The sequence below is a fragment of the Chlorocebus sabaeus genome, chromosome 2 (assembly GCF_047675955.1).
Source record: "Chlorocebus sabaeus isolate Y175 chromosome 2, mChlSab1.0.hap1, whole genome shotgun sequence".
NCBI classification, from domain to species: Eukaryota; Metazoa; Chordata; class Mammalia; order Primates; family Cercopithecidae; genus Chlorocebus; species Chlorocebus sabaeus.
Window position 1 is genome coordinate 67,164,014 of NC_132905.1, and position 135,608 is coordinate 67,299,621.

The window sequence follows — 135,608 nt, forward strand, 5'->3', positions numbered from 1 at the left end:
AGAAGTTCAAGACCAGCCTGGACAACATGGTGAAACCCCATCTCTACTAAATATACAAAAATTAGCTGGGTGTGGTGGTGCGTGTGTGTAATCCCATGTACTCAGGAGGCTGAGGCAGGAGAATCACTTAAAGCCAGGAGGCAGATGTTGGAGTGAGCCGAGATGGCACTGCTGCACTCCAGCCTGGGCAACAGAGGGAGACTCCTCTCAAACAAAACAAAAATTAGTCAGATGTGGTGGTGCACACCTGTAGTCCCAGCTGTTTGGAAGGCTAAGATGGAAGAATTGATTAAGCTCAGGAGGTTGAGGGTCCAGTGAGCCATAAGTGTGCCATGGCACCTACTGCCTGGATTTATTTATTTATTTAGTTAGTTATTTAGTTAGTTAGTTAGTTAGCTTTTGAGCCAGGGTCTTGCTGTTGTCCAGGCTGGAGTGCAGTGGCACAATCATAGCTCGCTGCAGCTTTGAACTCCTGAGCTCAAGGGATCTTCCTGCCCCAGCCTCCTGAGTAGTTGGGACTACAGGTATGAGGACTATAGGCACGCACCATCAAGCCTGGCTAATTTTTAAAATTTTTGAAGGGATGGGGGTCTCACCATCTTGCCTAGGCTGATCTTGAACTTCTAGTTTCAAGTGATCTCTACTTCAGCTTCTCAAAATGCTGGATTACAGGCGTGAGCCACCATGCCTGGCCAGAATAAGAAACACAAGTAATAAATTAGATGGTGGGTTTTTGTGTGTGTGGCTTTTTAATTTAATTTAATTTATTTAATTAATTTATTGTTTTGAGATGGAGTCTCACTCTGTTGCCCAGGCTGGAGTGCTGTGGCGTGATCTTGGCTCACTGCAAGCTCCGCCTCCTGAGTTGACACCGTTCTCCTGCCTTAGCCTCCCAAGTAGCTGGGACTACAGGCACCCGCCACCACGCCTGGATAATTTTTTGTGTTTTTAGTAGAGATGGGGTTTCACCATGTTAGCCAGGATGGTCTCGATCTCCTGACTTCATGATCCACCTGCCTCGGCCTCCCAAAGTGCTGGGATTACAGGTGTGGGCCACCGCGCCCACCCTTTTATTATTTTTATTTTTATTTATTTTTAATTTTTTAAATTTTGAGATAGGGTCTCACTTTGTTGCCCAGGCTGGAATGCAGTACTACGATCATGTCTTGCTGCAGCCTTGGCCTTCCAGGCTCAATTGATCCTCTCACTTCAGCCTCCCAAGTAGCTGGAAATACAGGTATGCACCACCACTCTCAGCCAATTTTTGTATTTTTTGTAGACTGGGTTTCGGCATGCTGCCCATGGCTGGCCTCAAACTCCTGGGCTCAAGCGACCACTCACCTCAGCCTCCCAAAGTGCCTGGCCTAGTTGGTGTTCTACTGGTAATTAATGCAGAGGTATAGCTCAACACTACTGTTCACTTCAGCATCTTGGCAAAGAATCCTATTTTCTGTTAAACCCTCCTACTCTTTTTTTTGTTTTGTTTTGTTTTTTGAGACAGAGTCTTGCCTTTTCGCTCAGGATAAAGCACTGCCCATGAGTGCAGTGGCACAAGCTCTGCCTCCTGGGTTCAAGTGATTCTCCTGCCTCAGCCTCCCAAGTAGTTGGGATTACAGGTGTGTGCCACCATATCTGGCTATTTTTTTTGTATTTTTTGTAGATATGGGAATTCACCATGTTGGCCAGGGTGGTCTCGGACTCCTGACCTCAAGTGATCCACCTGCCTCGGCCTCCCAAAGTGCTGGGATTACAGGTGTGAGCCACCATGCCCAGCCCTCCCTTTTTTTTTGAGATAGAGTCTCACTTTGTCGCCCAGGCTGGAGTGTAATGGCACGATCTCAGCTCACTGCAACCTCCACCTCCCAAGTTCAAGCAATTCTTCCGCCTCAGCCTCCCGAGTAGCTGGGATTACAGGTGTGCACCAACACAGATGGCTAATTTTTTTTTTTTTTTTTAAGACAGAGTCTTGCTCTGTCGCCCAGGCTGGAGTGCAATGGCACAATCTCGGCTCACTGCAAGCTCCGCCCCCCAGGTTCATGCCATTCTCTTGCCTCAGCCTCCGGAGTAGCTGGGACTATAGGTGCCTGCCACCACGCCCGGCTAATTTTTTTTTTTTGTATTTTTAGTAGAGACGGGGTTTCACCGTGTTAGCCAGGATGATCTCAATCTCCTGACCTCATGATCTGCCCATCTCGGCCTCCCAAAGTAATTCTTGTATTTTTAATAGAGACGGTGTTTCACTATGTTGGGCAGGCTGGTCTTGAACTCCTGACCTCGTGATCTGCCCACCTTGGCCTCTCAAAGTGCTGGGGTCACAGGTGTGAGCCACTGGGCCCTGCCCTCCCTTTTGAGATGGAGTCTTGCTCTTTTGCCCAGGCTGGAGCGCAGTGGTGTGATCTTGGCTCACTGCAACCTCCGCCTCCCGGGTTCAATCAATTCTCCTGCCTCAGCCCCCTGAGTAGCTGGAACTACTTACTGGTGCATGCCACCATGCCCAGCTAATTTTTTTTTTTTTTTTTTTTTAGTAGAGACAGGGTTTCACTATGTTGCCCAGGCTGGTTGTGAACTCCTGAGCTCAGGCAATCTGCCCGCCTAGGCCTCCCAAAGTGCTGGGATTATAGGCGTGAGCCACCGTGCCCAGTACTCCCTTTTTGTTTATACACTCAAAACACAGACAAAGACAAGGGAAAGCTTTTAATTATGTGCAAGTTTACAATACAATTATAAACAAATAGAACAATGAATAGTAGTACTTAGTCTTTCTTGTCATGAATCGAGGATTTAGGAGGTCAACTCAATATTAAAAACGGAAGCACACTACAGACAACAGGATATAGAGAATGAGTGGTATTTCCTTCAAATTGAACATCTTGTGAAGTGACATATGTATCCCAATGATGCAAACAATGCTCAAAACTTTTCCATTTTTTTTAACAATTTTAAATTTATTTTTAAGACACTGTCTCACTCTGTTGCTCAGGTTGGAGTGCACTGGCGCAATTAGAGCTCACTGCAGCCTCAACCTCCTGGGCTCAAGCAATCCTCCCACCTCAGCTTTCTGAGTAGCTGGCACTACAGGCACATGCCACCACACCCAGCTAACCTCTTGTATTTTCTGTAGACAAGGTTTCACCTTATTTCTCAGGCTAGTCTTGAACCTCTGGGCTCAAGCAATCCACCCGCCTCAGTCTCCCAAAGTGCTAGGATTACAGGCGTGAGCCACTATGCCCAGCCTCAAAACTCTTCTACCTAAAATCACCTTCAGAGCCATGCTAGAAAATTAGTATCATTCCTTTACAACCAGAATCCAAGATGGCCACTAAAATGTTTCCTTAGACTTGCTCCTAAATGATTTTTGGATTGTTTCAAAACCTGAAAAACACCTTCATAGGATAAAGATAAAAGAATGGGCCACTGGATCTGAAGAGCATTTCAAAAAAGAAGTTTGAACTTTCAAGAATTTTGTACATTCCTGGGAAAAACGTCTATACAATATTCATTTGACGTACAAATTCCATCACTTTTTGAAAAAAGTCAAAGTGCTCTATAGTCAGTCCAGCCAGTTATCTTCAAAGGCAACAGAGCAGAAATCACGCAGTCTCCACGTGCTGGGGCACTCTTCCCATTCTTCTCCTCTTGGGCAACTTGTGGCAGGAAAGCTCATAAGGTCACTGACAAGATCCAGATCCACATGTGGCAGGTGGGTTCTGCAGCTGAAGCTTCAACAGTTTTCGAGCTGGTGAGGGATCTAATTGTTGCAAGCTTCTCTTCCCTGCAGAGAAAAGAGGCCAAAAAAATAAATTTCAATTGAAATAACATAACATTTATTGAAAACTTAATGTATGGACATTGTGCCAGACAGGGAAGGGCATTACAAAGACAAATAAGAGAGTCTCTGGCCTCAAGGAGATGACAATTTGGTAAGAATTGTCATCTTACCACAGCTGGACAAGGTGGCTCACGCCTGTAATCCCAGCACTTTGGGAAACCAAGGCGGGAGGACTGTTTGAAGTTTGAGACTAGCCTGGGCAACACAGTAAGACCTTGTCTCTACAAAAAAAAAAAAAAAAAAAAAAAATTAGCCTAGCATGGTCCTAGCATGATCCTCCAGCTACATGGGAGGCAAGAGGATCAGCTGGGAGCCCAGAAAGTTGAGGCTGCAATGAGTCATGACTGCACCTCTGTATTCCAGCCTGGGCGACAGAGCAAGACCCTATCTTAAAAAAAAAAAAAAAAAGGGTGGTTCATGTCTGTAATCCCAACACTTTGGAAAGCCAAAGTAGGTGGATCACTTGCGGTCAGAAGTTCAAGATCAGCCTGACCAACGTGGTGAAAACCTATCTCTACTAAAAATACAAAAGTTAGCCAGGCATGGTGGCACATGCCTGTAATCCCAGCTACTCAGGAGAATGAGGTGGGAGAATATCTTAAACTCAGGAGGCGGAGGTTGCAGGGAGCCAAGATCGTGGCACTGCACTCTAGCCTGGGCAACAGAGCGAGACTCTGTCTCAAAAAAAAAAGCCAGCTACCACTACAATCACAATACAACATGATCAGTAAGAAGATGGAGGCCGGGCGCAATGGCTCAAGCCTGTAATCCCAGCACTTTGGGAGGCCGAGGCAGGTGGATCACCTGAAGTCAGGAGTTCGAGACCAGCCTGACCAACATGGAGAAACCCCGTCTCGCGGATCACGAGGTCAGGAGATCGAGACCATCCTGGCTAACACGGTGAAACCCCGTCTCTACTAAAAAATACAAAAAAATAGCCGGGCGAAGTGGCGGGCGCCTGTAGTCCCAGCTACACGGGAGGCTGAGGCAGGAGAATGGCGTGAACCCGGGAGGCAGAGCGAGACTCCATCTCAAAAAAAAAAAAAAAAAAAAAAAAAAAAAAAAAAAAAGAAACCCCGTCTCTACTAAAAATACAAAATTAGCCGGGCGTGGTGGAGCATGCCTATAATCCCAGCTACTCGGAAGGCTGAAGCAGGAGAATCACTTGAACCCAGGAAGCAGAGGTTGCAGTGAGCCGAGGTCTGGCCATTGCACTCTACCCTGGGCAACAAGAGTGAAACTCCTTCTCAAAACAAACAAACAAACAAACAAACAAAATGATGGTCAGGCGCAGTGGCTCACACTTGTAATCCCAGCACTCTGGGGGGCCAAGGCAGGAGGATCACTTGAGCCCAGGAGTTGAAGACCATCCTGGACAACACAGCCTGGACCATCTCTACAAAAAAATTAAAAATTTAGCTGGGTGTGGTGGTGCATGCTTTTAGTCCCAGCTACTCTGGGAGCCTGAGGTGAAAGGACTGCTTGAGCCTATCAGGTTTAGGCTGCAGTGGGCTGTGCAGTCATTGCACCACTGCACTCCAACCTGGATGAGAGCAAGAGTGAGACTTTGCCTCAAAAAAAGAAGAAAAAAAAAAAAAAAAAAAAGAAAGAAAATGAAGGTACATATAGCAAATAATTAAGGGCTGAGAGGAAGTCAGGAAAAGCTAGGGAGGAGTAATGTCAGTGTCACTTAGTGAATTCTTGAGAAATGAGGAGGGAAAAAGCAATGGGTGGGTATTTCTTAAGTCTTGGATTTACCAGAACATATTTCATGGGGATTTAATTTTCAGTCTACTGTGCTTCTGTAGAATTTACATCTAGAAATTTCCTATCAAATAGTATGTATCGATAACATACTATTTATTGTGGGGAGAAAAACAAATCACCTCATATAGGTCTTACCCTCTTGGACCATAGGCTTTGAAGGGCAGTTTGTATCCCAAAAGCTATCAGATGGAAAACAGCCCAAACGCTGGTCCCCTCAAGAGACAAGCTTACCAAGCTGTACTGACACCTTCTGGAAGCACTGGGTACTTTCCTCCATAAAGGCCTGCAGCTGTTTCACTGACCCTTGCAGCTCATCCATCTGCAGAAAAAAGACAGCCGTGAGCTGTAAAGGTCCATGGCTTCTTGGATGTTCCTCAAACCCGACAAGCAAGCTCTTGCTCAGGAGCTTTGGGTTTGCTGTTCTTTCAGCCTGGAATGCTTATGCCAGATACTCTGTTTGTTCCTCCAAAGTCACACCACATTCTTCTCCAGGTTGCTCTATGCTCCAGGAGGCTGACCCGTGTAACCTCTACCAACAGGATGCCTAAGTGGGAAGGAGCTGAACGAGTCATCTTGAGTTGGCTCTCTCAAATCAGCTAACTATGTGACATTCTCCCATTAGGTGCCACAGTAACTGCTACTCCCTCCTCCCTTTCAGGCCTAAGGGGAGTAAGAGCTCTGCTGCGTATAAGCCCCAGGTTACTCTACTAACCCTTGTGGTTCTCCAATACCCATATCTATTTAGCTTTTTTGAAAATAAACTCTCATTGAATTGTCCTTTCAAATACCATCTGCTTGCTGTTAATACCTGGATTGACACAATACTATTCCCTCAAATGTCCTCATGGTTCATTTCCTTCAAGTCTGTTAAAATGGCACCTCAAAGGGGCCTTCAATAACCTTGCTATATAAAATAGCAACCCATCAACCTCCCTATACTGTCCTTCCCTCTTACCTGCTTCATCAGCATTTACCACTATATATTCATTTTTTAATTTTTTTATTTTTTATTTTTTTTGAGACGGAGTCTTGCTCTCACCCAGGCTGGAGTGCAGTGGCGCAATCTCGGCTCACTGCAACCTCCGCCACCTGGGTTCACGCCATTCTCCTGCCTCAGCCTCCTGAGTAGCTGGGACCACAGGCGCCCGCCACCACGCCCGGCTAATATTTTGTATTTTTAGTAGAGATGGGGTTTCACCATGTTAGCCAGGATGGTCTCGATCTCCTGACCTCGTGATCCGCCCACCTCGGCCTCCCAAAGTGCTGGGATTACAGGTGTGAGCCACCACGCCCGGCCTGTTTATTATTTTTTAATTGTCTCTCCATGTTTTCCCAAGGTAGAGCTGAATATACTTATTCAACTTACACTTATACATATTCTCCAGGTCTTTTAATTTCCAAGGATTACAAGGTGGCAAGCTGGATAACTCAACCAAATAAACATGAGTCCACTTACCACCAACTCCATACAATCAAAGACTTTGCTCTGGTTCTGTAATATTTTCTGGTAGTCAGGCTTTGTATTAAGAACTTCATTCTGAGAAGACCCACGATATGTCATAGGTTCCACTTTGACCTCAGTAATTTTGGCCTCAGCTGATCCTCTAAAAACAAAACAAAAGTGCTTTCGAGGAATTTTGTAATTATTTTCTGGAAGAGATACCAAAGATTATCCTATAAAGCTGAATCAGTATTCCTCAACTCTACACTAGGTACAGGCTCTCTTAACAGGAAGTTTTTTTTTTTTTTTTTGAGACTGAGTCTCACTCTGTTACCTAGGCTGGAATGAAGTGGCGTGGTCTCGGCTCACTGAAACCTCTGCCTCCCGGGTTCAAGCGATTTTCCTGTCTCAGCCTCCCGAGTAGCTGGGATTTCAGGCGCCTGCCACCATGCCCAGCTAATTTTTTGTATTTTTAGTAGAGATGGGGTTTCACCATGTTGGCCAGGCTGGTCTCGAACTCCCAAACTTGTGATCCACCTGCCTCGGCCTCCCAAAGTGCTAGAATTACAGGCACAAGCCACTGCTTCTGGCCTTAACAAGAAGTTCCGAAACAACCGTCTAATATTCATGTCTTTATACCTCTGGACTCCAGGAAATGCTAGAAGCTTCCAGTCAGTTGAATCCACTTAATAGTAAGGTCCATATACCAGAAAGACTATACTTGGGAGAGAATGAAGCCAAAGCTTGCTATCCTAAAGTCAGGGCCTATGATTGTTTACCAAAACACGCTGGCCTACCTCAATTATCTAAAATAACTGAACAGGACTGAGAGTTCATGAAAACTGATGAACAACAACTTTAATAACAACAACTACTACAATTTACTGAGTGCTAAGTAGGTGCTAGACACTACTGGGTACTTTACATTTAACCTAATTTGACACTTACAATAACCCCATGGGGAAGGTACTAATATCATCCCCATTTTTAAATGAGGAACCTCAGGCTCATTCAAGACTAAGTGATTTGCCCAAGGTCACAAAACTAAGGAACAGTTAGAGTCTGAACAGACAGTCTGCTTCTAGAACCATTCCTTTTAACCTATAAGCTTTGCCACAAAAGTTTTTATATGAAACTGGCATCTTCACATTATCTTTCTTCATAAACAGAGTATGTAAGGGGTGAAAAGTAACTGATAACCATCATTACCTGGACTGGGGAAGTTTTTCAAACCATGGTCCTCAGAGACCCTCTCTACTGAGAGGTCACTTCTGCAATTAGGGTTTTGACTAACATTTTGTTGTTGGGATTCTAGCTGAGATTTTATTTTGAAAAAAAAAAAAAAAAAAAAAAGCTTAAAACCATGGCTTAAATGTTCATCTAAGTCAAAATCTAGCATTTTCTGGCCAGGTGCCGTGGCTTACACCTGTAATCTCAACACTTTGGGAGGCCAAGATAGGCAGATCACTTGAGGCCAGGAGTTCATGACCAGCCTGGCCAACATGGCAAAACCATGGTGTGGTGGAACATGCCTGCAATCCCAGCTACTCAGGAGGCTGAGGCAGGAGAATTGCTTGAACCCGGGAAGTGGAGGCTGCAGCGAGCTGAGATCGTGCCACTGCACTCCAGCCTGGGCAACAGAGCAAAAAAACAAACAAAAAAACAACAAAAAACACCCAGCCCAGCCTGGCCAACATGGTGAAATCCTGTCTCTACTAAAAATACAAAAATTAGCCAGGCATCATGGCACACACCTGTAGTCCCAGCTACTCAGGAGGCTGAGGCAGGAGAATTGCTTGAACACGGGAGGTGGAGTGAGTTGAGATAGCACCATGCACCCCAGCCTGGGCAACAGAGCAAGAGTCTGTCTCCAAAACAAAACAAACAAACAAACACCTAGCACTTTCCTACTTTTCCTCTACCTTCAAGACCCAAAGATCCTCTCTTTCCTCATATCCTCCTCATCACCCACTTTCATGTCCTTCTGTTTCCAAGAAGGCCCTGGCCAAGGGCATCCCCCAAACATGCAGCTCATAGGCCATGTGCTCACTGAAGCCCCTTGATTACTGTTCTTGGCCCAGCCCCAGGCTGCCAGGTACAATGTAGAGATGTGCCTGTCTCCCCCAGGATATGAAATGGTAGCCAAGGACACAGAACAGAAGCAATTGTGTTTTGGACCGAAAATAGTGACACCAACTCTTCCTTCCTCTCACTCACTTCCCGTTTATGGTCAGAGAGTGCTAATACACACTACAGAATTTGATTAGCTTACTGGCCTGTGAGAAAGGATTCATCTTTCGATTTGTACTAACAGAACTGAAATAAACCCCAATCAAACTCCATAAGGTTTTTAAAGACAGTTTTTACAGTTCATAGATCTAACCTGGACAATATCTCTTCAGCCTCCTGCTGGTAGTGCACCAAGAGCTGATCCCAAATTTGACGTTCTAAAGAAAACCTATAAGAATGAGGAAAAAAAATTCAGTTAATTTTTATAATCTTATTCTGACTCACTCACAGTAACAATAAGTATGTTAGGTGTACAATCTAGATGTAAAATGTGAGTTGAGGTCATTACAGGATTAGAAAGCCTGACCAATTCAGAGGATATTTAATCATACCAAACCTCAGTTCTTCAAGTCAAATTAATATTTGTGTTCTCTAGATTCCATTCTGTGAAACTGATCATTAGTAGAGTCCATAAAAATCTCAATACGAGCCTTCTAACTTCTAGTATTGGTGCACTAATGCTGACTCTCCAAATACAATGCTTACTATTCATTTTTTCCAAGTTAGTTAATTTCCCCAGATAGGAGAATGAATTTAGATTTTCTAACAAAGGTTAACTTACTTTGTTATGTATTCCTTCATCTCAGCCACAGATGCTTCCAGAGAAAAATCTGATGCTTTTCTGGAAAACAGATAGGATTACGACATAAATCTTTCAAGAAATATTTGCTTTAATATAATCGCTTATAAATTATTTATTTGATACAGAGTTTCGCTCTTGTTGCCCAGGCTGGAGTGCAATGGCACAATCTCGGCTCACTGAAACTTCTGCCTCCCTGGTTCAACAGATTCTCCTACCTCAGCCTCCAGAGTAGCTGGGATCACAGGCATGCACCACCACACCCGGCTACTTTTGTATTTTTAGTAGAGATGGGGTTTCTCCATGTTGGTCAGGTTGGTCTCAAACTCCCGACCTCAGGTGATCCGCCTGCCTCAGCCTCCCAAAGTGCTGGGATTATAGGCGTGAGAAACAGCGCCCGGCTATTTATTTATTTTTGAGACGGAGTTGGCTCTGTCACCCAGGCGGGAGTACAGTGGCTCAATCTCAGCTTGCTGCAACCTCCGCCTCCCGGGTTCAAGTGATTTTCCTGCCTCAGCCTCCAGAGTAGCTGGGATGACAGGCGCCCACCATCACCCCCAGCTAATTTTTGTATTTTTGGTAGAGATGGGGTTTCACTATGTTGGCCAGGCTGGTCTCGAACTCCTGACCTCATGATCCACCCACCTCAGCCTCCCAAAGTGCTGGGATTACAGGTGTGAGCCACTGCACCCAGTCTTCTATTTATTTTTAGTAGAGATGCAGTCTCTCCATGTTGCCCAGGTCTCAAACTCCTGGGCTCAAGTGATCCTCCCACCTCAGTTACAGGTGGGAGCCACCATGCCCAGACTCCCTTACATAATTTTTGTCTTTCAAAAAATACTTAATGTTGGACTCTATTTCACTTTTCCACTAGGTAATAGCTTTCTTTTTTCTTTTTTTTCCTGAGATGAAGTCTCGCTCTGTCACCCAGGCTGGAGTGCAGTGACGCTGTCTTGGCTCATTGCAAGCTTCGCCTCTCAGGTTCACGTCATTCTCCTGCCTCAGCCTCAGGCGCCCACCAACATGTCCAGCTAATTTTTTGTATTTTTAGTAGAGACAGGGTTTCACCGTGTTAGCCAGGATGGTCTCGATCTCCTGACCTTGTGATCCGCCTGCCTCGGCCTCCCAAACAGATGGGATTACAGGTGTGAGCAACCGTGCCCAGCTTGCACTAGGTAATAGCTTTCTAAGCTATAGGTAATAGCTAGGTAATAGCTTTCTAAGTGGTCTCTTTATATTCTGTTTCACTTATCAATTCCAATTCACATCATGGCCAGATTAACCTTTCTTAAAATATTTCTCTAATTTTTTTTCCTTGCTTAAAAACTCCGTGTCTCGGCCGGGCGCGGTGGCTCAAGCCTGTAATCCTAGCACTTTGGGAGGCCGAGACGGGCGGATCACGAGGTCAGGAGATCGAGACCATCCTGGCTAACACGGTGAAACCCCGTCTCTACTAAAAAATACAAAAAACTAGCCGGGCGCGGTGGCGGGCGCCTGTAGTCCCAGCTACTCGGGAGGCTGAGGCAGGAGAATGGCGTAAACCCGGGAGGCGGAGCTTGCAGTGAGCTGAGATCGGCCACTGCACTCCAGCCTGGGCGACAGAGCGAGACTCCGTCTCAAAAAAAAAAAAAAAAAAAAAAACTCCGTGTCTCTTGGCCGGGCGTGGTGGCTCACGCCTGTAATCCCAGCACTTTGGGAGGCTCAAACAGGTAGATCACCTGGGGTCAGGAGTTCAAGATCAGCCTGGCTAACATGGTGAAACCTCGTTTCTATAAAAATACAAAAAATAAGTTGAGCATGGTGGGGCACACCTGTAATCCCAGCAACTCGGGAGGCTGAGGCAGGAGAATTGCTTGAGCCGGGGAGGCGGAGGTTACAGTGAGCCACGATCACGCCATTGCACTCCAGCCTGGGCAACAGAGCAAGACTCTGTCTCAAAAAACAAAAATTTAAAAAAATAAATAAGCCGGGTGCGGTGGCTCACGTCTGTAATCCCAGCACTTTGGGAGGCTGAGGTGGGTGGATTACTTGAGGTCAGGAGCTTGAGACCAGCCTGGTCAGCATGGTGAAACTCCATCTCTACTAAAAATACAAAAAAATTAGCCAGGCATGGTGGCGCATGCCTGTAGTCCCAGCTACCTGAGAGGCTGAGGCAGAAGAATGGTTTGAACCCAGGAGATGGAGGTTACAGTGGGCCAAGATAACAGCATTGCACTCCAGCCTGGGGGACAGAGCAAGGTTCCGAACCAAAAAAAATAAATAAATAAATAAAAAGAGAAGATGCTGAATAAATGTTTGTTGGTAAATGAACAACTATCTAATTATAACAAAAGTCCTAATTCTTTTTTTTTTTTTTTTTTTTGAGACGGAGTCTCTCTGTCTCCCAGGCTGGAGTGCAGCAGCCCAATCTCGGCTCACTGCAAGCTCCGCCTCCTGGGTTCATGCCATACTCCTGCCTCAGCCTCCCGAGTAGCTCGGACTACAGGTGCCTGCCACCACGCCTGGCTAATTTTTTTTTTTTTTTGTATTTTTAGTAGAGACGGGGTTTCACCATGTTAGCCAAGATGGTCTTGATCTTCTGACCTTGTGATCTGCCCACCTCGGCTTCCCAAAGTGTTGGGATTACAGGCGTTAGCCACAGCGCCCGGCCAAAAGTCTTAATTCAATCATAATTTAGGACAGAAGGGGAACTGCTCTTACCCATTTGAATGTTCGAAACATTTTTGTAGAGTTCCATCAGTTTCTAGTCCGTCTGCAAAATGTTTCAATTCTTCAGAAAGAGAAGATGCTAGACAGAACAAATTTATGTGTCATAAAATAAAGAAAATATACATTTTCACAGTGAGATGCTGACAAAGGTATATTAAGGTAGTCTCAGCTCTAGGGTCTGCTGTTACATGTTGGTCCTCAAGCCCACCCAAAAGTGTGGAGTTAAGTATGTAGAAAGACTGTATCTTTTTTTTTCTGGTAGGTATAGATAAAATGAGACAACTCCACTAAAAATACAAAAATTAGCTGGGTGTGGTGGTGCACGCCTGTAATCCCAGCTACTCGGGAGGCTGAGGCAGGGGAATCGCTTGAACCTGGGAGGCAGAGGTTGCAGTGAGCTGAGATGGTGCCACTGCACACCAACCTGGGCTAGAATGAGACTCTGTCTCAAAAAAAAAAAAAAACAAAAAAAAAAACTCAGGCAATAGGCAAGAGAGTAATAAGAAACAAAGAGGCAAATAAAAAATTACGGGCATAGCCAGGCATAGTGCTTGTAGTCCCAGCTACTTAGGAGGCTAAGGCAGGAGGATTGCTTGAGCCCAGCACAGCCTGAGCAACATAGTGAACCCCCATCTCTTTATTAGAAAAAGAAAACCAGGCTGGGCGCTGTAGCTCACGCTTATTATCCCAGCACTTTGGGAGGCCAAGGCGGGCAGATGACGAAGTCAAGAGATCAAGACCATCCTGGCCAACATGGTGAAACCCAGTCTCTACTAAAAACGTAAAACTTAGCTGAGAATGGTGGCGCGTGCCTGTAGTCCCAGCTACTTGGGAGACTGAGGCAGGAGAATCGCTTGAACCTGGGAGGTAAAGGTTACAGTGAGCCGAGATTGCACCACTGCACTCCAGTTTGGCAACAGAGCAAGACTCTGCCTAAAAAAAAAAAAAAAAAAAAGGAAAGGAAGGGAAAGGGAGGGGAGGGGAGGGAAACCAAAACAGTGCCTCAGTGCTATAATCCCAGAACTTTGGGATGCTGAGGTGGGTGAATTGCCTGAGGTCAGGAGTTCGAGACCAGCCTGGCCAACATGGCAAAACCCTGTCTCTACTAGAAATACTGGGTGACAGAGTGCAACTCCATCTCAAAAAAAAGAAAAAGAAAGCAATAAATATTTCTGCAAGGATACACAAGAAACTGGTGACCATAGTTACATTTGGGGAGAGGAACTGAGACTGGGGGTCAGAGTGGAAGGGAAGATTATTTTCCACTTTCATACCACCTGAGCTTCATAAGCATATATTCTTGCAAGTTAAAAAAAGTGGGGGGCTGGACACAGTGGCTCATGCCTGTAATCCCAGCACGTTGGGAGGCCAAGGTGGGCAGATCACTTGAGGTAAGGAGTTCAAGACCAGCCTGGCCAACATGGTGAAACCTCTTCTCTACTAAAAATACAAAAATTAGCCAGGCATGGTGGCTTCCAGCTACTCGGGAGGCTCAGGCAGGAGAACTGCTTGAACCCAGGAGGCAGAGGCTGCAGTAAGCCAAGATCACCCCACTGCACTCCAGTCTGGGCAACAGAATGAGACTCTGTCCTTAAAAAAAAAAAGGGGGGCCAGGCGTGGTGGCTCAAGCCTGTAATCCCAGCACTTTGGGAGGCCGAGGCGGGTGGATCACGAGGTCAGGAGATCAAGACCATCCTGGCTAACACACTGAAACCCCGTCTCTACCGAAAATACAAAAAATTAGCTGGCAGTGATGGTGGGCGCCTGTAGTCCCAGCTACTTGGGAGGCTGAGGCAGGAGAATGGCGTGAATCTGGGAGGTGGAGCTTCCAGTAAGCTGAGATCGCGCCACTGTACTCCAGCCTGGGCAACAGAGCGAGACTCCATCTCAAAAAAAAAAAAAAAAAAAAAACACGGTGGGGGAGCTACTTTTATAAGGCAACAGCTTCTGTAAATGGGGATGCTGTGAGCAAAGCTTTGACTGCCCAGGGTCAAAGCTCACTTATCTGTTAGCAACTTACCTTTGGCTCTAAAACTTTCAAGACTGAAGCCCTTAGTGTCCCTTAGGAAAGGTTCAAGTTTCTGAATAGAGAACTAAATAAAGAAAAGCATTTTTAGTACAACCACCAAAAATTTCCAGGCCAGTCCTCAATTTATGTCACTTTATGATGTTTAATAAATATGAAACTAAATACTAAATATGATTTAATTTTTACACATAAAACTTTTCACAGAAACAAATAAACAGATAAGAAAAAAAAAAAACAAAAAAAAACCTCTTTGTTGACCAGGCACAGTGGCTCATGCCTGTAACCCCAGCACTTTGGGAGGCCGAGGCAGGCGGATCATAAGGTCAGGAGATGGAGACCATCCTGGCCAACATGGTGAAACCCCGTCTCTACTAAAAATACAAAAAAAATTAGCTGGGCATGGTGGCGCATGCCTGTAGTCCCAGCTACTCGGGAGGGTGAGGCGGGAGAACTTCTTGAACCTGGGAGGCGGAGGTTGCAGTGAGCCAAGATTGTGCCACTGCACTCCAGGCTGGTGATAGAGCGAGACTCCATCTCAAAAAAACAAAATACAAACAAAAAAATCCTTTGTTGCTTGGACTATAGATTTTGACTTTCCGTTAGGAAAAAAAAAAAGGTTATTTAATTCATACAAATTACCTGCTTATCTAAACTGATGTAAGTACCTGGTAGCCACATAATACACAATACAACTTAAAAAAAGTCTGGGCGCGGTGGCCCACACCTGTAATCCTAGCACTTTGGGAGGCCGAGGTAGGTGGACTGCCTGAGCTCAGGTGTTCAAGACCAGCCTGGGCAACACGGTGAAACCTCGTCTTTACTAAAATACAAAAAATTAAGGGCTGGATACGGTGGCTCATGCCTGAAATCCCAGCACTTTAGGAGGCCGAGGTGGGCGGATCAGGAGGTCAGGAGATCGAGACCATTCTGGCCAACACAGTGAAATCCCATCTCTACTAAAAGTACAAAAATTAGCTGGGCGTGGTGGCACGTGCCTGTAGTCCCAGCTACTCGGGAGGCTGAGGCAGGAGAATCACTTGAACCTGGGAGGTGGAGGTTGCAGTGAGTCAAGATCATACCACTGCACTCCAGCCTGGGCGACAGAATCAGAATCCATCTTAAAAAAAAAAGATTGTCACAATAGCAGTTAACAAACACAAAAACATTTCCCAGCTACAAGAACCTCACCTGGAAACTGGAAAGCAGGAGACAGCCAAGCCGTTTGCTTTCTGCTAAATCGACACTGATAGACCGGCTGAGCTCTAACATAAAACATAGCCACATTTAAGGAGTTGGATAGTTACATAGTTAGCAACTAACAAAACTAAAAAGTGTCCTCCCTCTTGATAAATCCAACTTAAGGCAAGAATAGCCTTCTTTAGTTAAAGACAGAATTCTAATTTTTGCAGGATCACTGAGGAATGAAGTTTACCCATTTGTGCACCCAAACTTAAAAAAAAAAGTTATAGGAATCTTTGTATTGGCTGGGTACAGTGGCTCACGCCTATAGTCCCAACACTCTGGGGCCAAGGCATGGGATCACTTGAGACCACGAGCTGGAGACCAGCCTGGACAACATGGTGAAATCCTGTCTCTACTAACAACAGAAAAATCAGCCAGGAGTGGTGGCATGCACCTGTAATCCTAGCTACTTCAGAGGCTGAGGCACGAGAATCAAAAGGGCCCAGGAGGCAGAGGCTGCAGTGAGCCGAGAGGTTGCAGTAGCTGGGACTACAAGCATGCGCCACCAAACCCAGGCAATTTTTTATATTTTTAGTAGAGACAGGGCTTCCCCATGTTGGCCAGGCTGGTCTTGAACTCCTGGCCTCAGGTGATCTGCCCGCCTTGGCCTTCCAAAGTGCTGGGATTACAGGTGTGAGCCACCATGCCTGGCCATATTTGAGCATTTTTATAAGACAGGCATTGCAATGTGCTTTAAACACTTTGTACTGTAAGAGTACTATTATAAAGTTCCATTTTACAAATGGGAAAACTGCAGCTCTGAGGGGAAATGACTTGTTTGAGGCCAGAAACTGGAAATTGGTGGAGCCAGAATTCAAACCCAAGTCTGTCACTAATATCTGTGTTTTTCCCACTATTACCACACTGCCTCTCTATAATGACCTAATAATAGCATTAATAGCTAACATTTTTTGAACACTTGCTATATAAAAAGCATTTTATGAAATGCTATATACGTATTTCATTAAACCTTGAGGCAAGTATCCTATGAATTCCATTCAGATGACAGATAATGACACAGGCACAAAGTAAAAGGTAACTTGCCCAAGGTCATACAGTGAGTTATCAGACTGAATTGGGTGAGCATTTTACATAATTATGCAACTGAATCCCTAACCAATCGCAAGATGTAGATACCGTTTTTTAAAATTATGTCCATTTGAAAACAATTATTACATAGCAAAGGAATTTTGCCTTGTGAATTATGAGAGCTACATGTCTTTTTGCCCTCTAGGTTCAGCTGGTTGTGTTTTTACAGTTCTTGTCTCTTAATTGTCACTGCTGTTAGTCAAGAAAAACAGGATACTTTCTGCCTATAACCAAGGAAACCTGGCAAGTTGCCAGAAATAACCAGGCAATAATCAGTCTTACTACATTGGTGTTTTTCTGTTTAAGTCTAAATGCTCTGGCATAGAGCTAAAGGTAGGGCTAATCTTGGGATGCACTGATGTTTTCTCAGCACATCTAAGGACTAAAGTACATGGGCCTTGTGGCAGCAATTTTCTGATGTGCTAAGTGGCTATCTTTACCCAGATTTCCTTCTGTGCATCAGACCACTTGGAAATGGGATGGAACCTTAAAATTAATCACAATAGCTTAACATTTCAGGGCTTACTATCTGCCAAGTACTGTGTTATATAAGATAGGTACTATTTCACCTCTAAGCTGCTGATGAGGACCTCAAGGCAAAGAAGGTTAAGTAATTTACTCAACACCACAGAGCTAGTATAGTCTTCCTGAAATATGCAAGCCTTTCCACGTTATATTCTGTACTTTGATGCTAAGATATAGTTACTATTGTAAATTCACACAAAATGACACAAATCACATTCTGTATAGCATCCCTAAAAACTAAGTTTTTCACTCTAGATACACACACACACACACACACACATAGAGAGAGAGAGAAAGTGAGGCGGGGTGGGGGGTGCAGCAAGGGAAGAGGGAAGAGAGAGGGGGTAGGGAAAAAGAGACAAAGTTTTTGAGAGACAGGGGTCTTACTTTGTCACCCAGCATAGATTGAGTGACACAATCATAGCTCACTGCTGCCTTGAATTCCTGGGCCTAAGTGATCCTCTTGCCTCAGCCTCTCTCCAGTAGCTGGGACTACAGGTACGTGCCACCATGCCCTGCTATTTTTTTAAAAACTTTTTGTAGAGATGGGGTCTTGCCATTTTGCCTAGGTTGTCCTCAGACTCCTGGACTCAAGCAATCCTCCTGCCTCCCAAAGTGCTAGGATTACAGGCATGGCCCACTCTAGATATTTGTATGTGCATCTTCCCTGAGATATTTTCAGTTATAAAGGCTAAAATCAGGTATCAACCCAACTATCTTCCGCTCCACTTTAGGGTATGAGATAGAAAACCACAGAAAGAAATCTTTAATGCCTCTCATCCTAGCAGGTGAATATTGAATAATTAGAAATTTATTTGTGGCAGCTAATAACATAAGTAGTAAACCAGGTGCAGTGGCTCACACCTGCAGTCCCAGCTACTTGGGAGGCGGAACTGGGATGACTGCTTGAGCCCAGAAGTTCAAGTCCAGCCTAGACAGCACAGCAACATCCTGTCTCTTAAAAAGAAATAGCAGTAATACTGAACATTTACTAGGTGTTCGACATCAGTACTTACAAAGTAGCAAGTCATGTCTATTCTCCTACACTTTCTGCCATACCTCACTGCCTCTTATGTGAGCTGGAACCTGTCTCTTATCTGAGCTGGAACCTCACTGCCTTGTGTACACAGCACCCCACCTGTGATGCCCTGGTGAATGGGATGCAGCGACTTCCGCCGGTTCGTTTCTTTCATACTTGATCGCCGCCAGGATTGCCTCCTGTCTTGATAACTGGCAGACTGTTCTTGAGGGGACAAATGAAGGGACTTCGACTGAAGTCTTTCCTGGTGGCTGAGATCACAATTTTCCCCTTTTTTAGGGCTAGAGCCAAGGTGAATTCTTTCCTCTGAAACGCCTTGATGCATCTCCAGGGAGGCAGATGTTTTAGTAAACACTTCCACAGGACTGAGACTTGATTCCAATTGATGATCATGAGTCTTAGACATCACTGGTCCTTTTTCTAGCATTTGTTACAAAAAAGTCAAAATACAAAATCAAACCCGCCACAACTATTTGTGCAAAAAAGTGGAAAAAGTCAATGTATGCCCCTAGATCGTGGAAACATAAATAAAGCATCTCTGTAAATGAGTATGTGATTCCAAATCCACCAGGAGCCAGGAAAGATTTGGGTATAGCTCAGAAGCCTGAATCCAAGGTAAGAGGTACTGAATTTCAGTATAGTACTTACCATCTATGATCTCTGATCTAGTCACTGAAGTCATCCTAGGTGGGAAACTGAAAATAGGAAAATGAAGTGATCTGTTCTTCACATTTCAGCTGCAGTCTTAGGCCATGTGCTTTCCAGCCTCTCCGAGCTACCCTTGTCCACCTTCCTGACAGAGAATATCAGCAGGCGCCATCACCTCCTCTTCTGAATTTCTATACACTTTATTGCTAGAAATATTCAAATCTCCCTGAACACACACACTACCTTACTTTCCAGTTACTTTGTGTTTATAGTCCCTAATTCCATTGATGACATTATGGTCTACCTGGTCTTCCAAACTAGAAAAACCACATCATCCATTACTTCTCATTCTTAGTTCTCCAGATCCAAAGTCCTAACTGTTCTATAAACAGTCTCTAAATCTTTTCTCCATTCTCACTGTTACTGGTTTACTTATTATTTTGAGACACAGTCTTGCTCTGTTGCCCAGGCTGGAGTGCAGTGGCGCAATCTTGGCTCACTGAAACCTCCTCCTCCCCAGTTCAGGTGATTCTCATGCCTCAGTCTCCTGAGTAGCTGGGATTACAGGCGTGCACCACCATGCCTGGCTAATCTGTGCATTTTTAGTAGAGACAGGGTTTCCCCATGTTGGCCAGTCCGGTCTCAAAGTCCTGGCCTCAAGTGACCAACCAGCCTAGGCCTCCCAAAGTCCTGGGATTACAGGCGTGAGCCACCACCCCAGCCTCCCTGTTACTAGTTTAGTTCAGGTCTCATAATTTCTGGTCCCTCCCACTATCTAACAGTCTCTCCAATAGTTTGTCTACCTCCAGCTGCCCCTCTCCAGTCTATTCTTTGTTTTTGGTTTTTTTTGAGGTGGAGTCTCACTCTGTCGCTGAGGCTGGAGTGCAGTGGCGCAGTCTCGGCTCACTGCAACTTCCACCTCCCAAGTTCAAGCAATTATCCTGCCTCAGTTTCCTGAGTAGCTGGGATTACAGGTGCCCGCCACCACACTCAGCTAATTTTTGTATTTTTAGTAGAGATGGGGTTTCCCCATATTGGCCAGGCTGGTCTCGAACACTTGACCTCAGGTGATCCGCCCGACTCGGCCTCCCGAAGTGCTGGGATTACAGGCCTGAGCCACCATGCCCGGCCCAGTCTATTCCTTAGACAGCTGCCGGGACTTTTCCAAAGTGTACTCAACACCTTAGGTAAACTAGCCCCAATTTACCCATTCCTGCTCTCTCTTCCCACTCTTATTCCCTGTATTACTTCTGAATCTTTGCACATATCTGTCCTTCTACCTGTTAAACTTATTCATCCTTCCCAACCTAGCTCAAATATGAAGCTTTCACATCACTTCTCTTTGGCAGAGTTGGTGGCTACGCCCCTTGGCCTTCGTAGCATTGGCTATAAAATTTGTTTACATATCTGTCTCCCCAGCTAGACTGTATTTGTATTCCTAGTGCCTGTCATGAACAACTGACTGGAAAAATGCAGGGATGTGACCTAGGCATCTCTTCATCGTCCCCTCCTCCCAGCAGAAATCCGTCTGTGGGTGACGCTAAGTAAAAAGATATGAATATATGCAGAGGGACAAAAAGGAAAAGATAACAAAGAGGGGTCGGTCAAGGATCTGAATCCTCCACAGTCCTTATGATCGTATCACACAGATCCAGACTTGGATAATAACGACTGTATCACACAGATCCAAGCTTAGAAAAACAACAACTGTCAACTGTTAAATGCTTATTCTGTGCTAGAATCTGTGCTACGTAAGCGCTTTACCTGCGTCATTATTCCACTTAATCCTTTCCACAACTCCGTAAGCACCATTAACTCCACTTTGCAGACAGGGGAACTGAGGTTCAGAGGGGCAAAAAGCCTGGCCCAAGCTTGTGACACAGCCAGCCTGGGGGCAGAAGGGAAATTCGAACCCAGGCCTGTCACCCCAGGCCTCTGCCTAGTCCTCACCCCTGTTTCTGGAGCCTAGACCCCTGGCTCGGCAGATAAGTCTCTAATGGGGTTGGTAAGGGGGACTGCCCTCGGGTTTCACTTCACCTGGGAGGAGGTCGCAGCGCCCCCGGGGCCTCCCAGTGTCCACGGTCGGGGCCGGGGGTGCGGCGGGTCGAGCTGGGTCGAGGAGTACGACGCCAAAGAGATTAGTGCGGCGGCGGGCGGGGCCCCATCAGAGAACAAGCCTGTGACTTCCTGACCTCAGGGCGACGCCCGTCAAGTCCGGAGCCTCCGTACCTGAAACACAAGGCCAAGGGTCCCTCTCCACAGCCCTAGGTCACTCCTGGACGGCTTGCGCCCCTGCAGCAGACCCTCCCTGGTCGGGGTCAAGCGGTCTCCGCCTTCTACGTCACTGTCACCGCCTCCGAAACTCCCGCCAACCAAGGGCGCATGCGCGACCGTCAGCTTCTCGGGCACGCGCGCGCAGAACGCCTGCGTCTGAGGATGCGCATGCGTACACCGCCGTCCAACGCTTCTGCCACCTCCGCTCCTCTTGTCCAACTCCTTTAGATCCTGTCCGGCTACGTCACCACCTCCCTCCAACACCCCGCCCGGGGAGTCCCTTTCCGGGACCCGCCACACTATCGTGTCCTTTTGCGCCCGACGGCCCCAGAGCCCATCTAAGATGGGGGAAACAGAGGCCCGGAGAGATTCTTGCCGGAGGAATGCAGCGCCTCAAAAGGCATCTGATGGGCTGTCCCCGTTGCTAGGCTCTGGTTCCCACTCCCTTTATCTTCTTAACTCCCAAAATGTGGACCGTGACTCTCCCCAGGGGGGACTGGAGCTCTGAGCTCAGTTTGCCTCAGTCTATCCCACTGCTGCTCTAGGACTTTTTCTCTCTCATTTCCAGGCCACCCCTTCAAACGGCTTGCTTTACTTGCTTGGTGGAGGTGGGGGCCTGCCCTCGGGTTTCATTTCACCCGGGAGGAGGTCGCAGCGCCCCCTCGTGGTTGCAGTGTCCACGGTCGGGGCCCGTGGGTGTGGCGGGTCGAGCTGGGCCTACGGGCACGACGGGGACAGGGCATCAGGTGCCTTTTGAGGCGCTGTATTCCCAGGCGCTCTTCCCTCTGCCTGGGAAGGCTTTCCCTGCTTTTCGTGGCGACATCCTCCAATTTTTTTTGTATTTTGAGACGGAGTCCCGCTCTGTCGCCCAGGCTGGAGTGCAGTGGCGCGATCTTGGCTCCCTGCAACCTCCACCTCCCGGGTTCGGGTTCAAGCGATTCTCCCGCCTCAGCCTCCCGAGTAGCTGGGATTACAGGCGCCCACCACCATGCCTGGCTAATTTTTGTATTTTTAGTAGAAACGGGGTTTTGCCATGTTGGCCAGGCTGGTCGCAAACTCCTGACCTCACGTGATCCACCCACCTCGGCCTCCCAAAGTGCTGGGATTACAGGCATGAGCCACCGCGCCCGGCCACATCCTCCAATTTTAAGCCTCAGCTAAGGAATGATTGATTTCTCTCCAAGCCTTCTTTCTGGCCTTAGGCTGAAAACCAACTGTCCTTTCTGTGCTCCCAGGAGCCCAATCTGTGCCTGCTCCACTATCCCATGCTGGCCTAGGAGGCACCAGAGAGCGGGCTGCTTCCTCAGCACTCAGCATGATGCAACCAAAATGTCCCCTTGGATGTGCACAGTCCTTTCTTTCACAAGGAAACTTCCAAATATTGAATTGTAAGCAGCCCACGAAGTCCAAAAGAGGGGTTGGAGAGAGGCAGCTGGAGCTGACTGTGGTCATCCTTCCATAGCAGTTGTGGTCCTTGGAAAAGTTTTCTGGTGGGAGACAAAAATCTGCCTGCCTGAAATTTCCACCCTGTGGTTCCGGCCTGCTGGCTGCAGCAGCCATTCTGAAAGCAGAGATTTGCCCTTGGCTCCCTGAATATCACTTTCTGGGGTTGAGAGGTACCCAGTTCCTTTTATGTTTGCCTGCCTCTTAAACTCCTCTCTGTCAATGTCCCAGGAAGAGAACTCAGTGTTCCTTCCCAGCTAGGGCTGGCCATCCTGGGGCACAGTGAGAAAATGATTTCATGGAATCCAGACCCAATACATCTTCTACATCATTTCCCTGCTTTGAGTTGTTGCATGGCTCCCTCCTGTCCACAGCAGGCACACTTTTTTTTTTTTTTTCCTCCTATAAGGCACTGTGTCATTAGGCTGGGTGTGGTGGCTCACGCCTCTAATCCCAGCAGTTTGGGAGGCCAAGGCCTGCAGATCACTTGAGATCAGGAGTTAGAGAGCAGCCTGGCCAACATAGCAAAAACCCATCTACTAAAAACACAAAAATTAGCTGGGCGTGGTGGTATGCACCGTAATCCCCATTACTTGAGAGGCCGAAGCAGGGGAATCACTTGAACCTGGGAGGCCGGGGTTGCAGTGAGCTGAGATCATGCCACTATACTCCAGTCTGGGCAACAGAGCAAGACTCCAGCTCAAAAAAAATAAGGAAAAAGAAAAAAGGCACTGTGTGATCTGACCCAGCCTCTTCTTTCAGTTCCCCAGTTCTGCTCTGCTCTCTTTCTACGAGGCTTTCACACATGCTATTCCCTCTCCCTGGAACCACTTCCCCTCAGTCTCCTGCCTACAACACCCCACCATGGCCTTCATCTGGTCAACATCTCAATTTTAGGTGTCATTCAGATGTCCTTTCCTCTGTGAAGCCTTTCTTGTTTCCTCTGGGCTGGCTGAGCACCCTGGGCTCCCCCTGCCATTGACATTTGATTTCATATCTTCCAGGCCCATCCATTGTATCCTCAATACCCAGCACATGCCTGGCTGTTATTAGCCCCTCATAAAAGAGATACATGAAAGTATCATGTAGCCAGCTTCTAAGATGGCCCCCAATGATCCCTGCTTCCTGGTGTTCATGCCATTGTGTAGTCCCTCCCATGCTGAAGAATGCTGGTCCATATAACCAATTAGATACTGCAGACATTATAGTCTGTGACTTTCTTTTTTTTTTTTGAGACGGAGTTTTGCTCTTGTTGCCCAGGCTAGAGTACAATGGTGCAATCTTGGTTCATAGCAACCTCTGCCTCCCGGGTTCAAGAGATTATCCTGCCTCAGCCTCCCAAGTAGCTGGGATTATAGGCATGCACCACCACAGCCAGCTAATTTTGTATTTTTAGTAGAGACGGGGTTTCTCCATGTCAGTCAGGCTGGTCTCGAACTCCCGACCTCAGGTGATCCGCCCGCCTCGGCCTCCTAAAGTGCTGGGATTACAGGCGTGAGCCACTGCGCCCGGCCTAGTCTGTGACTTTCAAGGGTTAGCTATAAAAGACATCATGACTTCCTCCCTGCTCTCTCACAGATGACATGCTGTGGGGGAAGCTAGCCGCCATGTTGTGAAGGCACGCAAGCAGTCCTACAGAGGTCCACATGGTGAGGAACTGAGGCCTCCGCAAACAGCCAGCACTGTCTTGCCAGCCATGAGAAGTAGCTACTTTGCAAATGGATCTTCCAGTCCATCAGTCCATCAGGCATTCAAATGACTGTAGCCTGACTGACAACTGACTGCAACCTCCTGAGACCTTGAATCAGAACTACCCAGCTCCCAAATTCCTGACCCATAGCATCTGTGGGGTATAAGAAATGTTTCGGAATAATTAATTACATTTCAATAGACAATTGACACACATCTAAAAGTATCTTTTTTTTGCATAAAATTGTTAAAGTCCTTTGTGGTTCAATTCTATTTTTCTTCTTTTTGAAGACTGCATTTGTTTCTCAGTGTTCACATCACACTGTGTGGGAAACGCTGAAGTATCAGCAGGCAGCAGCCGGAACACCTGGCGGCCCCTCCCAAGTGACTTCAAACCAGCCAGCTGGCTGTGGCACTCCCTGGGCTCCCCACTTCCCAGGCAGCTGGGAGTGGGGAAAAGTTAGGTTTCAAATCTGCTGGGGCCCCCACCCACCTCATTAGAAAAATCAGAGAGGAGGCCAAGTCCACGGCAACTGTTCATATGACATACTTTATTTCCAATCTACAACCATTAAAAATGCTTTATAAGTTTACACTGTACAGTTATTCTCATGTCTGAAATAAGACACAGGGGCAGGGAGAGCTGGTGGATTGGACTGCAGTTGTCCTAGCACCCGATCCATCCTGGGAAGGAGCCTTTTGAAGACAGAAATGGAAAGGAGAGAACAGTGAACAAGAGAGGTGGACAGTTGGCCCAAGGATGCCCTTGGTCCCTTCCCTCCCATGGGCCTTGCCCTGGGGGTCCCCCAGGGCCTACAACTGCAGGACCCTCACCAGGAAACCAGGCTGAGTGGGAAGGGGGTTCACAGTATTGGCGGGGGCTGGGGAGGGGCCAGGATGAGGAGGAAGGGCAGCTTCTGGCTCTCTTCCCAGCTGCTGGGGGTTGGAGCTGTTTTTTGGCACTGTCTACAAGGTATCCCTGGGGTTGGGAGGAGGAACTGGGGATTTCGGATTCTTTCCTTGTGGAGTTAAGATTTCTTTCCATTTGAAGAGGGGCTATCTGGCTTATGGTGAGGTTCCCAAGGGATAAACAGTCAGGGTCTTCTGCCTCCTGCCTCCCCAGGACTCCCACACCCTCCCTGGCTGGCACCATCCACACAGCCTTTTGTAAAACCAAGACAAGTGCAGGAGCAGGGAAAGAAACGATGTATGCTTTCTCCAGGCCCTCCAACTTCTCTTCCTCTTCCGAGAGGAGCGACTATAGGGTTGGTTTTTGTTGGTGGTGATTCCCAATCTCAGGAGTCCAGATGAGGCTGGTGTTTTCCACCTGTTCTTGGCCTAGCCAGTCCCAGTCCCTCCTCAGGCTATACTAATGGCTAGCCCAGATCAGCAGTTGGCATATTCTTATGCATGTCAGAATCATCTGGAGGGCTCCTTAAAACCCCAGCTTGTAAGGCCCCACTCCATAAGCTCTAATTCAGTGAGTCTTGGGTGGGGCCAATAATTTGCACTTCTATCAAGTTCCCAGGTGATATCCCTGCTGCTGGAATGCAATACAAGAACCACTGGCTGAGAATAGTGCCCGCAGTCACCCCATTCTCAGCAACCTGGTGCCTCCTGGGCAGCATTAAGGAGCTGGGTCACAGCTGGCAAAGCCCAGCCTTGGGGCATGACATCACCTGGGAAGCTGCTGGAAATGGTCTTGGGGTTAGTCCCCCGTGCAGAGAAGTAAACTAAGGCACAGAGATCAGCGGCAGAGCTGAGAGGAGCCAGGATACCAGGGCCCAGTAGAGAAAGGATGGGCTGCAGAACCCTACAGCAGGAGGGGTGCTCTAGGGCCCACAGGACCATCCTGGTGCTCATCACAGGATCACAAGACTGGGAGGGTAGGAGAAGTGAAGACACCTGCCCAGACCTGGGCCAGGTTTCCAGATTGCCAGCTGAGGCCCCTCTCCTTGGGAATGGTTTGAGTAGCTTCCAAATAAAGAGTGACAAGGCAGCCGGCCCTGACTGCTTCAGCCCTTCAAAGATGTTTAGAGAAAACTAAAGGTCCCTTCCTCAGGGCATGGTGTCCAGAAAGCTGGTGAAGGGCAAGAAGGGAGGGGAGCAGGGCCATTGGGATAGACAAGCAGCAGAGGAGGCTCCAAGGAGGGTGAGGAAGGAGCGGCAGGGCTGGCGGTGGAGAGAAGCCCTGAGCAGGAGACATGGGCCCAGCATCATGTCCTCACTCCCCTTAGGACCCTGGGTCTGTGGATTTTGCAAACTGCAAATACTGTTGGGTTGGGAGGGGTAAGGGGTAGAGTCGGGGTGAACTGTAGATTCTGCCAAGACAAGCAGCTCTGAGAGTGGTGAGGTCCAGAGGAGGATGGAGAGGATGGTTGGATACTGAATGGACAAAGAGATGGATCGATGACCAGAGACAGGGAGAGAAGAACCTGTCAGGCAGCACCTGCTTTACAACCAAGGCCATCTGGGACTGGGCAGGAGAAGGAAAAAGGAGGGATCCAAGCCCCCCACCCACCACCACACACACACCCAGTCCAAAGTGCTGGGGCTGCTGCTGGCAGGCTGCTTACAGAGAAGACAGCGTGGCTCAAGGGTGGGCCTCAGGGGTTGCTGGGGAGTGGTGAGCCCAATGAGAAGGCCTGGCAGGGCTGGTGCCTCCTGATGCATTGGAGGAAGAGGCCTTTTTTTTTTTTTTGGGTGTGAGAAAACACAAAATAAATAAACACAGAACCAGGACACCACCACATTTGAGAGCAAATATCAGAGCTGGGAAACCACAGACGCAACAGGAAGGCTTCCCTGGTAGGAAGCAGGGGGACGGGAAGCGAGTTACTGAGGTTACAGGAAAATCCGCAGGAGGGAGCAGTGCTGGGAGGAACATCCTGGGAGGACTGAGGGCTGAATACTACAGTGAGCCCCGGACCCCTAAGAGGAAAATCTGGCATGGGCCAGGGCCACTCCATCTGCTGGTAGGAACCAGCCAAGGAGAAGAGGAGGCAGGAGGACAAGAGACTTTGGAGGGAGATGATAAAGAAAGAATGGGTGAGTGGTAGGAAATAGACTGAGCCCAGAGAGAGGAAAGGGCTAAACCAAGATTACAGAAAGTCAAAGCAGTGTCTCATTCACTACTGGGGATGCAAGACCTGTTGGGAGTCAGGAAACCTGGGTTCTGGTCTTGGCTCTGCCTGTGGTTTGCTGTGTGACCTTGGGTGAGCCACTGCCTTCTCTGGACCTGATTCCTTATCTCAAAAAATGAGGGCACTGGACACAAAAGGACAAATACTGTATGATTCTACTTAAAAGAGATACCTAGAATAGGCTAATCCACAGAGGGGGAAAAAAAAAAAAAGTAGAATAGAGGTTACCAGGGGCTGGAGACAGGGGGAATGGGGAGTTATTGTTTAGTGGGTACAGAGTTTCAGTTTGGGGTGATGAAAAAGTTCTGGAGGTGGCGGTTACACGTTGTGAATGTACTTCAAGCCACTTAGAAATCTTTAAAATGGAAAATTTAACGTTATGCATATTTTGCCATAATTTTTTTAAAAAGGAAGGGGTTTAGACCAAATTATGTTATGGCCTCCTTGCTATTCATGAAGACTAGTGAATGGGGTAAGGAGGGTATTGTCCCCCACCCCAGGGCCAGGGCACTGAAAGGCTGGGCTGGGGACACTGAGTGTGGTCAGACCACTCTCCATTTGTGTAGAACCTTACACTTTTCCAAGGGGACTCGCAGGCACAGTGTTGCAGTTGGTCCTCACCACAGTTACATGGGGTGGGACGTTATCCTCACTTTATAGACGGGGAAACTGAGGTATAGACTAGCCACATGATCTTGCCAACGTCATTCACGTTGGTGGACTTTTTATTTTTTTAAATAGTCACCTGGAAAACATCCTTGCATCTTAGGTTCACCCGTTGACTCACCAACTGGCTCAGTGGCCCCAGATGAAAGGATACATGCTATAAATTAGTAGAAGAGTTCATCTCCTGGGGCAAACATGCTTGCTTCCCATAATTGGATGATGAAAATTATAAATCCTGATGTGTTTCTCTTTTTACCATGGCTGCCAGGAAACTGAAGAGTAAAATTTAATTGCATGATTATGGGAATTACACCAGTTAGATTTAGATAAAAATGTCTTTTTTTTTACTTCCTATTTTTATTTTATTGAACCCTCTGACTAATATTGTAAATAGCCTCTGATTCTTTTTGAAAATCCTTTTTGAGTAATAAAATCAGTTTGGTTGGGGACTCGATCCCTTAAGTCCCTGCTCAGGGCTTAGTGCTCTTTTTAAGATACGGCATCATGTTTCTCGGTTAAAAGAAAGATAAGGCTGGATGTGGTGGCTCATGCCTATAATCCCAGTACTTTGGGAGGCCAAGGTGGGTGGATCACCTGAGGTCAGGAGTTCAAGACCAGCCTGGCCAACATGGTGAAACCCTGTCTCTACTAAAAGTACAAAAATTAGTCAGGCATGGTGGCACGCACCTGTAATACCAGTTACTTGGGAGGCTGAGGCAGAAGAATTGCTTGAACCAGGGAGGTGGAGGCTGCAGTGAGCCGAGATGGCGCCACTGTACTCCAGCCTGAGCGACAGAGCAAGACTGTCTCAAAAAAAAAAAGAAAAAGGAAGATGACCTGGCACGGTGGCTGATGCCTGGAACCCCAGCACTTTGGGAGGCTAAGAAGGGCAGATCACTTGAGCCCAGGAGTTTGAAACCAGCCTGGGCAACATAGGGAGACCCCCTGTCTCTAAAATAATAGTAATAATAATAATGATAAATAAATAAATAAATAAATAAATAAAATAAAAACTAAATTTAAAAAAACTTAAAAAAGAAAGATAGCCTAATAATCAGGGCCAAGAACACCAATGGTGTGGCCAATAGTGCCTAGGATCCCCCTGGGAGGGCGGTTTTTGTTTTGTTTTGTTTTGTTTTGAGACAAGACTCGTTCTGTTGCCCAGGCTAGAATGCACTGGCACAATCTCGGCTCACTGCAACCTCTGCTCCCCCCGGGGTTCAGGTGATTCTCCTGCCTCAGTCTCCTGAATAGCTGGGATTACAGGCATGTGCTACCACACTTGGCTAATTTTTGTATTTTTAGTAGAGATGGGGTTTCACCAGGTTGGCCAGGCTGGTCTCGAACTCCTAAGCTCAAGTGATCATCCGCCTCGGCCTCCGAAAGTGCTGGGATTACAGGTGTGACCGCTGCGCCCACCCCCCAACCCCAGGAGAGTTTAAGCATGCAGATTCAAGGTGGGGCCCAGGAATCTGCATTCTGAACATGCCCTCAGAGAATTCTGCTGAATGGGGACCTCAGATCACCCTCTGGCATACACAGGCTCAGTGATCTGGAATGGACTTGTTTTATGCCTGGGTTGGCCAGCAGCATATTCTGGGTATTCTGGACCCACAAAAAGCCCCCAGTAGGGCAGTGGATTTGCACAGCAAACAGGACAGAGTTGGACTCAAGTTCTCATCTAAACTCAGTGTGACTTCTTGTGCTCTGGGATGAGAACTGTGCCTCAGTTTCCTCATCTGCAAAATGGGTGCACTAATCCATGTCCTGCCAAGGCTGCCTCCACGAGATGTCCCTGAGAGGTCTGAAGGAGATGTGGGGTGGGAAACGATTTCTTTTTTGAGACAGGGTCTCACTCTGTCGTCCAGGCTGGAGTGTAGTGGCGCGATCTCTGCTCCCACAACCTCTGTCTCCTGAACTCAAGCGATTCTCCCACCTCAGCCTCCCGAGTAACTGGGATTACAGGTGTGCACCACCACACTCAGCTCATTTTTTGTATTTTTAGTAGAGACAGGGTTTCAACACGTTGGCCAGGCTGGCCTTGAACTCCTGACCTCAAGTGATCCGCCTACCTCAGTCTCCCAAAGAGCTGGGATTACAGGAGTGAGCCACCGTGCCCAGCCAGGGGACACGTTTTCTAAATAGTAAAGTGCTTTAGGTGGGATGTGTAGGGGATGATGATGACAATTATTATTACTATGATTAAGGAAGAAGTAGTGGGAGCTTGGGGGGTCTGGGGAGGCTAGAAGCAGGGGACATTCTAGATAGGAGGGGAGAGGGAGAAAGAGCCTGGATGCTGGGTGGGCCAGAGGAGAAGAGGCTGGGTGATGAAACCATAAAAGTGCATGTGGGTGGACGTGATGGAACCATGTCAGCACAGGGTGTAAGAGGGTCAGGTCTTTGAGCCCTTGGCCTTGTCACATCGGAAGTCAACTTGTAGAACAGTGCCCCTGGGGATGCCTACAGGTGGGCTCCATCTTGAGTTCATAGAAAGCAAGACCTCTTAAGGTCAGCCTTTGGTGGGAAATAAACTGGGGGAAAGGGCTGGCACAGGGTCAGGGAACTGGATTCTGATGTCTCGTGCATGCAGGTCTAAGAGCCACTGATGCACCGAAATGACTTGATTTGCATTCCAATGAAGTCATCATTCCGAAAGGGGCTGATTTGGCTCTGGAAAGAGGTCAGACATATGAAACATGAGGTTTCCCAGTTTAGCGCCAATCATGCCAACTGGTCCCCCATTTCCCCCAACCAACTGGTGCCAACCCCATGGACCCAAGTCAAGTGGTCTATGGGGGATTGGGACCCGAGGGTTCCTTGGGACTTTGGTTGAAGAGAGAGTGGAGATGGGGAAAGGAGAAAGAAGGATAAAGGAGGAGAAGGAAGGGGCTAGCAGTAAAAGGCAGAGAGGCAGGAGGAAGGGGGAGAAAGGGTTCGAGAAGGGCAGCATTCCTTCTTGGGACCCCGATTCTCCAGGGAATCCCCACTGTGGGTCAGGCAGTTTTCTGCTTTGGGAATGTTACCAAGACTTAAAAGGCATTTGAAGAAACAAACAAACTTAGAAATTACATTCCAAAAGAGTAGAGAGTTTTTACAAACCAATCCCCCCATCCCAAAAAAGAAAACACAACCAGTTACCAAGTAAAATGCTAAAAACCGAACCAAACCAATATTTACATGTAACGTTTTCAACCCCATCCAGCCCCACGTCCGGAGGCTTCTGCAGGAACAGTGATGAGTGGCCTTGCACAGTGGCATGCAGGAAGTAGAAACTGGGGCTTTACGGAAAACCAAGGTCTGGCTGAGACAACGAAGATGGCAAGGACAATCTTGGATAGTATGATGGTAAGGCTGAGTGGTCCGTAGGTCTTGGGGCTCATGTCCCACGGGGATTTCTCCCCGAGGCTGGGTACGCAGCCTCCCTGGCTCTCTGTCACTCTGGGAGGTGGCAGAAGGCCTCTGGTGACATGTGGCTTGATGTGAATCCCCTCACCTGGAGATAACCTTGGCGGGCCCCCCTGACCTCATGGGTGAGAGCAGCAGCATCCCAGAGTGGAACTGGCCCACAGCTCCACTGGCTGCCTGCTCTGCCCACACAAGTCACTGGGGCATGGAGGAAGTGGCTGGCGGGACTGGCATGACCCTGGTGTTCAGCCTGCAGGGAAGGGAGATGCAGGACTTGGGGTAACTGGTCCAGGTGATCCCGAATGGATGGGTCTGGGAACTGGCAGGTGGAGGTGGGAGTGCATGGGCGCCTCCAGAGTCCTGGGGGCAAATCAGCAAAGCTACTGGCTTTTGGTCTTCCTGATGATGGGCAATTCTGCAGACAAGCCGATCCATCCTGGTGTTTTCACTCTGGGTCCCCAGTCAGTTACAGGAAGGCTGCATGTCTATGGGTGTCGGGGGAGCATGTGTGCAACCAAAAGGGGTTCACCGGCACCAAGGGGAGGCCATGGGAGGCACTCCCCCACATGCTGCAATGAGCCACGTTGAAATCCAACCAATAGCTCAGGCAGCTCACGGAGGACGTGAGAAAGGGCAGGCAGCAGAGCTGGGGCAGGGAGAAGAGCCGTGAAAGGCCATAAGGCTAAGGAGAAAGGCTGGTGAAAAGGCTGGCAGGCTGGTGAGAACCGAGGCAGGCTGGGAGACACTCAGGTTTATGTGCAAAGCTGCGATAAACAACATTATCAAAGTTCAGTCCCGTTTTCCTGCGAGTTCTCATTTGGGAAACTTGGAAGGATCTCCACGCTCTTGATAGAGCCTTAGTAATCCACATTCGACTTATGAAGAAAGGTGTCAGAGGGAGGGAGGGAAATGAGACAGACAAGGAGAATGTCTGGGGAGTGGTGATGGCCGTTCAACCCTCCACCTTGTCAGTGAGATTTACAGACTGACAGCTGGGGTTGGCCAAGTACCAGGCATTGAGTAATAAGTAGTGTTCTGAGGCCACATGGCCAGCAGTGTTGGGGTACAGGGCTCCAGCTCTATTGAGGGGCCCTCCAAAACTGACCAGGAGACCAGGTCTCCAAACCTGGCTGCCAAGCTGCCTTGTCCACCCGGGGGACCCCGGGGCTGTCCATGCCATTAGAAGCCCCATGTTGTCCCAGTGGCAAGAATGCATGTTTCAACCTCCAATAAATTACCTTAAGGACTTTGGGGTAAATTAAATTATTAAAATAAAGTAAATCACCTTAAATATTTATAGTATGAAAAATTCAAATAAACAATCTAGGCAAGATATGTGTTTCCAGGCCCCAGTCTATTGTTGTGTCCTGGGCTCTGGCCTCTCGGTGTTCTCCTGGGCCTGAACTGGCCAACCAAGAGTCTCTTACTGGGAATATCTTTGCCCCCCTACCAGCTGCAGGATGTAAACACAGTGGACATGTAGTGCCTCCCCCCTCTTAGGGTGCCAGGGAGAGGCCTCTGAGATCGAGATCAAGGCAGTGTATTCAGGCATTTATCTATGCACCAGGTCTTGAGACTGACTCTACCTATTTCTATCCTCAAAGGGTCTGCTGGGAACATTGGGGTCCCAAGTCACTTTGGCAAGGAAGGCAATTGCAATCACTCCCCAACCCTGAGCCCTGCAGATTTCCACTTTGCCTCCCAGCTCTTGCTGCATCCAGGCTATGGGCAGGGAGATCCAGGGCTCCAGGACTCCAAGCAGATACTTGGCCCTGGCTACTGCCCTATCATGCCCCCTAGTGTGCCAGCAATCTAGAGCAGTGGGCCTAGGAGGAGGAGGTGATGGAGAGAAGGAGGTGATGGTGATGATGCCCAGCAGTGCTCCACCAGGAACCCAACATTGAGCCCTAGAGCAAAGCCTGTTCTTCTCCGCAGTGTCTCCTCCTGAATGAAGGGGTGGATGGTCAGCAGGAAACATCTCTCTGATTCCTTTTCCCCAAAGGCATGGCCAGACATGTATCCTTCTTGGGCTCTTCCAAGAGGGTGGCATGGGCAGAACCAGGCAAGGCTCTCTCTTAGAACCCAGGGATCGGCTCTTGACGGATCTCTCAGTGGATGCTTGGGAAGCCCAGTTTTGGTCTCTCTCCCACTCACTGCCTTCCCCTGGGAAGTCGGAGCTAACCACCCAGGGGCCAGCAGGAGACCCGGCTTTACCTTGACGTGAAAGCTGCATTCTGGCAGTGGCATCGCTGCTATCACTCCAGGGCCAGGCAATGCTGAGGACACAGCCCCTCGCCTCACCTCATCTCGTCTCCGCTGGTTCCCTTCTGCTATCAAGGGGCTTGGCTGGTTGAGGCGGGGAATTTGGCTGCTCAGTCACTCGCTGGGGGGGAGTGCCCTCTCCTCCCCACCCCAGCTGGACTCTGAAGGGTGCAGCCTGCACTTGGAAGGAGAGTGGCGGATGGCAGAGCGGGACGAACGGGCGAAGCAGGAGGTGAGAGACTGGGTGCTACAGTCACAAACAGCATCCTAGGAAGAGGGAGGCAGAAAGTCAAGAGGAGCCAGGAGATATGGGCCACCGTGTGCTGGGTGGTGAGCCAGGCAAGGAACTGAGACTCAGCCATAAACCAGTTCCCAAGGGCTGAAGCTCCTCCCTGGACCAATTTTTTCTTTTTACTGTTCTTCTCCCATTAGAGCAGTAATGGATATTCATTGTAATATATTCTAGGCTATACAGAAAGGACAGTGGACACTGTCCATGGTCCTGTACACCAAAGAGATTCTCAACATACATTTACCAAAATGACAACTTATTTTGCAACTGTAAAACATGAACACTTTTCTGTCACTAGGTATGTCTAGATTTCCTTCCTTTTTATCACTTTTTTTTCATTTGAGACAGGGTCTCACTATGTTGCTCAGGCTGGTCTTGAACTCCTGGGCTCAAACGATCCTCCTGCCTCAGCCTCCCAAACTGCTGGAATTAGCATCTTTGGGTGCTCATGCCTCCCAAAGGCATGAGCCACCATGCCTGGCCGATCTCCTTCTTTTTTAGTGTCTCTATACCATTTCACCAGATAGAAATAACTGATTTATGTACCCAATTCACTTTTTAAATTTTTTTACTTTTTGGACAGAATCTTGCTCTGTTGCCCAGGCTGGAATGCAGTGGCACAATCTTGACTCACTACAACCTCCACTTCCCAGGTTCAAGTGATTCTTGCACCTCAGCCTCCCAAGTAGCTGAGATTACAAGCGTGTGCCACCACGTCTAGCTAATTTTTGTATTTTTAGTAGAGATGGGACTTCAGCATGTTCGTCAGGCTGGTCTCAAACCCCTGACCTCTAGTGATCTGCCCACCTCAGCCTCCCAAAGTGGTGGGATTGCAGGCGTGAGCCACTGTGCCTGGCCCAAATTCACTTTTGATGTACATTTGGGTAGTTTCTAATTTTTTACTATTACCAATAAACAGAAATAATGATCAAAAGTGCTGCTGCTGGGCGTGGTGGCTCACGCCTGTAATCCCAGCACTTTGGGAGGCTGAGGCGGGTAGATCACGAGGTCAGGAGATCGAGAACATCCTGGCCAACACGGTGAAACCCCATCTCTACTAAAAATTAGCTGGGTGTGGTGGCGTGAACCTATAGTCCCAGCTACTCAGGAGGCTGAGGCAGGAGAATCGCTTGAACCCAGGAGGGATGGAGACTGCAGTGAGCTGAGATTGCACCACTGTACTCCAGCCTGGGTGAAACAGAGAGACTCCATCTCCAAAAAAAAACAAAAGAACAACAAAAAAAGTGCTGCTGGGCAGCTGGGTATGGTGGCTCACACCTGTAATGCCAGCACTTTGGGAGGCTAAGGCAGGTGGATCACCTGAGGTCTGGAGTTTGAGACCAGGCTGGCAAACATGGTGAAACCCCATCTCAACTTAAAATACAAAAATTAGCTGGGCATGGTGGCACACACCTGTAGTCCCAGCTACTCAAAGACTGAGGCAGGAGAATTGCTTGAACCCAGGAGGTGGAGGTTGCAGTGAGCCGAGATCACATCACTGCACTCCAGCCTGGGGCACAGAGTGAGATTCCATCTCAAAAAAAAAAAAAAAAAAAAGTGCTGCTGGGCTAGGCCATGTGGGAGGCTGAGACAGGAGGATCCTTTGAGCCCAGGAGGTCAAGGCAGCAGTGAGCTATGATTGTGCCACTGGACTCTGGTTTGGGCAACAGAGTGACACCCCATCTTTTCAAAAAATAAAAAGGCTCGGGCGTGGTGGCTCATGCCTGTAATCCCAGCATTTTGGGAGGCCGAGGCAGGCAGATCACGAGGTCAGGAGATCGCGACCAGCCTGGCTAACACGGTGAAACCCCGTCTCTACTAAAAATACAAAAAATTAGCCGGACGTGGTGGTGGGCGCGTGTAGTCCCAGCTACTCGGGAGGCTGAGGCAGGAGAATGGTGTGAACCCAGGAGGCAGAGCTTTCAGTGAGCCGAGATCGTGCCACTGCACTCCAGCCTGGGCAACAGAGTGAGACTCTGTCTCAAAAATAAATAAATAAATAATAAAATAAAAGTGCTGCGATAGAGCCAAGCTGCTTGGTTAAAATCCCAGCTTTGCCAATTACTAGCTGTGTGACCTTGGCAGAGTTACTTAACCTCTCTTGAGCTTTGATTTCCTCCCCTCTCTCTCTCTTTATTTTTCTATTTATTTATTTATTTATTTTTGAGATGGAGTTTCATTCTTGTTGCCCAGGCTGGAGTGCAATGGCACAATCTCAGCTCATCGCAACCTCCGCCTCCCGGGTTTAAGTGATTCTCCTGCCTCAGCCTCCCAAGTAGCTGGGATTACAGGCATGCGCCACCATGCCTGGCTAATTTTGTATTTTTAGTAGAAATGGGGTTTCTCGGTGTTGGTCAGGCTGGTCTCAAACTCCCAACCTCAGGTGATCTGCCTGCCTCGGCCTCCTAAAGCCTTGGGATTACAGGCGTGAGCCCAGCCTCTTTTTATTTTTCTTTATCCATGTCTGTGAATATTTCCACAGGCTACATAAAAGAACTACTGGGTCAATGGGTAGCACACACATTTTACATACTGGACAATATTTGGATCAACTTTAAAATCAACATTCAAAATCCAGCCAGCTTTGTGCTGTTGTTTCTTGATGTGGTACTGATTATATGGAAGTGATGGTTACTTTTATACATCAACATGACTGGGTGCCGAGATATTAGGTAAAACATTGTTCTGGGTGTTTCTGTGAGTGTTTTGAGATGAGATTAACATCGAAATTCTCAGCCAGGCGCAGTGGCTCACCTCTGTAATCCCACCACTTTGGGAGGCTGAGGTGGGCGGATCACTTGAGATCAGGAGTTTAAGACCAGCCTGGCCAACATGGTAAAACCCTATCTCTACTAAAAATAAAAAATTAGCCAGGTATGGTGGTGTGTGCCTGTAATCCCAGCTACTTGGGAGCCTGAGGTACGAGAATCGCTTGAGCCTGGGAGGCAGAAGTTGCAGTGAGCCAAGATCACGCCACTGCATTCCAACCTGGATGACAGAGTGAGGTTCCGTCTCAAAAAAAAGTAAATTCTCCTTAACATGAACCCTATCCAGTCAGTTAAAGGCTTGAACGGAACAAGAGGGCTTACTCTCCCTCAAGTACAAGAATTCTTCCTGCCTGACAGCCTTCAGACTGAGACACTTGCTTTTTTCCTGCCTTCAGACTTTATTATTTATTTATTTCAGACAGAGTCTCACTCTCTTGCTTAGGCTGGAGTGCCGTGGTGCGATATTGGCTCACTGCCTCCTGGATTCAAGCAATTCTCATGCCTCAATCTCCCAAGTGGCTGGGACTATAAGCACGCACCACCACGCCCAGCTAATTTTTGTATTTTTTTAGTAGAGACAGGGTTTTGCTATGTTGGCAAGGCTGGTCTCAAACTCCTGGCCTCAAGCAATCCACCTCTTTCGGCCTTCCAAAGTGCTGGGATTATAGGTGTGAGCCACTGCGAGGCCCTGCCTTCAGACTTGAAGTGAAACATCTGCTCTTTCTAGGTCACTGGGCTGTTGGCCTTTGGAGTGAAACTAAACAACCAGCTTTCTTGGTTCCAGGTCTTTGGACTAAACCATTGGCTCTCTTGGGTCTCCACTTGCTGATTCACCCTGAAATCTTGGGACTTGCCAGACTCCAGAATCACACGAGCCATTTCATTATAATCAATCTCTTTCTCTCTCTCCTTGCCCTCTACTCTCTCTCTATCCTCTTGGTTCTGTTTCTCTAGAGAACCCAGACTATTGTAATGGCTGTGTTCAGTTTATGAGAATTCAGTGAGCTATACTCTTACAGTATACTAAGTATAAATATTAAACTTAATAGTTTTGGGGGTTTTCTTTTGGAGATGGAGTTTTGCCCTGTTGCCCAGGTTGGGGTACAGTGGTGCGATCTTGGCTCACTGAAACTTCTGCCTCCTAGGTTCAAGAGATTCTCGTGCCTCAGCCTCCCAAGTAGCTGGGATTACAGGCGCCTGCCACCATGCTTGGCTATTTTTTTTTATTTTTAGTAGAGATGGGGTTTCACCAAGGTGGCCAGGCTGGTCTCAAACTCCTGACTTCAGGTGATCCACCCGCCTCAGCCTCCCAAAGTGATGGGATCACAGGCGTGAGCTACTGCGCCAGGCCAAACTTAACAGTTTTTCAAAAGTTACAAAAATAGGCCAGGCACAGTGACTCATGCTTGTAATCCCATCACTTTGGGAGGCTGAGGCAGGTGGATCACCTGAGGTCAGGAGTTCGAGACCAGCCTGGCCAACATGGTGAAACCCCGTCTCTACAAAAACCACAAAACTTAGCCAGGCGTGGTGGCTCAGGCTTTCAGTTCCAGCTACTTGGGAGGCTGAAGCAGGATAATCGCTTGAACCCAGGAGGTGGAGGTTGCTTGTACCACTGCACTCTAGCCTGGGTGACAGAATGTGTGAGACTCTGTCTCAAAAAAAAAAAAAAAATTACAAAAAAAGAAATACATATATTTTTTCTTTTTGGAGACAGGGTCTCTCGCTCTGTTGCCCCGGCTGGAGTGCAGCGGCACAATCATGGCTTATTGCAGCCTCAACCTCAGGGCTTTAGGGATCTTCCCTCCTCAGTCTCCCAAGCAGCTGGGACCACAGGCACGCAGCACCACCATGCCTGGCTTTTTTTTTTTTTTTTAATTTAATGTAGAGATGAGATCTCACCATGTTGCTCAGACTGGTCTTGAACTCCTAGCTCAAGTGATCTGCCCACCTCGGTCTCCCAAAGTGCTGGGATTAGAGACATGAGCCATTGTGCCTGGCCAAAAAAGGAATAAATATTTAAGAGATGTTTTAAAATGTCAGCCAGCTGACTGAGAGTATAGAAAAGTAACGCACTCGCCACACACTGCTGGAGGCTGTAGAAATGGCACACTTTTGAAAAACAATTTGGCAGTATTTAACAAATAACTTTAAAACATTTATATTCTTTTTCTGTGGAGACGGAGTCTCACCTGTCACCCAGGCTGGAGCACAGTGGTGCCATCTCGGCTCACTGTAGCCTCCGCCTCCTGAGTTCAAGCGATTCTCCTGCCTCAGCCTCCTGAGTAGCTGGGACTACAGGCGACCGCCACCACACCTGTCTAATTTTTGTAGAGAGAGGGTTTCACCATATTGGCCAGGCTGATCTCGAACTCCTGACCTTGGAGCCGCCCAACTCAGCTTCCCAAAGTGCTGGGATTACAGGCATGAGCCACTGCGCCCGGCCACATTTATATTCTTTCATCCTTTAATCTCATTTCTGCAACTTACACCTAAGGAAATAGTCTGAAATGTAAAAAAATGATTTTGTACCAAGATGTTCGCCACAGCATTATTATTATTATTATTATTATTATTATTATTATTTTTGAGACGGAGTCTCGCTCTATCGCCCAGGCTGGCGTGCAGTGGCACGATCTCAGCTCACTGCAACCTCTGCCTCCCCGGTTCATGCCATTCTCCTGCCTCAGCCTCCCGAGTAGCTGGGACTACACACCCGCCACCACGCCCAGCTAATTTTTTTTTTTTTTGTATTTTTAGTAGAGATGGGGTTTCACCATGTTAGGCAGGATGGTCTCAATCTCCTGACCTCATGATCCGCCTGCCTCGGCCTCCCAAAGTGCTGGGATTACAGGGGTGAGCCACTGCCCTTGGCCTACACCGCAGCATTATTTACAATAGGGAAAAACTAGAAACCACCTAAATGTACAATAATAGAAAAGTAGAATGTTTAAGTCCATCACAGCCCATTCCACACATAGCCCTTCTCATGTCTCTGTGCCTCCACTGAGTCCACAGCAGACCACATGGTACCACTCCCAGCCACAGCTGACTGGACTAAGGGGTACACTTGCCTCTAGCTGCACCAATCAGTTTCCTTCTTTCAGAAATGTAGAATTGGGAGAGGGATTTGTGTCAGTGTCTCCTAGGGGCTTGAGCTGGAAAATGCTATAAAGCCAGAGCTGGGACAGCCCACCCTGTCCTTGTGCAAATGCCACAGAAAGAGAAAGAGAGAAAAAGGAGGAATATGGTATCAGAGAGGGTGAAGCTTAAGAGAGAGGAGAGGAAGACAGGGAGAAGCTGCTGAGGTCATTAGGATCCTACTCTTGGGTTTTATAAAATATGCTGTCCTTCAAATACATTTCCTTCCCTTTCTGCAAAGTTAACTTATGCACATTCTAACATTCAAATAATGCTCACTAACATTTAAATAAGGTTTACTAACTAACTTATAAGAAATTGATAGCAGGAATGGGGTGTGCGGCAAAAGATTCTCAGAGGAAATATGAGCACTTAGGTGTGAAGTCTTGATGGGGGTGGGGGTATGTCCGCTAATGTTTAACAATTAGTTTTCCAGGAGTGACAGGAGGAGCCCTGATTTGTAGTGTTTACTAATTTTTATGCTGTAAATCCTCCCACTGCGGCCAATCTCAAGGTACCAAGGTCATGTTAAACACAGAGATGCGGTTGGGCGCGGTGGCTCACGCCTGTAATCCCTGCACTTTGGGAGGCCAAGGCGGGCGGATCACCTGAGGTCAGGAGTTCAAGACCAGCCTAACCAACATGGAAAAACCCCGTCTCTACTAAAAATACAAAATTAGCCGGGCGTGGTGGCACATGCCTGTAATCACAGCTACCTGGGCGACTGAGGCAGGAGAATCACTTGAACCCAGGAGGCAGAGGTTGCAGTGAGCCGAGATCACACCATTGCACTCCAGCCTGGGAAACAAGAGCGAAACTCCATCTCAAAAAACAAAAAACAAAAAACAGAAAAACAAAAAAACAAAAAACCACAGTGATGCTGACAATTGGCTCCCACAAGCCAAACAAGCTGGCTCCAACACACCACCGGGTTGCAGGAGAGCAGTAACGCCCCCTCCCTGGAGGGGATGCTGGCAGTCTCCGATGGGTGGTGCAAAAGCTGCTAGTTAAGCCATGCTCACTAGTCTCTTGGAATTCAGACCATGTGACCATCAAGTGTGTGTTGTTCCAGGTCTGGGACCTTCCAACTCTATCCCCAGACCAGCATAAGAACTTCCTGGGACACATGGCCATATCCCTCAATTTTTATTTTATTTATATATATATAAAGATATATAAATAGATATAAACATATAGACATATGTATATTATTTATATCTATTTATATATAAATAGGTATAATATAAATATATATTTATATTTATATTATATGTATTTATATGTTATATATTATATATGTAATATATATTTTATTTATGTATTTATACATTATATATTTATAGAAATATATTTATATTATATATATTTATATATTTTTATCTCTATATATGTATATATAAACATCTATATACATATATAGATATAAAAATATATAAAAATATATATATCTATTTTTTGAGACGGAGTCTTACTCTGTCACCCAGGCTGGAGTGCAGTGGCACAATCTCAGCTCACTGCTGCCTCCGCCTACTGTGTTTAAGTAATTCTCCTGCCTCAACCTCCAGAGTAGCTGGGATGACAGATGCACGCCACCACGCCCGGCCGATTTTTGTATTTTTAGTAGAGATGGGGTTTTCACCATGTTGGCCAGACTAGTCTCAAATTCCTGATCTCAGGTGATCCGCCCGCCTCAGCCCATACTTCTGAACTTAAAAACCCAAAGAGCTTGGACCTTATATACTAACTCCACCTACCAAGAAAAAGGACAGATCCCACCCACCTACCTCACTGGGAAGGACCATAGCTCCATCTCCGTCCCGGAGGACACCATCCTTCCCCACCTGGGGGAGCATGGTGAGTCTGGCCTCCTCGCTGCTGCCCGACTTGGCTGCCTTCTTGTTCAGGATCCTGGCCACACCCTCCGGCTGATGGTAGCTGGCTGGGGAGAGGGGTTCTGGCTTCTTGGTGCCCTCCTCTCCTGCTGCTGAGGTGGGGCTTGGTGCCCGGCCACACACATTACGGAAGAACTCCTGCACAATGCCATACTTGGGAGGCTCGGGCTTGGCCCGCGTCTCAGACATGCCCAGTTTCCAGACAGACTCCGTGCTCCCTGAGTGCTCCACCACACTGAAGAGGCTGGAGAGTCCATCATTGATGTTTCTCAATACAGGGCTGTCCCGCGTGGTGGTGGAGCGGGCCCAGGCCGAGCCGTTCTGCTTGCCCTGGTGCAGGTTCCACAGGCTGCGGTCCTTGCTGCTATCCAGCTTGGACACAGACCTCCTCTGGAGCTTTGGCGAGCCATACTTAGGGGAGCAGCAGGGCCGCTCAATGCGTGAATGGACCTTGTCCAGGGAGGAGGAGATCTGCTTGCTGCGCACAGACACGAGTGAAGAGCTTCGGGGTGACCAGGCCTTGCCGTGGAGGCTGCTGCGGGGTGGGTCGGTCTGCAGGCCCACGCTGACCGTGCGGATGGTCTGTGTGCCCACACTGGCCAGGCCCACCGTCTGGCTGGACGTGCTCTTCACCTTCCTCTCCAGCGAGCCGGAGCGCATGGCCTGGCGCACGCAGTTGGTGATCTCCTTCATGTCATCACTCATGTTGCCTGACATCTCGAAGTCATGCAGGGCCGCTGGGAAGCTAGGCCCGGCCGCTGAGGGGCTGCTGGCTGAGCCTCCGTCCAGGCGCTGCCGTGAGAAGTTGCAGAGCCACCGACCATAGGAGCTCTCAGCCAGCCCATCAGCCTCGGCCGACTCTTTGGGCTTGGCTGTGGTGAAGAGGAAGCCGGGCTCGATAATGATCTTGCCCTCTTTGTCATGAACCACAGGGACTCCCAGGCGCCGGGCCACTGGGGGGCTATAGTAGACTCGGATGCCCGTCTTGTCGGGAGCTGTGTAGCTGCGCTGCATCTGCCTCCCTGGGGGATCCTGGCAGGCCAGGGCACCCAGGTGGTTGCAGTCCCTCGATGAGAGCCCAGGCTTCTCCTTGGTGTCTTTCTCTGGATCCCCAGGCTCAGAACTCACAAAGCCAAAAGCAGGGTTGTTAGGCAGCTTCTTGCCTCGGGCGTCTCCGCCAGCAAGGTAAGGGGAACAGTCGAGCAAACTTTCAAACTCAGACATGGAGGAAACAGATTTGGTTCTGCAAAGGGCAGGAGGAAACGTGGTTATCAGTGGAAGTAACACTGAGGACAGACACACTCTGGTCTACCACCCTGGTCCGTGGGCTGCGCGAGGGCAGAGACCAGGACTGTCTTGTTCACCCTTGTAGAAGATGTTGTTGGTGCCCAGCCCCACATTCTGTCTGCATTTTCTTTCTTTTCTTTCTTTTTTTTTTTTTTCCCCAAACAGGTCTTGAAATGTCACCCAGGCTGGAATGCAGTGGTGGTATCACAGCTCACTGCAGCCTTAAACTCCTGGGCTCGAGTGATCCTCCCATTTCAGCCTCCAGAGCAGCTGGGACTACAGGGGTACACCACCATATCTGGCTAATTTTGTGGGGTTTTTTTTTTTTTTTTGAGACAGAGTCTTGTTCTGTCACCCAGGCTGGAGTGCAGTGGCATGATCTCCGCTCACTACAACTTCCACCCTCTGGGTTCAAGCGATTCTCCTGTCTCTGACTCTGGAGCAGATGAAATTACAGGCGTGCACTACCACGTCTGGCTAATTTTTATATTTTTAGTAGAGACGAGGTTTCACCATGTTGGCCAGGCTGGTCTGGAACTCCTGACATCAGGTGATCCACCCGCCTCAGCCTCCCAAAGTACTGGGATGACAGACATGAGCCACCGCGCCCAGCCTAATGCCTGGCTAATTTTTTTTTTTTTTTTTTTTTTTTTTTTTGAGACGGAGTCTTGCTCTGTCGCCCGGGCTGGAGTGCAGTGGCCGGATCTCAGCTCACTGCAAGCTCCGCCTCCCGGGTTTACGCCATTCTCCTGCCTCAGCCTCCCGAGTAGCTGGGACTACAGGCGCCCGCCACTTCGCCCGGCTAGTTTTTTGTGTTTTTAGTAGAGACGGGGTTTCACCGTGTTAGCCAGGATGGTCTCGATCTCCTGACCTCGTGATCCGCCCATCTCGGCCTCCCAAAGTGCTGGGATTACAGGCTTGAGCCACCGCGCCCGGCTGCCTGGCTAATTTTTAAAAAAATTTTTGTAGAGATGGGGGTCTCCCTATGTTGCCCAGGCTGGTCTCAAACTCCTGGCCTCAAGCAGTCTTCCTGCCTCTGCCTCTCAAAATGCTGGGATTACAGGCATGAGCCACTGCACCTGGCCTCTCTCTGTACTTTCACCTATACATCTAAAACTGCATACTCTGAACTGCATACTCCACCATTCTCTACCTGATAGCTTTTTTTCTGCCTGTGGGATCATACTTGGCTGTCCTCCACATAGAAGAAGCTAGACCCAGCACTTTGGGATGCTGAGGCAGGCAGATCACCTGAGGTCAGGAATTTGAGACCAGCCTGACCAAGATGGTGAAACCCTGTCTCTTACTAAAAATACAAAAATTAGCCGAGCGTGGTGGTTTGCGCCTGTAACCCCAGCTACTCAGGAGGCTGAGGCAGGAGAATCGCTTGAACCTGGGAGGCAGAGGTTGCAGCGAACTAAGATCGTGCCATTGTACACTCCACCCTGGGAGACAGAGCAAAACTCCATTTCAAAAAAAAAAAAACAACAACCCAAACCAAAGCTAGAAATAGCACAGAGTTAATGAGTTAATGCCCCTAAACACAGCCCTCGACAAACAATAGGTGGGATATGGTGAACAAGTGCCCCAGCCTTCTTGTTTCTCGGGCAGAATGACTCTAAGTTGCACGTTCTACTCTGGCTCCCTGAGTTCCTCCGACAGCCTGAACTCCAGTTGCCCGTGGGATAACCTGGTTGAAGCTCCTTTTATTGGCTGCCTTCCCTTCCCTGTCTCACTTCCAAGTGTTTCCTGAAATTCTGTCCCAAATAAACCATTTGCACTTAAATCCTTGTCTCAGAGTTTGCTTATGGGGGAACCCAAACTAAGACGCTATGAAGCTCCTGGCACACATATTGCCTGAATCACTGAACATGCCAGGCATATGGAAATGCATGTGTCAGACCACTCTGATTAACTCCAAGGGGCAGCTCATATCATCCCCACTAGACAGAGATGGGAAGTACTGCTCAAGGTCAAGGTCATAGAGCTAGAACTGGCAGGATTGGCATTCAAACCTGGCCCTCTGGCTCCAGCCTGTCCTGCCTGCCTTGCTTCTGGGCTGGTCTGATGGCAGCTGGGGGTTCTGTTTCCCTGACTCCTTTCATGGGTTTCCTAACAGTGGAGACGTGGTCCTTACAGTCTTGGGGTGGGGGTCTCCTTGGCCACAGCACAGGGCTGGGCCCAAAGGATGTTGCTCAATAATCCCAGGAATGGAGGTCCATCTCGACTCTCCTCACTCCAGAGACAGGAGAAAAGAATCCCACAAGGAGCTAAATGGTTTGCTTTCACCTGTGTTCCATTCCCAGACTCAAACAACATGCAGCAGCCTGGAATTCCCACTGCCCCGAGCTTTCCAGCTCCTGCATGGTTCAGGTTCCAGAGAAACCATATCCTGATGCTCTCCCAACTCAGATGCGGGGAGGGTGGCAGCAGGAAGAGGGCGAAGGGGCGGGGCAGGGCTGCAGCAAAGGCAGGCAGAGTGGGTGCAGGGCCCAGCAGGGAGCGAAGAGGGGTGAGGCTGTGGGGCGGGACAGAGAGGCAGAGCGGGGGACTAGGATGCAAGCACCTCTTTAACCCGTTTCCTCCAAGCTCAACTTCGGAAACAGCTTCCTTGTCGTGGATCTTCTCACTGCGTGTCTGTCAAGGAGGAGAGACAGGAAGGGTCAGTTCCAACCACGAGAGCACTAAGGGCATGGAACGCGAGACCAGCCCGGACCTCAATGCCTGAATCTCCTCATCTGGAGAGCAGGAACGATGTCATCATTCTAGCATGGTCAGTTTCTGGCTGCATTGCATCTAATTCCTCCACCAAATGTGATCCAGGCTGGGCCAATCAGAGCTCCAAGAGTGACCCACCCAAGGAAAGGGACCACTTAGAATTTAATCCAAATGTGGTGACTGCAACAAAGCATCCAGTGGCCCCTGCTCAGCTGGCAGTGGGCTTGTCTTCTCCCTCCTCAACCCTACTCCCTCACTTAGCCCAGTCCCTGGGTGTTCTTTGTCTTTTTTTTTTTTTTTGAGGCAGGAACCATGAGATACAGACTCTAGGGCTAAGGGGCCCAAGGTGCAAGGGTGTGACCTGTGAGACACGGTTAGCAACTTCTGTCATGTCCCCCACGAGCAGGGACCTTTATGGTGTAGCCAGGGGCCAAGATAACATGGCAGCAGCCGCCCCACTCACCTCCTTCCAGCTGTTGTCCTGCTTCTCCAGCTCCGAGTGCTTCAGGACCCAGGGGTCGGCAGCCTTCTGCAGCTGGGGAAGGGCAGAGAGGGTGGGTCGGTAATGGGCAAAGCTAGTAAGCAGAACCCCGCTCTAAGCAAAGCCACTCCCCAGACTCTACTCTGCAGCCCACATAACCTACATCATGGACCAGGGGCCACCTTCTCAGTGGGTAGCAGCTCAGAGTGCGCCCCTCCACCTGGTGGATTTGGAAAATGATAATAAAAGCAACTACTTGCAGACATCCTTCTAGATGTCATTATACCTAATATAGTAACAGCCATTACTATGTGAATTCATTGTACAATTCACAGAACAGCTAGACCAGCTAAGCAGCAGCTACATCCAATCAGAGTGGCAAATGTAAGATTCAGGCACCCTCACTGCTCCATCCACAGTGGCCATCATTCACAGATCCCAGCACTCTTTCCCGCTGGGCCTTGAAGGGCCTCTGCTTCCCTCCCTTCTTGGAGGTCCATCACCCATCTCCTATGCACACATTAGTTATTTATTTATTTATTTTTTTGAGACAGAGTCTTACTCTGTTGCCCAGACTGGAGTGCCATGGTACGATCTCAGCTCACTGCAACCTCTGCCTCCCAGGTTCAAGCGATTCTCCTGCCTCAGCCTCCAGAGTAGCTGGCATTACAGGGACACACCACTTTGCCTGGCTAATTTTTGTATTTTTAGTAGAGACGGGGTGTCACCATGTTGGCCAGGTTGGTCTTGAACTCCTGACTCAGGTGATCCACCCGCCTCAACCTCCCAAAGTGCTGGGATTACAGGCATGAACCACTGCGTCCGGCCGCATTAGTTAATTTAATTCTCACAGAAACTGTGTATGGTAGGTGTTCCTGTGGTTATTTCCATTTGGCAGATGAGAGGATCAAGACTGAGAGAAGAGGTCGGGCAGCTGACTGAGTGAATGATCGTAACAACAGTGTAGCACTTCCCATTGCTGGTGACTCCATCTGTACCATCTGGCACTACAACCTTCTCTGGAGGACTGCCTTGGGCAACCAGGACCCAATCACTGCCAATGACGGACAAAGACAGGGGTCCAGAAGACTGGCCCTAAAGGTGGACCCCTTGCCTTAAGGTGGACCAAACTGTGGGGTGATTTACTGTTTATACTCCTGGGCACATCATGGGGTCAGGCCGAGGGCAGATTTCATCTGAAAGCGTATCTTACATGGTTTCTTCCCCTTCCCCATCCTGGCTCCATCCATTAACAAATCACTTGCACACAGGGTAACCAACTCATCTTGGTTTGCCCAGGACTTTCTCAGTGTTTGTACTGAAAGTCCCATGTCCCAGAACCCTCAGTTCTAAAAAAACTAGGAGGCTATGGCTAGGACTATTCTAGTTTTAAAAGTCACAGTCTCGGGAATGCCCTCAGTCCCAGGCAAGCCGGCATGGGTTGGTCACCTTACTTGTACTTGAATCCATGTCTAGAGCTTTGCTTCTTAGAAACCCAACATGAGACAAACAGGGCAACAATGAAAATAACACTAGGCCAGGTGTGGCAGCTCGCAACTGTAATCCCAGCACTTCTGGAGGCTGAGGTGGGAGGATCACTTGAGCCTAGCAGTTTAAGATCAGCCTGGGCAACACAGGGAAACCCCATGTCTAAAAAAGAAACCACAAAAGTTGCCAGGCATGGTGGCTCACGCCTGTAATCTCAGCACTTTGAGAGATCGAGGCAGGTGGATCACCTGAAGTTGGGAGTTCAAGACCAGCCTGACCAACATGGAGAAACCCTGTCTCTACTAAAAATACAAAAAATTAGCCAGGTGTGGTGGCGCATGCCTGTAATCCCAGCTACCCGGGAAGCTGAGGCAGGAGAATCGCTTGAACCCATGAGGTGGAGGTTGCGGTAAGCCAAGATCGTGCCATTGCACTTCAGCCTGGGAAATAAGAGCGAAACTCCATCTCAAAAATAAATAAGTAAATAAATATTCAAAAGTTATCCAGGCATGTTAGAGTGTGCTCCCAGCTACATGAGAAGCTGAGGTGTGAGGATCACTTGTGCGTGGGAGGCAGAGCTTGCAGTGAGCTGAGATGGTGCCACTGCACTCCAGCCTGGGTGACGGAGCAAGACCTTGTCTCAAAATAAGAAAAGAAAGAAACTAAGAAAGGAAGAAGAAGGGAGGGAGGGAAGGAAGGGAAGGGAGGGGGGAAATAACACTAACATCAGTGAACAGCAATGACAGATGAAGACCACAGAATCAGACCAAGCCCCAGACAAGGGTGGGCTTAGGAAGCACTTTGATTCTTGTGGTTATCTCACCTTATTTCCATAGCTGCCCTGAAAAATGAGAATGTCAAGTATGGTCATCCTTATTTTACAGATGAGGCCCAGAGATCAGAGGTGACTTGACTGGGGTTGTACCTGGTGGAGCCAGGTAAGGACTGGGGACTTCTGGTCAGAAGCTCTTTCCCACCAGCCACTCTGCTACTTTCACCAGTCTGGCTTAATCGTCAGTCCAGTGTAAAGAATGCTGCTTTGGGGGATTTGGTTTAAAGTGCAGGAGGAAGAGGAATGTCAGAGAGACACGAGAGGCTAGAGGGCTGGCAAGTCCCTGATGTGAACACAACAGCAGGACATGGAATCTGTGCCCTGATGAGCTGACAAGACATGCCTGTGGGCTGATGTGTCCCCCAGGGATGACACGAAGCTTGTTTCATAATTTCAAAATCATTTTAGAAATTTAGAATATTTAGAAATTTAGAAATATTTTGTTGTTAATAAAATAAGAAGGAATTATTCTTTTACAAACAGGAATTTGGCTTGATGGTGCAAACAGACGCATGCATCTGACCTGCTTTCCACGTGGTACCTGGATTGTTCTGGAACTTGTTAGTCATCCTGCCATCCTGCACTCCCCAAAAACAGGCTCCTAGCAGGTGTGAACCTCACAGGAGCTCTGTCCCTGCAGGAGAGTGGGCATGGCCCAGGACCAGGAACTTTCCAGATTTGGAAGTTCTGCCAGATTCTGGTCCTCTCCCTCACTCACTTTATGACCTTGGGCCAATCACTTTGCCTCTGTCTCCTCATCTGAAAAAGGGGTTTCATGAACGTGACCTTGCAGGGCTGTTGAAGTACTGAAGAGAACATTAGGAAGAGGAAATACCTAAGATCAATAAACTCATGAAAAATGCTCACCTTCAGTAAGTCAGAGAAATGCAAAGTAAAGCAATGAGATAGCATTTCACACCCTAATTTAGGCAGATGTTTCAAAGACTGGTAATCACAGCAACTGGCAAAGATAAAGCAAAAAGGGCCTTCTCATCCTTCTAACTGTGCAGCTGGTGGGAGGGTACAATGGCAAAGCTTTTCTAGAAGGCAGCCTGGCTGTTACCATCAACTATAAATGCTTATGCCCTTGGATTTAGCAATTTCACCTCTAGGAATCTATCCTACTGAAATATTCATGCGTGTGCAGAAATATATGTGTGGAGATGTTCACTGAGGCACAACTTGAACTTTTTTTTCTTTTTTTAGATACCTTCGTATCTAAAAAAAAGTCTCACTCTGTTGCCCAGGCTGGAGTGCAGTGGCACAATCACGGCTCACTGCAGTCTTGATCTCCCGAGTTCAAGCAATCCTCCCACCTCGGCCTCCCATGTAGCTGGGACTACAGGCGCACACTGCCACATCCAGTTTCAGGTCACAACTTTCAATAGTGAAAAACTGGAAACAATCTAGATTTAATCACTGTAGATAACAAATCATAGTATCTCCACACTGGGAACACCAGGCACCAGGCACACTGAATGAGGAAGGCCTCCGTACTCTTTTGTGAACAGCTCTCCAGGAAAGAGGCAAAGTATAAATAAATGGACATTACAACTTAATGATTTAAAAACAAACGAACAAAACCCTGTAAATATAAATTTAAACAGCAAGAAAGGCCCAGCTACCTGGGACGCTGAGGTAGGAGGATGGCTTGAGACCAGGAGCTCAAGCCCAGCCTGGGCCATACAGTAAGACCCCATTTCTTACTGTGAGCCACTGTACCTGGCCTAAAAAAATTTTTTTAATTAACAAAAAATGACAAGAAATGGAGGGAGTAGGTTGAAATATGCCTTTGTAATATTTGGACCTTATATAAAGATGAAGTCCTGGTTTATGTGATTAAAATTAAAAGTAAGGCCAGGCGCGGTGGCTCACGCCTGTAATCCCAGCACTTTGGAAGGCCGAGGTGGGCGGATCATCTGAGGTCAGGAGTTCGAGACCAGCCTGGCCAACATGGTGAAACCCCATCTCTACCAGAAATAAAAAATTAGCCGGGTGGGGTGGCATGCGCCTGTAGTCCCAGCTACTCGGGAGGCTGAGGCAGGAGAACTGCTTGAACCCGGGAGGCAGAGGTTGCAGTGAGCCGAGATCGTACCTCTGCATTCCAGTCTGGGTGACAGAGTGAGACTGTCTCAAAGAAAAAATAAATTAATTAAAAACAATAAAATAAAAGTAAAGCCGGGCATGGTGGCTCACGCCTGTGATCGTAGCACTTTGGGGGGCTGAGGCGGGAGGATCACTTGAGGCCAGGAGCTCGAGACCAGCCTGGCCAACATGGTGAAACCCTATCTCTACTAAAAACGTAAAAATTAGCCAGCCGTGGTAGCACACGCCTGTAATGCCAGCTACTGAGGAGGCTGAGGCGCATGAATCACTTGAACCTGGGAGGCGGAGGCTGCAGTGAGCCAAGCGTGCACACTGTACTCTAATAAATAAGTAAATAAAAATATAAGTGAAAGGAAGGGAAAAGTCAAAATCAAGAGTGGAGCAGAGCAGCATATGGTAGGTGGTGGCTGGCTGCATGAAGTGAACTATAATGGGGAGTGAGGGTCAATGACTGCTTTTCCTTTCCTCCTTCTTTTGATTGGAGGCCTCCCAGTTTTCCCATGGGAACCACTCTTGGTTCCTCCCTCTTGGTTCCTGAGTTTGGGTAGGCTCCAGGGATGGGCACATGACCCATATCTGGCCAATCCACTGTACTTGCTAAGCTGTAAGATATGAGCATGAAACTAACGGTGGCCATATTTGGGAACAACTTATTTAAGAGTAAAGCTAACACAGAGGAAAGCAGGCCTGACAGGCAGAGGCAGAGAGGAAGATCTAGTTCCCACTGCATTCTCTAAGTGCCTGGATCCAGCTATACCCGAAGGAGATGCTGTGCCAGACCTCACTGGACGAGCACCTAGATCCAGCTATACCTGAAGGAGTTCCTGCTTCTGAATCATTTCTGTAGCAACTCTCCCTTGCGGATGGAAGTAGCTTGGCAGGGGTGGGCCTCACCTGGCTTAGGCGGTTCTGCAGCTCCTTCACCTGCTGCTCCACCTGCTGCTTCTCACCCTGCAGCCGCTCCACCAGCTGCAGCTTCTCCTGGCTCCAGTTGCGCTCGCTGATCTGCAGCTGCCGCGTCAGCTCCATGACAGCGCTGTAGGACTCAGCCAGGAGGTGCTGCTGCTCCTCACGCTCCCTCTGTAGGGCTGCCTTCCAGTCGGGCCCTGCCCGCTCCCCAGCCCCCTTCCCCGCCTTCAGCTCCATCTGCGGAAAGAAGCAGACTGAGCAGCTGGCAGCAAGAGGTCACTCCTCTCGGCCCTCCTCTCTCCTTCCCTCCCAGGTGCCAGCAGGGGAAAAGGGGAGAGGTCCCCTCAGACGACCCCTCACCAGGGACTAACCCAGCTTAGTCCTCCTCACTCAGAACTAACCCCTAACCCCTCCACACAATAAGGGTTTGAAGAGTTCTTTCTATAAGCCAAGCTCTGCTGTGGGCTTTTCAGGTATGATGTCAGTATCCTCATGAAAACTCTGCAAGATTACTAGTGGTCACTCCGGCAAGATGGTTTTCTTGGCCTCAGACCTCAGGGTGGCAGGAAGGCGAATGTGCAAACTTTAGACTCAGTGCCCCACATCAACCCCCATGGGCTGGTCAGGTTCTTGGTGGGAGGAGCACCTGAAATGCCCAGGTCTTTGGGGGCAGCAGGTATAGTGGACAGTGCAGATGGAGGGAGCTGTGAGAGCTGCAGAGAGGGTTAGGAGGGGAGAGTAGTGGCCCCAGGAAGCAGCCAGGAGACTGAGCAGTGGGAAGAAGGTGGAATTGGGGCCAGGCATGGTGGGTCACGCCTGTACTCCCAGCATTTTGGGAGGCCAAGGCAGGCAGATCACTTGAGATCAGAAGTTCAAGACTAGCCTGGCCAACATGGTAAAACCCCATCTCTACTAAAAATACAAAAATTAGCTGGGTGTGGTGGTATGCCATCTATAATCCCAGTTACTTTGGAGGCTGAGGCAGGAGAATCGCTTGAACCCAGGTGGCAGAGGTTGCAGTGATCCAAGATTGCACCACTGCACTCCAGCCTGGGTGACACAGTGAGATTCTGTCTCAAAAAAAATAAATAAATAAAAAAGAAGGTGGAATTGGGGTCACAGGGAGCCAGGGATTAGAGGTTTGGGGGGGCAAGGGTCAGTCTGCCACTTATTAGCCGGGTGACCTTGGGAGATAAATGTAACTCATCTGTGCCAGTTTTGTCACCTGTCTAGCAGAGACCATCGGAGTGCCTGCCTCCCAGAGGCTGCTGCCGCCTGGGAAGACAGTTTGCGGCAGGGGCAGGCTGGATGGAAGAAGCTGGAGCCCGAGCTGTGGGGTCACAGCATTCTCTCCGAGTGGGAGGAAGCCTACCCTCTCACCCTTCAGGCCAAAGGAGGTGGCAAGTCAGCCTCAGGTGCACAGCAGACCCCAAACCCAAACCCACAGGGCTCCTGGTTAAAGCTCCTTTGGGCACGCTGGGGAGTTGAGGGGGCCCCCAGTTTGAGTGGAGGGAGCAAAACAAAGCCAGGCAGTGGGGGCTGAAGGAGTGCTTATGAGGAAAGGAAGGAGCAAATGAGGACAGCAGACAGTGGGGGTGCACGCCAGCCTCACCTGTGAGCCCAGGGTGCAATCCCTCACCTTCCTTCCCTTTCCCCGTGACTCCCATTCCCCACCATTTCTGATACCCTTGCTGTGTGACTTTAGGCAAGTCTCTTGCCCTCTCTGGGCCACAGGTGAAGCAAAGGGGTTCTTATTCCTCTAGGAGCATGGCCTTGGCATCCTACTCCGATCTGACAGCTAAAAGCTTGGGTGAGATGGGAGAGGCTTCTCACAGGTGGGCGGCTCACCTGGGTGGTATGGCCCTTGAGCTCTGCCCGCTCTGTCTCCCAGGTAGCCTTGGCCTTAGCAAATTGTTGCTGAAGCTCCGTCAGACCACGGCGTTCATCCCGGAGCAGCCAGCACAGCTCCTTCAGCGTCACCTTCATGTCGGCCAGTGTCTTGATGTACTCATTGGGCTGCAGACAGAAGGCAAAACCCGAGTCAAGAGCCTCGGCGGGTAGGGAGGGGAATCTAGGCTCAGAGAACTCACTTAGGAGTCCAGCTTGGGACTCCATGAGGCCTCAGGCAAGTCCCACGGCCTCTCTAGGTCATCTCACCCATAACATGGGAATGACAAGCCCAGCCCTGGCTACCTCCTAGGCTGACATGAGTCCCAAATCTGACACCAAGAAAAAAAACCCTGCAGTTACAATAATAATTATTCAGCCTAACTCTGAGCTGAACCATCTGGCTTCTTCAAGGCTCTGTAGCGTCTGGGCCGTGGGTCTTTCTCCTCACTCAGGATCCTCTCTGACACACGCAGGCCAGTGTGGGGTCGAATTCATGCAGACTCCCTCAGTTTGCCTGACTTGGTCCCAAATCTTCTTTCCTGGGCCCATGCCCTCATTTCCCATCCCTACCCCAGCTTACCGTGTGTGACCCTGGGATCTGGACCCCACTGTTCTCTCTGACTTATGGCTTGATTTGAAGGTTCCTGACCCTAGACCACAAGGCCCCTCTTCAGATGCTTCTAGCCTGATGTCCTTACCCTCACCATGTACCTCCCAAGCCATACTCAATACCAAAACACCCTGCCACACCTTACTCAATACCAAAACACCTTGCCACACCTTAGCACACACAGTTCTCTTGGTCCAAAATAGTCTTTCCCCCATTCTCTATTAGGTAAACTCCTATACATCCTTCAAAACCCATCATCTATGACCCCTTCACTGTGATGCTGTCCCCTATACTGCAAAGATAATTACTTGCTGTCTTGCCTATGACCTCACAGTCCATCATCTGGATTCTGTTACTGCCCTGGGCTGACCAGGCAATAACCTTCTGCAACTCCAGTGTCCAGGAATGGGGTCAGAGAAAGCAGTAGGAATTGATCACTGAGCAGACAAAGGAATGAACGGACACAACAGGACCGCGAAGGGGCTGGAAACACACCGTGTTCTGGGTCCAGCTGTCCCCCGTGCAGGCCTTGTTATCAGAATGCTGAGCGTTTATCTCCTCTTCCTCCATCAGCAGGTACAGCTCCTTCATGCTGTTCACCTGTTTTTTAAAAACCATGCTTAACTGCAGGTGGGAAGTTTTCCCAAATTTTAATTCCAACCTTGGGCACCATGTAGGTCGAGGAGCACGGCCGGACAGTCAGGCCCTCCTAGCCTCCCACGACATCTATTCTGCCCCAAAGACCAGGAAGCATCCCTGAAAGTCACTCTGAAATAACCATGTTGACAGGCTGGGTCAAGGCAGGCACTGCGGTTGAAATGAAAAGGCCACGTGCACTCCCACAATGCTACATAAGGATGACCAAAGGTTTGGGTGGACAGAAGTGATCTTGCTGGGGGCTTGGATTTATTGCTGATGGATTCTGGGCAAGAGTCCAGGGCCAGCCAAGGAGATCAGGGACCTAGTTCAGGATGGAAATAAGGCAAAAGGGAATGAGTCATCTTCTGTGCTCAAGCAATCCTCCTGCCTCAGCCTCCCAAAATGCGGGGATTATAGGTGCGAGCCACTGTGCCCAGCATGATTATGTTTATATCTTATTAATTATGTCTATTTTGGTAAATGTACATATTTCTTAATTAGAGGCATATATGTTATGTAATTTTCTGTGTCTCTTTATTTTTTTTGAGACGGAGTCTCACTGTGTCACCCAGGCTGGAGTGCAATGGTATGATCTTGGCTCACTGCAACCTCTGCCTTGCAGGTTCAAGAGATTCTCCTGCTTCAGGCTCCCAAGCAGCTGGAACTACCGGTGTGCGCCACCGTTCCCAGCTAATTTTTGTATTTTTAGTAGAGATGGGGTTTCACCATGTTGGCCAGGCTGGTCTCTAACTCCTGACCTCAAGTGATCTGCCCACCTTAGCCTCTTGAAGTGCTGAGATTACAGGCGTGAGCCACCGCACCTGGCCAATTTTCTGTTTATACTCTATTTTTTCCTTTCCTAAAGTAAGTTTCTCTCTTACTCTAGGATATGGAAATGGCTAGAAAGGTTTTCACCAAATGTGGAGGGTTCAAGTCAGACAAACTGACTTAAAATATAGACTGTGTGGCCTGCAGGTCATATTTTAAGTCAGACAAATTGACTTAAAATATAGACTGTGTGGCCTGCAGGTCATTCCCTTAAACTGGGCTTCGTCCAGAGGACCGTGAGACTTCCAAACAGGTGAGACGGCTCCTATGTTTCCAAACGTCACAGAAGAGACAGCTTCAGACAAGAGGCCCGAGGCTGATGCTCCCAGGAGCGGCCCTGTGTCAGGCACTGCAGGGCCAGGGCAGCAGGGTGTGGGCCCATGGAATGGCGGTAGGGACTCTCCCATGAGGCCCTGGGGAGGAGCTGGTGGCCTTCGAGAATGATGAGCTCCACTGAGATAGGGTGATGCAGGGTCTTGCTATACACTCAGGTCTAACTGTCATGCCTGGCTCCTAGGGCATCTGGGCTCCTCTGGAGTACCCCTGATGGCGTACGTGGCAACTTGAGGCATGCCAATGCTCCCTATTTTATCCGGAAAGGGGCCTACAGACAGTAGCCTGGACGAGGAGGGCCAAGCCTGGGCTAGATTCGAGGTACCTGAACCCAAAAGGACAAGGCCAAAGTGAGCAATGTCAACTAAGATGAGTGTGACCAAGGTCTGACATCCTTGTAAGTCCCCTTCTCCTCCCTGCTGCTGTGCTAATGACAGGAGACAGGGGCTTTGAGCAGCAGAGGGTCCTGCACAGACTGGGGCACGAATGGGCCAGGTGGGTCCTTTCTAAGCTTCATACATTCCCAAAGCTCTGCCCCCACACATTTCCTGCCACACCCTAATACCACCTGTACTATCACCAGTGTTTTTAAGCCACCCTACTCCCTCTTGTTAAATAAATATATCTTTCAGCTGGGCATGGTGGCTGATGCCTGTAATCCTAGCACTTTGGGAGACCAAGGCGGATGGATTACTTGAGGTCAGGAGTTCAAGAGACTAGCCTGGCCAACATGGAGAAAACCTGTCTTTACTAAAAATACAAAAATTAGCTGGGTATGGTGCCACGTGCCTGTAATCCCAGCTACTCGGGAGGCTGAGGCAGAATTCCTTGAACCCGGGAGGTGGAGATTGCAGTGAGCCAAGATCGTGGCACTGCACTCCAGCCTGGGTAACAGAGTGAGACTCTGTCTCAAAAAAAAAAAAAAAAAAAAAAAAATTCTGGGAAGGGGCCCAGGGGAGCCTCCCAGGGCACTGAATAAAAATGTATACCTGTACCTGATGCTACTACAAAACTAGATTCCTACATTCACCTCAATACTGCTGCCTCTGAGGACTCTGTGTTAGAGACCTGCCAGCCCCAAGGATCCTTTCTGCTATTGAGGCCGGGACCAAGCGTGTCATCTTCCTCATGGTACCCCCAGCAAGCACCCTCCACATGCCCAGTAAAGAGCAACAATGGCCAGGTGCGGTGGCTAACACCTGTAATCCCAGCACTTTGGGAGGCTGAGGCGGGCGGATCACATGGTCAGGAGTTCGAGACCAGCCTGGTCAACATGGTGAAACCCCATCTCTACAAAAATTAGCAGGGCATGGTGACAGGCGCCTGCAGTCCCAGCTACTCGGGAGGCTGAGGCAGGAGAATTGCTTGAACCCGGGAGACGGACGGAGATTGCAGTGAGCCGAGACTGTGCCACTTCACTCAGGCCTGGGCGACAGAGAGAGACTCCATCTCAAAAAAAAAAAAAAAAAAAAAGAGCAACAAATGCAGGGAAGGAAGCCTGCATGCTGATGGCAGGTATGCGAGCCTAGGAGCTGTGTCAAATCCAGCTGGGCGTCCCTTCCCTGTCCCTCTCTCCCCAGCCCACACTCCCAGTCCCAGGCCCAGGCCCAATCTTACCTCGAGGAAGTCATCCCCCTCGCTGGGCAAAACCTTGCCCTGCCGCCAGCGCTTGAGGAACCACCTGAGCTTCATGAAGAGCAGCAGGAAGTTGTGCTTGAACTGCTGGGACTCCTGCACCAGCATGTTCTTCTCCTGGCTCCAGAATTTCTGCTCCAGCCTCCGCTGGAGGCTCAGACTCTGCAGCTCAAACTCCCGCCTCAGGAGCGCCCTCTGCTGGTCCTCCTTCAGCTGCCGGGGGACAAGAGCTTGAGCAATCTCAGGGCCCTTCCCCCTCCCCCACCCCTTTCCGGGCCCCTGGACTGGGGCAGGGAGGAAAGTCTGGGTGGTGCCTGTGAGTGATCCCTGCCCGGGATCCCACCACGCGTGGTGCAATCTATTCAGATGAGCACTGCCCTCTGCTACTGCAGCCACAGTGACACATCACTGAAGGAGCTGGGATTTGACCCTGGCTCTGACTAAAAAACCATGACATCATATACTGAGCACCTCTTGGGAACCAAATGTCTCACGTGGACTCTTATGTTCAGTGAGGAACCTGCGAGGGTGAGTGATGATAGCAGGGAGGGGTGACGTGCGGAGAGCAAAGGGCGTGCCAGGGTTGAGGATGGCTGATGACTAGGCAACACCCTAGGAAAAAATGCAGAGTCACGGCTAACAGAGGGACCTGGATTAGAGGCCCAGCTCTGCTGCAGATGTGCAACCCTGGGCAGAGCACTCTGGCTCTCTGGGCATCAGTTTCCCCATCTGCAAAATGGTGATAAGGGAGGGCACAAGGATTAAAAGACATAATGGGTGGAAAGTGCATTGGACAGGCCCAGCATACAGAAAGGGCTTAACAAATGTTATTCCAGAACTCTTATCTTGATTAGAAGCCAGGTCTGATAAGGGCACCATTCATAAATGGGAAACTGAGGTCCTGAGAGAAAACAGGACTGGCCCCAGGTCCCACAGGCAGCCAATGATAGTCCTGTTACACAGCTAATGCACAATGGCATGTGCAATAACATCCCAGCAGGGCAAAGGGGCTGAAGACTCAGGTTTCCCTTAATTCTTTCATTCCTTTTTTTTTTTTTTTGAGATCACTCTGTCGCCCAGGCTAGACTGCAGTGGGACAATCTTGGCTCACTGTAACCTCCGCCTCCTGGGTTCAAGCGATTCTCTTGCCTCAGCCTCCCGAGTAGCTGGGATTACAGGCATGCACAAGCATGCCTGGCTAATTTTTGTATTTTTAGTAGAGGCGGGGTTTCACCATGTTGGCCAGGTTGGTCTCAAACTCCTGGCCTCAAGTGATCTGCCTGCCTCGACCTCCCAAAGTGCTGGGATTACAGGGGTGAGCTACCACGCCCAGCCTGCCCTGACATTCTTGACTTCAGAGGGCCCATAGATCCTCAAGGCCTCTGCTTCCAGCTCAAAGAGGCTGTAGGAATAGCTGCCTGGAAAGCGCTGGGCACCACGCACCTGGACCATTTTTTGGTTGAAATTGTCGGCCTCCTCCTTTCGCAGCTGCCGCTCCTGGGAGAGCTGCTCTTGCAAGCCCCGGAGGCTGTCGTGGGCCTCAGCCAGCACCAGCTGCAGCTCCTTGATCTGTGGTGTGGACAGGGGACACAGATAATGAGGAGAGAGAGAGGGGAAGAAGTGGATAGAAATTGTGATCTCAGGATGACAGTGGTAGGGGAACGATGGGAAGTTGGACCCAAGCTGTCCGAATACAAATCAGGCAGAATGACTGTCCCCACCTTAGAGGGTCGTCATGATGATTAAATGAAACAGTACATATCAAATCTGGCTTTTGTTACCATTGGAACTTGATCTTTTCTCTTTGAAATTTATCTTAATAAGGTACTGGGGAAACTAAGTTTGATTCCCAAAGATGTTCATTATTTCATTGTTTATAATTGCAATATTTTAGAAACAACTTAGATACGAAATGATGGGACTTAAAAGACATTTAATGGATCTATACATATGTAACAATCCATTCAGGGGTACCCTTAAGGACAGTGTCCTTATTTTATGTATGTTATTATGTTATACTTCAACAGAAAGTAGAAAAACAAAACCAAAAAAGCTATAGACCTCCATAGAAAAACATATAAAGGACATGGACACACACTAAATGTAACCAGTGGGAACTGTGTGAAGACCTTCTGACCTCCGACCTTCACCCTCCCCTCCCTCCCTCCTTTCCTTCCTTCCTTCCCTTCCCTTCCCTCCATCCCTCCTCTCTCTCTCTCTCTCTCAATGGAGTTTTGCCAGACTTGAGCGCGATCTTGGCTCACTGCAACCTCTGCCTCCCAGGTTCACGCAATTCTCCTGCCTCAGCCTCTCAAGTAACTGGGATTACAGATGCCCGCCATCACACCTGGCTAATTTTTATATATTTTTGGTAGAGACAGGATTTTGCCATGTTGCCCAGGCTCATCTTGAACTCCTAGGCTTAAGCAATCTGCCCACCTGGGTCTTCCAAAGTGCTGAAATTACAAGTGTGAGTTACAGTGCCTGGCCCCAGAACTCCTACATAAAACATTCCTAGGTACGGCAAATGTCCCTCTGTGAAAGTTAACATTCATTATATGGTCAATAATATGATGATTTGGCAGTGGAAGGCACAGTGACTTGAGGTATATCTTCTATATCTGTTTTGCATTAAAATTTTTTGCAGGGCTACATACCGTCTGCTCCCCGGTAGCCTCCTTGAACTCAGTGTTTTCAACAGCACTGGGCAATTGTCACTGCTCAGTAAAGAGTGACTGAATGAAACAAATAATTGAATGTATGCAGGAAATTATTTTTTCTGCAGGTAAGCCTATAGAATAGGCCTACTTCCTGGCAGGGCACGGTGGTTCAAACCTGTAATACCAGCACTCTGGGAGGCCGAGACAGGAGGATCACTTGAGCCCCAGAGTTTGAGACCAGCCTCCTGGGCAACATGACAAAACCCTGTCTCTACTAAAAATATGAAAATTAGCTGGGCATGGTGGCACACGCCTATAGTACCACCTAATCAGGAGAGCTGAGGCATGAGATTCATTTGAACTCAGGAAATGGAGGTTACAGTGAGCCAAGATTGTACCACTGTACTCCAGACTGGATGACAGAGCAAGACTCAGTCTAAAAAAAAAAAAAAAAAAAAAAAAAAAAGAATAGGCCTCTTTCCTTTTCTCAGAAAATGAGAACTAAGTTATCTCAGTTTTTTCTCTTTTTGCCATGGCTTCCAGGAGGCTCACTTAGAGAGTCTGATCCATCAGCTTCAAGTGAGCTTCTCCTTCCTACATAGTTATGGGCTGGCCTTCCTGGGACCACAGAGTTATCTTCCAAGAGATGCTCAGAAAGGTACTCAGGCTGGAAAATACACAGGACTCTCCAAGGTTCAGGGTTTCAGAGATACTCCACCCAGTCCATAGGAGCCTTTTCCTGCTTCAGGCTCATTATGAAGAGCAAGGAGAAGCTCAGTAGGCTTAGAAAGGGCTCAGAACTACCCAGAATTCCCTGAGGATCAAAGAATCCTAGCAATTCGATAGCCACCATTCACTCTAACCCTCCCATGTTACCAACGGGGAAGCTGTGGCCAGAAGGTAGAAACCTGTCCACGGTCACACAGGAACACTGGCAGAACTGAGACTCGAAGTCAGGTCAAGTCTGAATCCCACAGATGTGTCATTATCATCATAATCATCATCCTCCTCCTCATCCTCACCCAATGTGGGCCAGGCCTTAAGCTATGGCTTTTCATGTATTTAATCCTTTCAACAACCCTGTGAGGCACCTTCATTCTACAGGTGAGAAAACTGAGAATCAGAGAGGTAAGATGACTTATCCAAGATCTCACAGCCAGTAAAGAGTAGATCCACAATTGAAACTCAAACTGCCTGACTATAGAGACTGCTGCCTTCCTGCTACATAAATAAGTAGTTCCATTAAATTACATAAGTTGTTAAATTCCCAGTGGAATTTAATACAGAAAAAAATAATAATTTATGAAGATGAGTTTATAAGTTTCCTTGGAACAGGCCATGAGAATGTCCCAAACTTCCTTATTTCCCCAAACCCATATCCTCACCAGCTAAGTGATATATGCACCACTCTGCTTTTGACAGGCCTCAGTCACTTTCCTTCTACCCAATCCCCTGCTTGCTCAGGCCTAGACCCACCTCAGAGGCATAGGAATCATTGTCTTCAGCTCGGTAAGGCCTGAAGCTCCGGCTGAGGTCGGGCTTAGAGTCCAAGTCACCAGTGCGGAAGGCCTCTCGGATCCTGGGTTCCCATTCCGGCAGGTCCCTGAAGTCAGGCGGCTGCACCCAGAGGCACAGGCAGAACAAACCAAATATCACCATGGGGAGGGGCCCGAGGGGTGCCAGAAACGCCCACCCCAGGCCTCTGCGCTCCCTAAGAGGCTTGAACCACCCATCGGAGGGCTAGGACCCTCGTAGATTCACCTCTGCAACCCAGACCCAGCCCTGGCCGGAGCACTGCTGCCATTCAGTGAATGCTTGCAGAAAGGATGAATGACTAGGTCAGTGGGAAGTAATTTTGTGAATGTGTGTCTTGTGCACAAACCTTCTGAGTCAGCCCCAACTATCCTATCACATGTGTGACCTCTGTTCATCCCTCTTTCAAGAAGAACCAAGAGGGAGATAACAGAGCAATCTATGGGCACATGCCTGTAATTCCATCTACAATTTGAGGCTGCAGCAAGCTGTGATCATACCATTGCCCTCCAGCCTGGGCAACAGAGCAGGACTGTTTCTTAAAAAAAAAAAAAAAAAGGCAGTGTGCTTGCTTAAACAAGTAAGATGAAACTGGATCAACAGGTCTTGAGTTAAAGAAATTATGGCACATATCCACTGTATAGCTGTTAAAAAGAAAGTGCTAAATCTTGGAAGGGCGCGATGGCTCACACCTGTAATCCCAGCACTTTGGGAGGCCGAGGCGGGTGGATCACCTGAGGTCAGGAGTTCAAGACCAGCCTGGCCAACATCGTGAAACCCCGTCTCTACTAAAAACACAAAAATTAGCCAACTGTGGTGGGACATGCCTGTAATCCCAGCTACTTGGGAGGCTGAGGCAGGAGAATCACTTGAACCTGAGAGGCGGAGGTAGCAGTGAGCTGAGATCGTGCCACTGCACTCCAGCCTGGGTGACAGAGTGAGACTCCGTCTCAAAAAAAAAAAAAAAAAAAAAAAAAAAAAGAAAAGAAAAGAAAAAAAGAAAGTGCTAAATCACTCTGTTTCCCTGGAAATGAAAAATTCCCTGCCATTGCTCTGAGGATGAAGATCAAATCTCCCCCATGCTCAGTGCAGTCCAGCTTCATGTTGTCTCTTCACTCAGTGCCCTGGACACACCACGCTCCTTCCGCCTCTGATCTGAGCTGTGCCTTTGTACAGGCTATTTCCTCTGCTGAAAACACTGTTCCCCCAGCCATTCATCCCTCTGACCTCTGGTCAGATCAGAGGCCCTCCCTCAGCACAAGGTCTAGATCAAGTTCCTTGTTCATAAAACCATGTACCTTTCCTTCAGATTCCTCTCTCTGTCTAATTGCACATTCACTGACATGATATTTTGGGTGACTCTGCCCCACTAGATGATAAGGGCAATGAGAGGGGGAATCATATCTGTTTTTGCTAATCATGACACTTTCAGCAGTGAGCACAAAAAGTGTGTGAACAACAGACAAGCATCATAAATGAACAAACTGATACACTGTGTAAAAAATATAAAGTGTATAGTAACAATAGATAGAAAACAATCTGGGTGGAAAAACAAATATATGATACATATGTAGACAATGATTTAGAAGGGCAAGTTGCCAAGGATGAAATATTTTAGATCCACTCCACTAGACACACAAAAATACTGACCATTTAAAAAGTGACTATCAGGCCACGCACAGTGGCTCACACCTATAGTCCTAGCACGTTGGGAGGCTGAGGCTGGTGGATCACTTGAGCTCAGGAGTTCAAGACCAGCCTGGGCAATATGGCGAGATCCCATCTCTACAAAAAAATTTAAAAATTATGGCCAGGCACAGTGGCTCACGCCTGTAATCCCAGAACTTTGGGAGGCAAAGGTGGGCCGATCACTTGAGGTCAGGAGTTCAAGACCAGCCTGGCCAACATGGTGAAACCCCATCTCTACTAAAAATATAAAAATTAGCCAGGTGTGATAGAGGGTGCCTGTAATCGTGGCTACTTGGGAGGCTAAGGGAGTAGAATCGCTGAACCTGGGAGTTGAAGGTTACAGTGAGCCAAAATTGTGCCACTGCATTCCAGCCTGGGTGACAGAGCAAGACTCCGTCTCAAAAAATAAAAAATAAAAATTAGCTGGGTGTGGTGGTGCTCACTTGTAGTCCCAGGTACTCAGGAGGGTGAGGGGTGAGAATGGCTAGAGCCCAGGATATCAAGGCTGCAGTGAGCTGAGACTGCACCACTGCACTTCAGCCTGGCTGGCAGGGAGAGACCCTCTCTCAAGAAAAACAAAACAAAACAAAGGAAAAAAATAAATAATAGGATCTGTGCATGAGACACCTTACCTGAAAGTCTGAGCCAAGGTCTTTTGCCAGAAGAATCTCCTTGGAGAGCCCCTGGGAGCCCAAGGGGGGCAGTGATGAGAAGGACTCCTGCTGCTCCTTGACAGAGTCCCCGAGGACTGCGTCTGCCTTCCGCGTGAAGGCGTTCAGCTCCTGCTGCAGCACGCTCAGGCGCACCAGGATGGCATGGATGAGCTTGGTGTCCCTGGGGCCCTCGCTGTTGTCGGGGGCCTCGTGCAGCCGGAAGTCAGCACACTCATTGTCCAGACACAGTCGGAGGCTAGCCGAGAAGCCATTGGCATCAGCCACCAGGACATCAATGGCTTTACTGACCAGGGCGGCCTGCTCCCTCAGCCCAGGCAGCGCCTCGGCCTCCCTGGCTCTGCAGAGTCGGGCCGCATGGGACTCGTGTGTCTCGCCCAGGGGAGCAGGCACACACTGGGCAGAGTCCCCGGCCTCGGCGTCCGTCTCCAGCATGGGCCGCGTACTCTGGCAGGAGGCGAGGTCACAGCGCTGGAGGTTGGAGAGGAGTACGCGGTTCTCGTACTGCAACTTCTTGACCTTGCCGCTGAGCTCGCCGATCTGCAGCTTGGCGGCCGCCAGCTCCTCCTGCGAAGGTTCGCTGAGCACGGAGCAACTGTCCTCCGACAGCGCCACGTCCAGCTCGTGCTCCGAGCGGAACTTGGCCAGCTCGTTCAGCAGCAGCTTGTTCTGGTCCTCAAGCTCGGCAGAAGAGCGCCGCAGCAGCTCAGCCTCCTCTTCCACGAACTGCAGGTGTCGCCGCAGCTCTGCCAAGCTCTCCCCGCACTCGCCGCCACCCAGCGCGGAGAAGGCCAGGCGTGCCTCAGGCCCCCCACAGCCACCTCCGTGATCTTTCATGTCGTCCATCTCAGCCCGCAAGCCTCGGTTCTCCACCTCCAGCTCCACGATGCGGCGGCTCAGCAGATTGGCTTCCTCCTCCACCAGCTTCAGGTGCACCTTCAGCTCGGTCTCCCGTGAGTGGGGGGCATCCGCCAGCTCCTCGGCTGACAGCGCACTGTCCAGGTCCCCATAGAGCGAGCGGTACTTCAGCAGCTCCTCCTTCATGCTGTCGTTCTCCTTGGCAAGCTTAGTGAGCTTCTTGCACATGAGGGCCGACTCCTCCTTTGCAAAGTGCAGCTGGCACTTCAGGTCTGCACTGTCCTCCTGGGGCCACGGGGACAGACACAACCCAGGAAGGTTAGTGCTGGGAGGCTCAGTACCAGCCACGGCATTTTGGGGAGCACTAACTATGTGCTGGGAACACAGGGGTGAATCAGACACAGCCAGACCCTCAAGGAGGTAAGGGTCCGGGGGAGATGCAGAGGGGTAGACGTTGAAATGACCGCAAGGATGGGGCGCCACACACAGCCTGGGAGTCCAGGAGCAGGTGACATATTGATGAACAACTGCTGCTACTACAGCTTCATCAGTAAAATGCGGCAGTGACATTACCTCCCTCCCAGAGCGACAGAGGGGATTAAATGAGCTAAGCATGAAAAGGGCCTGGCATTCTGACAATCCCATACCACTAGGAGCTAATGGTATGTGGCCTTTGCTGCATATAGTAGTACTTTATCCAATTCTTCCAATGAACCCCAAGACAGGGATAGATACGGAATGGAGCCCAGAAACTAAAAATGACTCACCCCAATCACATGGCAGTCAAGTGGCAGAGCCAAGATTCAAGCCTCGGTCTCCAACTCTAGACCTTTGGATGTGACTGTAGTGCTGCTTGCTAAGTTCCTGGCTGGGGTGGGGAGTGAGTATCTAAGCATCTAAGCACCATGGGCTCAGGATGTGGTTTTGGGAAATAAAGTGGGCAGTGAGACTAAGAAAATGAGCAAGGGGGCTGGGCGCAGTGGCTCACAACTGTAATCCCAGCACTTTGGGAGGCCGAGGCAGGTGCATTGCTTGAGGCCAGGAGTTCGAGACCAGCCTGGTCAGCATGGTGAAACCCTATCTCTACTAAAAATACAAAAATTAGCCAGATGTGGTGGTGCACACCTGTAGTCCCAGCTACTTGGGAGGCTGAGGCATGAAAATCGCTTGAACCTGGGAGGTAGAGGTTGCAGTGAGCCAAGATTGTGCCAATACACTGCAGCCTGGGCAAGAGAGTGACACTCTGTGTCAAAAAAAAAAAAAAAAGAAAGAAAGAAAAAAAGAAAAGAAAATGAGCAAGGGGAGGACAGGGCAGAATCTGGGATCCCCAGCCCACTTAGAGTCAGGCTCAGGTCTTCAGAATAAAACCTTCCTACGGGGGCTGCTGGGAATTACCTGCACCGAAGGCTTCTTATCGGCCTTCCCCAGGGAGCGGGTTCCTCTTTTCTTCAAGGAATGCTGAAGGGAGAATTTAAAAAAAAAAAAAGTCAGAACTGAAAGCTCACAGGGTGATGCACATGCAGACAGCTGTCACAGTGCCCAGGGTCCAGGGAGGGCCCCAGTCCCCAGGCCACCCCACCCTGACGGCATTGACTGTTGAGTAAGAGGAGCCCTCCAGATCACCCAGTGAGCAGCAATGGGAGACAGGCCAGAAGCACTGGAGATGATTCTGAAAACACCTGCTCAGGGCTCCTCCCCTGTAGCCCACTCCCATGTGTGACCCAGTTGGCCTCAGCTAAGACTTGGAAAGCTGTGTTTCTGTTCTTGCTTGTCTTTCATCAAAGGATTTCCTGAGCACCTATCATGCGCCAGGTAGGTAGGTGTACAGAACACAGCAGTGAACCACGGAGGATGTTGTGGTGCTTTGCCCAGATTCCCCTTCGGAACTGAGACACTCATTCTCAGAGCTGAGACCTCAAAGCTGAGTATCCCTCCCAGTGGCAGCCATTGGTTGAGGGGAACCACCTTGTCCAAGGGCAGGTGCCATCTATGGATGGAGCCCACATCCAGGGACGGGTCCATGTAGAACCTCAGCTCTACAGGGAGGGCCATCCTAGCTCCAGAGCTCCCCATGGGATCTACTGGGATCACTGGCGTAATTCAGCTTCCAGCTCTGCCTCACTCCCTGTGGTGTTGTTCCCCAAGACACTCTTCCATAAAGCTCAGTAGGCAAATCTCCACCTCAGAGAAAATCCTGTCCTCATGAAACTGACATCTAGTGGGAACTTTAATTTAGAATGAATACTAATGGCTAAAATGAAAATGAGGGCTGGATGTGGTAGCTCATGCCTGTAATCCAACACTTTGGGAGGCCAAGACAGGAGGATTGCCTGAGGCCAAGAGTTCGAGACCAGCCTGGGCAACATAGCAAGACCCTGTCTCAAAAAACAAACCCAGAAGCTAGCCGGGCGTAGTGACTCATGCCTGTAATCCCAGTACTTTGGGAGGCTGAGGTGAGAGGACTGCTTGCGTTGAGGAGTTTGAGACCAGCCTGGGAAACACAGCAGGACTCTGCCTCAAAAAAATAAGATGTTTAAAATCCAGAAGCAATAGAGGAAAATATAGATACATTTGATTACACAAGCAAATTCTGCATGGAAATAAAAACACCCTAAGAAAAGTAAAAATATAAATGACAAACTCTGAAAAAATATCTGTAATGTATAACACCAACAAAGGGTTGATATCCTAAATATGGAAAGAGTTTCACAAACAGAACATTAAAAAGGTCACCAGACCTGTAGGAAAATAGGCTAGAGATATGAAAAAACAGTTCTCAGGAAAAGAAAGGCAAATGGATCATGGCACATGAAGATATCAAGGCACAAGAAGATATTCAACCCCGCTCCTGTTAGATAAATGCAAATTAAAATTACACTGAGATACCGTTTCTCACCTATCAGATTGGCAAAAATCCAAATATCTGACGACATATTCTATTGGTGAAGCTATGGAGAAACAAAAAGGTTCATAAATTGCTGGCAAGAATGCCAAATGGCACAAGCCCTACAGAGGGAATTGGAGGAAATGTTACAATAACAATTACTGAAGTTTCTCAATGTTTAAAGAAGTCATTCAATTAGATGCACGATTCTATTGAGCGCTTCCTCCCAAGAGAGGAGGGGTGATTCATGGTGGCGGTGTATGTATAAACCATGCTTACAGGTTGTTTTGACTTTTCAAGGTGGGCTGGTATATTTCTGAAAATGGCCCCAGGTGATTTGGATACATGCTTGCTCCCATCCCCGCCTCTCACACCCCATCCCTGAAAGTGACAGCCACTGATCTAATCCGAGTCCTATTTTTCTGAAACCAAGAGAGAGGGGCAGGGACTTGTCCAAGGTCTCACAGCACACCCACAGCTCACCTGGGACCAGTTCTTGACATAGCTCTTAATCAAATTCCAAAGAGTTGGTAGGAAAAAATGTGCCTTCCCTGATGAGGGCCAGAGTGTAGCTAGCACAGTGGTTCTCAACCTGGTACACATGAGAATTACTTAAAAAAAAAAAAAATACTGGTGGTCTGGGGTAGGTCTGAGACATCAGTATTTTTTAAATGCTTTCAGGTGATTCGGAAATGCAGGTCGGATCCACTATGCCAGGCAAGGAGAGCTCCAGATGGACCCTTAAGTACAGAGTATCTGAGAGCCCAATCAAATCCTAAAGAGACCTTTTGAAATGCAAATGAGGCAGGAAGGCAGAGGCTGATATTTCAGACGCTGGGTGCCAAGAGCCAGGAGCCAGTATTTGAGAAGTGCCGACCTGGGAGCTTTCAAAAGCTGGAAGGGAAGGGGATGAAACAGGGCTATGGGTCAGAAAAGGAGTCCTTCCACAAGAGCCAGGAGGCGCAGACAAGTGCAGCCAGTGGGGCTCTGGACACGGCACACAGAAGCAGACCCCGTGCCGAGTGCAAGGTGGGGGCTCTGGGCTCAGACCATCAGGCTACAGAAGGATCTGGGCCCACCTATTACAAGCTGAGTGGGAAGGGCTGTGGCCTCAGCTGGGAGTTGAACCCTGGGGCCCTTGCGACACTGAGTTTATGATCCCTGGATGAACCCCTTTCCTCTCCCTGAAATTCCATTTTCTCATTTATAACATTGGACCATGGATTAGGTGACCAGAGCCACGCCAAGGACTGCAGACTCCCTGGAGGAAGGAAGTGAAGTGACAGAGAGGAGAACCAGGGGTCTCCACAGGTACTAAGGGGTCAGGCATCACATGTCAATGAATGAGATCACCTAAAAGCCATTCATAGGACTGAGCGATCACGAGATTCACTGACATGGGAAAGTCTCCCAGACACTCTGTTAAGGGAAAGAAGTAACCAGCAAAACAAAACCTATAACCCAAATATGTCCACTAACTTTAGAATGGATAAAAAAAAATGTGGTCTATCCACACAACAGAATATTTACTCAGCCATAGAAAGAAGAAAGAGGCTGGGTGCGGTGGCTCACGCCTGTAATCCTAGCACTTTAGGAGGCTGAGGCGGGCAGATCACCTGAGATCAGGAGTTTGAGACTAGCAACATGGAGAAACCCCGTCTCTACGAAAAATACAAAATCAGCCAGGTGTGGTGGTGCATGCCTGTAATCGCAGCTACTTGGGAGGTGGAGGTTGCAGTGAGCCGAGAGCGTGCCACTGCACTCCAGCCTGGGCAACAAGAACGAAACTCTGTTTCAAAAAAAAAAAAGAAAGAAAGAAAGAAATGGCTGGGTGTGGTGGCTCACGCCTGTAATTCCAGCACTTGCGGAGGTGGATGTGGGTGGATCACCTGAGGCCAGGAGTTTGAGACCAGCCTGGCCAACATAGTGAAAATGCATCTCTACTAAAAATACAAAAAATTAGCCGGGAGTGGTGGCAGGCACCTGTAATCCCAGCTACTAGGGAAACTGAGGCAGGAGACTTGGTTGAATCCGTGAGGCAGTGGTTGCAGTGAGCTGAGATCATACCACTGCACTCCAGCCTGGGCAACAGAGCAAGACTGTCTCAAAAAAAAAAAAAAAAAAGAGTTTCAAAATCTATAGAAACCTGCATTGTATGAGACTAGAGAAAGGCCTGGAAAGATACAAAGCAAACTGCTGCTGCTGGGTCCGGCTGAGGAGTCAAACTGAAGGCTTTCTTCTTTAATGTACGGGTTTTATTATTTCTATTATTTTTGAATAGATAACAAAGTCACATGGTTCAACATTCAAAAAGTACATAAAAGAATACAGTGAACCCAGTCACCCAGTTATCCCGCCCAAGGCAACCAACGTAACCAGAGCGCTGCAGCTTGTCCTTAGAGGTATGCTAGGTATGCATCTGTGTGCTTTTCTAACGATATTTTTGCTTCACTAAGTTTGTATTACTTTTTTAGATTAAAAAAATGCATATTCTGGCCAGACGCGGTAGCTCATGCCTATAATCCCAGCACTTTGGGAGGCCGAGGTGGGTGGATCACCTGAAGTCGGGAGTTCAAGACCAGCCTAACCAACATGGAGAAACCCTGTCTCTACTAAAAATACAAAAAAAAATTAGCCAGGCATGGTGGTGCATGCCTGTAATCCCAGCTACTTGGGAGGCTGAGGCAGGAGAATCGCTTGAACCCAGGAGGCAGAGGTGGCAGTGAGCTGAGATTGCACCACTGCACTCTAGCCTGGGCAACAAGAGTGAAACTCCGTCTCAAAAACAAAAATAAAAACAAAAACAAAACAAACAAAATGCATATTCTTAGCTGGGTGTTGTGGCACGTGCCTGTAGTCCTAGCTACTCGGGAGGCTGAGGTGGAAGGATCACTTGAGCCTGGGAGGCAGAGGTTACACTGAGCCAAGATCACATCCCTGCACTCCAGCCTGGGCAATAGAGCCAGACCTTGTCTCCAAAAAAGAAAAAAAGCATATTCACATTTACATTTAAATACACATATATGTATACATAGAAAAACTTATTGGAAGTATATGCACCTCCCTATCCACACAGAAATTCCCTATGGCTTATTTGAATCTTCTAATCTTTTTCTGCTTGCTAAGTATGTACTACTACCTATTGTGGGGAAGGGAAAAGTCATTATAAAAGGTTTTTAAAATATACTTTCCCCAAGAAGTCACCACACACCTTTCCAGCAGGCAGAGAAAAGGTGTGAATGAGCTGAGTGGCTTGAATCTCACCAGAAAGCAGGGCAGTGGGCAGAGGAGACGAGTTCCACCCTTTTGTGGTGGGACCTGACACTTCCCCCACCTTACCTAAGCCATGTGGGTTCCCACACAGCCCTGCCATTCTGGAGGGAAAACAAGGCGGGCTCAGAGTGCACAAAGACCTTCCTCCCTTCTGCAGGGCAGTAGCTGGCCAGGCGGCTGGGGGGCTGCCACCCCTCAAGAAAGCCAGGGCCTGTCAGAGCCCCTTTGTGGAGCCCCCAGGGATGAAGTCAGTCTGCCCAAGAGGCAGATGTTCTGGCTCTGGGCCTTGAGAGGGTGGGACAGGGCAGGGTGGTGCCTGGACACCAGCAGGAATGCAGTCGCAAGGCCTGGGGACATGCCCAGCCCTGAGGACAAACTGTGGCCTGGCATGCAACAGGGGCTTCCCCACTCGCCAGCAACTCACAAGGCTGTCTTTGAGCAGCCAGGGTGGTGCCTCCAAGCATCCCTGGTCTACAGGCTTCTAGGAGAAGCCTAAGCTATGTTCTCCCTTGTCTTTCCTTCAGCCCAGGAGAGAGCTCCTGAGTACAGCTCTGGAGGGGCCTCTGCACTCAAACACCTTCCTGCGCCACTTCAGCCAAGAAACAAAGGCCAACCTTCCAAGGAACAAAATGAACCTTCTGCCAAAACAGCGAGGCAGATTTTCACCAAATCTGGAGGAGGAGATGTTTGGAAAGGTCTCACTGAAAGCACAGACTGTGCTTCAGGTACAAAATTTACTCTTGATTCTTTTTTTTTTTTTTTTTTTTTGAGACAGGGTCTCACTCTGTCACCCAGGCTGGAGTACCATGGCATGATCTCGGCTCACTGCAACCTCTGCCTCCCAGGTTCAAGCAATTGTCATGCCTCAGCCTCCTGACCAGCTGAGACTACAGGCGTGTACCACCACATCTGGCTACTTTTTTGTATTTTTTGTAGGAATTGGATGTCACCATGTTGCCCCGGCTGGTCTCAAACCCCTGAACCCAAGTTATCCACCCGCCTCGACCTCCCAAAGCATTGGGATTACAGATGTAAGCCACTGTGCCTGGCCTACTCCAGATTCTAGAAGGAAACCAGGGTTGGGGGTGCACCTCAAAGATTTAGGCTCATTCTTCCTCCAGAATGGCTGAAATGGCCACAGAGAGAGGCCATGTGACTCTTGGTTAGGGAGAGATCATTTGGGGAAGAAAACAAAGAGTGGTTTAAACATTGGCCCCAAATCAAATGTCACAAGGACAGATGGAGCCAACTGCACGTGAAGATTGGCAACGTAGCTGCTCCTTTCCCGGGCAACTGGCAGCTCTAGACACAGAGCTCCTTGCCAGAGGCAGCAGAAATGTATTTATTCAACTACGGCAAATGCTTCTCCAGACCCGCAGCCCTCACGGTGGTTGTGGCAGTAATGAAAATAATAAGTCCTTAGTCTGTGTTAAGCACTTTACTTGCTTGTCTTGTTTAATTTTTACAAACACCTCTGAGAAGTAGGGATAATATTCCAATTTTATAAATAAACAAACTGGGCTGGGTACGATGGCTCATGCCTGTAATCCCAGAACTTTGGAAGCTGAGGCGGGCAGATCACTTGAGTCCAGGAGTTTGAGACCAGCCTGGGCAACATAGCGAGAGACGCTATCTCTTTAAAAATTACAAAATTAGCCAGGTGTGGTGGCGTGCACCTATTGTCCCAGCAACTTGGGATGGTGAGGCAGGAGGATCTCTTGAGCCCGGAAGTTTGAGGCTGCAACAAGCCATGATCATGCCATTACACTCTAGCCTGAGAGACACAGCAAGACTCTTGTCTCCCACAATAATAATAATAAAATAAATAAACAAACTAAGCACTAGAGCAGTTATATCATTTCCCCAAAGGTTACAGTCACTTGCGAGTAAGTGCCAAAGCCGGAAAAAAGGTAGAACCAGGCTTTGAACTATCAGCCCCTTCCTAGCCCACCAGGTAGGAAATCTGGATGAGAAGGCTGTGCCAGGGAGGGAAGCAGTCACTGGAGTGGGCAGCCTCTTCCAGGATTCTGAAGACACCTGAGGGTCCTAGGAAAGCAAGTGTGGGGCAAGGAGTGTAGGGGCAACACCAGAAAAGTCAGTGTGAGTTTCGGAGATGTGGAGTCCTGGGTTTGAATCCCATCTTTGTCTTTCCCCAGTTGAGTCTACATCCTGCGATTCTACTCCCCGGATCTACACAAGAGAGCACACACAGAATCTCAGAAACGTGCACATGAGTGTTCCCAGCAGCATTATTCATAGTAGCCAAAACAACCCAGATAAATGGACAAATCTAATGTGGTTATATACCCACACAATGGATGATTACTCAGCCATAAAGAGGAATGAGGTCCTGCTACATTCTTCAACATGGATGGATAAACCTTGAAAACCTGATGCTAAGTAAAAGAAGCCAGTCACCAAAGACTCCATTTGGATGAAGCATCCAGAACAGGCAAATCCAGAGACACAAAGCGGACGAGTGGTTGCTAGGGGCAAGAGGGAAAGGGGGAGTGGGGAGTGACTGTTCACAGGCATGAGGTTACTTTTTGGGGTCATGGCAATGTTCTGGAATTAGATAATGGTGACACTACACAACATCATGAATATAATAAAAATCACTGAATTATACACTGTTTTGTTGTTTTTATTTTTATTATTATTTTTTCAGACAGGGTCTCGCGCTGTCACCCAGACTGGAGTACACTGGCGTGATCTCAGCTCACTGAAACTTCCGTTTCCCAAGCTCAAGTAATTCTCCCACCTCAGCCTCTTGAGTAGCTGGAACCATAGGCTTGTGCCATCATGCCAGCTAATTTTTTAAATGTTTGTAGAGATGGGGGTCTTACTATATTGCCCAGGCTGGTCTCAAACTCCTGGGCTCAAGCAATCATCCTGCCTCGGCCTCCCAAACTGCTATGCCTGGTCTGAATTGCACGCTTTTTTTTTTTTTTTTGAGACAGAGTCTCACTCTGTTGCCCAGGCTGGAGTGCAATGATGGGATGTCAGCTCACTGCAACTTCCAGCTCCCGGGTTCAAGCAATTCTTCTCCTATCTCAACCTCCCAGGTAGCTGGGATTACAGGCACCCACCACCACACCCACCTAATTTTTGTATTTTTAGTACAGATGGGGTTTCATCGTGTTGGTCAGGCTGGTCTCGAACTCCTGACCTCAGGTGATCTGCCCACCTCGGCCTCCCAAAGTGCTAGGATTACAGTCGTGAGCCACCGCGCCCAGCCTGAACTGAGTACTTTTAAATGGTGAATTGTATGATATGGGAATTAAATCATGATTTTAAAATTGCCAACAAACAGTGGCACCTATAAAATAAGACAACCACACCGTGTCCGTGGGAAGGCGGTTGGAGGGTTAAATGTGCTGGTGTGGTCAAGGCTTGTGTGGTGCCTGGCACAGAGTGAGGGCTCAGACACAGCAGCTATACCATAATAAATCACGTCAACACTCGTATTGGCTTTCTGCCTAAAACACAAGGAGGGGTGTGATACTGGAAGAGGGGTAGCTGGGCAACAGTGCCACCGCAGCCCTCGGCCGGGGCCTGCCACCTCCCTTCTCTCTAGCAGAGAGCTGTCTCCATGGCAACCACATCAGCTCAGGCCAGGGGCTCCTGTTCCCAGCCGGGTGACAGCACCGCCTCGGCAGCCTGTCAGGATGGCAACGGCAGATCGTGATGATGGGACTGAGGCTCTGGCAGAAGAATTGCTCAGGGACCCTCGTCTCCATAGAAACCATGTCAGGAAAGAGAGGGAGGAGGGAGAGGATAAACAGCAAATAATAAACACAGGCTCCCGCCTTCTGTGCACAAGCCTGAGACACCACAGGGCACGTGAGGAGAGCTAGACCAGCCTCACTGACAGCAGCCGCAGAGGCATGTGAACCAGTGTTTCTTGAGCACCTACTCTGTACCAGGCACCACAAAGAGCTCTTTACAAGTCTGACCTCTTTTAAAATTTCACAAATAAATTCCAAATACTTTCTTTTCTTTTTTTGAGATGGAGTCTCGCTCCGTCACCCAGGCTGGAGTGCAGGGGCGCATTCTAGGCTCACTGCAAGCTCCGCCTCCCGGGTTCACACCATTCTCCTGCCTCAGCCTCCTGAGTAGCTGGGACTACAGGCGCCCGCCACCATGTCTGACTAATTTTTTTGTATTTTTAGTAGAGACGGGGTTTCACCGTGTTAGCCAGGATAGTCTTGATCTCCTGATCTCATGATCTGCCGGCCTCGGCCTCCCAAAGTGCTGGTCTTTTCTGTTCTGTTCTGTTTTCCTCCCTCTCCCTCTCCCTCTCGATGCAGGGTCTCACTCTATAGCCCAGGCCAGAGTCCAGGGGTACCACCATAGCTCACTGAAGCCTCAACCTCTTGGGCTCAAGCAATCCTCCCACCTCAACCTCCCTAGTAGCTGGGACTACAGGCATGCACCACCATGCCTGGCTAAATTTTGTATTTTTTATAGAGATGGGGTTTTGCCATGTTGCTCAGGTTGGTCTTGAACTCCTGGTCCCAACCAATCTGTCCACCTCTGCCTCCCAGAAGGCTGGGATTACAGCATGAGCCATCATACCCAGCTTCATTCCTTTGTAAGGTTGAAGAGTTTTCCATTACACATGTACACTACACTATGTTCATCCATTCATCCGTTGATGAACATTTGGGTTGCTCCTATCTTCTGGCTATTGTGAGTTATGCTCCTCTGAACATGGATGTGTAAATATCTCTTTGAGTCTCTGCTTTCAATTCTTTTGGGGATACACCTAGAAGCGAGAGTGCTGGATCATATGATTGTCCTGTTTAATTTTTGAGGAACTGCCATACTATCTATTCTTCTTAATTTCTTCATAGTATTCCATGGTTACATAATCTTATTCATGATCCTAAACAACCTCATAGGCTGCGTACAGTTATCACCCTGTTTTATTTATTTATTTATTTATTTATTTATTTATTTATTTATTTGAGATGGAGTTTCGCTTTTGTCGCCCAGGCTGGAGTGAGTGCAATGGCGTGATCTCGGCTCACTGCATCCACCACCTCCTGGGTTCAAGAGATTCTCCTACCTCAGCCTCCCAAGTACCTGGGATTACAGGTGCCCACCACCACGCCCAGCTAAATTTTTTTTTTTTGTATTTTTAGTAGACACAGGATTTCGCCATGTTGGCTAGGCTGGTCTCGAACTCCTGACCTCAGGTGATCCACCCGCCTCGGCCTCCTAAAGTGCTGGGATTACAGGCATAAGCCACTGTGCCTGGACCCCTTTTATCTTTTTTTTTTTTTTGAGACAGGGTCTCACTCTATCTCCCAGGCTGGAGTGCAGTGGTACAATCTCACCTCACTACAGCCTCCACCTCCTAAGTAGCTGGGACTACAGGCAGGCACCACCAAGCATGGCTAATTTTTGCATTCTTTATAGAGACAGGGTTTTGCTATGTTGCCCAGGCTAGTCTTGAACTCTTAGGCTCAAGAGATCTGCCTACCTTGGCCTTCTAAAGTGCTGGGATTATAGGTGTGAGCCACCATGCACGCTTTGCTTGTTTGTTTGCTTATCCTGATGTCACAGATAAAGAAACTGAGACTTAGAGAAGGGAAGTGGCTTCAGGGTTCCAGCCACATCTCTGCTAAGTACAGGCTGGGTGAACTCAGGCAAGTTGTTCCTCCTGGAGCCTCAGTTTCATCACTTGTACTGTGACCTTAAGATGCTTTCAGAAATTGTCTCCCCTTTTCACTATCAAGGGTAGCAGCAGCAAGACGGTGTGAAGAGGGTGCTCTGTGTTATGGGCCAGGCCGTGGGAGCGGGCAGTTGAATGAAGGGAGAGGGCTAGCCACCCTTAGCAGCAAACGCCTCCTCTCCCTGCACACTGAGAGGGCATTGGCACATCACACCAACACGCCCAGTGGGAAGGATGGCTGGAGGAATGTTCTGGCCTCGGGCTGTGGTGTCTCAGTCCAGGGACACTGGCAGGCTCGCCCTTGGGGGAGGAAGGCAGGCAGCGCCTGCTGCGAGGAGTGTGCCCTGGAAGAATGCATGATCCTCATACCTCATCAGCAGGCAGAGAGCTAAGGCCTGGCTCTGCCTCTAGGGCCAGAAGCCACCCCAGACCATTTGGAACATAGACCCCTGGAATGGGGGGATTCCAGCCTTCAAGGGACACCTAGGTTGATGGTTTCTAGTTGGCATTCTGCAGAACCCCCTCAGCCCTGCATGACCTTGAGGTCATCCCTCCCTCTCTCAAGGGCTGTTTGCTCATCCATAAAATGGGCATGATTGCAACCTTGTTAGCATGAAAATGTTTGAGATAAGCTGTCAAGCAGGGCGCATAACACACTGTATACCCAACACACAACAGGAAGAGGAGGTCTGCCAGGGGGAGGAACTGGCATGAACAAAGACAGACAGGATTGTGTCTCAGGGTCACATTGAGGAAGCACCAGTACCCCAGCGACACCGGCCTGAGACCCAGCCCCCGCACTGACTTCACACCAAATGGCAGACCTGGCAGTCTCTTGCAGCCACTCCACACGTGCGTTATTCCTGTTGGTCCTCACAATGACTCAGGGCACCACTGCCCCATTTTACAGGTAAGGAAACTGAGGCACAGAGGGCTGAGCCCCATGCCTGACATTGTTGCATGTTTTCTCAGTGAATCCTCCCACAGTAGCTGTGGTTCTTTGATGAATGACTCCCTCCCGTTACCCTGTGAGCTCCCTGAGGACAGGAACTGGATGTATTTTGTTCACCATAGTAACCTTAGTGTTCAGCACACAGTTTACACAGTAGCTGCTCAGGAAATGCATGTTGGAGGAATGAATGAATAAACGACCTTGCCAGGGAGGCATAAGCTGCCCATTTCCCACAAGTGGGGGCTTGCAGAGACACTGGCTTGTGGGGGCTTGCATACGCCCACCTGGCCTAGGCTGGCCCTGCTGGATGCACGAAGTCCTCACCTCTCTCGGTCGCTCCAGCTCCGTCTGTAGCACCTGCTTAGCCAGCTCAGTCTCGATAAGCCGCTGACGAAGTTCTTCGTTCTCCTCCTCCAGCCGCGCCCGTTTCTTCTCCACCACCTCGAGTTCCTTATGCAGCCGCATGGAGATGTCCTTAGAGACCTGTGCAGGGGTGGGAGACAGAAGGGTGTGAGGAGGCTGAGGAGAGCCCCCACTGCAAGTCCCATTAATCACCCGACGTTCACAGCAGGGCAACCCCAGAGACAGGCAGGTTCCTATCGCATCACTGCCACGCTGCAGATGAGCAAACTGAGGCACAAAGAGACCAAGAAACTCATGAAGGAAGCAGCAGAACCAAAACCCAAACCTAGGTACCACAAGCTCCCGGTGTCTGTATCACAGCACAGCCCCAGAAGGCTGGGAAGACCCTATTCTCAGAAATGCCTTTTCATTTACCTGGGGCTTTTTTTTTTTTTTTTTTTGAGACAGGGTCTCACTATATCTTCCAGATTGGAGTGTAGTGGTGCAATGATGTCTCACTGCAGGCTTGAACTCCAGGGCTCAAGCAATCCTCTCACCTCAGCCTCCGGAATAGCTAGGACTACAGGTATGCATAACCACACCTGGTTAATTTTTGCATTTTTTTGTAGAAACAGGGTCTCAGCCGGGCATGGTGGCTCACACCTGTAATCCCAGCACTTTGGGAGGTCAAGGCAGGTGGATCACCTGAGGTCAGGAGTTCGAGGTCAGACTGGCCAACATGGTGAAACTCATCTCTACGAAAAATACAAAAAATTAGCCAGGCATGGTGGTAGGTGCCTGTAATCCCAGCACTTTGGGAGGCTGAAGCAGGAGAATTGCTTGAACCAGGGAGGCAGAGGCTACAGTGAGCTGAAATCATGCCACTGCACTCCAGCCTGGGCAACAAGAGTAAAACTCTGTCTCTAAATAAATAAATAAATAAATAAAAAGAAACAGGGTCTCACTATGTGGTCCAGGAGAATCTTGAACTTCTGGCCTCAAAGGATTCTCCTGCCTCAGCCTCCTGAGTAGCTGAGATTATAGGCATGAGCCACTGTGCCCGGCTACCTGGGCTCTTCACACTTCCAAAGCCTCTCCCAGCCACCTCTTACCCAGTCCTCACAAAAGCCCGTAGGAGGGCCAGAAGCTTTTCTTAAAGGGAGAAGACTGAGGAGCTGGGTACAGTAGCTCACACCTATAATCCCAACACTTTGAGGGGCTGGACACGGTAGCTCACACCTGTAATCCCACACTTTGAGAGGCTTGAGGCAGGAGGATCGCTTGAGCCCAGGAATTCGAGATCTGCCTGGGGAACATAGCAAGACCCCACCTCTATAAAGAAACCAAAAAAGTTAGCTTGGCATGGTGGCACACACCTACAGGCCAGGATACTCAGGAAGCCAAGATGGAAGAATCACTTGGGCCCTGGAGTTCAAGGTTGCAGTGAGCTATGATTGTGCCACTGCATTCTAGCCTGGGCAACAGAGCGAGACCCTATTTCCTAAACACAAAACAAAACAAAACAGAGAGGGGATTAAGCTGCAGTGGAAACCCAGAGCAAGATGGGCCCCAGACCACTGAATCTCATCTCTGCCAGTGACCAGCCTGTAGTCCTGGGCAAGTCAATTTCCCTCTCTGCACCTCAGTCTCCTCAACTATAAAGTGAACACAGTAATAACAGGATTAAACTTACAAGCCTGACGGGATAATTGAACCAGCTATTGCACAAAAGCCTTGGCCTGGGCCCTGCACAGTGAGTTCTGGGTGACTGGTGGCTGCTGCTCCAAGGAGCTGAAGCCCAGAGAAGGGCATGATGGCTGGAGGTCACAGTGTGACCCTGAGACCTGTATCTAGTTGTCTGGGATGTAGAACAGGCCCGATATGACAAAGGGCGGGCAGATGTCCAAGTCATCCCTACAGAAAGAAGATAGAGGAGCTGCAATCTCTGATCCTGGTCCAGGACTCTGTAGCAATAGCACCCCATTCCTGGCAGACACCCTCTGTTCTGTTCCCTGCTGGCTGGTTGAGGGAGGCCAGGAAAGGAGGCCTGCAGGGATGAGGATGGAAGGCTCTTCTGAGCTGGGAAATTGCAACCAGACTCCATCACTGTGTAGGCTGGGAACTACTGTTTGGTGAAGACTTACTGCATGCCAAACTCACCCATCTTCACCCCAATCCTACCCCCATTTTACAAGGAAACTGGAGCTCAGAGCAGAAGTGACTCGCTCAGTGTCATGCAAAGCCAGTGTGGGCTGAGCTGGGCTGGAAGCCCCAGGGGTTTGGCTGAGGGGCCGGTATAGCCCAGGGTCTCCTAGAAGTGCCCAGGTTTCGCTAGCAGGAACTCCATGTGGGGCAGAGAGCCCAGTGCCCCGTGCCTGCTGGTCTCGGAAATGACTGTGGTGCCTCCTCCCTGCCGGAAGGGAAGAGGGCCCTCCCTGGCTCTGTCCTCTGCCTGGGCCCAAGCCCAGCTCGGCACAGACCCCTTGGCAGTGTATGAGGCAGGCCAGGAAAAACAACGACCGAAAGGAAACCAGGCACGGCCTCTCCCTCCCTCCACTGCCACTGCCTCTTTCTGCCCCTGAGGATCTCGTAGGACAGCCAGGAGCGGGACCATGAGGCTCCTCCCACAGCCTCTCTGGGCACCAGACCTTCCTCATCCAAAAGTGGGGAGAACAACCCCTCAGTATCAGAACAAGGGCTTTGCAGATGGGAAAACTAGATTCAAGCCCAGTTCTAGCATTTACTGGCTATGTGACCCAGTACAAGTTATTTAAACATGGTCCCTGGTTTGGGGCTGGTTAGGTCACCCAGTAAGCCCCTGTCCTGATCAACTCTCCATTCACTCACTCACTCCTCACTCACTCATCCTGCTTAAGCACTTGAGGCAGGAGTGGTGGGGTACAGAGATCAAGGCCGCAGACGTACTTGGCCTCATTCACATCTATGTGTCCCAGCAGCGGCACAGCATCAGGCACACACTAAGTGCCTAATAAATGCTTGTTGGATGAACGAATAAATCCAAGGGTCCAACAAGTGAAAAGGGAGGGAGAAGAACAAGTGAATGACTGAATATACATGGGGAGTGGCACCTGCCCTTGCAGGGCTGAAGAGGCTGCCCTCAAATGCCAACTCCACCCACTGTCTGGGAAGGGCTGCACTCCTGGCTGGGGTGAGGGCTCCTCTCTCAAATGAGCTCCCATCTGGGCCAGCTCCTCTCCACCTGTGGGGATGCTGCATCTCCACCATGTCCTCCACCTGGGGAGGCTACCAGTTCCCATCAAGAAGTCATAATCCATGTGGATTTCTGGATCCTCTGGGGTTCATGAACAACTCTATGAATTTCATCCCCTCCCATCCCCTCCATGATTCCCCAGTTCTCTTCTGCCCCATTCTCCATGGAATCTCTTTCCTATTTACTCTCTTCCCCTGATGGCTGCTATATCAAAAGAAAGCACAGGCCGGGCACGGTGGCTCATGCCTATAATCCTAACACTTTGGGAGGCTGAGACGGGCGGATCACTTGAGGTCACGAGTTCAGGACCAGCCTGGCCAACATGGTAAAATCCCGTCTTTACTGTCTCTACTTAAATACAAAAATTAGCCAGGCGTGGTGGCACATGCCTGTAATCCCAGCTACTCGGAAAGCTGAGGCAGGAGAATTGCTCGAACCCAGGAGACGGAGGTTGCAGTGAGCTGAGATGGTGCCACTGCACTCCAGCCTGGGCAACAGAGCAAGACTTTGTCTCAGCGGAAAAAAAAAAAACACACACACAACTCCAGGCAGCCAGACTAGGAGGCAGGAGCGCTGTGGTCTGGCCTCGTCCCTGCTCCTCAGTGAGCCTCAGTGGTCCTGGGCCCCCTCGGCCCTCACAATTGATTTACAGAATCAGCTAGCACATTCCCCGGGGGGGCGGGTCACCACGTGCTTTTCATCCCATTGGGAAGCACTTTGATTATTATCCCCATTCTGAGGCTCAGAAAGGAAAGGTCACTTCCCAAGGTCACACAGCTAGGAAGGCTGTAGAACCAAGGTTTGAAATCGAGTGGGTCAGCTCTAAAGTCTCACTCTCAGCCTGATCCTGCCGTATAGGCTCAATGCGTGAAAACACATTACATTAACATCAACAATAAAAGTATTAATGATAAACCCCAACAGTGGGCTTACTGTGTCAGGCACTTGAAGGGCCCCACGTGTCTGTCTCATTTGATCCTCCCAGCTACCCTCAAGGTAGGGGGGTTGAGATGCTAAGGGAGGCACGGCAGCTGCGGCTTCCGGAAACCAGGGCAAATCCCCAAAGCACAAACAAATGCACTCAGCCATGAAGTCACTGTTTACAGCACTAGGGCCTGGCTCCTGCCAAGTGCAACTAGCAGCCTCTAGTCTCTGCTCCCCAGGCATCAGGCCCCTCGGCTCATGGGCCTCTGTCATCCTGATCCTCAGGGAGAGGGATGGGAGCTCTCACAAAAGAGCAGCCCCTGGCCGGGCATGGTGGCTGATGCCTGTAATTCCAATACTTTGGGAGGTCAAGGTAGGAGGACTGCTTGAGGCCAGGAGTTCAAGACCAGCCTGAGCAAAACAGGGAGACTCCTATCTCTATAAAAATTTTTTAAATTAGCAGGGCATGATGGTGTGTGCCTGTAGTATCAGCCACTTGGGAGGCTGAGGCAGGAGGATCCCTTGAGAGCCCAGGAGGTCAAGGCTGCAGTGAGCTGTGATCACCCACTGCACTGTAGCCTGGGTGACAAAGCGAGACTATGTTTCAAGAAAGAAAGAAAGAAACAAAGAAACAAGGCTGGGCGTGGTGGCTCATGGCTGTAATTCTGGCCCTTTGGGAGGCCGAGGCTAGCGGATCACTTAAGGTCAGGAGTTCAAGACCAGACTGGCCAACACGGTGAAACCCCATCTCTACTAAAATAATACAAAAATTAGCTGGGTATGGTGGCGTGCCTATAATTCCAGCTACTTGGAAGGCTGAGGCAGGAGAATTGCCTGAACCCAGGAGCTGGAAGTTGCAGTGAGTCGAGATCACGCTACTGCACTCCAGCCTGGGTAACAGAGCAAGACTTCGTCTCAAAAAAAGAAAAAAAGCAAGAGCATCCCCTGGCCAGGCAGCATTCTGGACTCCATGTGGCTGAATCCTCCTACAAACCTCAGGAGGGTTGGAATGTCACCCCCACTCTACAGATGAGGAAACTGAGGCTCAAAGAAGGGAGGTAACCTGCACAGGTCACCTAGGAATTAAACCCAAAGTCAGAACATTTTCTCCAGCAACATCTATATCTGAGGAAGAGGGTGTGCTCCTGGTGTGTCCTTGGCTTCCTACAGGAGTCACTTTAGATAAGAATTCAGATCCCAGATTCCCTGGACCTGAACTCCTCGTATCCAGCCTCAGCTCCTGAGGGGTCCTGGGAATCTGCATTGTGAACAAGCTCTCCTGGTGATTTTTATCCATCCAGGGAGGCTGAGATCCTGGCCTATACTCACGCCCAGACTACTAGTCTACTACTACTACCAACCAGTCCTACTAGTCTACTACTACTGCTAGTCCTACTGACGTAAGTATACACAGTAAGTATAAGTTCTTCTGAGCAATAAGAAAACCACAACCAGACCAGGCACGGTGGCTCACACCTGTAATCCCAGCACTTTGGGAGGCCGACGTGGGTAGATCACCTGAGGTCAGGAGTTACAGACCAGCCTGGCCAACATAGGGAAACCCCATCTCTACTAAAAATACAAAAATTAGTTGGACAAGGTGGCACATGCCTGTAAACCCAGCTACTTGGGAGGCTAAGGTAGGAGAATTGCTGGAACCCAGGAGGCAGAGGTTGCAGTGAGCCGAGATCACACCACTGCACTCCAGCCTGGGTGACAGAGTGAGACCCTGTTTCAAAAAAAAAAAAAAAAGAAAAGAAAAAAGAAGAAGAAAACCACAACCAATACATATTTATTTCCAGACCTAGTGTTCATTACTCTCTTCACTTGAATTATTTCATCCTCACAAAAACCTCTAGAGGGAGGGACTCATTTTATGTCCATTTTCCACACGAGGAAACAAGCTCAGAGATGTGAAGGAACTTACCCAAGGCCACACAGCAAACAAGTGGCACAGCGGCTCTCCACCCCGTGACCTCACCCTCCTCATGCTGGGCAAAGGCCCCACCGAGGTTCTGTAGGTCCTGTCAATGGTGAGGACCAGCACAGAGGGAGAGCCTGGGGGTTGAGGGGGGGCACTGAGGCCTGTGGTTTTATTCATGACCCCCCCACCCCCACCCCACCAATACCCCTCTGCTCCATAAAACCACTGGAGCTCAAAAGCCCTGAAGATTCAGCTGGTCAAAAGCCACATTTAACAGAAGGGGAAAATGAGGCACCAAGCTGTAGGGGCCAGTCAGGACATGGGCCAAGGAGCGGGCAGAGCAAGTCGGGGGAGTCCCCCAAGCAACGGGGAAGGCAACATTCCGATAACTTCCCCAAACCCCCAGAACGACCCCAGCACATGGGGCTCAGGGTGGTGATCAGAGGAGTCCATCCAGCTCAGGCCCCAGGCCAGCAGATGAGCTCAGCGCTCCAGCTGCAGGGTGGGGAGAGGAGGGAAGGAAGGGGCAAGAGAGATGCTGATTGGCTAATTCAAATCCCAACAGAAAGGGCCCCTCCTCTCCGCCCAGACTCCCGAGAGCCACACACCCGCTCCCTACACCAGCTCCCCACCCCCTCCTCCCCGCCGCTGCCGCCGCTGCTCTGGCCCCACCCACGGAGGTGCCGCAGCCTCGCGGCTCGCTCCAGGTCCCAGCCTCTCCTCCGCCCCTTCCTCATCTTTCTGAAGTCTGACATTTTTTTGTGTCCCTCCCAGAAATCCTCCACTATATAGGCCCAAACGCAGATTCCTCTGAGCTTCTCCAGTTATTCCCTCCCCCTCCCCACCTCCTCCCTCCTGCCTTCCCCCACCACCCCCCACCCCTCCCAACCCAGTGACTGGAATCTGAATATGCCCGGGAGCTGCCCTGTCAAGTAGAGGTACGCTTTGAACTTGGAAACTAACTCACTTTTTTTTTTTTCTTTTAGAGAGCGACAAGGTTTCTCTCTGTCTTCCAGTCTGGAGTACAGTGGTGCAATCATAGCTCACTGTAACCTTTAACTCCAGGACTCAAGCAATCCTCGCGAATAGCCGGGACTATAGGCACTTACCACCACACCCCGCTAATTTTTTTTTTTTTTTTTTTTTGGAGACAGAGTTTCACTCTGTCACCCAGGCTGGATTGCAATGGTGTGATCTCAGCTCACTGTAACTTCGGCCTCCCAGGTTCAAGCGATTCATCTGCCTCAGCCTCCTGAGTAGCTGGGAGTACAGACCTGTACCACCACACCCGGCTCATTTTGTTTTTGTTTTTGTTTTTTTTTTGAGACGGAGTCTCGCTCCGTTGCCCAGGCTGGAGTGCAGTGGCCGGATCTCAGCTCACTGCAAGCTCCGCCTCCCGGGTTCACGCCATTCTCCTGCCTCAGCCTCCCGAGTAGCTGGGACTACAGGCGCCCGCCACCTCGCCCGGCTAGTTTTTTGTATTTTTTAGTAGAGATGGGGTTTCACTGTGTTAGCCAGGATGGTCTCGATCTCCTGACCTCGTGATCCGTCCGCCTCGGCCTCCCAAAGTGCTGGGATTACAGGCTTGAGCCACCGTGCCCAGCCTCATTTTGTATTTTTAATAGAGCTGGGATTTCACCATGTTGGCCAGGCTGGTCTTAAACTTCTGGCTTCAGGTGATCCATCCGCCTTGGCCTGCCAAAGTGCTGGGATTACAGGTGTGAGCCACCACCCCCAGCCTCTGCTAGTTTTTTTTATTTTGTAGAGACAGGGTCTTGCTATGTTGCCCAGCCTGATTTCCAACTATGGGCCTCTAGCGATCCTCCCACTTCAGCCTCCCAAAGTGCTGGGATTCTGGGATTACAGGCATGAGCCTCCACCTCTGGCAGAGACATATCCATTGGTTGTCTCATGTGTAGAATAGCACCACAATCCCATTGTGCACCAACAAGACCACAGGAGGCGCCAGCGGCTTCCTGGAGCAGGCACTCCTGTTTACTTCCCCTGGCCCTGCTGGCCTCTGAAATCCTGGCTCTCCCTGGTCCCTTAATGAAGGTCTTTCTTTTATATTCCACTGGAAAGGCTATAGGGCTTGAGTTTGCCAGTGTCTTTCAACAGAAGGGACTTCTCCCCAGGTAAGTGTGTGACCGACTCCCATCCTGCCGTTCCCCTGGGTCCTCACAGGGGCCATCTTTTGCCACCTTCCTCTCTACCCCTTCCTGGCTCAGGCCCACTTCTCCCTTGGACTTTCGCTCAGAAGTCACCCCTGCAGGAAGCCTCCCTAGGACCCCATCCCAGCTCCTGCTGTCACTGGATCACACTGGGCTGAGTTCCGAGGGCAGGGGGCCGGGCCTGGGGGCCCCGGAGTGCTCACCACCAGACCAGAGCTTCCGAAGACAGGCAGGGGGACATCCCACCCACCTCCACCTCCATCTGCCAACCTCCCACCCACGCTTCCCCTGCTTCCTGAAGCAGATGGCAGTGAGGCCAAGCTGGAAGCTTGGGAAGCTGATGAGCCTGGGCTCTGCCACTAACACACTGAGTGCTCCTTGACCTTGGGCAGGTATTGCCTTTCTCTGAACCTCAGATTCCTCATCAAGAAAATGGAAATAATAATAATAGCTAACATTTCTGAGTCCTTATGCTGGCATTTTATCCACATTATTTCCTTTTTTTTTTTTTTTTTGGGAGACAGAGTCTTACTCTGTCACCCAGGCTGGAGTGCAGTGGTGCGATCTCAGCTCACTGAAACCTCCGCCTCACAGGTTCAAGTGATTCTCCCATCTCAGCCCGAGTAGCTGGGATTACAGGCGGGAACCACCACACTCGGCTAATCTGTGTATTTTTGGTAGAGATGGGGTTTCACCATGTTGGCCAGGCTGGTCTTGAACTCCTGATCTCAGGTGATCTGCCCACCTCAGCCTCCCAAACTGCTGGGATTACAGGCATGAGCCACTGTGCCCAGCCCACATTATTTCATTTAATCTTCATAGAACCCTGTGACATAGAGATTGCTGCAAACCCATTTTATGGATGAGGACACTGAAACAGGTGACTTTGCTCAAAATAATAAAGTTCAGATATATTGGAGCCAAGATTTAAACCAGGCTTGACCAACTCTAGGCCTTCACTACTTTCTTTTTTGTTTTGTTTTGGTTTGGTTTTTTTGAGACCGAGTCTCACTCTGTCGCCCAGGCTGGAGTGCAGTGACACGATCTTGGCTCAGTGACACGATCTTGGCTCACTGCAAGCTCCGCCTCCCAGTTTCACACCATTCTCCTGCCTCAGCCTTCTGAGTAGCTGGGACTACATGTGCCTGCCACCATGCCCGGCTAATTTTTTGTATTTTTAGTAGAGACGGGGTTTCGCTGTGTTAGCCAGGATGGTCTTGAGGGCCTCACTACTTTTCATTAACATAATTAAGGAACCTCTGCCTAGCACCATGGCTCATCCTTGTAATCCCAGCACTTTGGGAGGCCAAGGCAGGAGGATCACTTGAGCCCAGGAGTTTGAGACCAGCCTGGGCAACATAATGAGACCCCATCTCTACAACATATAGAAAAATTAGCCAGGTGCGGTGGTGTGTGCCTGTAGTCCCAGCTACTCAGGAGGCTGAGGTGGGGGAATCCCTTGAGCCCAGGAGGTGGAGGCTACAGTGAGCTATGATCACATCACTGCCTGATGCCTAGGCAACAGAACAAGACCTTGTCTCTAAAAAAACAAAGAAGGAAAAGAAACCTCCATGGAACTGTGCAGGGACAAATTGGAGCCTAACACTAGGTGTGTGGTTGATAATAAATAGTAGCTTCTCAGCCGGGCGTGGTGGCTCATGCCTGTAATCCCAGCACTTTGGGAGGCCAAGGCGGGCGGATCACCTGAGGTCAGGAGTTGGAGACCAGGCTGGCCAACATGGTGAAACCCTGTCTCTACCTAAAAATACAAAAATTAGCTGGGTGTGGTGGCAGGTGCCTGTAATCCTAGCTACTCGGGAGGCTGAGGCAAGAGAATCGCTTGAACCCGGGAGGCAGAAGTTGCAGTGAGCCAAGATCGCACCATTACATTCCAGCCAGGGCAACAAGACAGAAACTCTGTCTCAAAGAAAAAAAACAAAAAACAAAAACAGTAGCTGCTGTTAGTAGGAAGGATTCATATTATAATATCATTTTGGAGCACCCTTGATAGAAGCCCTGTGGATTCACCAGGAATTCCTACTTAGATGAGGAAACTGAGGCCCAGAGAGGTAGTAGAACTTGGCCATGGACACACGAAAGTGACATGCAAGGCCAACCTGGGCCTCACTTAGACTTGTGGTCCCATCCCAGCAACAAGGGCACCCGGGCCCAGGCTGACCTTGACATCCTGCTCCAGACCACGGATAAGCTCGCCGTCCACCTGGCCAGTCTGGGCGGCACGGAGACTGCGGCGCTCGGCTTTGCGCAGCCGGTATTGCAGGATGCGGCAGGTCTTGCTGGCCTGGTCCAGCTGCTGTCGCAGCTCCTGCAGCTGATACACGTCCTCCTCCATATAGACGTCCCGCATCTCCAGCATCTCGGCCCGCAGCTCCTCAATCTCGTCCTGTGGAGGAAAGGAAGGGTCAGGTTACTGGGCCCACAGTAGCAGCTAGGAGGCCTGAGTGCTGACCACACCCAGTGCTGAACGAAGCACAGTGGGGGACCTGGATGTGGCAGGCTGAATGACAGACCTCCAAAGATGTCCATGTCCACATTCCCAGAATCTGTGAATGAATGACAGACCTCCAAAGATGTCCATGTCCACATTCCCAGAATCTGTGAATGTTACCTTACGTGGCAAAAGGGACTTTGCAAATATGAGTAAATTAAGGATCCCAAGACAGGGAAACAGAAGCAGAGGCTGGAGTGAGATGCTTTGATGCTAGAGGAGGGGGCTGTGATGATGGAGGAAGGGGGTGCCTCTAGAAGGCAAGGAAAAGGATTTTGCCCTGGAGTCTTCCCAAATAATGCAGTCCTGCCCAAACCTTGACACCTCCAGGATCAGAGGATAATAATCTGGTGTTCTTTTTTTTTGAGACAGAGTCTCACTCTGTTGCCCAGGCTGGAGTGTAATAGCGCGATCTCAGCTCACTGCAACCTCCTCCTCCCTACTTCAAGCGATTCTCCCTGCCTCAGACTCCCAAGTAGTTAGGATTACAAGTGCCCACCACCACACCCAGCTGATTTTTTATATTTTTAGTGGAGATTTCGCCACGTTGGTTTCGCCATGTTGGCCAGGCTGGTCTTGAACTCCTGACCTCAAGCGATCTGCCTGCCTTGGCCTGCCAAAGTGCTGGGATTCATTACAGGTGTGAGCCACCACACCCAGCCTGGTGGTCTTTTAAGCCACTAAATTTGTAGTGATTTGTTACAGAAGCAACAGGAACACACTGGGGAAGCAGGAGATGCCATTTAAGAAACATGGATGAAGCCGGGCACGGTGGCTCATGCCTGTAATCCCAGCACTTTGGGAGGCCAAGGCAGGCAGATCACAGATCGCGAGGTCAGGAGATCGAGACCATCCTGACTAACACGATGAAACCCCGTCTCTACTAAAAACACAAAAAAATTGCCAGGCCTGGTGGTGGGCGCCTGTAGTCCCAGCTACTCAGGAGGCTAAAGCAGGGGAATAGCATGAATGCAGGAGGCGGAGCTTGCAGTGAGCCGAGATCGCGCCACTGCACCCCAGCCTGGGCGACAGAGCAAGACTCCATCTCAAAAAAAAAAAGAAAGAAAAAAGAAATATGGATGAGCATCAACTATGTAAGTACTAGGCCCTGTGCTAAGCGCAGGGGTAGGGAGGGACAGTGGGTCCAACCCTTTCTATATATTCTGTATGGAGCCCCAAGTTTCACCAGGAAGATACACAGTAAACCAGCAAATAACAAAAAACACCTGGCTGGGCTCAGTGGCTCACACCTGTAATCTCAGCACTTTGGGAGGCCAAGGTGGGTGGATCATTTGAGGTCAGGAGTTTGAGACCAGCCTGGCCAACATGGTGAAACCCTGTTTCTACTAAAAACACCCAAAAAAAAAAAAAAAAAAAAAAGAGCCAAGCATGGTGGTGTGTGCCTGTAATCCTAGTTACTCGGGAGGTTGAGGCATGAGAATCACTTGAACCCAGGAGGCAGAGGTTGCAGTGAGCCGAGATTGTACCATTGCACTCCAGCCTGGGAGACAGAGTGAGACCCTATCTCCAAGAAAGAAATAAAAATAAAAAAACCTCAGATGCTGTTAAGTGCTATAAAGACAAAACCAAAACGAAACCAAACAACATGAGTTATATGACAGAGTGATAGGGGAGGGTGCTATGTTAGGGGACATGATCAGGGAGGCCATCTCTACAAAAGAGACATTTGAGCTGAGACAAGAAGGAAGAGCCAGGAAAGCTAGGGGGAGAGGTTATTCCAGGCAGAGGGAACAGTGCGTGCCAAGGCTCAGAGGCAGGAAAGATACAGCAAGGTACAGCAAGGTGTGTGTGTGTCAAGGTACAGCAAGGAGGCCAGGGCAGCTACTGGGTTAATTTCAGGCTGAGGAAACTGACAGGAGTCAACCACCTGGGGCTTTGAAGGGCAAAATAGAATCTGGGTTTGGGGTTCGCTTGTTTTGAGATGGGGTCTCACTCTGTCACCCAGGCTAGAGTGCAGTGACAAAATCTCAGCTCACTGCAACCTCTGCCTCCCAGGCTCAAGCCACTCTCCCACCTTAGTCTCCCAAGTAGTTGGGACCAAAGGCACACAACCCCACATCCCGCTAGAGAGAGAGAGTGTGTGTGTGTATGTGTGTGTGTGTGTATGTGTGTAGAGACAGGGTTTTGCCATGTTGCCCAGGCTGGTCATGAATTCCTGAGCTCAAGCAATCTGCCCAGCTCAGCATCCCAAAGTGCTGGGATTACAGGCATGAGCCACCATGCCTGGCCTGGGTTTGCATTTTAAGCAGAGAGGGTAACAGTATGACCTCACTTCCTCAAGGCAGCTTCTGCTACCGCTGTCATCAGCTTCCAGCTGTTCCTCACTTCTTTATAATCATTATTAGCAAATCTGCAATTCTATGTTTAATAGTTTGTCTCCCAGCCAAACCATGAGTGCCTGGAGGCCATCCCATTTGGCCTAGCAGGTAGTAGGCTCCCAACAAATATTAACTGAATGGATGCATGCATGTTTAGTTAGGTCAAAAACAACAAAAAAGACATACCAATGTGCAACAATCATTAGATACTAAGTGTAAAGGGGGAGGGAAGTAGAATTACGCAGAAGAAATGCATAATTATTATGTCTCATACAAATGTGCAAACCCAGTCACAAATGGGAATAACACTTACCCTTAGTGTGACCGAATGATTTAAATAAGATTGTATACTAAGAAGGGAAACTGGCCAGGTGCAGTGGCTCACGCCTCTAATCCCGGCACTTTGGGAGGCCAAGGCAGTCAGATCGCCTGAGGCCAGGAATTCAAGACCAGCCTGGCCAACATGGTGAAACCCTGTCTCTACTAAAAATACAAAAATTAGCCGGGCGTGGTGGTGGGCGCCTGTAGTTCCAGCTACTCGGGAGGCTGAGGCAGGAGAATCGTTGGAACCTGGGAGGCAGAGGTTGCAGTGAGCCAAGATCATACCACTGCACTCCAGCCTGGGCAGCAGAGCCAGACTGTCTCAAAAAATAAAAAAAGAGAAACAGAGTCACCAGGGATGGATGAACTGCTAAAGGCATCCCTGAGGAGCCAGGGGAAGCACTGAGGATGGCGGTGATGGAAGCAGGGGTTGGGGGGGTCTAAGGGGCAAAAAGGCCTCTGCAGGTCCTGGAGAGGGGAGATCTGGAGAGCCGGATTCCTCAGCCCTCCCTACCTGCCTTTCCCCAAAGGAAACGGAAAGGAAGGGACTAGGAAGTGGGGTCTCGTATTCCTCCCTCCTCATGCTGCCACTGGGAGGAGGGAGCGTCCACTCTGCTCCTGTCGGAGGGACCCCTCTGGTTTCTGTCCGAGCACCCCTCACTATACCCCCGCTGGGGCTGGGAGGAAGAGGGGATCTGACCTTGCGCCTGGGAAAGGAACAAACATGGGGGTCTCTCTCTTCACTCCTGCCTGCCCAGAGGGCAAGGACAGCTCTGCTCTTCCAATGGTCAGCCTGGTAAGATGGCTCCCTGTGAGGAAGGGGGTATGGCTGGGGTTGCCTCCGCCCCCTGAGGCTGGATGGATTTAATTCAGGGTCGGGGTTAGGGAGCCCTACCCTCCAGGCTAGTTCTCAGAAGCTTGGGAGGTTTTCCTGCCCATCGGTTTGACTCCTGGGGCTGCAGAGGAACAGTCACTCGGCCAGGCCCCCCCCACCCCCATCCTCATAGACACACAGACTCACTACCCCACCAGCACACCATGTGGACAGAACAGAGTGGAAAGGAGGAAGTGGAACAGTAAATGATCACACCAGTTAAAAAATGAGGAAGTGAAGGATCCACGCGCTGTTTCAGGCAGCTGATGAAGGAAGCATGAAGGAAAGAGAACTCAGGAAGTGCAAGCCAGTTGGCTAAATCCAGACTAGGCCAGCCTCCAGATGGATCTGTGTTCAAATCCTAGCCATGCCGATCACCAGCACCTCACTTATTCTCTCTAGAAAGTTAAAATGACAGGATATGGTGATGGAAAGAATAGGAGGGTCTAAGTGGACCCCAAGCTCAGGCTGAACCAAGGGGAAATGCACACAACCCTATGATGCTGGGCTACATTAACAGATGCACGACATTCAGATCATGGGAGGTGACGTCTCTCACATAAGATCACACCCACAGCGCTACAGTCATTTTTGGAATCACTTTTTTTACCTTTTAAATAACTGATTTTCTTATTTATAAAACAGGGCAGGCCGGAGGCGATGGCTCACGCCTATAATCCCAGCACTTTGGGATGCCAAGACCGGCAGATCACGAGGTCAGAAGTTTGAGACCAGCCTGGCCAACATGGTAAAACCCCATATCTACTTAAAAATACAAAAATTATCCAGTTGTGGTGGTGCACGCCTGTAATCCTAGCTACTCAGGAGGCTGAGGCAGGAGAACTGCTTGAACCCGGGAGGCGGAGGTTGCAGTGAGCTGAGATCATGCGACTGCACTCCAGCCTGAGCAACAGAGCGAGACTCTGTCTTGGAAAAAAAGCAAAGTAAAATAAAATAAAATAAAGCATTGGCAGGGCACAATGGCTCACTCCTGTAACCCCAGCACTCTGAGAAGCTGAGGCAGGAGGATCACTTGAGCCCAGGAGTTCAAGATCAGCCTGGGTAACATAGTGAGACCTCATCTCTACAAAAAATAACAACAACAACAATAGTAATATATTACATCCAAACAGGCCATGACTTTAAAAATGGCTATCATTGGCCAGGTGCAGTGGCTCACGCCTGTAATCCCAGCACTTTGGGAGGCTGAGGCAAATGGATTACCTGGTCTGGTAGTACACCTGTGGCCCCAGCTATTTGGGAGGCTGGGGTGGGAGGATTGTTTGAGCCCAGGAGGTTGGGGTTACGCTGAACTATGATTGTACCACTGCACTCCAGCCTGGGCAACAGAGCAAGAACCTGTCTCTAAAAAAACAAAAAAAGTAAAACATGATCGTAGAGACAGTTGTGAAAATAGAGAAAACAGGCCAGGTGCAGTGGCTCATGCCTGTAATCCTAGCACTTTGGGGAGGCCAAGGCGGGCAGACCATTTGAGGTCAGGAGTTTGAGACCAGCCTGGGCAACTTGGTGAAACCCTGTCTCTACTAAAAATACAAAATTAGCCAGGCGTGGTGGCAGGTGCCTGTAATCCCAGCTACTGAGGCAGGAGAATTGCTTGAACCCAGGAGACGGAGGTTGCAGTGAGCTGAGATCATACCACTGTACTCCACTCTAGGCGACAGAGCGAGATTCTGTCTCAGGAAAAAAAAAAAAAAAGAAAAGAGAAAGAAAATATAATCCGTGCATAATTCCAATACCTGAATCACAGTGGCTCTCAAAGTACAGTTCCTGGACCAGTAGCATCAGCATCACTGGTGAATTTGTGAGAAATTCTCATGTCCCAACCCAGACTTGCTGAATCAGAAACTCCTAGGGTGAGCCCCCCAGGGGATTCTGATGAAGGGCATTTCCTTCTAGCCTTTTTTCCCCCCCTGCTAAAAGGGCAAGAGTCAGATCTCTGAGGACAAGTCCCCAAGCCAGGGCCTGACACAGAGCAGGATCTCAGTAAGCATCCTTTGAATAAGTGAATGAATGAATGATAGTTCTCACATGAGCAGCTGTCTCCCCAGGGCCTGCCCTTCACCACAGTCAATTTGTGACAGCGCAAGATGTTGCATTCATGCCAGTTCCATCTCTCCAGGGGGGCCTAGGCCTCTGCGGGGCTAGTCCCAGCTGCAGGCAGAATGCCCGTCAGCCCCTGCTGGCACGGCCCCACGTGAGAGGGTGAGCTGACAAAGGCAGGCTTGTGGCCCCAGGCTGGGTCTGCAGGGACGTGGGCGGGAGAGGCTGGCAAATGCAGGACTTAGGCAGGGGCGCTGAGCTTTCGGGGCCCCAGGTGGGGCTAGGAGAGAGGCTGCTGGAGCTTGGGGAGGGGACCCAGAGGGCGGGCCCTTGTTCTGTTCCAGAGGTTCACAGTCCTCAGGGAGCCTAAGAATGCTCTGGGGCTCTGCGGTCACGCAGTCTGGGCCCCCATCCCAGGAGAGCTCTCCAGTGACAGATCCAACTGAAGGAGCTGGGGGTGGGAGGCCTTGGGAGGTGGGGGTGAGGAGCACAGGCTTCCCAGCTCCTTCACAGACAGCTCAGTGGTTCTGAAGAGCCTCTCCCAGCTCCCAGACCCCCTAACTGTGTGGAAATGGGGAGGGAGAGGCCCAGCTCCACTGGACTCAGTAGGCCTTGTGGCTATAGAACAAGGTTGTAGACATGGTGAAACCTTGTCTCTACTAAAAATACAAAAATTAGCCAGGTGGGGTGGCTCACGCCTGTAATCCCAGCTGTTTGGGAGGCTGAGGCAAGAGAATTGCTTGAACCTGGGAGGCAGAGGTTGCAGTGAGCTGAGATCACGCCATTGCACTCCGGCCTGGGCAACAGAGTGAGACTCTGTCTCAAAAAAAAAAAAAAAAAAAAATCCCCTCAACACCACCCAGGAAACCCCAAGCCTCATCCTCTGCCAGACAACAAAAGGGCACAGTGCCTGGTAGTGCCCACCTCGGAGCCTTGGGACCCCTGACCCTCAGCCCCAGCACGGCCTGGCCACCTCCTTCAAGTTGACCTCTTCACCTTAAAGGCTACTCTTGAAGCTAACCCAGACTTTTTAGCTGGACTGGAAACGGGGAATAGGAGCATGAGGGAGGATGGGAGACCAGGGCACCCACACTGCTGCCAGGATAGGCAGTGCTTCCCTTTCTAGAGAATGCTTTTTTGATCTGATTACACAGTTAATAGCTGTTTTTGGAGAAATCTGAAGAAGGTAGACGGCTTTCTATCTCTTCTACCAGTTCTCACCAGCTTCTGCTTCAGGTCCAAGTCCCTTTACTGGGCCCTGAGCCAGCCCCTGGTCTCCTCCCTACTCCTGCCTTACCCCGGCCCTCCAGCATCCAAATAGGCTGTGACTTTAAAAATGGCTACCACTGGCCAGGCACGGCAGCTCATGCCTGTAATCCCAACAATTTGGGAGGCCGAGGTGGATGGATTACCTGAGTTCAGGAGTTCGAGACTAGCCTGACCAACATGGTGAAACCCCATCTCTACAAAAAAAACACAAAAAAATTAGCCAGGCATGGTGGCGGGTGCTTGTAATCCCAGCTACTCGGGAGACTGAGGCAGGAGAATCGCTTGAACCCCAGAGGCAGAGGTTGCAGTGAGCTGAGATCACACCACTACACTTGAGCCTGGGCGACAGAGACAGACTGTTTCAACAAACGAAACATGGCTACCACCTATTAGGAGGCTCACTAATTACCAGGCCCCAGCACAGGCAGTACGTGCATTACCGGTTGACAGTTTCATCCTCTTACCAACCCTGCGAGGTAGGTGCTGAAAATGTTCCTATTTTGCAGATGAGAAGACGAGGCTCAGAAGCTTCGTAGAGCTGCTTGAGCTAGGGACCTGCGGTGCTGGATTCCATACCAGCCACGTGGCCCTGGGTCAGTGCGTCATAACTGTGCTCTTCCAGATTGTTCAGCTATTCCCTCTGATAGAATGGCCTTTGCCAGGCTGACTCCCAACTATCTCATCCTTCCAGAACATTTCCTCCCCGCAATCTGATTCAGACCCTACACTCTGAAATCTATGGTCTGTTGTGCTGGTAGTTTTAGGTTGTATTTGTCTGTTTTCAAGTCAGTCTTCCCCAAGAGCTAGGGAGAAGGGCTGGGGCTGGTTTGTGTCTAGTCCCCAGCATCACCCAGGGCAGGCCCTGTCACTGTCTATGGGTAGATGTAGGAATTAAAGCCCCTAGTGTCCCTGGGGAACTCTGATATGACCCCTACAGACCACATTCTAGAAACCCTAGATATGCCAAGGCTGGCTCAGGGGCGGAAGCTGCAATCTGAGCCCACCTAGCTGCCATGGGACTCTGTACTGCCTGGGCCTCCTACTCCACACCTGTTTCCCACCTCAAAAGCCACCTCCAGCAGAGCGCGGTGGCTCACACCTGTAATCCCAGCACTTTGGGAGGCCAAGACGGGCAGATTACTTGAGGTCAGGACTTCGAGCCCAGGCCTGGCCAACACGGTGAAACCCTGTCTCTACAAAAATACAAAAAATTAGCCGGGGGTGGTGGTGCACACCTGTAATCCCAACTGCTCAGGAGGCTGAGGCAGGAGAATCGCTTGAACCCAGGAGGTGGAGGTTGCAGTGAGCCGAGATGGCACCACTATACTCCAGCCAGGACAACAGAATGAGACTGTATCTGACAAAAAAAAGAAAAAAGCCACCTCCACCAAGAAGCCTCCCTGACTGCCCCAGGGCAGAGCCCTTTTGTTTGAACAATTACTGAGTACCTATGGTGGGCCAGACCCATCACCAAATTATTGGATTTAATCCTTATGATGGGCACTCTGCTCCCAACTAATTTGTACAGTGAGTGATTTTTTCTAAAACCATGTTTAAAATGTGGTTAAAACTGTTTAAAATTCTCCAGTGATCACCAAAACCTGGGAACCACCCAAATGTCCCTCAGCTGGTGAATGATAAACTGTGGTACGTCCACACAATAGAATACTACTCAGCGATGAAAAGGAAAGAACTGCTGACACCTGCAACATGGAGGAAGCTCACATGCAGGAAGCTTAGGGAAGGAAGCCAGACTGAGTATGCTACACACTGTATGAGTCTATTTTTGACACTCTGGAAAAGGCAAGGCTATAGAGACAGAAAACAGTCCCAGTGGTAGTCAGGGTCTGAAACCAAAAGAGGAACTGACCTCACAGGGCGAAATTTGGGGTGTGAAGAAACTGTTCTATATCTTGGTTGTGGTGGTGGCTACAGAACTGGCTGCATTTGCCAAAATTCATTTTATTGTATATATTTGTACAACTGTATATATTGTATATATATGCCCAGTACACCTGACCTAAAACCCCAAAAAGCAAAAAGCAAAGCAAAACAAAACCTCCAGTGACTTTTTATCACACACAAAAGAAAACCCAAATCCCATCATAGGGCATACGGGCATACAGGTGCTGTCTGGCCTGAGTCCTGTTCACTTCTCCATCTTCATCTCTCTCGACTCCTCCTCTCACTGGCAACACAGCAGCCACTTGGGTCTTAGGCAACCAGCAACTGCCTCACCTGTCCCACCCCAAAGCCTTTGGCCTTGCAGTTTCCTCTGCCTGGATTTCCCTGCCCCCATCTCTGCACTGCTGGCTTGCCTTCTGCCTCAAGTCTCCACTGAACTGCCACCTCCTCTGAGAAGCCTTCCATGCTCCTCTAGTCCCATTATGTCCATCTTAACCCCTTGTTTCTTTCTTGGCGTGTATCACAGGTTTATTTGTGATATTCATCATTTTGTTTGTTTGCCTGCAGAATGTCAGTCTCTACCACTAGAATGTGATGTCAGGAGGACAGAGCCCAGCACAGTGCCTGGGACACACAGAACAGCTCAATAAAGAGGTGCTGAATGAATACACAGGCCCTCAGAGGGGAGGAGAATCCCCCTGTTCTATTCCCCTACAGAAAACCACTTCTAGTCCGCACTCCTGTGTCTGAATCTAATTCCTTGATTCTGTGAAGCTAATGCCCACGGGTGCTTTGGACCCCAGTGGTAGGGCTCAAATCCCAGCCCAGCAACACCCAGGCCGCAGCCCTGCCAGATTCCAAACCTTACCCAAATGTACCACCTCCTCCCCAGGTTCCAGGGGCCCAACAAGCCCTCCGATGGGCAGACCAACCCAAAAGAATGACAGAGCTGAGCTGAGAGGCCCAGAACCCTCACTCTGCGCGGCAGCAACCACACTATAGAGGAACAGAAGCCTCCGCCTGGCCCGCCTGCTCCCACATTGCCCCGGCCACCATGGTCCCTCCCTCAGGCCGAGGCCTGGGCTGCCTCCCATCTGCCACCCTGGCTCTGGGCCACTCATCTCCTGCCCGGGCCCAGGCCACTCACCCCAGCCCCGGAAGGGCTGCTTTGCGGAGTGGGCCGGCAGTGGCCACAGGGGCGGCATGCCAGCCCCACCCAAGAGGCCAGGGCAGCCATCTGCCATCCCTTCTGCCAGTCGCCCAGGAGTCTGTCAAGGCTCCAGATGAGATCATCGTACTTGGACCCCAAAAAAGGGTATGCAAAAAACTCCGCAGAGCTCCACTTCTCAGCTCAAATGCAAACACTCTGGGCACAGCAGCAGGGGAGGAAACCCAAAGACTCCATCCCTTCATACCCAGGGACACAAAGGCCTCGAGAAGGACAGGGGACAATCCCACAGTCCCTGGAGGGGATAGCACTGAGCGGGCGGGGGGGCTCTGGGCACCTGTCTCCCATCCCAGAGCTCAATTTAGCTTAGCATCCTTGGAAAGAAGCTGGGGTCCAGTTTTTGGGGAGTTGCATCAAAGGTCCTGATGAGGCCGGGCGCGGTGGCTCACACCTGTAATCCCAGCACTTTGGGAGACTGAGGCGGGTGGATCACCTGAGGTCAGGAGTTCAAGACCAGCCTGGCCAACATGGTGAAACCCCATCTCTACTAAAAATGCAAAAATTGGCCGGGCGCGGTGGCTCAAGCCTGTAATCCCAGCACTTTGGGAGGCCAAGACGGGCGGATCACGAGGTCAGGAGATCGAGACCATCCTGGCTAACATGGTGAAACCCCGTCTTTACTAAAAAATACAAAAAAAAACTAGCCAGGCGAGGTGGCGGGCGCCTGTAGTCCCAGCTACTCGGGAGGCTGAGGCAGGAGAATGGCGTAAACCCGGGAGGCGGAGCTTGCAGTGAGCTGAGCCTGGGCCACAGAGCGAGACTCCATCTCAAAAAAAAAAAAAAAAAAAAAGCAAAAATTAGCCAGGTGTGGCAGCACATGCCTGTAATCCCAGCTACTTGGGAGGCTGGGGCAGGAGAATCGCTTGAACCTAGGAGACAGAGGTTGCAGTGAGCCAAGATCACACCATTGCACTCCAGCCTGGGCGACAGATGAGACTTCATCTCTGGTAAAAAAAAAAAAAAAAAAAAAAAAAAAAAAAAAGGTCCCAGGGAAAGAAGGCCAGTACACCCAGCCCGGCATTGCTGTGCCACACAATTTCCCCACTCCAGCCGACAAGGAGATTGCTTGGCCCTGGAGACCCACTGCATCCTACTCCTCTGGTTAGGAATAACGAGGGAAGACTGGACCCGCCTCTCCAATGCCAAGAAATAAGAGGAGATGCTCCCTGGGCACTCCCCCTCCCCGCCAGGCAGTGCACATTCTCTCACTGCAGTCCGAGCAATCCCCGATGGGAGAGGAACCTCAGAGAGGTCAAGTATGTTGCCCAAGGCCACACACAGTTAAGTGGCACAGCCAGGATTCAGGTCCAGTTGGAGCTCCTGTAAGCTGGACCAGACAGTCTTATAATGAACAATGGTGACGATAACAATAGCTAACATTGACAAGTGTTTAATGTGTTCCAGACACCGGACTGAGACAGATAGGCCATTATCTCTTGCTCAGTGATGAACCTTAGAGGCAGGCGCTATGACTATCTTATCCCCATTTCACAGGTGAGCAAACGGAGGCCCAGGAAGATGAGGTCTATGCAGCCAATCAGGAGTGAGCCTCCCAGATCCATCTGGTACAGCTCTGCATAGAAGACTACAGATGCTCTATCAGGGAGGGGTGTGTGTGTGTGTATGTGGTGGTGGTTGTTGGTAAGGAGATGCCCAGAGACCACTGCCCACCAAGGCCACATCTGGCTTGTCATTGTTCTCACTGTCCCATTCAAGCCTTACCTGGCAGAGCAGGGAGATATCCACAGGCCCTACGGCCTCTGGGGCATTCATGTCAGGAAGCGCCTGACAGTTTCCTCCCATCCTTTCCATGTGAACAGGAAGGAAGGCAGCATTTGGACCTGGATGTGTTTAAAACATCCCTCAAACACCCTCTGGGTTGCAGCGAAATCTCTAACTCAGAGCAGGGGTCTGAGGTCTTTAGGGATAGAAGGCAAAGCTCCAAAGATAGTGGCCTAAGGCCACACAGCCTGAAGCTCCAGGACACCCCAGCACTTTACACCCCTGCCATTCCCCCTGCCTGGCATCCTGGAGAGAAGCACAAGACCCCAGTCTTGCCTCTTGCCACTTACAGGCTGCATGACTAGCCCCCTAACCTCTCTGGGCCTCAGTTTCTCCCTTTGTAAAAGGAAGGAGCTAAGTACCCTGGAAGGTCCCTGCCCTCATGCAGGGCAAGGTGGGGTGGTGGTGGCATGAAACCTGTCATTACCCCATTAATAATCTAATCACCATCACGGTAAATGCTCCAAAGGAAGCTCCAGGGAACTCCAAGGTGTCTGACACAGGAGCCTGGCCTGGGGAGTTGCTGCTGGGGCTGAGTGCTCTAAGGTGGAGGAAGAAACTACAGGAAAGAGCCAGGAACTGCAAGCACAAAGGCCAGGTGGGAAGAGCACGGGACAGAGGCTGGGGTATGTCCCGCACCCGCAGAGCTTGGGCTGGGCAGGGGTGGGTGAGGCTGCGGAAGGCAGGACCACACAGGCTGCTCCACCATGAGGCAGGGTCAAGGAGAGGCTGGAAGAGGAGAGGCTGGTGCAACTGACTCAAGCCCAGAAGATCCAAAGCAGGCCTGGGCCCCAACCAGAGTAAAGATGTTCAGCTGACCCAGCCTAGCTAGGGAACCCCAGACTTTTTTCCATAGAGGCTGAGCTTTTCCTTGTGGCTCAGGCAATGAGAGATGATTCACCTCCATTTGAGAATGAGGGCCCCCCAAAGGTGTCCTTCCATTAGCAAATGTGTATCACCAGTTACTAAGCTGGTGGCAGTAGCCTGGGTCATTCAGGGAAGAGTGACACAATGCCATGGGGGAGGGGAGGGGGGTCACAGACAGGGAGATATGTTTGGGGGTACCCAAAATGCAGTGCAGCTCTGTGCATACCACTCAGACTGATGCCCCAAGCCAACACCCACGGGGGGACACCCAGAGCCAAGCACAGCCCCTGCTGTCAAGGACCCAGCTTAACCTGGGGTCACCGGGGTCACACCAGGGCCAGATATAACAGGCAAGCGCTTGGCTGTTGGGTCCTTCCGAGGAGCCAGACCTCGCTAATGGGACCCGTACATGCACTCTTTCTCTTATGGAACCCTCACGGCAACATGCGCAGCAAGGACATCCACATCCCCATTCTATAGATGAGGAGACTGAGGCTCAGAAAGGGAAAGCTCAGAAAGGAAAAGGCAGAGCTGGGATTCGAGCCCAGTCAGCTTGGCTCCAGATCACAGTGCTCTCTCCCAACCACCCTGGACCTCAGAGAAGGAAGGGCTGGCCTGCTGCTCCCACCCGCTCCGACCCCCTGCTGCGCCCCACTGCCGCAAAGCAGGCAGATGCAGTGCTGACTGAGGCCTCCAGTGATGCCAGGGTCAGCCTGGCATGGAGCACCCCAGCTCCAAGTTCCTTCCGGCACCAAGGGGAGTGAACGTGACCACGGATGAGGTCATGCATGTGGGGACTAGGGGAATGACCTCGGTGAAAAACTTGGCTGCTGAGCAGGCCCTTGCCTTGAACTTAGCTGTGCCCCTTCCCTGGGGGACTCTCTCTGTCCGGAGGCTATGCAGGACATGGGGCCTCCTCTCCTCCTCTGTGCCAGGATGGTGCTAGGTGCACAGAACACCTGAGCTCTCAACCTCCCAAGCGCCCCACTAGAAAGGATCACATCCCATTTTACAGGAGGAACGAGGAGGCTTGATGAGGGACTCATGCAGGGACAGCATGCACAGGGAGAAGGTGACACAGTGAAGTTTGGCTCCAGACTTGACTCCAGAGGTGGAGTTTGCCCCTGAGACCACACAGCCTTGCTCTCCTCCCTCCCCAGGCCTCTCCGGCAGGGCAGGCCTCAGGCCCAGGGCTGCAGACACATAAAAGGAGGTGGCTACAGGTTTGCTGCAACAAGACCCCTCCCAGCAAGGTGCTCACACGGCTTCGGCCTGGCATTCAGTGCCCGTCCCAAGCCGGCCCAACTCCCCTTCCCAGACTCTCCTCAACCCTGCCAGCTCCCACCACTCCCTCCAGCTTTTCTGTTTCAAGCCTGTGGTCCACCTCCAGGCCCTGCCTACTGCCTTTCACTTAATTGCACACATATTTATTGAGCTCCTACAACGTGGCAGGCACTGTTCTAAGAGCTGGGCACAGAGACAGCCACTTGAGGCTAACTCCCCAGCTCCAAGGACACCTCCTTCCCCAGGAAGCCTGCCAAGCCCCTTCTCTGAGCTCCCATACCTCCTCTAGCCACCTCTACCCTAGCCTCCATCATTCCCCAGCCAGAACTGGGCACCCTTTACAGATGGGAGTGGCATGGCCCTCCGCAGCTCCCAGCAAGGGAACAGGGGGAGAAGGGGGAGATAGGGCCAGCAGGAAATTCCAAGGAGATTAGAAGGGAGTTGCCCCCGGGCAGTGTTTCTTCTGTGGGCAGCCTGACAATCAGTCCACTTCACTCAGCCCCACTGGCCCTGGGCATCAGGGACTTGGGGGACTTCAGTGCAGCTTCTTCTGACTTCAAGACCTACTAGCCCCCAACCACCCACCACCCAGGATCCCAGGACCCCCAGTTCCAGAAGGTTACAAAGTCAAGCCCCTGGCCACACTCCTCAGTGTTCCCAGCAGCCTTGTGGAAGGAAGCCTAGTGAGCCACTAAAAACAGTTTAGTTTGTACACATTAGCTCCAGGGAGACACAGACCAGGATTTCCTGTTTCTGTGTGTGGATGAAATGTCACAGCCCGCGTATGTGTGTGTGTGTGTGTGCATCTAGGTTCCCTGGTTTGAGAGCCTCTGGCTCCTGTTGGCAAATGCTACATGCCTAATGCTTGCATGCCAGACTGTGCCGTGTCCCTGCTGATGTGCATGTGACTGTGTGTGCTATCTGTGTGTAAATGCCTGCGTGGGAGTCCCCTTGGTGGGTGTCTGTAAGCCTCGGGTAAGTGTGCAAGTCTCTGCTGCTCTCTGTGGAAGAGGCAGGGGAGGTACCTGGGTGGTGAGCTTGTGCCTGGGCCAGCCTGGCAAGCGTAGATGTGTCGACTTCCGTGGATGCTAGTGTGTGTGTATAATGTCTGCGTGGGTTTGTATCCCCGCCTTCATGTGTACTTCTGATGAGTCTGAGCGTGTCTGCAGGATGTCAGTCTCTGGGGCATATCTGGATGTGTCTGGGGATGTAAGATGTGTATATGAGGATGTGTTTCTGACCTGGGGGTTGCAAGAGGGTCTCAGCCTCCATTGTGTCTGTGTGGTGATGTGTGGGTGTGATGGAACGGGAGTTGTGTAGCTGCTTGGGTGTGTGCACTTCTCTGAGTGAGCATCCTCTCTAATATGTCTGGAAGCGTGCTTCCGAAAGCATCCAACACCAGCGAGTCACTGGATGGGTCTGTGAGACATGTGCCAGTGGTTGTGTGTCTCTGAGCTTGAGCTGTGAATACATATATGTGCATTTGTATGTACAAGAGAGAGTGTGCCCAGGGACACAGGCTCGGCCCCTGGGAGGCTGAGGCTGGGCCTCAGGATAGGGAGCAGCCAAGAGTTTTGCTGACTGTGGTAACCTCGTCTCCTCCACCCAGTGACAGACTGGAGTCCTCCCCTGTAGCTCCTGGGAGCCGAGAAGAGAAGAGCTACATGCAGAAGCCTACTACGTGGTCACTGGGTCCAGACACCCAGCACAGGGCCTGGAACCCCGGACCCACTGGGGAAATATGTGTTGAATGAATGAATGAATGCCTGGAGAAACAGACAAGGGAACGGCAATGACTGGGAAGGACACTAACATTCACTGTGCACTCTATCTGCATCCTCACACTGAAAAGGGTCCTCACGGCCCTGGGTGGGCATGCTTGTCCCCCATGTTACAGAAGAAGGAACAATCTCACACGCGTGCACACACAAATGTCCTCCACTAACCCCCACCTCCCCCAGGCTCCGGGCCCCCAGCATGCCTTAGCCTAGAGCCTGGCCCATGACAGGATTCCTCTCACCAACCTGTGTCCCAGCCTAGACACACTAGTTAGCAACCAAAAGCTCACTGCTGTGGTCACACTGCAGAAAGAACAGGCCCAGAGTCAGACCAACCTGGTTGGAATCCTGGCTATGTAACTTAGAGCCTCCATTTACTGATCTGTAAAATGGCAAGCGGGGATGGATTAGGTGCTTCCTCCAGGCCCTTCTGAGCTGACACCTAGACTGGCTGCACTTCAAACACTCACATCTAGAATCACCCAGGAGGGAGCCCACACACACGGCAGGGAAGGTGATCACACCTTCCCATCCTCCCTGGGGCAGCTACTGATGTATGAACATTCTAAAACTAAGGAAATCCACCCTCCTGCATTCTCCCAGTTCCTCCAAGAATGCAGACACAGACCTCCTGCCTGCCCACTGGCTATGAATAACAACAATTCCTCAGGCGACTTGGGATTTCACTGCTAGCAAAATGTTTTCTTGTGTATTCATACTTCCCTGATTCCTGATGACAATCATATGAGATCGTCCAGGCAGGTTCCATCACCTTTACTTATTTTTTTTTAAGACAGAGTTTCACTCTGTTTCCCAGGCTACAGTGCAGTGGCGTGATCTCAGCTCACTGAAACCTCCGCCTCCCAGGGTCAAGTGATTCTCCTGCCTCAGCCTCCTGAGTAGCTGGGATTACAGGCGCCCACCACCACGCCTGGGTAATTGTTGTATTTTTAGTAGAGATGGGGTTTCACCATGTTGGCCAGCCTGGTTTTGAGCTCCTGACCTCACATGATCCGCTTGCCTCGGCCTCCCAAAGTGCTGGCATTACAGGCATGAGTCACCGCGCCAGGCCCCATCACCTTTATTACATAGATGAGAAAAAAAGCAGCTCAGAGAAGCCAGGTAACTTGCCCATGGCCACACAGTAAATGGGAGAGTCAGGTTTCAAAGTCAGGTCTTCAGGCTCCAACTCTCAGATTCCTCCATCCACACCCAGTGGGTTCCTACAAGTCCTGGTCACATGATACATGCTTAATGGTTAGTGGTGATGAAAGGCTGGAAGACCTCAGATCACCGGGTCTTTGAAGGTCACAGGTGACGTGTCTGCTCTGCAGCTAAGGCTGCATCTTAGCATACTGGAACCTCAGTAGTTAATAACCTTCAGACTTCCTTGGCTAGAAGGGACCCAAGGTCAGGCAGCTCAGCTGCAGCCACCACATCAATCTCCCTCTGAACCCTCCTCAAGCAATCATTCCACAAACCCTCTGTCTTTATCCAAGCATGAAAGGTCATCTGGCCTCTTTCTGAATAATTAAAGTGACAGTAAGCTCACTACCTTCTCTGTAGAAGCTCCTTCTATCTTCTCACTGGGAGACAGCTGCCCGATTTATGCTTTCCTCACTTGGGCCCCAGAGCAGGCCACACCAGACTGGAGATCACCCAAGAGTCCTTCCCAGTAGACAGTTCCCAGTGACCCCTACAAGGGGGAGGTAAGCCTGAGCAGGGCCATCCACCAGACGTGGTGGGACCTCCTTCAACTCTGCTCCTGCAGGGGACATTCTGGGGATTTGGAGTCCTTTCCCTTGTACTCAGTTTCCGTATCTTAGAGGCAAAGTGGTCCAGAAAGGCAGAAAACACATCAAGAGTCTAACAAGCCTGTAATCCCAGCACTTTGGGAGGCCGAGACGGGCGGATTACGAGGTCAGGAGATTGAGACCATCCTGGCTAACACAGTGAAACCCCGTCTCTACTGAAAAACACAAAAAACTAGCCGGGCGAGGTGGCGGGCGCCTGTAGTCCCAGCTCCTCAGGAGGCTGAGGCAGGAGAATGGCGTGAACCCGGGAGGCGGAGCTTGCGGTGAGTGGAGATCCGGCCACTGCACTCCAGCCTGGGCGACAGAGACTCCGTCTCAAAAAAAAAAAAAACAAGTCTAACACATGCTGCTGGGCGCGGTGGCTCACGCCTGTAATCCCAGCACTTTGGGAGGCCGAGGCAGGTGGATCACCTCAGGTCCAGAGTTCAAGACCACCCTGACCAACATGGAGAAACCCCATCTCTACTAAAAATACAAAATTAGCCAGGTGTGGTGGCATGTGCCTGTAATCCCAGCTACTCCGGAGGCTGAGGCAGGAGAAAGGCTTAAACCCAGGAGGCAGAGGTTGCTGTGAGCCGAGAGTGCACCACTGCACTCTAGCCTGGGCAACAAGAGTGAAATTCCGTCTCAAAAAAAAAAAAGAGTCTAACACACGCTTACTCCAAGCCCTGGCAGCCTAGATTCCCGGCTCTGGGACCCAGAGCAAGTCTCTTCCCCACTCTGGCCACAGTTTTCCCATCTGTGGAATAAACAAAACAACACCTCCAGTAATAACCCCTCTGTGGTCCACGTTCAATCTCTGGATTTTGACCCTGCCTCTGTGAGGCTGGCGGCTGGGATAAACAGATATCCAGACAAGTTAAGGGGCTAACCCAAATGTATACACGGTGAGAAGTGGCATGGGCTAGCCTTGCTCTCCTCTCTCACCCACACTTCTTCCCCTCTCTGGCCTCAGCGCTGTTCTTGAACTCAACAAGCTCTTTCCAATTTCCCTCAGTCTGAAATTTTCTTACCCCAGCCCCCACCTTTGTGTGCTCCTGGCAAACTGTCCCCTTATGATCTGTGTTGTGATTTCTTGTATGACTATTGTTTAATTCCGGTCTCCCCCAAAGCTCTACGAAAACAGACACCTCACCCTCTCTCGTCCACGGCTGTATCCCAGATCTGTGCTGGCACACAGCAGGTTCTAAATAAACAGCAGGCGAATGAACCAAGGAGGGGCTGGGAGAAAGAGCCCAGCCTGCCTTAGGCGATGAAGAGGATCTGTTCTGCCCTCACAGAACCCACAAGAGAACAGGCTGGGTGCACATGGAAACGTGTCCCATGCCACTGACAAGAGCAGTGATCGGAGGCTTACTACATACCAGGTGCTCTAATGGCGTTTGCAGGCATCAGCTCATTTAACCCTTGAGGTTGGAAACCATGTTACTGTCCCATTTTTACAAATGAGAAATCTAAGGTCCAGGGCCGTTAAGTAACTTGCCAAAGATCAGGCAGTCAGGAAGCGACAGACCCCAGACCCAACAGCAGCACGAAGCCTGAGCCACTGAATGAACAGTGGAAATTACGGCTCCATGCTGGCCCAGACGTGGGATGTCCCCAGCTGGGCCCTGGCCCCGGTGAGATCCCAGGCTCAACCCCCAGCCTCCTGGGATTGTTTTCCCCTTTAAACAGTCATGGGTGCCTCAAACGGACTTTGGGTCGGAGCCTGATGACTTCCTGGGATAGAGAGGAGCCCATGGGGATGGGTGCCTAGGAGCGCTGAAGCAAAGCTCTGTAACCCATCCCCCCCCCCGACCAGAGTGAGGAGCAGGAACTGGGAGGCAGGGGTGAGGAGCTCAGAGTTTCGGTTAAGGCCAATTCAGGCAGCACGCACTGGAAGCAGCTCAGAGCACCAAGAGGGCAGGAGCAAAAGACCCTTGTCCTGGCTGGTCGCCTCCCTCTTCCTCCTCACCTTCCACTTGCCCTCTCCTTACCACCAGCTTCTGAAGACTCTAAGAGCCGACTGAACTCCCAGTTGCCAACACCGAACCGGGCCCTTGGGAAGACATCCTCCCATTTAACAGATGAGGAGACTGAGGCCTGGCTTGGGGAAAGGTGTCTCTTGATTCAGACAGACCTTGTCCTTCCACACTACAAGCATTTACAGAACTCAAGCTGGAGAGCAGATCCCGGGGAAAATGGGGAGACAGAGGCACAGTTGAGCAAGACATCAACACTCTAATGAGGGAGAAGCCCATTTGGCCAGAATAGCCACAAGGAAAAGTTAAAAGCTAAGTGCTGCAGGGCAGACATAAATCAGCAGCGTGCTGTGAGCTCCACGGCCAGGGGCACTCTGGGTGTTGTGCCAGGCCATTCACTGTCAAGAGTCAGCAACATTTCAGCCTCCTCCAAAACCGTGCCCAGCCAGCGGCAGGAGAGCTCAGGAAGCTTCTAGCCTCCCAGGGAGAGGTCAACACGTGCAAGCTGGGCTGTCCCTAAAGTTGCCACAGCACCAGGAAGCGCGCAGATGGAGCCTGGCCGGCACCCAGTAGGTGCTCATATCCACTGAAAAAGCAAAGGCAAAGCCTGCTGTCCGGGGGAAGCCCTGCGGTCCCCACATGGCCACAGGGAAGGCCCCTTCCAGGTGGGCAGCTGCCCTCCTCTCACTGGGAACATGGAAAGGCGCTGGCCATGAGGGGCCAGTGGAGCTGCTGTGTGCACAAGGTCTGCCCCAGGGAGGGCAAAACACAGCCCTGGGATTTAGGAAGCTGCCTCTGAACCGGTTCTCCCACGACATCATCCTCCAGGCTGTGGGACCGTTAGGCTGGGCGGAAGTGGACTCCAGCCAAGGGGATGTTCCCAGATGTCATGCTTTCAAACTGGACCCGCCCAGAAAGGCAGGCAGAGACAGGCCTGCGCCCGGGAAAGCCCTAGGTAACGACTCAGGGTGGCATTCAGGCCTCTCCTGGGCAGGGGATGGCCACGGGTTTCCCTGGCGGCGGTGCCCACCAATCTTGTCCCAGGAAGGAGAGCCTGGGCGTGGAGGTTCTGGGCAGCTGAAGGCAGAGATCCATCCCTTCCCTGTCTACCCACCCCCAGCCCAGTAACGCCCCCTAGAACGCTCCAAAGCTGTTTTCTCAAGTCCCTGCTCCCCGGTTAGGGCCCTGTGGCCAGTTCCAAGGTCTTTTTCAGGAGCATGCTTCCCAAATAAAGTTGAGGCGGTGGGGAATGAGGGAGCCCCAGATCCACCTCAGAGTGGTCCCCAGAGGGCTTGGGCCTCTTTCTCCGGATTCTTCAGTGGGAAGGAGGGCCGGCTGGTGCCTCAGGCCCGCGGGACTGTGACAGCCGGTGCCCCCCGCGGTCCCCCTTTCCCCCGGGCGCCCCCACCTTGAGATAGTCGTTCTCTGAGCGCAGCTCCTCCAGCTCCCGCACCAAACCGCCGGGCCCGCAGTCCAGCATCTCCTCGGTGAGGTCGGAGAAGGCGAGCGAGGCACTGAGCGGCAGGCGGCTGCTGCCCACCGACGACGCAGCCACCGACGGCTCGTCCGGGGAGGCGGGCGGCCGCGGGGGCTGCTGCGCCGAGGGCGCCGGCTGGGCCGGCTGCCCTGTGCGGACCCCCGCCGGGCCCCCGGCCGCGGACTCGGCGTCGCTGCTCAGCGCCAGCTCCAGGCCCAGCAGGCGCGCTTCCTCCGACGCGCAGTCCGACACCTCCGAGCTGCTATCCGTGAGGCTGGGAGGTGGAGGTGGCGGTCGCGGCCCCGCACCCGGCCGCGGACGGCCCTTGGCACGGACCCCGGTGCGGACCCCAGCCACCCGCGCCCCCGCGCCCCGTGCCCCGGGCGCCACCGCGCGCCCCTTCTTGTCCGGCCGTGCGGAGGACGCGGCGCTGCAGGCGACGGCTGCGCCCGGGCCTGGGCCGCGGCGGCCCTTAGCCAGTGACCAGCCGGCCACGTCTTTGGGCCGGGCCGGCGACGGCGCGCGGTGGCTCTTTTTCCTCTCCGGGGCGGGCGCGGGTGCGGGCGCGGGCTGGGGACCGCAGCCCCGGACCGGGGACTCGGTCGCCGGCGCCTCCATCGCGGCCTTCCTCGGCCTCAGCGAGCTGCGCGCATGGCCCAGGCCCGCCCGGCCTCGACGTCCCTGGGGAGGGACCCGGCGCGGCTCCGGCCGCTCGGGCTGCGGCTGCTCTCGGCCCACCTCGGCCCCGACACCGCGTCTCCGCCCCAAGCCCCGCCGCGCGGTCTCTCCGCTGCTCTGGGCTCGGAGAGTGCGGCCCGACCGCCTCCAGGCGCCCCGGCTCCGGCTGCGGCTCCGCCCGGCGCCCGCCCCCTCGGCCTCGCCGCGCCCCCGGAGCGCGCCCGGGCCCCCGCCGCCCGCACGCCGATCGCTCCCTCGGGCTCTGAGTCCGGCTGCGGCCCGGGCCCCGGCTCCGCCCGGCGCGGCCCGCCCCCCGCGCAGCCCCGCCAGCTCCCCGCCCCGCCGCCTCGGCTCGGGGGCGCGCGGTTCCGCGAACAAAAGGCGGACGCGGCGAGAGCGGCAGGGAGGGACGCAAGCAGGGAGCGAGGGAGGGATATGCGAGGCAACAGCGACCCCCTCGAGGGTCAGGCGGGCGCGGGCAGCCGCTGCCCGGGCTCCCTCCTCCTCCGTTCCGCCGCCTCCTTCCCTGCCCGCCCGGGGAACGCACCCGGCGGAGGCGCCCCTGCGCCCGGCGTCCGGGCAGGGCCCGCGAGAGCGGCGGGAGCCGGGGCTCCCGGGCCGAGACCGCGCGGACCTCAGTTCGCAGGAGCCCGCATCCATGCACACCCAGCGCGCCTCGCCCCTCGCCCGGTGCAGAGCGTGCGCGAACTCCGCCCCCTCAGCCGGCACCGCCGGAGCAGCCATCCCATCGCACAGATGCGTAAACTGAAGCCCGGGGTGCACGCGCCAAGCTCACGGTCTAGACGGTGCCGATGGGACCCAAAGCTCACACCTCCCGGGCGCGCTCGGGCTCCCCTTGCCTCAGCTTGCCTCCCCGGGGGTAGGGACCGTGGAGCCCTGCGTGCATGTCTGGCTCGCGCACCTTGACCGGCGAAGATTACTCCCCATGCGCCCCCGACCCGGGTTTCAGGCTATGTAAGGCTAAAATGGAAACGACCTGTGGCCGGGCGCGGTGCCTCATGCCTGTAATCCCAGCACTTTGAGAGGCCGAGGCGGGCGGATCACGAGGTCAGTAGTTCGAGACCAGCCTGACCAACGTGGTGAAACCCCGTCTGTACTAAAAATACAAAATTAGCCGGGCGTGGTGGGGATGCCTGTAATCCCAGGTACTCGGGAGGCTGAGGCAGGAGAATCGCTTGAACCTGCGAGGCGGAGGTTGCAGTGAGCCGAGATCGCGCCATTGCACTCCAGGCTGTATGACAGAGCTAGACTCCATCTCAAAAAATAAATAAATAAATAAATACAAAAATAAAATGGAGGCGACCCATTACGAGATGTCAGCCTAGCGGATGCTTTGGAAGGCGGTTTTGGCCCCGGTGGGGGCTGGCATGGGCTGGGACGGTTGCCCTGATCCCACATGTCCCCCCCCCCCCCACCACCAGGAGCATCGCAGGAGGACTTGAGCTCTGGTGGGTGTGTTTTCTTTCCTCCCGGGCGTCTGGGCGTCTCCTTGGCTCCTGGCCGTGTTGATTTTCCCGTGTCTCTCACACCTTCCCCAGCCCCTACACCGCCTGGCTGCTATGCCCCATCCCTGAGCCACTGCAGGGCAGAGCTGGATTGAGTCCTTTGCTCCACAGATGGACCCTCGTCCTCAGGACGCCCCACACCCCTTGCCACCAGGAGGGCAGGACTGTTTTTGCCCCTCTGCAGCCTCTTCCTCCTCCTATTCTCTTCTCTCCCTCCCATTTATCCCCTGCTCTATTTTCCTCCTTCTTCTCCCACCTTTCCCCTTCCCCCCTCCTTTTCCAAGTCTTCCTTTTCCTCCTCTTTCCCCTCTTCTTCCTCCTGCCCATTTTCTCCTTCTTCCTCCCCCAATCCCCTTCCTTCACCTCTGCACCTGCCTGTGACACAGCAGGCACCAGGTCCACTTCTTTGTCTCTGTCCCACCTCCTCCACACGCAGTGAATACACTCCTGGGGCATCCCCTCTCTCCAGAGGCATGACTCCATCTGGATCCAGACGTGTGACTGCTCCTCCACCCCAACGCTAAGTGCCCTCCATGTGGCCAAATGAGGAGCGGGCACTCAGCAGGCTCTTGGCAAATACTTCCGCAGGGGCATCCCCACCCTTCCTGGCAAGACACCAACTCCCCTCACCCCCCACTGACTGTCCACAAACCCTGTTTGCACAGACGCCAGGTACACTGAGGGACGAAGTGGTGGGCATGTCCTCGTGGAGCACACAGTGTGTGGGGGGAACCACAAAAGACTCAGCACAAACAGGGTGGCATGGCATGGCATGGGGGGCAGGAGTGTTGGAGAAGGATGTGGGAACCGCAGGCTAGTGACCCAGGGCAGGCCTTCCCACATTCCGGGCCTCAGAGTCCCCAGCTGCTCTGGTCTAATGCAACAGATGACGGGATCCATCCAGCTCAGATGCCCCTGGCTCTAGTAGGCTGCATCTAGTCTGGTTCAGAAAGGTGCTGTGAAGCTCTTGGAAAGCGTGTCCTCTCTCTATGCTTCAGTTTCTCCCCCTATGCAGAACATGGACTTGGAGGCGTTGGGTGGTGTGAATGCAGGGACATAGCAGACCAGGCTGGCTCAGCCACTCCTGACACACCCTTGGTCACATCAGTGGTCCTGAGATTAAAGTGGCCTGCATCTCTCTACTAGGGCAGAGATCTGAGTCCTGGCTCTACCACGTATCCTCTCTGGGCCCAACACTCATGGCTGGCCAGGGAGGGGCCTGTGACTCCCACCTGCTGTGAGGTTCTTTGGATTTGGGGAGTCAAGAATCTATATTGCAGACCCAGGGAAGCCTTGAGAACAACAGGGCCCTGGTGGGGAGGGTTTAGGTGGGGCTGATGTAGGGACTCTGGACTCAGGGTCAATTCAGACCAGGGATACCACAAAGGAGATGAGACTTATTGAGAGTCCAGAACTGGCTACATTGTAGACAGGGTGACCATCCTTGCTGCCAGCACATCCTGCAGCTGTGTGACATGTGGCCTCTCTCTGCGTGCCAGGCTCTATTCTCCACATTTCAGTAAAGGATCTCCAAAAGGTGAAGATACTTCTTGTAGCTGATTAATATTTTCCAAAGGGTGTATCTCATCCCAGTTGCTCTTTTACAATGTGACACTGATGCTCCTCCTATTGAGCAGCACGGTCTGTGTGCCCCCACCTTGAATCTCAGCAGATCTTGTGACTGCCTCAACCAACAGAGTATGGCAGAAGTGTTCATCTGTGACTTCCAACGTTAGGTCATAAAAAGCAACATGATTCCACCCAGCTTGTTTCTCTCTCTCTTTCTCTCTCTTCCTCTCTCTGGCCACTCACCCACCATGATGGGAGGAAGCCCAGGCCTCATGTGGAGACCGCACAAAGGTGATCTAGCCAACAACTCCAGCTCTGGTCCCCACTAACCACCAGACATGTGAGAGAGTGAGCCTGTAGATGATTCAGCCCCCAGGCTTGCAGCCGCCCCAGTGGACAAGTAGAGCAGAAATGAACTGTTTCACCAACCCCGCCCAAACTGCAAAATAAATATTGTTGTTTCAGCCACTAAGTTTTGGGGTCATTTGTTACGTAGCACTGGGTAGCTGGAATGCATGACCAATACTTATACAGCTTGGAAGTAGAAGGGCCGGGATTGACTTGAACCCAGGACTGCCCGATTCCAGAGCCTGTTGTGGTACCCAATTGGGCTGCGAAGTGCCCAGTGCAGGCACATAGTGTGTGCTGCAGAAAGCTCTACTCAAAAAAGACTGAAGCATTACATTGTAAGAATTATACAACATAAGAAGTGAAGATGCTGATTACTCAAGTGGAAAAAAGGTTTCATTTCTCCCATTCAAGCTGCTAAATTGACCAACATGATGAAAACTGAATGGAGACTCACTCCTGGAAAGCTTCCAAGAGGAGGTGTGTTTTTTTCTTTTAGACAAAAGTTGTTTTGTTTTCTTTTTTTTTCTTTTTTTTTTTTTTCACTATACAAATGAAAGAAACAAGCAACTCTGGCTATGGAAAAATTAGAGGAACTGGTCAGGAAACTTCTTTAAACAGGGGAGTCAGGAAGGCCTCTTGGAGGGGGCAGCCTTTTTTTTTTTTTGAGATGGAGTCTAGCTCTGTTGCCAGGCTGGAGTGCAGTGGCGCAATCTCAGCTCACTGCAACCTCTGCCTCCTGGGTTCAAGCGATTCTCCTGCCTCAGCCTTCCTAGTAGCTGGGATTACAGGCATGAGCCGCCACGCCCAGCTAATTTTTGTATTTTTAGTAGAGATGGGGTTTCACCATGTTGGTCAGGATGGTCTGGATATCCTGACCTTGTGATCAGCCCACCTCGGCCTCCCAAAGTGCTGAGATTACAGGTGTGAGCCACTGCACCCAGCTGAGGAGGCAGCCTTTTAACTGAATTATTCTTTTTTTTTTTTTTTTTTGAGACAGAGTCTCGCTCTGTTGCCCACGCTAGAGTACAGTGGTGCAATCTTGGCTCACTGTAAACTCTGCCTCCCAGGTTCACGCCATTCTCCTGCCTCAGCCTCCCAAGTAGCTGGGATTACAGGTGCCCGCCACCACGCCTGGCCAATTTAGAGACGGGATTTCACCGTGTTAGCCAGGATGGTCTTGATCTCCTGACGTTGTGATCCGCCTGCCTCTGCCTCCCAAGGTGCTGGGATTATAGGCCTGAGCCACCGTGCCTGGCCTAAACTGAATTATTCAAGGAGTCACTGAATAGTTAGGGCCTTGCCTTTTTTTTTTTTTTTTTTTTTTTTTTTTTTTTTTGAGACGGAGTGTTGCTCAGGCTGGAGTGCCGTGGTGTGATCTTGGCTCACTGCAACCTCCACCTCCCGGGTTCAAGCTATTCTCCTGTCTCAGCCTCCCGAGTAGCTGGGATTACAGGCACCCACCACCACACCTGGATAATTTTTTTGTATTTTTAGTAGAGACAGAGTTTGACTATGATGGCCAGGCTGATCTCGAACTCCTAACCTCAAAATCCGCCCGCCTTGGCCTCCCAAAGTGCTGGGATTACAGGTGTGAGCCACGGCGCCCAGCTGCTGCTTTGTTTGTTTGTTTGAGACAGAGTCTCACTCTGTCGCCCAGGCTGGAGTGCAGTTGCACGATCTCAGCTCATTGCAACCTCCGCCTCCCAAGCTCAAGTGATTCTCCTGCCTCAGCCTCCCGAGTAGCTGGGATTACAGGTGCCCACCACCATGCCTAGCTAATTTTTTTTTTTTTTTTAGATGCAGTCTCGCTTTGCCACCCAGGCTGGAGTGCGGTGGCACCATCTCAGTTCACTGCAACCTCCGCCTCCCAGGTTCAAGTAATTCTCCTGCCTCAGCCTCCCAAGTAACTGGGACTACAGGTGCCTGCCATCATGCCTGGCTAACTTTTGTATTTTTAGTAGAGACAGGGTTTCACCGTGTTGGGCAGGCTGGTCTCAAACTCCTGACCTCAAGTGATCTACCCACCTCGCCCTCCCAAAGTGCTGGGATTACAGTTATGAGCCACAGTGCCTGGCCCACTTCTGTTTTCTCAATGAAGAATGCAGTTGCCAGCCATTCAAGAGTAAGGGAAAGAAGAGATCTCAGAGAGTGAAAATCAAAACTTCCGGCACATGTCAGAGAGTGTCTGGTCATCTTATACTGACCTGAGGTTCAAAGGGGAGCCAGTCAGCCCAGTGAAGACTGGGTGTATTCCCTTTTAATCATTTTCTCTTTGCTAATTTCAAGTTTGTTTTGCATAGCTGAAATCTTACTGCCTATGCAATTTTGTATCCTGCTTTTTCCCTTAATAGGGTAGCAGAAGCATATCCCCACACATTTATAACACATTTATAAGCTCTTTGCAAACATCACTTTCATACTTAGAAATAATCCACTGGGCCGGGCGCGGTGGCTCACACCTGTAATCCCAGCACTTTGGGAGGCTGAGGCGGGCGGATCACAAGGTCAGGAGATCAAGACCATCCTGGCTAATACGGTGAAACCCCATCTCTACTAAAAATACAAAAAAATTAGCCGGGCCTGGTGGTGCGTATGCCTGTAATCCCAGCTACTCAGGAGGCTGAGGCAGGAGAATGGCTTGAACCCGGGAGGTGGAGGTTGTGGTGAGCCAAGATCATGCCATTGTACTCCAGCCTGGGCAACAAGAGGAAAACTCTGTCAAACACACACACACACACACACACACACACACACACACACACACACACACAGAAATAATCCATTGAATTGATGATGTTCCATGAATCACCTCACCTTTCCCCCTTTTATTGGACACTTAAATTGTTTCCTGGATGACTATTGCAGTTCTGAAAGAGGCAGCATGAGGTCTGGCCGAGAAGGCAAATTGCTGGTCACAGTGGCAGCGCATATAGTCCCAGCTACTGGAGAGGCTGAGGCAAGACAATGGCTTGAGCCCTGGAGTTCTGGGCTAGAGTGCACTATGTTGATTTGGTGTCTGCACTAAGTTCAGCATTAGTATGGTGACCTCCCCGGAACAGGGACCACTAGGTTGCCCAAGGAAGAGTGAACTGACCCAGATCAAAACCAGATAGCAGATCAAAACTCCCATACTGGACCAGGTGCGATGGCTCATGCCTGTAATCCCAGTACTTCGGGAGGCCAAGGCAGGTGCATCGCTTGAGGTCAGGAGTTTGAGACCAGCCTGGCCAACATGGTGAAACTCTGTGTCTACTAAAAAATGCAAATTAGCTGGGCATGGTGGCACACACCTGTAGTCCCAGCTATTTGGGAGGCTGAGGCAGGAGAATTGCTTGAACCCAGGAGGGAGTGGTTGCTATGAGCCAAGATCATGCCATTCCACTGGATGACAGAAGGAGACTCCGTCAAAAAAGAAAGAAAGAAAGAAAGAAAGAAAGAAAGAAAGAAAGAAAGAAAGAAAGAAAGAAAGAAAGAAAGAAAGAAAGAAAGAAAGAGAAAATTTAAAATAGGCTGAGTGCAGTGGCTCACACCTGTAATGTCAACACTGGAGGCTGAGGTGGGAGGCTCACTTGAGACCAGGAGTTCAAGACCAGCCTTGGCAACATAGTGAGACCCTGTCTCCACAAAAATAAATAAATAAATAAACGAAATTAGCAGGGCATGATGGCGCATGCCTGTAGTCCTAGCTACTCAGGAGGCTGAGGGAGGAAGATTGTGTGAGCCCAGGAGACTGGCTGCACTGAGCTGCAATCATGTTACTGCACTCCAGGCTGAGTAACAGAGCAAGAACCCGTCTCAAAAATAAAGTAAGATAAATAAATAAATAAATAAATAAATAAAATAAAGATATAAACATATAAAAAGAAGGTAAACTTCAAGGCAGAGTCTAGACATCTGTCAGGCCCTCTCGTATCTGGAATTCCATCATAGAAGTTTTTATTGTTGTTGTTGTTGTTGTTTTTGTTTTTGTTTTGAGACAGAGTCTTGCTCTGTCGCCCAGGCTGGAGTGCAGTGGTGTGATCTCAGCTCCCTGCAACCTTTGCCTCCTGGGTTCAAGCAGGGATCCTGCCTCAGCCTCCCAAGTACATGGGACTACAGGTGTGTGCCACCACAACCATCTAAGTTTTTTTTTGTATTTTTAGTAGAGACGGGATTTTGCCACATTGGCCAGGATGGTCTTGTACTCCTGACCTCAAGCAATCCACCTGCCTCGGCCTCCCAAAATATTAGGATTATAGGTGTGAGCCACTGCGCCCAGCCTTTTTTTTTTTTGAGTCGAAGAGTCTCACTCTGTCGCTCAGGATGGAGCGCAGTGGCGTAATGTTGGCTCACTGCAACCCCCGCCTCCTGGGTTCAGGCGATTCTCCTGCCTCAACCTCCCAAGGAGCTGGGACTACAGGCATGCGCCACCACACTCAGTTAAAATTTTTTTGGATTTTTAGTAGAAATGGGGTTTCGCCATGTTGGCCAGGCTGGTCTTGAACTCCTGACCTCAGGTGATCTGCCCATGTTGGCCTCCCAATGTGCTGGGATTACAGGCATGAGCCACTGTGCCCAGCCTCCATCATGGAAGCTTTCTAGCGTCTGGTTATGTGGCAGTCGATGTTGTTGCCAGATCACACGCTGAGTTTTCCTGACCATGAGGACAAATAATGGGACAGCAAGGCAAACCCCACTGGCTTCTCAAAGCCCTCAGAGGTTCAGGTGTTGAGCTTGGAGGAGGGGTGGCTAGAAGTGCTAGGCACGTGATCCCCAAGCCGTTTATAGCTTAAACACACATTGCAACAGCCATGTTTGAGGTGGCAACAGGGTCCTTCACTTACTTGTTTTCCCCATAATACGTGTCCTTTTGGCATCCCACACTTCCCGGAGGGAACATTGCCCCAGGACACCCGGCCATGAGCAGGGCATCTGGGGACCCAGGTCCTCTCCACCAAGTCCAGCAGAACAGGGTCTCTTCCAGCTGTGGGAAGATGGCACAAGTCATCTGTGAAATGGTGGGCTCACCCACCTAACAGGCCTGTGACCTGGGTGCATTCCCCAGGGATTCCCACCCCAGGGGCAGGCTACTGAAGCCTCTTTGAGCTTTGAAGTTCTGTGAGTCAACAGCAGAGCAGTCATGGAGATCTTACTGTGAGCTGGGGACGGAGAAGTAGCCCCCTCTTCAATGGAGCGTCTACTGCATGCTCAACATGGCTTCCTGTGTGTAACCTTACCTAATGTCACCACGGTCCAGTGAGAAACGTCCTCATCTCATCTGAGAGGGAACTAGCAGGGGCTGAGCCTGCCAGGCCTGGAGCACAGGGTGACTGACGGAGAACCCCACAACCTCACCCTTTCCTGTAGTGTTTGTAGACCACAGATTTTATTTTCTTTTATTTTTGAGACAGGATCTCACTCTGTTGCTCAGGCTGGAGTGCAGTGATGTGATTTCAGCTCATTGCAGCCTCGACTTTCCCAGGCTCAAGTGATCCTCCCATCTCAGCCTCCCAAGTAGCTGGGACTACAGGCATGTGCCACCACACCCGGCTAATTTTTTAAAAAATTTTTTTGTAGAGATGGAGTTGCGTTGCGCCATGTTGTCCAGGCTGTTCTCAAACCCCTGGGCTTAAGCGATCCTCCCACCTGAGACTCCCCAAATCCTAGGATTACAGGTATGAGCCACCGTGTCCAGTCATATCGCAGATTTTAATCTCAAGAGAATGGTCTTCAGTGGTGGGCATCAAGCTCCAGGACCTGGCATCTGGCAGCTGTGGTGAGAGGCTTCAGGAGAGCCAAGATGCCTGGTATCCCCACCCCTTCGGGCTGTTGGGGGCAGGGCTGGGGGCCGGGGGATGGCAAGGTCTTGTTTGTGTGTGCTTGTGGGATTTGAGTTTCTGATGTGTCATAATCACTGCCAGGCCTTCCCAGTTGGAACCAGAGTGGGCACAGGGCCAGGGCTTGCTGCCCTCTGGGCAGGTATAAGAGCTAGGGAGGAGAGCCTGGAGCCAGAGCCGGGGCAGAGGGCCAGTCACCTACCCGGGGACCAGGGATCGGAGCTAAACCTACCGCATACAGACCACCAGGTGGGCAGGGTCAGTGCCATGTGTGGCCCCCTCTCTGGGGATCAGGGAGATACGCTAAAGGAAGGGTGAGTACATCCTTGCACGGCTCCCCTATTTCCCTTCTCCCTCTGAGTTCCTCACCCTGCAACTGACAAAGTGACTGTCTGTCCCAGAGGCACCCAGGTGGAGGCTGAGGGGCCACTTGTCAGGGATTCGAACCCTAGACTCTCGAAGAGTCAGTGTAGGGAGATTGTAATAAGTATTGCCACTCACCCAGCACCCACAAACAACATAAGGTACTGTTATCTCACCAAGTCAGTAGGTTGGATGCCTGGCTTAGCACCCTAGCTCTCTAGGATTTAACTTCATTTACTCTTACAACCAGCCCTGATGTAGGTGTATATATTAATATTTACAGGTGAGGTGACTGAAGCACAGAGATGTAAAGTAATTTTCCCAAGGCCACACAGCAAAGTAAGTGACAAAACCAGGATTTGAACTCCCTGACTCCAGAGCTCGTCCTCTTAACTGCCGTACTACAGTGTCAAGTGACTGATGAGTTCCTTCCCTTTTCTGAATGGCAGTTTCCTTATCTCTAGTCCGAGGGTTTTAAGGTTTGATGACCAGAAAGATACTACCTTGAGCTTCCCTAAAAGTACTCGGACATGGGTCAACTTTAAGCACCTGGGTAACTTTGTTGGAAACACTTATCAAGAACTATGTGCATGGCCTTTGATCCAGCATTCAACTTTTGAAATTTATCATAAAGGGTGCAATCAGTTTTATGAACAACGTTCATTGCAGTTTTGCTAATAATTAGAGAAAATTAGAAGTAAACAAAATGTCCAACAGCAGGGGGGAACAAATGATGAATGTCCCGTGATTAAATACTATGCAGCCACTCAAGAAATCATGCATTCCAAGAGCATAGGGTACCTCGGAGAATTCTTGATTGTTGTTAGTAGAAAAAGTACTTTATAAAACTGTGTGGCTGGACGGGCGCAGTGGCTCATGCCTGCAATCCCAGCACTTTGGGAGGCTGAGGAGGGCAGATCATCTGAGGTCAGGAGTTTGAGACCAGCCTGACCAATATGGAGAAACCTCGTCTCTACTAAAAATACAAAAATTAGCTGGGTGTGTTGGCGCATGCCTCTAATCCCAGCTATTTGGGAGGCTGAGAGAGGAGACTCTCTTGAACCCAGGAGGCAGAGGTTGCAGTGAGCTGAGATCATGTCACTGCACTCCAGCCTGAGCAACAGACCAAGATTCTGTCTCAAAAACAAAAACAAAAACAAACAAAAAAAACTGTGTGGTCAAAACGGTATGAACACATGGTGTGATCCCTTTGCAAATGTGTATACATGTGTCTATGTGAAATAAATATAAAAGACTGGAACATACACCCTTGGGGGTTAAGAGTTTATTTGTAACAGATAGAATTGTGAACATTTTTATATTCTTATTCTTTTCTGGTTTCTCAAATTTTCTACAATATCTAAATATCACTTTTTAATTAGAAAAAAAAAAAACCTTTGGCCGGGCAAGGTGGCTCATGCCTGTAATCCCAGCACTTTGGGAGGGTGAGGCGGGCGGATCACCTGATGTCAGGAGTTCGAGACCAGCCTGACCAACATGGAGAAACCCCATCTCTATTAAAAATATAAAATTAGCTGGGTGGAGGCTGAGGTAAAAGAATTGCTTGAACCTGGGAGGCGGAGGTTGCGGTGAGCCCAGATGGCACCACTGCACTCCAGCCTGGGCAACAAGAGTGAAACTCCATCTCAAAAATAAATAAATAAATAAATAAATAAATAAATAAATAAATAATTTTAAAAATCTTTTAAAATAATCTATTCTTTTCTTTTTTTTTAATTGAACATTAACAAAAGTTTATTTATGTTTCAATTTAGAATTGCATCTGTTCTCCCCACCCCCATCTGAAACTAAATATGGAAAAAGAAACAAAGACTTAGTAAAGAAACTTTCTGTTAAATGACAAGCAAAGCAATGATGAAAGCCTAAAATACATCTATGTTTAGGATGCAAAGTAAAAATAGCTTTTTTTTTTTTTTGAGACAGGGCCTCACTCTGTTGCCCAGGCTGGAGTGCAGTGGCGCAATCTCGGCTCCCTGCAGCGTCCTCCCCTCAGGCTCAGGTGATCCTCCCACCACAGTCTTCCGAGGAGCTGGGATTAAGGCACACGACACCACGGCCAGTTAACTTTTGTTCTGTTTTTTTTGTAGAGACAGGGTTTCACCATGTTGCCCAGGCTGGTCTCAAATTCCTGGACTCAAGTGATCCACCTCCCTCAGCCTCCCGGCATGAGCCACTGCACACAGCCAGATTGTTCTTTTGGTCTAGGCATGCCCCCTTCTAGCTTCCGTTCTAACACACTCATCGTCGTGGAGAGGGAAGTGAATGGCAGCCTGTCAGTCCTGCAAAGGCTTCTGAGGTTATCTGGTTCAACATGTTACGTGTGGTAAAACTGAGGCTCAGGAGTTCAAATGGGCTTATGCAAGGTCATACGGGGAACTAGAGGCCCCAGACCTCCAGCCTGGGCCTTAGTCATCTGGCCAATAGCCCACAGTCCCCAGGCCAGGCTGCCACAAGGGCAAGGAGGTGGAAAGGAATTGCAACTAGAATTTATGGTGTATATACATGTTAGATGCTAACTGCAATGAGGCCTTGAATGCCGAGTTGCTCACAGACCCACCCAGCAGCAGCTCGGCCTGGGAGTGACAGGTGAGAGGGAGCAAAGGGCAGCTGGGGTGGGCATGGAGCTGGCTGGGTGTGTCTCAGGCCTCTCCCTCTCATGTCTAGGCCTCACCTATCAGCGCTTCCTTCCTGGGCAGGGCTGAGGATTCACTCACTGCCCACGGCCGGCCGGGCAGGGACAGGAGAATGAGAGGCCTCCGCTGGCGTTACACTCGGCTGGTAAGGGTTCCAGCTCCGGCTGTGGTGCAGGTTAGGAGGTGGAAGGAGGCGAGGTCTCTGGCAGGCTGGGGCCTGGGCTAGGGTTGGATGCGGGTGGTGACTTGTTCCCCTCTCCAGTCCCTCCCTGGCAGGCCTGTGGTTTGGAGCAAGGACTGACTCAGGAACGTGGGGTCTTAACCCCCCTGCTCCAAGGTCCTCAAGGAGGACAGACCGATGTCTCTGTCCCTTCCTCCCTGGAGTGGGTGCTGGATGGAGCTCTGTTCAGAGCCACACACAGCTAGACCCTGCCTCAGGCCTGAACCTGGAGAACAGAGCGGGGCAGGAGAGGGGGTCCTGTCCATCTCTCAGCCCCTGAGAGGTCTCTTCTTCCTGGGAAAAGCCTGTAAGGTCATTGTGTGGAGGCACGCGCACACACACATATACACAGTCACACACATACACATGCAAACACAGACACTCAAACACACTCAAATGCACTCAGACACACACATGCACTCAAATACACACACACACACTCAAATGCACTCACACACTCAAACACACATACAGACACACACATTCAAACACACACACTAAACACGCACACACTCACACACACTCTGGTACAGAGTGGAAGCTCAACTGAATGAATGAGTGAATAATGATGCCCCTGATGGATGTGTACATATTTACACCATCCCAACTCACACAAACACATTGATATATAAATACACAAATTTACACTCAGTACCTCCTCACATTGATGTGCCTACACAACTCTATTCCAAGCCAACACACAATTCACATAGACAAACACATTTTACATGAACTTACATATATGATCTCACATATGACTGCGTGCATCATTTCACGGGCTTCATGGGGAAACCTTTGGGCTTCATTTTCTTCCTTTGGAAAATGCTGATAAATAAGCCGGGGGTGGTGGCTCATGCCTGTAATCCCAGCACTTTGGGAGGCCGAGCCAGGCGGATCACCTGAGGTCAGGAGTTCGAGACCAGCCTGGCCAACATGAGGAAACAGGCATGCTGGTGGGCATCTGTAGTCCCGGCTACTTGGGAGGCTGAGACAAGAAAATTGCTTGAACCTGGGAGCTGGAGGTCACAGTGAGCCAAGATTGCACCACTGAACTCCAGCCTGGGTGACAGAGCAAGATCCTGTCTCAAAAAAAAAAAAAAAAAAAAAGATGAAGAAGAAGAAATACACAGAGATCACAGACAGTGCACACTGAACACAGGCCTGGACAAGGATGGGTTTTTTTGTTGTTTTCATTATTTAATGTACAAACACACACAATTGAAGCTTCCAGGGCTGGGCCACCATCTGCCTTCTCCTCTGCTCCCAAGCTTAGAACTTGATCCCTGACACCCACCCAGGATCCAGGGCAAACAGGCTGACAAACTGCAGGGCCCATGGCCCCATCTGAGCCTTGTGGGGTGCTGGCGGGGGTCGGGGGGACTGTGCTCCAGCCCTGAGCCGGCAGGGACCAGGGAGGAAGCAGGCTGGCAGCAGGGGCAGCATCCTGTCGGTCGTGGAAACCCCCAAATACTCTGGGCTGGGCTGGGGGTTACAGGCACATGGGCAGGGAGTGATGAGGGGGCCCGAGGAGGCTCCTGGGCTCAGGAGATGGTAGAAGCTGGGACCTCCTGTCCCTGGACCCACCAGGCCTCTTTGTGTTTTCGCAGCCCACCCAGGTGGAGGACACCCTGTCTGGGGAGGAGGGTAACGAGGAGGAAGAGGAGGAGGAGGCAGCTCCAGACCCAGCTGCTGCTCCTGAGGATCCCATGGTGCCCCAGCTGACAGAAGCCAGCCAAGTTTTGAGTGCCTCAGATATTAGGCAGGTCCGGACATTGCCCATGGCACAAGAATTTCAGCCCTAAACCTGAGTCTCACTCTCCTGCCCTATACCAGCCACACCCAGGGGCACCTAGAGTCATCCTTGCTCTGTTCTCATCATGCATTACTTCTGGCAAATAGCTTCTTCTCTCGGGGCTTTGCTTCCTTTCTTGTAAAATCATCCAGTGTTGCTAGCACCTCCCTCTACACTGGGCCAGGAGGTTAAGGAGGTAAAGAAAGAGGCTAGGACAGGCGCGGTGGCTCATGCCTGTAATCTCAGCACTTTGGAAGGCCAAGGCAGGGGGATTGCTTGAGGCCAGGAGTTGGAGACCAGCCTGGCCAACATGGCAAAATCCTGTCTCTACTAAAAATACAAAAATTAGCCTGGCGTGGTGGCGTGCACCTGTAGTTTCAGCTACTCGGAAGGCTGAGGCACGAGATTTACTTGGACCCAGGAGGCGAAGGTTGCAGTGAGCTGAGATTGTGTCGCTCTACTCCGGCCTGGGCGACAGAGTGAGACTCTGTCTCAAAGGAAAAAACGGAAAGAGACTAATTCCTCCATAGAACCAGCCCTTGGGAACTGAGGCCAAAGTTGGAGAGGGGGGAGCAGATGAGACGATGGATCAGGAGGAGGGGTTCAGCATCTTTCCTATTCTCTGGCCTCTGGGGGCTGGGGTGACCGAGCAGAAACAGTCCCGAGAGTCCTGACCCGGGTTCAAATCCTGGCTCTGCCATTCACTACCCATGTGAGATTTGGGCTAGTTGTTCCACCTCCCTGAGCCTCAGTTTCCTCATCTGTAACATGGGAATAACAACCCTTATCTCCGAGGGCTATTGCTAATGGCATGAAAGTCCCTAGAAACAGCAAACTGCTCTATTGCCTATAAAGCACTGGGCTGGATGCATGGTGGCTGTCCAAGCCCATCCCCAGGATATGGCAGGAGGGAGCAAGAACTCCTCCATTCACCTCCAGCCCTGTCCCCAGCTCAGCTTTCACTTCCCACCAAGAGTCACCGGCCATCCCTGGAGTCTGGTCTTCTGCACGTCGAGGGATGGTTTCAGCCTGCAGAGCCTGTACCGGCGGATGGAGGGCTGCAGCGGGCCAGTGCTGCTGGCGCTCAGGGACCAGGACGGGCAGGTGAGCTGGGCAGGGGTGCCACCCGAGGCTCTGGGGGCACCCCACCAGGTACCCGTGGGCCCTGACCCAGGGCAGCTCAGGGACAAGCAGACAGAGTGAAAGACTAAGTCACCTACAATGGACACTGATGATGGCAATAGGACCTGCCCACTCAGAGCCATTCCCCGATTTATGCATTCAACACATCTACATGGGGCGCCTTCTGTGTGCCAGGTGAGAGGTAGGATAGAGCAGAATCAACCCAGAAGCAGCCCCAGCTCTCTTGGAGCTAATGGTCTAATAGGGGAAGGGTCAGACAATTAAGCAAATAATCGTTTGACCGTAAAACTGCATCTTCATCCTCCTCAGAAGTAGAAGAAAGTGTGGGGGTTGCCGGGCATGGTGGCTCACACCTGTAATCCCAGCACTTTGGGAGGCTGAAGCAGGAGGATTGCTTCAGTCCAGGAGTTCAAGACCAGCCTGGACAACATAGCCAGACCCTGTCTCTAAAAAAAAAAAAAAACCAAAACCAAAAACAAACAACAACAACAAAATTAGCCAGGTGTGGTGGTGTTTACCTATAGTCCCAGCAACTGCAGCTGGGGGCATTGTAGGGGGGTTGAGGCTGCAGTGAGCCATGATCACACCACTGCACTCCAGCCTGGGTGACAGAGTGAGACCCTGTCTGAAGAAAAAAAAAAAATATATATATATATACACACACACACACACACACACACACATACACACACGCATTAAACTGATGTCAGAAGGAAATATACCAAAATATTAAGAGTGATTATCTTGGGGAAGAATGAGGGGCATTGGGAGATGGCTTTACTTTTTTTATTTTGCTTCTCTATAACTGCTACTTTTTTCCGTGATTACTTGCATAGAATGAATATATATACACATATATATATACACACACACACATATATATATATATAAAAAAATTTTTTTTTAAGATGGAGTCTCGCTCTGTCACCCAGACTGGAGTGTAGTGGCGTGATCTTGACTCACTGCAACCTCCACCTCCTGGGTTCAAGCGATTCTCCTAACTCAGCCTCCCAAGTAGCTGGGATTACAAGCGCCCACCACCACACCTGGCTAATTTTTGTATGTTTAGTAGAGACAGGATTTCGCTATGTTGGCCAGGCTGGTCTCGAACTCCTGACCTCAGGTGATCAGCCCACCCTAGTCTCCCCAAAGTGTTGGGATTACAGGCGTGAGCCATTGCACTCAGTCTAGAGTAAGTATATTTAAGAAAAAGGAGGGCCCTGACTGCCCAGAGGAGGAAGCCAGCAGGACCTCTTCCTTGGGGAGCATTAAGGGAAAGGATGCGTAAGGATTCCTGCTCTTGGGTGTGGAGCCCCCATGCCCCAGCTCTGCCCCAGCTTCCCAGGTGCCCTCTAGGATGAGCCTGTATTACTAAACCCGAAGAATGAGGGTCGTCAGAGGACCCCCAGCTCCCTTCCAGCTGCAGACTGCAACTTCTGCTTTCCAGATATTTGGAGCCTTCTCCTCCTCGGCTATCCAACTCAGCAAAGGCTTCTATGGTACCGGCGAGACATTCCTCTTCTCCTTCTCACCACAGCTGAAGGTGATGTTCCCAAACTTCCGTGGGGGGAGTGGGGCGTGTGGCGAGACAAAGCTCCTGGGGTCCCAGTGGCCCCCAGCTGCATCCTCCACGATGGGCTGCCTGGTGTGCCACTATCTTTCCACAGGGGTAATAAGCAGGGCAGTGGTGGGCAGAGCATCCCCCTTGACCTGTCTGTCCTGCATTTAAAACATACTTGGTGGGTGTGGCTGGGCGCGGTGGCTCACACCTGTAATCCCAGCACTTTGGGAGGCCGAGGCGGGTGGATCACTTGGTCAGGAGATCGAGACCATCCTGGCTAACATGGTGAAATCCTGTCTCTACTAAAAATACAAAAAATTAGCCGGGCGTGGTGGCAGGCGCCTGTAGTCCCAGCTATTCGGGAGGCTGAGGCAGGAGAATGGCATGAACCCGGGAGGCGGAGCTTGCAGTGAGCCGAGATAGAGCCACTGCACTCCAGCCTGGGCGACAGAGCAAGGCTCCGTCTCAAAAACAAAACAAAACAAAACAAAACAAAACATACTTGGTGGGTCTCTGGCAACCGCTGACTGGCTGAGAGGAGGGAAGACCATGCTTTCCAGGCACAGGCTGGGAAGACAAGATAGACCTGAGGGCGTGGTGGCAGGACGACGAAGAAGGACACAGCCAGTGGCTTCTCAGGAAGTATGGGGGCCAGGCACCGTGGCTCATGCCTGTAATCCTACTTTGGGAGGCCAACGAAGGTGGACTGCTTGAGTCTAGGATTTCAAGACCTGCCTGGGCAACATAGTGAGACCCCATCTCTACAAAAAATACAAAAATTAGCCAGACACGGTAGAGCACACCTGTAGTCCCAGCTACTTGAGAAGCTGATGCAGGAGGATCGCTTAAGCCTGGAAGGTTGAGGCTGTAGTGAGCCGTGATCGCACCACTGCATTCCAGCCTGGGCAACAGAGCAAGACCCTGTCTCTAAAAAAAAAAAAAAAGAAATACAGGGTGAGGTCATTGCTGGAGGAAGGTGAAGGATCGGTATCGCAGTCATCACAGGTGTGGGAAGGGAGGGAAGCCTGCTGGAGAACACCGGAGCAGCAGAAGTGCGGCTGGGCCGTACGAGTGGCGCGGCTTGGGTTGTGAGGTTAGGGTGCCGCCACTTCTGTGCCTGCTTCTTTAGCAGCATCGGCTGCTCGGCGCAGGCCTGCAGAGAGGGGACACCAGAGAGTGGACTGCAGAGAGCGGGCAGCCAGGGTTAGGGGTTTTGCCCAACTGGTTTAACAGCGGCAGAGAGGGAAAGGAAGTTGAAGGGAGTGACAATACAACATGGACCACAGAACCTAGACTGGAGAAGGAGGGGAGGGAAGCAGGGGGCACTGCAGGACACCAAGGCAAAGGTGGGCTCGGCCTGAGAGGTCTCCCTGACGTCAAAGGCTTGGAGCAGTGACAGCAGTTGGACAATGTGTTGGAAGACAGGATACAGCAGACAGAAAGAGGGACATTTGAAATAGGCTGTGGAAGAGCCACCTGCCATCCTTGCTGAGGACAAATTCTCAGATGTGACCATGGAAGACAGCAGCAGAAACCCATTCTAGGGCAGGACCTGGACAGGTCCACGTGGATAGTAAAGTTTACCAGAGAGCTGTGAAGGGTTGGGGGTGGTGAGTCAGAGCTCAAGTTTCTAATTAATGACGAGTGGGAGAGTGAAAGGCACAAGATGACTGGTATAGTCGGGTGGCTCGACCTGCCCAGGAGCTGGGTGAGAATAATAGTCCCAAACGCCTTCCATCCAAAGATTTCCTGCCTCTGGGTTATTTATCCACTAAAGCTACTGAGCAGTACCTGCTTGGCACAGAGCAGACTATTTTTACTACTAGTAAAAATGGCCAGGCCAAGCACCGTGACTCATGCCTATAATCCCAGCACTCTTAGGGAGGCAGAGGCAGGAGGATCGCTGGAGCCCAGGAGTTTAAGACCAGCCTGGGCAACAGAGCAAGATGCTATTTTCCACAAAAAGGGAAAAACAAAAACAAAACAAAAAATGACCAGGTGCGGTGGCTGGCTCACACCTGTAATCCCAGCATTTTGCGGGACTGAGGTGGGAGGATTGCTTGAGCTCAGGAGTTTAAGACCAGCCTGGGCAACAGAGTGAGATGCTGTCTCTTAAAAAAAATTTTTTTAAAATTGTTCAATGGATGAAGTCGTTCCAGGTATTTTGCTATTAGAGATCTCTCCAATGCACAGACTAAGATTCCTTCAGACACATCCAATCACACAGTCATCTGGTCTCATGACAGGGAGTTCACAAGGAGCTATGGACTGCTTTGCTAAAGGCAAAATATACCATATCTATTGCATTGCTGCCATCAGCTGGAGGGGCTCCATCAAGCTTCCCAGGATCCAGGAAAGGGTGAGGGAGGCATGGTGAGCCAGTGCTGGTACTACTCATCACCACTTGCCTTCCTGAACTTAAGTCTTAGTTCTAAAGGTCTCGAATTTTCCTTCCATTGCACTGACAGCTCCTAGTAGAATCTTTTGCTGGTTCCTCCTCATCTCCCCAGTCTTTCAACATCAGAGCTCAGGTGTTGGTTCTCATATCTTCTCTAGTGGCCCTCATTTATTCTGTGGTCTCATCCATTCCCACAGCTCTTCATGCTGCCTGCATGCTAATGGCCTCTTCCCTGACTCCAAACTCACATATATCCAACAACTGCCCATCATCTCTCTCTGCATCTCAAACATGGCATTTCTTTTCTCTTTTTTTTCTGAGACAGAGTCTCACTCTGTCACCTAGGCTGGAGTACAGTGGCGCCATCTCAGCTCACCGCAGCCTCCACCTCCTGGGCTCAACTGATCCTCCTGCCTCAGCCTCCCAAGTAGCTGGGACTACAGGCACATGCCACCACACCTGGCTAATTTTTGTATTTTTTGTAGAGATGGGGTTTCACCATGTTGCCCAGGCTGGTTTTGAATTCCTGAGCTCAAGTTATCTGCCTGCTTCCACCTCCCAAAGTGCTGGTATTACACGTATAAGCGCTGCATCTGGCCCCAAACATGGCATTTCCAGCTTATCATGTCCCAAACAGACCTCCTGGCTTTCCCACACAAAGCCTCCTCCTCCTGCTGTCTTCCCCCATCAAATGAATGGCATCTCCCTCTCCTGCTGCTGAGATAGAAAGTCTTGAAGTCCTCCTTAACTGTCTTTCACAACTTCACATCTGAACTGTCAGCGAATCCTGACAGCTCTGCCTTCTCTCTATATTCGGCATCCACCACTGCCATGTCCTTTGCTGGCATCTTGGTTCAAGCCACCATCACTACTTGTGTGTCCCTGCTATTGCCTCCTAAAAGGTCTCTCACTGCCTCCACTTCAGTCAGCACAGTAGCTGGAGCGATCCTTTCAAAATGGAAGTGAGGGCAGGGCGCGGTGGCTCATGCCTGTAATCCCAGCACTTTGGGAGGCCGAGGTGGGTAGATCACTTGAGGTCAGGAGTTTGAGACCCATCTGGCCAACATGGTGAAACCCCAGCTCTACTGAAAACACAAAAATTAGCCAGGCATGGTAGTATGCGCCTGTAATCCCAGCTACTCGGTAGGCTGAGGCATGAGAATCTCTTGAACCTGGAGGAGGCGGAGGTTGCAGTGAGTTGAGATCGTGCCACTGCACTCCAGCCAGGGTGATAGAGTGAGACTCTGTCTTAACACAAATTTTAAAAAAGGTAGGGGGAAGCTAGAACTCACAGCATGTCACTCCTTGGCTTCCTCTTTCACTTGGGGAAGAGCCAAAGTGTGTCCAATGATCTACGTCCCTACACCTTCTGGCCTCTCTCTGAATGGCATTTCTTGCTACTCTTCCTTTCTCTCACTCTGCTCCAACCACACTGGCCTCTGAGCTGGTCCGCAAACATGGAACTTCACGTCTTTAATATAAATAAAGAGAAATAAAACAGGGTCTGGGAGAAAGGGCTACTTCAGATAGGGTGGTCCAGGAAATTTCTCTGAGATGACATTTGGGCTGAAGGATGAGAGGTGGGCCCTCTGAGGATCTGGGGGAAGAGCATTCTGGGAAGAGGGATTCTAGGGCAGGAATGGGAATGGGCTTTGGGTGTTCCAGGGATGGAAAGACTGGTGTAGCTAATGTGTAGTCAATAAGGGGGAGAAGGGGCCAGAGAGAAAATCAGGGGTTAGAGCTGGCTGCACTTTTAAGTTTTGACAGGTTTTTTTTTGTTGTTTTTTAGAGTTGGGGTCTTGCTCTGTTACCCATGCCAGAGTGCAGTGGTGCAATCATAGCTCACCGTAGCCTCCACTCCTGGGCTGAAGTGATCCTTCCACCTTAGCCTCCCTAATAGCTGGGACTATAGGTGCACACCACCATGATCAGCTAGGTTTAAAAAAATTTTTTTAGGGCCGGGCACCACTCACGCCTGTAATCCCAGCTCTTTGGGAGGCTGAGGCAGGCAGATCATGAGGTCAGTAGATTGAGACCAGTCTGGGCAACATGGTGAAACCTGTCTCTACTAAAAGCTAGGCGTGGTGGCACATGCCTGTAGTCCCAGCTACTTGGGAGGCTGAGGCAGGGGAATCGTTTGAACTCTGGAGGCGGAGGTTGCAGTGAGCTGAGACTGCGCCACTACACTCCAGCCTGGTGACAGAGCGAGACTCCGTGTCAAAAGAGAGAAAGAGAAAAAAAGTTTTTTAGAGATAAGGGAGGGTCTTACTTTGTTGCCCTGGTTGGTCTAGAACTCCTGACCTCGAGGAAACTCCTGGCCTCAAGCGATCCTTCTGCCTCAGCCTACTGAGTAGCTGGGATTACAGGTGCACACCATCACACCTGGCTAGTTAAAAAATTGCTGGGATTACAGGCATGAGCCACTGCACTAGGCCCAGGCTGCACTTCTGGCCATTGTTAAGTTGAATTTTATCCCCACTGCATTGGGAAGCCATTGGAGGACTTAGGCAGAGGAAACATCTGATTTGGATGTCGAACAGATCAGGCAGATTGCAGTGTGGGTATGGCTGTAGGTACAGACAGTGGAGGCAGAGGGACCAGCTGGGAGGCTGTGATCCAGGCAGAGGACGAGATAGAAATGGCGCCAGGCAGGCTATGTCTAGAGCTGCGAGGCTTGTGGATGAGCTGGATGTGAGGCAGCGCTGAAGTGCAGGCGGGCTGGTGTTGTCCGGGTGAGAGGCGACGATGAGTTACTTAATGGCAGTATCAGTCCCCACTCTTGGCCTGGACTGCTCCCCTCCTCCCTCCAGCTTTGGAAACAGGAAGCCTCAGAGGTTGTTGTCCTATTCTAGAACAAAGTGGCTTCTAGGCAGTAGGAATTCAAACTAAAGGGCATGTGGCGGTGACTCCAAGGAGACTGAGAAGAGAAACCCCAAGATCCCTGAACCCGGAGTCCCACCTGCGGCTCGGCTGCGGCCTGGATGCTGTTCCCGCCACAACATTGCCACCCAGTGGTTCGGGGTCAAACTGCAAGGGCGGGACTCGCTCCCGTAGTAACCTGAGCCTTTCCCTATCACCTAGGTCTTTAAGTGGACTGGAAGCAACTCTTTCTTTGTGAAGGGAGACTTGGATTCACTGATGATGGGCAGTGGCAGGTGAGTGTCTCAGTCCTCCTGAGTCTTGGGGTGGTCTGTGTTCTGGTCCCTTTCCCTCTGCTGAACTGCTGGGCGAGGCTGCCCTTGATGCAATGGGGAGGCTGGTGGGAACTCTCAGGCTGTTCCCTTCATTGCTCAGCCTCCCAGCCAACCCCCTCACCCTCACGCTAAGCCAGTATTAAGCAGAAAGGATATATGAGTGCCCCCACCGAAGTGTTACAGCTGGCGACAGTTTAGTCTGAATGTACGCAACTTTTGGAATTCCACATGGTTGGATGAGGCTAGCGTCAAGAGATGAGTGTGCCTCGTTTTTCCATCAGCCCAGGAATTGCAGGGGACATAACTCATTGCAGGAGCCTCCCTCGGTGAGGACAGGGGGTAGAGAGAGGTAGGAAAAAAAAGTTGATCTCATCCTGGTGTGACCTTCACATTCAGGGGGCATGCATCTTATCCTGAGGGCAGGGATGAGAGCATCGCTTGATTAGTACCAGGCAAATTCTTTGCTCTCCCAACTGCCTGAAAAGCCTCCATTGAGGGGCAGCTTGGCAGAGAACACATCAGCCATTGCTGATCTGCAGGAATTCACTTCCTAGCTCCGGCTGAGGTTTTCTATCAAATAAGGGGACTAGAATGGATGCTCTGAAGTATTTGGGCTCTCAGAGTTTGCACCCCGAGATGTACTAGCTTTGGTTAAAGAATTGCCATTTTTAATTTTTATTTTTTTATTTTTTTTGAGACAGAGTCTCGCTCTGTCGCCCAGGCTGGAGTGCAGTGGCGTGATCTCAGCTCACAGCAACTTCCCCCTCCCAGGTTCAAGTGATTCTCCTGCCTCAGCCTCTGGAGTAGCTGGGACTACAGGTGCCCACCACCACGCTCGACTAATTTTTGTATTAAGAACTGCCATCTTGGGCCAGGATCATGCCTGTAATCCCAGCACTTTGGGAGGCCAAGGTGGGCGGATCATGAGGTCGGGAGATCGAGGCCATCCTGGCTAACATGGTGAAACCCCGTCTCTACTAAAAATACAAAAAATTAGCCAGGCGTGGTAGCTGGCGCCTGTAGTCCCAGCTACTTGGGAGGCTGAGGCAGGAGAATGGCATGAACCCGGGAGGCGGAGCTTGCAGTGAGCCGAGATCGCACCGCTGCACTTCAGCCCGGGCAACAGAGCGAGACTCCTACCGAAAAAAAAAAAAAAAATTGCCATCTTGGCCGGGTGCGGTGGCTCATGCCTGTAATTCCAGCACTTTGGCATGAGACGGGCAGATCACTTGAGGTCAGGAGTTCGAGAGCAGTCTGGCCAATGTGGTGAAACCCCGTCTCTACTAAAAAATACAAAAATTAGCTGGGCATGGTGGCAGGCATCTGTAGTCCCAGCTACTCAGGAGGCTGAGGTGGGAGAATTGCTTCAACCTGGAAGGCGGAGGTTGCAGTGAGCTGAGATCGCACATTGCGCTCCTGGGCGACAGAGCGAGACTCCGTCTCAAAAAAAAAAAAAAAGAATTGCCATCTTAAAAATGCTCCAAATGTTCTAAAACTGGGCTGTGGTGACAGTTGCGCCACTGTATATACTTATTAAAATACTGAACTGTTCAAAAAATACTCTTAGGCATGGTGGCTCACGCCTGTAATCCCAGCACTTTGGGAGGCCAAGGCAGGCAGATCGCTTGAGGTCAAGAGTTCAAGACTAGCCTGGCCAACATAGCAAAACCCCATCTCTACTAAACGTACAAAAATTAACCAGGTATAGTGGTGGGTGGCCTGTAATCCCAGTTACTCGGGAGGCTGAGGTAGGAGAATTGCTTGAACCTGGGAGGTAGAGGTTGTGGTGAGCCAAGGTTGTGCCACTGCACTCCAGCCTGGGTGACAAAGCAAGACTCTGTCTCAATAAATAAATAAACAAACAAATAAACAAATACTCTCAACCCCATGGGGAACAATGTGCTGAGTCCCCAGTAATTCAGTATAAATTGCTTTAAGGGGAGGTAAGACAGGTGAAACTGGGCTGCCGTCCTGGCATGGCCAAGAGCTGATTGGCATGGCCAATCAGTGGCAGAGCCTGAGGGTTTCAGCACACAGGAGTAAGCTGCACCAAGACTGTCCTCTTCTCTAGTGGCCGGTTTGGGCTATGGTTGGATGGAGACTTGTTTCACGGGGGAAGCTCCCCTTGCGCAACCTTTAACAACGAGGTGCTGGCCCGGCGGG

General features: G+C 50.5%; 2 protein-coding genes across 8 annotated transcripts; both read right to left on the reverse strand.

The window, feature by feature from the left end:
- Nucleotides 1-2,679: 2,679 nt before the first annotated feature.
- DSN1 (DSN1 component of MIS12 kinetochore complex) lies at nt 2,680-21,542 on the reverse strand. Of its 7 annotated transcripts, none has more exons than XM_037984737.2 (11): nt 21,417-21,525; nt 19,188-19,234; nt 18,639-18,959; nt 15,833-15,906; nt 14,636-14,708; nt 12,607-12,694; nt 9,889-9,948; nt 9,421-9,495; nt 7,053-7,200; nt 5,828-5,915; nt 2,680-3,772 (listed from the first exon to the last, which is right to left on the reverse strand). In XM_037984737.2, exons 2-11 carry the CDS (start codon nt 19,219-19,221, stop codon nt 3,669-3,671), a joined length of 1,065 nt encoding a protein of 354 aa, XP_037840665.2. In that variant the 5' UTR covers nt 19,222-19,234; nt 21,417-21,525; the 3' UTR covers nt 2,680-3,668. The 7 variants fall into 7 exon arrangements, with proteins under 7 accessions (XP_037840665.2, XP_072865659.1, XP_037840666.2 ...); XM_073009558.1 differs by having other exon boundaries at nt 18,639-19,047; nt 21,417-21,512; XM_037984738.2 differs by having other exon boundaries at nt 21,225-21,488.
- Nucleotides 21,543-25,124: 3,582 nt separating this feature from the next.
- Nucleotides 25,125-111,056, reverse strand: MTCL2 (microtubule crosslinking factor 2). The gene is made up of 15 exons (XM_007964121.3): nt 110,112-111,056; nt 88,891-89,115; nt 78,443-78,601; nt 66,725-66,787; nt 64,433-65,614; nt 62,055-62,195; nt 59,362-59,487; nt 57,901-58,131; nt 54,979-55,083; nt 53,832-53,999; nt 51,969-52,220; nt 46,631-46,702; nt 46,016-46,086; nt 42,055-43,405; nt 25,125-34,336 (listed from the first exon to the last, which is right to left on the reverse strand). The coding sequence occupies exons 1-15, from the start codon at nt 110,796-110,798 to the stop codon at nt 34,184-34,186; spliced, it is 4,986 nt and encodes a 1,661-aa protein (XP_007962312.3). The 5' UTR covers nt 110,799-111,056; the 3' UTR covers nt 25,125-34,183.
- Between the last annotated feature and the right edge of the window lie 24,552 nt (nt 111,057-135,608).

Excerpts from the sequence above, each read along its gene's own strand:
- DSN1 (XM_037984737.2), bottom strand. The coding sequence starts at position 19,221 with ATGACTTCAGTGACTAGATCAGAGATCATAGATG. Across the intron at positions 14,709-15,832 it reads TCCTGCTTTCCAGTTTCCAG|TTCTCTATTCAGAAACTTGA; the intron begins GTGAGGTTCTTG and ends TTCTTTATTTAG. Across the intron at positions 12,695-14,635 it reads TGAAAGTTTTAGAGCCAAAG|CATCTTCTCTTTCTGAAGAA; the intron begins GTAAGTTGCTAA and ends TGTTCTGTCTAG.
- MTCL2 (XM_007964121.3), bottom strand. The coding sequence starts at position 110,798 with ATGGAGGCGCCGGCGACCGAGTCCCCGGTCCGGGGCTGCGGTCCCCAG. Across the intron at positions 78,602-88,890 it reads GTCTGGAGCAGGATGTCAAG|GTCTCTAAGGACATCTCCAT; the intron begins GTCAGCCTGGGC and ends ACCCCTGCACAG. Across the intron at positions 52,221-53,831 it reads TCAAGGGCCATACCACCCAG|ATGGAGCTGAAGGCGGGGAA; the intron begins GTGAGCCGCCCA and ends TTCTTTCCGCAG.